This window comes from Dermacentor variabilis, chromosome 7 (assembly GCF_050947875.1).
Source record: "Dermacentor variabilis isolate Ectoservices chromosome 7, ASM5094787v1, whole genome shotgun sequence".
NCBI classification, from domain to species: Eukaryota; Metazoa; Arthropoda; class Arachnida; order Ixodida; family Ixodidae; genus Dermacentor; species Dermacentor variabilis.
Genome location: NC_134574.1, coordinates 135,152,988 through 135,294,312, shown reverse-complemented (window position 1 = coordinate 135,294,312; position 141,325 = coordinate 135,152,988). Strand labels below are relative to the sequence as shown.

The window sequence follows — 141,325 nt, the reverse complement described above, 5'->3', positions numbered from 1 at the left end:
CTACTTCGCAGTACAGGCGTTGACAATATGTGCGCGCTTGCAGCAATATATTTGCTTACTTGTACTTTCAAATACCATTATATATCTCTATGTTGGGCAAGTCTATAATTTACTGTTCGTTCAAGTGTAATTATTTCTTTATCACAGCATAATTTGGAATTTTAGGTAGGAAATAATAACGATAAGGATTGTATAAACTGGCTAGTTAATTTTTTGCGAAATATTCTAAAGTATGCCTAATAGTAATTGCTAGTTTACTGAAAGAGCATTGAGGTTTACAGTAACACTCCACAACATTTTTTTATTGTCTAGAGAAGTCGGCAATCCTGATATTTTTTCTGGTATTTCACATAAATGCTTGCTGTGAAAGCGCTGTTGCAGAAGGCCCGCTTACTTCTTATGTTCTTGTATGCTTCGTGCACATCTGAGCTACATGTTATGCGGAGGTCTTTTACAGTGTAGCCTTCGTACGAATGGGCAGCGTATGTTTAGGAATCTAAACAAGCATTTACATGTTAAAGAAGTTGCAATGCCCATATAATCTACATTATTTAATTTGGACATTGTTATGATGGGTGTGGCACGACATGTTGTGTTGAGCACTTTGCCGAAGTACATGCCTCCCGTCCGGCAACCTACTGCTACATCTATTTCGCGGGAAAATTGATGCATTATGAAGGCTGGCTACCGAAAAGTGGGCACTATAATTATGAAATTTTGACACCTCCAAAATGAAGATAAATACAAAAGAAACTGTAGCTATAATACTTATATAGATAGCTACTTAATCGCCATAAAAGATAGATGACGACTTAGATGACATTTACCCAACAATGAGGTATATTCACACTGCCACAAGTCTATTCTACAATGTAGGCGATTATAACTGCAGAAGTGCATCAACAACACAGTCCAGTTTGGAATTGTTTGTCTAGTGTGTGACAACAGGCTTTACAGATACTACTACATACCAAGTTTGTTGCGCTTGATCAAGTTCATGATTGTTACTGAAATAATTTATACGTGAATTATTCATTTAGAGTAGGTAATGGCTTTTATATTCTTCAACGAGTGTTATTGAAGGCGCGTTTGAACATATATCCGCGAAGCGTTGCTGAAGTGAAGCATACACGCCTATTGTCGTTTCTTCTGCCCTTGTTCAGCCTCATGCACAGTCCTTGCTGGCATGAAGCCTGGAAGATAAAAGCAAAACGTTAGTAGTATGAACAGAAATTCGTTCAACGTTAACGTACATAATTGCCGTTGCCGCAAATACACGAATTACATAGAATACGTTTCAGTGTGTATGTCACGGTGAATAATTTTTGTGTGTTTCGTTAAGCTTATTGTATTCACCGTGAAATTGCATAGTCGGATGCACGTTATTTTGGCAAGGCAATTAATGAATTAAGGCAGCCTACCCCAAGGTCAGTGAAATGAGAAACAAACAAAACTAGCTTTTTTTTCTGCATCTAAGATTGTTCATCGTTTACATGTAAGGCGAACACGCTGCTCTTGGTGTTTGGTAGTGACCACCAGATCTGCTTTTCCGATCAAACTTTCTCATACGAACATTTCTTACAATACGTTTTATTACACTTGTGCTCCCACGCCTCCATTTGTTGCTACCAACCTTTCGGTATCTTGCTTTTTTAGCTGAGCGAGTGTGTGCTTCACATTGAAACTGCAATAGCAAGGAGCCTCTACAAATTAGATGTGCATATCCGTAGAGCTCAGGCACTAGATCAGCTTGAATTTACCCTTCCTCGTGGAGTTGCTTTGGGAAAATTGGTCTGTAAGGTTTTTTTGTCCCAAAAGTGGCCGATTGTCCTGTCTGTCGACACAAAACCCAACATTTCCATCTCATTCCTAAAACCAGACAATTGGAATGTTCCTGAAAACCTCACCACAGCCGCATGCACTGCACGCTCGGGTGTCGGCTGCTTTCGTGAAGAAGACATGTTTGTCAGCGAATATGACGCCGAGACTAGTTGCTTCAACGCTGTCTATTCGTGCCATTGTAATCCAGGTAGTAGACGAAGTTGCAGATCAAGGTACACAGAAAGTCGACGACGCATACAATAAACCTGCGCAAAACGCGTTCATGTCGTCTAATTGCGCTTACTATAAAAACAGAATGCGATGCTGGTAACACTTACAGTAACGAAGAACCACCCATAAACTACGTCCTTGAAGTGCACATATTGACAGCGGATGCCTTCACAATATCGTTGGCACTGATTCCACAAGCTGGCTCATAAACTGACTTATCAGGTCCCGTTTTCTGAGAAAGTAGGTAGTCTCAGCAGAAAATTGTATAGAATGAGTCAATTGCATCGAATAAGTATTTTGCATTGCTCTAAGTTGATAGCTGCTATCTGCACTTTCTATAGGTTGCAGGCTTTTTAACATATTTCTAAAAATGTAGATACTTTTCTTGGCTACATTTCTTGCCACCGCTGAATATGACAAAAATTTTGAGTCTCTTGTAAGCACGTTTGATAAAAAGAAACATTCTTTCTAGGAAGCTCGTTTTCTCTCCTTGTAGCGAGGTAGTATATTGCTCGTTAAAGTAAAAATGCGAGATAGTGGCAGTTCAAGTGTCAAACCGCATTTTAGAATGAACGGCTGAACTATTCATTGGGTAGTGCGGCGCAAAATATTGTCGCTATGCATGAGTAATTCTACCAAAGTACCTTGGTGACTGAAGGACACCTATTTGAGCGTACTGCATAACAGAGTCAAAGAGCACTGTTGCCAATTTTCTTACTATTTTGCTAAATATACCGCAATTTCACATGCTTAAATGAATAAATTCGATTTTGCTTCATTATGATTTATTTCTTTATGGCAAATAGCACATTGACCAATACACACCCCCTAAACGCTTTCAACCAAATGCAAATTAGCAGTTCTTAGCTGATAATGCCAGTTAAAAGGTCAGAGAGAATATAGTGACGTTTATGACGCAAGAGCTATGAATATTCGAATACCAGTGGGCCCTCTCTGAATATTGTATTTGGGCGGAGTGTAAGGGGAGTACTTCACGTGCCTAAAAACTCACCAAGTATGTATTGCGATAGATAATAAAAAAATCAATGGACGTTTAGTGGTAAAGTGGACAGAAAGGCGCAAGCTTTACGTCGCATTTCTTCGTGGTCCCCGATCCATGCCTAAAACCACGTGCAACACAATGCTCAGGAACTCACTCGACACAGGACTTGCCTCTTCGAAGAGTGAAGTTCAACTGGTGGTGGTCTGCAACGAGCCACTGCCGGTTCCACAAAATTCTGTGTATAAACCTTTACCACGTGACCGGCTTCCCACACTTCACATACTGCTTTCAACTTTGAAGCTCGCAGTGCTATAACACACCATGATGGAGAGTAGCGACACTATCGTACCTTGGGAGCACTTTTGCTTTCACTGTATTTACGATACATGATGTTACGCACACGGAGTGACAAAAGAACTGTAGCGAAGCGCTGTTCATTCGGATGAAAAAAATGACAATGCTTTGTGAACGCACCGTCGTGGTGCGCTGTCGGCCCTACTGGAGCCAGGGTTGCACTGCGGCTTCCGTTCTAGCGGTTTTCCTTTCTGGCATTTTTCGCTTATAAGCGAAACTTTTAAGAGTAGCTCCGCGATGCTTTTCATGTGGAGGGGAAGGCCGGCGTGTGACGGTGTGGCGAAAATCAGACATAAATGAAACCGTACGTTTGTCGGGGTACCATATTATCTTTTTTGACGTTATAATAGATGATTACAAAAAAATGAGACCATGCGTATACTTTACTCGAATAGACAACAGGCTAGTTGAGCGTTTTCTTTTAACCAATAATCGGTAATTTTATTTGTCTGCGGCTATGTTATACGCGTTCTACGTTGGATGTCAGCTAGAATTTATTCCAAAGATGGTTGTGAAAGAAGAAGCCGCGGTGCTGTAACGCTGTCCACGAGGAAGCCGCACTAGCCCCCGTGTTCTAGACAGTTCCCGCATTGAACGCTACACCTGGACTCAGCATGGACAGATTGATGCATGGATGGATGCTATGAGCGTGCCCTTTGAAACAGATCTGTGAGTTGCGCCCCCAAGGTCTTGTTCTTATTTCGCCTAAGGTCCTATCTGTCTTTCTTTTTATTATATATACGTAAATAATTCCCAGCATCAAACTTTCTGAATGAATGTTGAGAATCTTGTTCTTGTGCGCTTCCGCTGTTTGTAGCCTGCCTACTTTACTGCCTGCAAACTTCTGATCAACTTTACTAATATCTTGTGATATTTTGTGTGGAAGTGTGTCCTCTGGCCTCCTTCAACCGAAGGGCTTCAAGAAGTCCGGAGGAGCCTGAACCGACAATTGGGTGGGTATCTTCACAATCTAACAAAACATTTTCTATCGTTGCAATAACTTTGCCACAGGAAGCACATACTTCTTCCTTCATTGACCTTGCTTTATAACTACTGCATTCTAAGGCACTTTGATCTCGCTTCGAAAAGTGCTTGTTTTTGAGTAACCGTAATTGTTTGCTTCCTGATTTTGTTTTTACCTCTTAGGTAGTTACCCATAGGAGGTTTTCTTATTCGATTTCTGCCACCCAGCAGATTGTCTCAGCCTCTCTGATATTTAATCTGATGTCCTTTCTTGCCATGTTGCTTATTGTACCGGTCGTATATATGCTGGTAAGCTTCATTGTTCTTTTTCTACTCTGTGAGTCAATGTTCCTTTTTTTTCAAGTAAAGATACGCGAACATTCTCGCAACACATTTAGTTTCTTTCGTATTGCCCAGTCCCTATCCGAAATGAATTTTACCCTTAGCTTCCCTAATTTTAAATGCTGTCCAGCCCATATCAATCTGAGCAGCTTCATTTGTAGTCTTTCCGTGAACGCCCAAGACGAGGCGCCTCACTGACCTTTGGTTGCCATGAAGTCCTGATTGTATGCCTGACTTCAAGTAAACGACCGCATTTACAAATGTAGGCCCTGGAACAATTACACCTTTCCACATAACCCGGAGCACCTCGTGCCCATCGCATTTTTCTTCTCCTTTTCTCTAACTGTTATGTCCGCTGTTTTCGTCTTTATATTGCCCTCGTTTAGTCATACAACGATGCTTTCATATTGCTTCACTCGAGGCACTTCCTGGCCCTGTCTTGGTACTGTCTATTCGGTGTTTACATTGAATAGCTCAGGAGAAGAGTAGGGCTGCATACAACCTTGCTTTAAACGTTATACTGCAATCGTAAATTTTCGCCTTCATATCCTAAGATATTAGCCACTATGTTGCGGCCATGGCTGCAGCTTTAATTTTGTGACCTGCACAACTAATCTGCATATTAGGAATCTAACGGTGAAAGATCGATAGGAATGAATCAAATGTTTTCGCCCACTTCCTTTATGAATAACCTAATTCTACTTTGACGTAATAGTTCTACGGAGACCCGCAAAGTGGAGAGAAGTAATTAAAGAAGGGAAACTCAGACATCCGCCCGTTCGTCGCATATGCTGCAAAAGAAACCCGTACGGGTTCCTCGAAAGAAAAGCCTCACAGCTGAAGAAAAAATGGTCCTGGTCGGGGACATTTGATCAGTGTCCCCGACGCTGTAAAATAATTTAAACCCTAAAAAGTGATAAAGGGTGTAAATGTGTCTATAACTCACACCCTAAGGGTGTTATCTATATGACGGACACCCTAAGGGTGTGAGTTAGAGACAAATTTACACGCTTTTTCACTTTTTAGGGTGTAAATTATTTTACAGTGGACCAGATTAATTGGCAACATCACTTTCTGCAGCATCTATGCCTGGTCGCTGCTGCAGACCCCTATTAAAGACGAAGGCAGTGACAACTTGCTTGTACAGCTTCCCTGCCTGTGATATATCACTCGCCAGAATAACATACCTCTGGCAAGTATATCATAGTTTAAATTAGGTGTTTGATCAATGCCGCTACATGATAATATGGGACCTGATTGCTTGTTGGTTGTTTTTCTGTAGCAATTAATGGATTTTCAGAGCTGATCTTGGCAAAGTATTGCAGGGAATATAAGGGACAAGAGTGGTACGACTTCATTGGTTCTTATATGTGTTTTAGGCTCTCACAAAAAGTGTGTTTTCACAATTGTCAGTCTGCACAGGAATAAATGTTCCGGGCTACAGTTCAATAATTTACAAAAGGCAAACGACGAGGAAGGACTTACAACTGCATCGCAACATACACTTTTTGAATGACGTAAATCCATTGCTAGTCTTGGCGCAATGACCTTGCGAGAAATGAAGGCAGGTGTTTCTCCATGGATCGAAGTACCAGTTCCGTAAAATTCTTTCTGGAAGCAAGCACCGCTGAGATTCTGGCATCAGGCTGCATACTGCTTTCGGGTAACGGTTTGCTGAAAATAAAGAAAGCCTTAAAAGAACTGATGTATATTTCAAAAGAGTTTAGGAAATGTGCTAGAGATGGCTTATTGCACTGAAAGAGTGCCCAATACAGATAGAACTCCCCCCGCCCCGCTTCGATGCACTAATATTTTATAGCACTATGTCACTCTAGAGGATATCTCAGCTAACGTTAGACAATATCTTAGAAATAAAACATGTACTTTACTATACGAGGACGCAACCAACCAATAGTATTCTGTCTGGAGTCACGTACTGTACCACGAGTATTTTTTGACTAACTCAACTATTGATATCTAGATTAGATGAATCGACAAATTTTTTAAAACTGAATTTAGGGCGCGAGTTCTGATAGAAAAGACGTAATCGTGTTTTAATACATACGATGCAGTTGCAGATGATGCGTTCACGCCCAAACATACCGCTCAGCGCGTGCATGTCTAGGCCCACTCCGAAGCTAAGCCAATGCAACACAAAAGGCGAAGCTGACTACTCGCAGACATGATTACTACTGGTACATAATTTACGAACGCTCGTCGAGAAGGAGGGATAGCTACTAGGGGATTAGGTGCGAGGTGAAAAGGGCATAGACAAAGAAAACGCAAGCACATGGAGACACATGGACATGGAGACAAGCTTGGCCAATGAATGTATTCAAGTCGCGCTTTGGAAAGCCTCTTGCCGCTGCAATGCAATGCAACTCAGTATGGGCGATGATCTTATCATAAACCTGTTCACTGTATGTGTTCCCTCTTACAGTATGGTAATTTTTGTTTGTCGTACGCTAAGTAATACTCATCACCACAGCTGTGCAATATGCATAGGGGGCCTCATGGGGTCTCCTATAATAATACGTTATTTCACCATCAGATCGTAAGAAATGCGCCGTATTCTTGGTACAGTCGTGATCGCCCAAATGTCCCTTTCACGCCATGTGGTGCGTTGCTTGGCTTTCGTGAACCAATTCTAACGCTCACGTGACTTCTTCGCTTTTAGTGATGTGTTTATCGGCAGGACGGGCCTTGTGAGAGCTTTCCTCAAACTGTGAGAAGAGTGGGATTCAATTTGCACCAATTCAAAGACGTTGCCACTCATATTCCAAGCTCTTCACACAAAACTCCATTAGATTCTGCAGCATCCATTACGCTTAGCTAATTTTGAGCATAACACAACTTCAGAAGCTGGTTGAACCGGTTTCTTTTTTATACAGCTGAACCTTTTTTTCTTTTTGACCAGAAGGCATCAGTTGGGAGATGGCGTTTCGAATTGCAGTCGCTTCTACCCTCCTGCTCGCTTGCAGGCAAGGCAACGATGCTAATAGCGCAACCTAAAGTGTTTGAAACTTAAATATTTACTATACAAAAGTGCCAATGTGTTTTAGGTTGCACAAGTCTCAAAAACATGTTTCACATTGCATTTGAGTGTGCAGACGCGTTCGCTTTGTTGATGTGTTGTATTGTTGGTGGTCGCGTATTCGGTTGTGTAGTTTTATGGTTTTCAGCATTAACTTCCGTCATCGTCCAGAAAACATATTTGGCATTGTTATAAACGCGTATTGTTATAAACTCAGTGATTTTAAATACAAGTACAATTACCAAATTTACTCTAAATGAAAAATTCCATTGCTTCATTTACCATAACAGTATATGTAGTGCTTACGTTTACAAACTTCCTGGCACTTCATCTCACTCGAAAACTTGTTGCTGCTTCCGGCGCCTAAGGTGTAGTCTAATCTCTTGCAGCAAGCGCAATCATCATCGAAATACCAAGATTGTAGCAGTGGTCTAGCGCTGGTGGTGTCAAGCAGATAATCTGTGCTTGTCCAACAGGACCTGAAAGAACACAGAGCTGCAGCATTAACTGCATAAATATTAACAAAATGTGCCACAACTGGTAGTAAATGCCACAAAAAGGAGGTTGTAATTACCTGTGGTAAAGCTGCATCATATATAAATATATATGTAAATACAGCTTGTCAAGTTGTATCTGAGAGTTTTTTCTTTGCCTCCACTGTCTGTATCTTTAGAGGCCGAAATAAAGAATTTAAATTTTTATTTGAAAATTTTCGTCACACTGGGAATTTACTTCAATTACCTACACATTGCCTAGGCTCTCTTTTGGCGAATCGAAATCAAGTTGACAGTTCTGTGACTGTTTTACTGCACGTAGGCGCTTGCGGAAAACCGTAAGTGCGTCGCTTTAAAATCACAAGACATTGCTGAAGGTATGTTTGCTCCATCAGCTTCATGCTAGCTTTCAATTTTGGCCAGGCTCCCTTTGCGTGCAAGTATTTGAAACTAATACGTGCAGCGAACTTTGTTTCAATTTAGTTGCTGTACTACATAGTTGTCGAGTGGCTGATAGCTGCATGAAGCCTGCATGTATTACTGGAGATCGGAATGAACAAATAATTACGCTAGCTTGCATTGTTACTAGCTATATACGTGTTTAAAGTGCTGGGCGGATTCCGACGTGACAAAAAATATGACTCATTACGTCAGTGAAAGGTTTTGTGGGTGTCTATTCAATTATATGACATGCCATTTACCATTACGGTGTTTCTAAAAATAAAGTATTCATGCAGGTACATTCAGCATTCGACAGGTCAAGAGGGTCGAGCATTTCAGCAGGAGCAAAAATTACGCGTGAGAATTTGGCTCCACACGGCATTACGGTCATTGTAAGCGGGCTGGTTGTAGGGCTCTGGTTGTGACCACAGCTGCCGCTTTAGCTCAGATGATGAGTTTCCTTTTTCACGCCCGAAGCTGTTCGTGTTCGTGTTTAAAGGGTCGTATGAAACGTGCCGTACCTAATACTTTGAGGCGCTCGTGGGCCATCAGATTTCTTACCGAAATTATGGAGTGAAATATGAGCTAAAGAAATTAACAAGAAACGCGGTAAAGAACATTTTCCTGCCGTACTTGCTCAAAAAATATGAGATCTAAAAAGCCAAGGACGACACTGAAGGTGATAGGCTCTACGCTGGTGATTGTCACAAGGGGGCCTAGAAGAACAATGATAAGCTATGCCCTATTTACTGTCGTTAGCATGCGATAGACTTTCCTCTTACAAGTAACAACGAATCGGAAACAGTAGCTGTATCTTTCTCTCTAATAGGAAGACGAAGCGAATCACTATTTAGAAGAACGGCGTTTGCTTTTGTTACATATATAAAAACTGGTGTGCATGCTTCACTCAGAGGCACAGCCGTTTTCTATGCATGACCATGGAAATGTGGTAGGCATTGCAATAAAGGCCATGCTAGCTTCGTGGTTCTACGGTACCGTAAGCTCCGTTCAGAAACTCCGTAAAACCTTTCATAGTCAAAAACTGGCATATGTCTACTTACGTTGACACACTTTTTCGCATTGCTCTTGCGTCCCGAAGAGGATGCTGCCAGTACCGCAGAGGGTAGGATCGACTTTGACAGCCCTTTTTATTATTGTCAAAGTGCCAAGCACACTCTGATGGTTTGCAGTATCCGAGTACAGGTGGTTTTAGGCAGATGGTTGGTGTTTGGTGGGGGACAGCTGAAATTTTTGCACAGCTTCCTTAGTTCCTCTTAGGTTTCATCTATGGAGCCACTTATTCTGAATTAATAAAGCAATAAATATGTCCTTTAATATTCGTAGTGATGCACCCATTCGGTGACTTATGACATATATATTTCTGAAAATAACATCAATACGCAGATCATGGTAATAAGCATACCATCGGTATCACGCATTCTGGGCAAACGTTGGTCACCGGGCACAAATCAACGAAGAGATGCAGGGATGCCAAAGAGGCGAGCCTACTCAATCAATCAGAAACTGCAACCGGTTTCGTACCTTAACCAAAGAAAATGTGTTGTTATATTGTGAGCCTGAACCAGAAATGGTCCTCAGGCCTATCCAATCATCCCACGGAGAAAAAAATTGGCCGACGAAGTCGCCAATTCCACTTATTGGTAATGCGAAAGATCACATTACCACTCCTTGGTAATGCGACCTTTGAGCGCCGCAGCTACCTTATTACCACAACAGGCAACCGCTTACAGAACACGCTGTGGCAAACAAAGGCGGTTCTGCGTTTCGGATTGGGCAACACTGACGCGATCCACCGCTATCGAGCCGGCGCTCCGGTAACGCGCTATCACGCCATATTGTGGTGCGTCACCGCCGTGGAGAGAGGGGTGAGGGAGATTAGCAATTATTATTTAATGTTTCTTCTCAGATGGGGTGAGGAAACGGGTGGAGAAGAGGTGTATCGAATAGATGTCATGCACACAGTCACTCGCAGACAAGCCTCAATGGGGTCGCACAAGGTTCGGGTGGAAAGTAGAAGTAAGGAGACGAAACGCTATTAACTGTCCTTCAAGTTAGCACGATGGCACTGCGCCAGGTAAGGGGAGGTATAGAGCAAGAGTGGAGGCGGGAGAAGGACAGCCAGACGAAAGCTCTGCCACAGGCTACAATTGCCACCGAGCAACGCGCCCCGCAAGCGGGGCGCCAAGAACCGTATGGCCATGCGTCTATGAGACGGAAGAGCGGAGAACCGTGTATCACACGCGAGGCGGCAAAGAGCACCCGCATTCGGCACCGCGGCAGTGCCACGACAGCCGCAGAAGGGACGGCTAGGGCCGAATAGATGGTAGCGACGAGAGTCACCGACACGGCGCTGCGCGGATGAGGGGGGGCGAGAGCACAGACGAGAACACGTGATCCGGCTTTGGAAGACAAGACAAGGGGCGAGCAAGGCTGGCGCCGTGCGCGAGAGATGGCAGCAGGAGCGTGCGCTGCTAAAGCAGCGCGCGGATGACATTGGTTACGACGAGGCACGACGGCGATGCGAAAAGCGGGAACGTGGGTGCTAAAAAGCTGTGCTCTAAAAGAAAACATCAGCGACGGACAAAAGTAAGGCGATTCCTTTGGTTGCTTCCTAACTCTGTAGACGCAGTCATCGCTCCGCAGCAGAGATTTCGTCAGACAGAGCGTAAACACTGCCGTCATCGCTATACAAGGCGACACAATTAAACACTATGAAATTTACAAAAACAGTGATAGGTGCTATTGCTCCCTCAGAATTCGGAAAACAATCACAAAATCTTGCCACTGGGTGCCACACGTTCCTTCAAAATCTGTGATAAAGGAAGAAAAAGCGTGATACTCTTTGGGCTCATTGCATCATGATCTCAGCCGCAATCTCGAAAAAAGATGTATTTTCTATCACAGATTTCAAGGCGTGCGTGAATAATACGGCATTCACAAGCAGACTTCCTTATGAGGTTGTCAGAATATTGAGCTAATATTTCTTTTTTACAAAATGTGCAATTATCCCTTATTTTTCCGCAGATGACATGTATTTGTGATGTTCCCAGCATTAAAAAAACTGACCTTCAACATGCTAATAATACCATGGAAACAATTGAAACGACACCATATATTAACAGCATCCATAGGTGTGCGGTAATGCGAAGTAGTGATATTTAATATTTTAGTTGCGCACATGTTGTTTAACCCTGAAATGCTTCTTTCGATAAGGAAGATGACAAACTGACTAATTTTGCTACAATATAGCTTTGTGGCATCTCTTAACATTACTTCGTCATTCATTTGTGGGAGAAGTTGCCAACCCATCAGTAGACTTATCAATGAAGCTAAAATAGAACCTCAAAAGGCATTAACAGGCGTTTCTTTCTAAAAGCAAAGATTCATGTGACATCGTAGCAGATATTGTCATCGAGGGAACAAATTGTAAGAGCAGCAGCTGCTAGCAACGTCACGTTTTTATTAGAGTGGGATATTCTTTTCGAGGCGGTTGACATCAGCAGGGAATTGGGATAAATCGAATCAACATATCGCTTTGATTGTTACGACATATGTTGTATCTGTATGATGGAAACAGCCATATGCTGACGATTAGGATGCAGAGCGGTGTTCTTTAGGACGCCCCTAGGCCCTGACGAAATGATTTGGGAAGCGATAATTAAAGTTTAACAACACGAGTGGTGTTATAAAGAAACAGAGGTCAATACGAACCGAACTTCTCCATCTGCGCAGTTACAACTTCCACTATTACAGTATTGAGATCACCGGTACAGGTACGCGAAAACAGGTTTTGACTGTCTTCAGATTACCTGCAATGACGCGCTATCGCTGTGAGCTATTGCACCGGCGGTAAACTTCTGCGGCCCATTTAATAGCGGTATTTAGAACAGCTGTGATATCATTTAAAAAAAACCACGTGGTGAGCTTCCTGGAAGGGTAGCTTAATTCTCTAGCTTTGTGTTGCTTTTCGCTTAAGTATTAAAGGAGAATAAAGGGGGTTAACCGAGCGGCCCCGATTTTTACTAGACATATCACGAGAAGCAAACAAACACTGACACCAAGGAAAACATGGGGGAAATTATTTGTGCCTAATAAATTAAATAAATGACCGATATCATAATGGAAATGAAAGTGGATGAAAAAAAAAAAACTTGCCTCAGGTTGGGAACGATTCCACAACCTTCGAAATTTACCCCATCCTTTTCGTGCTATCGACGGCTCGTGTAAGCTCTCGCTCACGCTTGTTTCGTTTGCTTGGTGTGGCCTCGTACGTACGCGTTTGTCACGGTTTGCGAGTGTTTTGTATTCTGATTGTATGCGCGACGCGAATATTGTAGTGCTTTGTAGAATCCACGCGCCACCTGTGATTACGATTGAACATTAGACGAGTCATGGAAAAAAGCCGACGTGCTTGACCCACAGGTCAGATTTTCGAAGATCGCCGACTCTGCCACACATCTCTCTCAAATTCTTTGCCTAAGCTTATTTCGAAATGAGGACACATGTAGAGTTGCGCTCAAATGTCGCATTAGGGAGTATCGTAATTGTCGGTGAATTTAGGAAAATCGGGAAAAGAATCCTGAGTAACCCAGCAACCAATTGGGATGTATTTAAGTTCAGACACAGTTTCTTCAATATCTTGGAGGTATAAATCTGTATTTGCGAATAACGCGAGATTCTACAAAAAGTTCATGCAGATTTTTGACACTTGTACATAGGCTTTTCCTTATTGTAGTTTTTGAAACAGTTGAATCATGTAATGAGAAATGTATTAGGTGTCATTTTTATTAGATTTCAAATGTCGCAGTTTAGCTGGAAAGACACCACACTGCTACCGATAGCAAAATAGCAATTACACGAAATATGACTGAATTTTATTTGCAGTATATACTGCAGTAAACATTGCATTACTAAAGAATACGAGGCATCGTATCTTGCGAACCTACAACATTAGAAGCAGAGCAAGAATACTCGCTATCAAAAGGACAGACTGATGAAGAGCGCATGCAATGACGAGCGAACGCTTCGTCCTGCTTTCGCTTTAACGCGCATTGAAGACCATGATTTACGAGACCTTTACCAGGAGGAGCAGAGGAGTCGACAGCAAAACTGGCTCGCCGTTAGCCTTTGCACCAGACGCTGATTAAGCCCAAGACACGATGTGTAGGCCACATATACGATCATATGTGCCGACAACCACGCGAAGTCGTGGCCGTGCTAGAACAGGATATGCGCGCTTGCTAGCACTTCGCGCCTGGCGCGTGCTTTATCATGTTACCGCTCACGCTCTCTCTTTTCATCCATTTTGGTACGTGCTCGATCGCGGGACCTCATACACTGGGTGTGCTTCAAGTCACCATTCGTCTTCTTGGCTTCTCGGCGTTCTCTGGCACCCGCAGCATATGGCGTGCGGGATTCGATAGTTCGTACAACTCTTTAGACAAAGCACCATGGTAACAGCGAAATATCGCCTTGATTATCCGTATATATTTCACAACACGTTAGAAATGAATGGCTGCACTCGCAAAACGTTGATAAGCTTATGAAATATGCATTAATGGTGAACTCATGAACAACGGGCTCCATTTCTCGGCATTAACCGCTCCAGCCCCAGCGCAATTCCGTCTTACTGCAGGAATGCAACTCTCCTCCTTAAGCTCGACAGTGCAACCCCGTAGCCACCGCGCTACTGAGGCGGGTGAACGGGTTAATGAGCAAATTTATCGATAATGGGATCTACGCTACTCGTCGGCGTTTATCCTTTCAATAAATTTTGATATAATGTGAAGGAAACACTTGTTGAAGTAGCATCTGGTATCTGCGTAAACCATTTTTTGTTTATTTTCCTGTTTATCCAACGTTGAACGCAGACTTTTCGAATGCTGGTCTTCAGCCTCCATTATTCTGAAATGTCCCATTGTTTTATCTACAAACATTATGGCCAATTGCCCCACATGCTACATTTTCAATCACTATTTGAAGTACTTTGAATTACGTAGGAAAATTCTCAGAGGAATGGCTCTGCAAATTGGAGACGTCGCTAAGAACATCACTGGGAAAACTCACTCATTTAAGAGCTCATGTGCAAAGAACATTTTCGCATTGGCACCTGTCACTGCTAGTGCTTTGTTATGACAACGGTATCTGTGCGAATCGGGTCTTTCTTTTACGGTGAACGTCCCCCCCCCATACTACAATATATTAATAAAATATCTTTCAAGACACGTTCAACCCACTCCACATGGAACGGGCATACATCAATTTACAGAAGTACAAGCACTCAATTCACGTTGCCGCCAAATCTACGAAGGTGTGACTGCATCGAACCTACAAACCTACGGAGGCCACAAATGCGAAGCGATAATACCAAACCACAAAGGCACGTAGTTCATATTGCCAGAGGCATTCTTCATACATTGTTCTCTAATGGGCTGTGAAAGGATATTTTTATATCCGAAGTTGTTTTGTGATATTTTGATATTCAGGTACACTCGCAAGATGTTTTAAAAATAGTTGGTGCCGCGGAGAACTTATTTTCTTCGCATGCAGGGAATACTGCCTGAACTGCAGCAGCCTAGCTGTGTCCTTTCACTCAGTCCTGAATCACTTCAGCGGCTTCGCAGTACTCTTCTTTGGCAGTGCCCTTCTGGACGTTCTACGGGTGCCCGTGCACATTGCCGATCAAACCCTGTCTGTCACTGGTGAGGTGCACGCAGTCAGTGCTTGGAACGCGACTACAAGTTGCCATCAGGTGTTCTGAGTCACCGCTCCCAACCATGTTGTGAGTGGAATTCGGTAATTTCATCAACTACCCGAACTGAAGTCCTCGCTATGTGCCATGAACTGATTTCTCCTAGATGCACGTGAATATTCTCGAGACAGTTATTAAAATTTCGGAGACACTTTGGTGGCTGAAATTTCCGAGGGCGGCCGCCTGTGTAATTTCAATGTGGCCTACTTGACAACATTGTAAGATACCTCCTCCTTCACACAAACGCCTTCTGAAGCCCGTATTTCGCCGCCTGATCATTCGAAGTTATGGCCTTTGATCCCTTTAATCTAAGTGCTAGGAAGCGCGACGGCATGTGATTGTTTGCACCAATCACATGCCTTCACTTGACTATCCAATCACTTGACTATTAGGGTGAAGGACAAAGCAAGGTCGTATACCTCAGCCACGGATCCCGTCAAGTTTTTGAATGAGAACGCGGTTCTCGGTCACAGATCGAACACCGTAGGTTATTACACAAGTCCAACGTGCGTCATTCATTGCCCCAGTATTTACAGGTGCGCTGAGACATGATTAAAGCTTTGCATTTGTCTTTTTTGGTCTGTGAAACCGAAAACAAGATGTCTATTGTTACAAGCTTCCCGAAGCCTTCGACTTGCTTCAAGTTATATTTGGCACAGCTGAAGGCTTCTATGCGTATTACTGCTGCTACGTTCTTGGTTGTTTGCACGCCTTGTTCAAATTGTTCACAAACTATGTCTGAACTCGCCTGCAGTAGCAAAAGAAATTACACTTGTTCTCTTATAGCACCGCAAGGGCAGAGAAAGCCAAAAATAACATGCCTGCATGCGCGTGCACAACGCATACGAGAAGCGTCAAGTGGCTGCTTAGGTGCTTCATCGCTGCGTTTCTGCATTCAAAGTCGTCCGTGTAGTTCTATCGCAGGAAATTTCATCGCCTCTATTGTTCTTGAAATTTATGCTTTGCGCTGTTGGCGCTGTAGCTTTTCTTATATTTGAAGTCAGGTTGTTAAATAGCTTGCAAGGCCGCAAACACAGCTCGATGGCTGCTTGGGCTGCTTGATGAACAAATCACTGTAGTTCAGCATTTCGTCTTTCATGGGCGAGGTACATTGTGAGGCATTTACTAGTCTTAAGTTCCACTTTTCTATTGTTTCTTTATTGGCGCCATTTGCAATGTGAAGATCATGTCACGTCCACAAATGAGGTCACAGGCGGTGCTATAGCTGCGCATGGCGGCATGCAGCCGCACTATATCATGAGAAGGCTAATCACAATTATAGGAATGAAATAACAACCAAATTTGTATACTGTTTGTGTGATTCCTATTATTGAGCAGCATCTTCCTACAGTTTAGAATATACATGATAAAGAACATAAAGAAATATCTTACCTTCTAGAGGGACCTATGGACGCTTAACATTGTTTTTCGTTATTGGGGATGTCGAGCTTATCACGATATTTATAACACTGATACAAGTGGCTGCCTTTACACGCGCGAATATTTGATTCGTGCGTGTGTCCACTCCAACCGTCTTTGTACTCACATGGTAGCATATAACGTTTGCTAAAGGTTAGAGGATACGCAAAAAAGTTTTTGCCTGACTGCTATGCGTAGTTACCATAACATAGCTTCAGCATTATGCCCTTTACAGGATATTTTATTTACAGGAGTTCTGCTGTTAAAATGATTAGCGAATTTGCGAACCAAATGACTCTCTTTCAGAAAATATACCCGACATGTTAGATTATATTAGATGTGAATTCCGCATATACCAAAATTTAGGATAGTAACTACGACAGGGTGCCCTGCTTGTTCATGGCCATTAGAACCTTCTTGTGTAATAACTTTCAGGTTATCAAGTATTGCTGGTACTTGCACACTTCAGGCAAATTTATTTCGAAAGTTCTGCAAAGTTAAGAAGGACACTGCATTGAGTCATATGTAAACAAGTGTATATAACCCTGTAGCAACAAATTCCCAGCCCGTCCTTTACATAAACATTGTACTGTGGCCAGATCATAAAAAACACGAGTATTTCAACCTTTATTAGCTTTGCTGTCGAAATAACATTGCTGTTCTAATTTATCAAAAGCTGAAGGACGAAGGAAATTATTGTGTGTAGTGTATTGGGTTGAAGAATTTATAGATGCATATCTACCTCTCTCTCTCTCTCTCTCTCTCTTTCTGGGTATATATATATATATATATATATATATATATATATATACATACATATATATATATATATATATATATATATATATATATATATATATATATATATATATATATATATATATATATATATATATATATATATGAATCAGAGGAAAGGACGATCACCTTGTGAAGCGCGTTTCAGGTAAGTTCCACAATTGCGAACGCGAAAAGCGCGATGTCCACACTGTCCAGCTGCTAGCATTCAAGTGAGCACCGAAATGCAAAACGCAAGCATAATGACGCACTTGACCATGAAAACACGCACTGCGGTAGGGGTCCGCGAACTTCAGGTGCGAGGACTAGAAGTTGCAGTTGGATCTGACGACGGCTGCCGAGCACTGGTACTACAAAACGGAATTCACAGGTAGCCACATTGAACGCAATGATATTTCGTATACGTTTTGTGCACAAGGCATCGCGAACCGTTCCAGACACTTTTATGGCACTCGATGAAGTTGACACTGCTGTTTATGTTTTCACGCGCCTAACCAATAGTGGTACGAGGCCGCCATGGCGTCATTACCGGCAGCTTTCGCGGCGGGGGCGTGACACAGCTGTAGGAAGGCAGAACTGATAATCGGAGCAGCATTCTACGTTCGCTGCTACGTTGACGGGAGCGATATTTGACTCAGGTGTTCGTTAAAGGAATGTCTTGCGTTTATTGCAATTTGTTTACTATGATAAACAGATTCCGCGGGGTTTATTTAAGGAGTTCATTGATTGCTTTTGAAATAAGTTTAGTTTTGCAAGCCTACGCTAAGGGGAACGTCGATCCTAAGGATTCCGTCACCAGGTCTGGCCATGTTGAGCTGACAAATGCCTTGCATAAAAAGCGCTAACGATTATGCCTGCTAAGTATTACATCGCTGCGCTCCGCGGGAAGAGCTAACATACTAAAGCGAGCGCCATTTGCCTTTTTTGGGGACACAACGCTTGCAAATAAAACAGAACGCAAGTAAAACACACCAACGGAATGTCTGTGTGCTTTTCTCTTCACTTCGAACAGCAGCAAGAGAGATGCACTTCCGGTTCATCTCCGTGTTCCCCCGTGGTGCAGTCGCACGCCCAGACAACGAAAATATGTCATTTTCAACCATGCTCCCGCGGCCTACCATGCTCTGTGATCCGCTTGCGTCTGCCTCAGTGTTCGTGTAGCACTTATTTGTACCTCTACCGCGGTGTTTTCGTGGACAGTGCGAAATCGTGCGCTGCGCGAAACGAGACAAGCGCCACAGCTCCCTCTCGGCGCCGTCAGAGGAAGTGCGCCGCGCAAGAAGAAAGCGAGAATAAGAAAGAAGGCGAAACCTCTCAAGTATGCGCCACTGGATCATCGAGCTCCGGTATGGGAGAACGCTAGGAACGAATTTCACTCCCGGAGGCTAGACGGGGGCAAGTAGAGAGAGTGTATATTCTGACGGCGATGCTCAACTCACGAAATCATGGGTTCGGCGCATTGAAACATTTCTCTCTCGGCTGGTCATGAACCAAGTCACAAAACTCTTGCACCAGAACGCTCCCTAGAGAACGTGTAACAACTTCCAGCGTATAACCGAAATTTTCTATGTGGCCTGCTTAGGGGCCCTTTAACGGACATAATTCCTGAAATGAAATAAACAATGATCACTCTTTGACTATTTCGTTAACGGTGTCTTGCAGCTTGGTACGTGTTATAGTGTTTGAGAAGAAAAAACAAGTGACCTACCGAACACGGAGGCAACAAGTGCAATAAGAGCGATTGTTCGGCACAGAAACATATTTCTCGAGAGACCAGCTTAGGTTGGGTCACACATGTGCTGTTTCTGTGATAGCAAACGATACATCCTTCGACTCGCTGCATAGAAGGCTATTGTTCTATAAACATTCTTTAGGTTGACGGCCTTGCAGTTTTATTAGCCATGACATGCGTGGTTATAAATGAAGCAATCCAGAAAGTTGTTTTTCTTCAAAGAACTTACCAGCAGCAGTTGTCTCAATTGTGACTGACATCCCTAAGGTACTTGTATCTATACGCATGTGCCCCACTTGAAGGAAAACTTGGATCTGTCCCCATGCTTCAGAAGTTGGAACATTTGTTATTTTTTTCACGGACATTCAGGTACCTTTCGTAATTGTGAAACAAATTTTGCCCTCAATTTTACACACACAAATGGGTGCTGCCCCATATCCTAGGAGCGGAAGGATAGATTCGAGGCAACCTTTATTAAATCACAAATTCGATAAATTTTAGATATCTGAGAATGCTGGACACAGATTCTGCTTACCTGATTATCTTGAAATACTTGCAACAATGGCACAGCTACTTCGCCGTACTAGGCTCTGACAATGCAACGTGTGCCTGCAGGGATATAATAGCGTACATATTGTTTTAAATACTATTAGATATCCCTATGTTGGGCAAGTGTATATGGTATTGTTTGTTGAAGTTTGATTATTTTTTATTAGAGCATAACTCGGCATTTTTGGTAGAAGATAAATATAACGATCCCCTTTGTATAAACTAGCTAGTTCATTTTTATCGCAAAATTTTTAAAGTATGCCAAAAATAAATGCTAGTTTACTCGATGAGTATTAGGATTTTCAGTGACATACATCTTTTATATTCTCTAGAGAAGCCGGTGGTCCTGATCTCTTTTTTTTTTGTTTTCACCTAAATGCTTCCTATGAAAGCGCTATTGCAAAAGCCCCTTTTGCTGCTTATGTTCTTCAATGCTCAACCTACATGTGAACTACATGTTCTGTGGAGGTATTTTAAAGTGTAGCCTTTGTATAAGTGGGCAGCGTATGTTTAGTAAACTAAACGAGCAGTTTACAGTTTACAAAAGGGGCAATGACCATGTAATTTAGATGGTTTAATTTTGGTATTGTTATGAAGTGTTCCGCACGACATTTCGTTTTGAGCACTTTGCTGATGTAGATGCCTCCCGTCCGGCCACCTACCGCTAAATCTATTTCGGAGAAAATTTGATGCATTATGATGATCGCCTGCCGAACTGTAGCCATTATAGTTAGGAAATGATGACACCTGAAAATTAAAATAAATAAAAAAGGAAGAGTAACTACGATATCCTACATAGATATTTACTAGATCGCCGTAATATATAGATAACGACTTAGATAACATTTACATACCAATTAGGTATATTGACACTGCCACAAGTCTATTCCGCAAAGTGGGCTATTATAGCAGCAGAAATATAGAAATAAAAGAGCACAGGTTGGGATTATTGGTTTAGCATGGGACAACAGGTTCCACAGATACTACTAAAGTCCAAGTTTGTTATGCTTGATCGAGTCCATCATGGTCCGCGAAATGATTTATACGTAGGTAATTCATTTCAAGTAGGTGATGGCTTTTATATTCTTAAACGAGTGTCATTGATGATGCGTTTTCCAACATATATTTGCGAAGCATTTACGAAGTGGAGCAAATACGCCTATTCTCGTTTTTTGGGCTCTGGTTGAGTCTCATTCAAAGTCGTTGCTGGCTTGAAGCCTGGAAGATAGAATCAAAACGTTATTAGGACGAAGAGAAATTCGTTCTATGTTAACGTACGCGATTGAAGTTGTCGAAAATGGAAGAATTACCTAGAGGAGTTTTCACGTGTGTATATCACGGTTGATATTGTTTTGTGTCTCGTTAAGCATATGTTAGTCACCATCAACTCCCATATTTGGATGCATGTTTCTTTGGCAAAGCAACGAATGAATTGACGCAGCCAACCCACAGGTCAGTGAAATTAGTAACTAACAAAACTATTTTTATTCTTCCACATGTATTATTCTTGATAATTTGCATATATACCTCGAACATACTGCTCCTGGCGCTTGGTGCTCACCACCAGATCTGCTTTTCAAATCAAATCTTCTCATACGAACATTTGTTACGCTTAAGTTTTTTTACACGTGACCTGCCACGCCTTCATTTGTTGCTGCCAACCTTTCAGTATTTTGCTTCTTTAGCTAAACAAGTGTGTGCATACCATTGAACCTCCAATGAGCAAGGAGCCTCCAAAAATTCCATGTGCGCATCCGTAGAGCCCAGACACTAGATCAGCTTCAATTTAGCCTTCCTGGTGGAGTTGCTTTGGGAACATTGCCCTATCAGGATTTCTGCTAGAAAAGTGGCCGATTGTCCTGTCTGTCGAGCGCAGAACACCACATTTCCATCTGCGTGCTAAAGCCAGGCAATGAAAAGGCTGCTGAAAGCCTCCCCACTGCCACATGCATCGCACGTTCGGGTGTCGGGATGTTTCAGTGAGAAAGACGTGTTTGTCAGTGAGCATGACGCCGAGCCTCGTCGGTTCAACACTGTCTATTCGTGCCATTTTATTTGGGATATTAAACGAAGTTGCAGGTCAGTGTACTCAGAAATTAGATGACGCATACCGTATAACCAGCGAAAAACGCCTTTATTACGGCTTGTTGTGCTTATTCTAAGAACATACCGTGACGGTGCTAACACTTAACTTACATTTACGAAGAGCAACCCGTCATCTACGTCTTTGAAGTGTTCATATTAACAGCGGCTACATTCGTAACATAGATGGCACCAATTCCATAAGCTAAGTCATAAACTAGCTTATGAAGTTGCGTTTTCTGAGAAACTAAGGTAGTTTAAACAGAATATTGTACAAAATGAGTCTATTGTATCAAATAAGTACTTTGCATCTCTCTAAGTTATAGAGCTGCTCTGTGAATTTTTTATAAAACTGGTTGCAGGGTTTTTAACATATATCGAAAAACAGAAATACTTTTCTTGGCTACGTTTTTTTCTACCTCAGTATATGAGAAAAATTGTGAGTCGCTTGAAAGCACATTTCATAAAAAAAAGCACATTCTTTCCAGGAAGCTCTTTTTTTCTCCTTGTAACTACGCAGTACAGTGCTCGTCCAAGTAAAAATGTGAGTTAATGAAATTTCAAGCGTCAAACCGCATTTTAGAATAAGCGGCTGAACTGATGGACCAGTAGTGTTGCACACAATATTGTTGCTATGCCTCTGTAATTCTACCAAGCTACCTTGGTGACTGTAGGAGACGTATTTGAGCGCACTGCATAATGGAGTCGAAGAGCATTGCTGCCCATTTTGGTACTATATCGCTAATTATAACGCATTTTTGAAAGACTTAACTAAATATATTTGATTTTATTCCATTATGACTTATAGAGACGTTTAGATAGCGACGTTTATGATGCAAGAGCCATAATATTCGAATACCAGCGTGCCCTCTCTGAAGATTGTATTTGTGCGCAGTGTAACAGGAGTACTTCACGTGCCTAAAGCCTCGCCAAGTATGTATTGCGATAGCTAATAAAAAAATCAATGGCCATTTAGCTGTAAATGTGACATAAATGCGCAAGCATTACGACGCACTTTTTTGATATCCCCGATTCATGACTAAAAGCACGTGCAGCGCACTGTTCCTCGTGACACTTGACATTTGTCACTTGTGCTGTCATTGTATTCACGGTACACGCTGGGCCCGCCCACGGAGTTGCAAAAGACCTGTAGCGACACCTAGTGTATTCAGATGAATAAATGACAACGCTTCGTGGACGCACCGTCGCGCTGTGCTGTCGGCTCTCCTGGAGCCAGAGTTGCACTGCGGCTTCCGTTCAAGTGGTTTTACTTTTCAGCACTTTCTGTTTTAAGCCAAGCTGTTCAGGGCAGCTTCGCGATGCTTTTCGGGCGGAGAGGAAGGCCGGAGTGACACGGTGGAGCGAATATCAAACATCAATGAAACCACACGTTTGTCGGAACACCATATTTGCTTGTTTGACGTTATTATAAATGTTTACAAAAAAATTGACCTTGTGTACACTTTACTCCAATAGACAACAGGCTTGATGCGCGTTTTCTTGTAACCCATCATCTGTAATTTTATTTATCTCCGGATAAGTTATACACGTTTTACGTTAGATATCAACTAGAATTTTTTTCCAAAGGTGTTTGTGCAATCAGAAGCAGTGGTGCTGTGACGCTGTCTGCGAGGAAGCCGTACTAACCCCCGTATTCCAGAAAGTTCCCGCATTGAACACAACACCTGGACTCAGGATGGACAGATTGATGGATGCTATGTCGTGCCTTTTGAAACAGATCTGTGTTGCGCTACCGAGGTCTTGTCTTACTTTATCTAATGTCCTACCCGTCTTTATTTTTATTATATATACACAAATAATTCCCAGCATCAAACTTTCTGGATCACTATTGGAAACTTTGTTTTTGTACGCTTCCATGGTATGTGGCCTAGCTACTTTTCTGCCAGCAAACCTCCGATCAACATTTACTAATCTCTTGTGTGGAAGTGTGTCCTATGGCCTTGTGGAACCCAAACGCTTCAAGAAGTCCAGAGGCGCCGAAATCGACAACTGCGTCGATATTTTCACAAACTAATAAAATATTTTCCATCGAATACATAACATTGCCGCAGGAAGCATATACTTATTCCTTCATCCACCTCACTTTATAACTACTGCGTTCTACGGCATTTTGATCTCGCTTCGAAAAGTCAAGTTCTTCATTTTGAGTATTCTTAATTGTTTCCTTCGTAATTTCGTTCGCATCTTAGGTAGTTACTCATAGTCAGTTTTTTTGTGCGATTTCCGCCACCCAGGAGATTGTCTCAGCCTCTCTGACATTTCATTTGACGTGCTTTGTGGCCATGCTGCTTATTGTACCGGTCGCGTACATGCTGGTAAGCTTCCTAGTTCTTTTCCTATACCGTGAGTCAATTTATTTTTCAAGGACTTTCGTATCCCATTTACTTTCTTTCGTATGGCCCAGTCGTTATTCGAAATCGGTTTTACTCTGAGCTTCCCCAACGTCAAGCGCTGTCCAGCCAATATCATCCTGCAAAGCTTCATTTGTAGTCCTTCCGTGAGCACCCAGTGCGAGGCGTCTCAATGACTTTTGGTTGCAATGAAGTCCTGGTTGTTTGACTGACTTCAAGTAAACAACCGCAATTCCAAATGCAGGCCCTGGATCAGTTACACGTTTCCACATCATCGGGAGGACCTCGTGTCCGCATTTCTGTTCTACTTTCCTCTAGCTGTTATTTCCGTTGTTTTCATCTTTATATTGCCCTCATTTACTCATAGAGCGAGTCTTTTGTAGTCCTTCATTCGAGGTACTTCCTGGCGCTGTCTGGGCACTGTTCTTTTTTTTCTGCTTTCATTGAATACCTCAGGAAAAGAGCAGCGTTGCATAAAACCTTGGTTTAAACGTTACATTTCTATGCTAAATTCTCACCCTCATGTCTGCAGATATTAGCCACACGTTCTATGTCACTTTACCTGTTAGCAAGAAGCATAATGTCGTAAACATAAAACATAACTGGGCACGCGGCTGTTCAGCTATTCACCATGCCTGTTTGTATGAGTGATTAAGCCCGATATTGGTTCCTTCCAGCGCCCCTTTCATTCTTAACATGTACGTCATTAACAGACGCAGCGATAAAGGGTAACCTTTGGTGACATCAAATTCCTCCTCACTCTTCTTCAACGCAAACGATATTTTATCATTTCTTCTCCCTCAAAAGCTGTATACATTCACTGGTTGGGCCATCATCTTCCAGTGTATTCCACAAAGTGTTGCGATCCACTTTGTCACATGCTGCTGTAATGCCTAAATAAGCCACACATAGCCGTGTCAGATCTTCCTTGAATATTTCTACGCGTAGTTATCCAGGCGCTTAGCGATTCTGCAGGCATTCTCGAGTCCTTCAACATACCATTATTTTCTGTGCATGCGGACACTTTTAATTTATTTGTCTGCACAACAAACCTGCATATTAGCAATCTAAGGGTCAACGATCTAAAGGAATGAATTCTATGTTTTCCTTCTTTACCTTTATGAATAAATTCATTCTACTTTGTCGCCTAGTGCCTGGTATTCACCTATATTGTAAGCCTTTTTGGAGTGCTTTCAACATAGCTTGCTTACTTTTTGATCCTAGTTAAGTATTCAGCCTAACGGAAGCCTCATCAAAACCTGTGCAGCTCACTACTTAGGAATTTTCGCTTCGGTATTCTACCAGCTGAAACTTCTCAACACCAGTTTATTTCCCTCTCGTTCCCGTTTGTGCTCATCTTTTTCCAAAAGCCAACTCAAGAAAATCTATGGCAGTGTGACCCCTCTGCAAGATTGGTCACTTTTCTGAATAAACACTGCACAAGAATAATTGAGAAGCTAGTGTGTTCTTCTGTGGAGGGACGGTGCAGTGCTCGATTTGGTGGAGGGGAGGAAGAGCGTTGAGTCGAATATGATTCGAGAGTACCAGGGTAAGGACAGCCAGCCACAACCACTGTTAAAGGCAACAGCGCTTGCTGCAGCATTTATGCGTGGTCGCTGCTACAAACCCCTAGTAATAACAAAGGGTAGTAATAGCTTGCTTGTACAGCTTTGCTGCCTTTGATATATCATTCTCCAGATTAACGTACCTCTGGGAAGTACCTTATAGCTCAAATTAGGTGTTTCATCAATGTTCCTACATGATAATTTAGGACCTGATTGCTTGTTGCTTATTTTTCTGTGCGAATTTCGTCGATTTGCAAAGCTCATTTTGGCAAAAACCTTACAGGGAATATAACACCAACAGTGGGGCGACGTCATTGGGCCGTATATGTATTGTAGGATTTCAAAAAGTGCGTCCTACAATTGCGAGTCTGCACAGGAATAAATGTTTCGGGCTCCAGTTTGATAATTTACAAACGGCAAGCAAAGAGAAAGTACTTACAACTGCATCGTGTCATGCACTTATTTAACGATGTAAATCCATTGCTATTCTTGGCGCAACGACCTTTCGAGAAACGATGACAGGTGTTTTTAGTTGAATCGAAGTACCAGTGCTTGAAAATTTTTGTTGTAAGCAAGCACCACTGAGATTCTGCCACAAGGCTGCATACCGCTTTCGGCTTATGGTTCGCTGAAAATAAAACACTCATAAAACAAATGATAGACATTTCTTATGAAATGAAAAAATGTGCTAGGGATGGCTCATTGCGCTGAAAGAGGGCTCAATAGAGATAGACTCCTCACCCCCTCCCCCGCTCGATAGACTAACATATTATAACCCTATACCACTCTAGAGGATACCTCAGCTAACGTTAGCCAACCAACGGTATTCTGTCAAGAGGGACCTACTGCACCAGGACATTTTTTTTTCGTAACTGAACGATTGATCACCAGAATAAATGAATCGACGAATTTCTTAAACGAGGATTGAGAGCCCGAGGTCTGGTACAAAAGTAATAATTGTGTTTTCAAACATCCGATACAACTTCACATAGTGTGTTCATGCCAACACGTACTGCTCAGAGCGTGCATGTTTATGCGCACTCCGAAGCTAAGCCAATTCAATAAAAAAGGCCAGGTTGACTCCTTGTAGACAGGTGTACTTCTGGCAGATAATTTAGGAATGTTGGTGCAGAAGGATGGAGAGCTACACGAGAATAGAAGCACAATGAAAAGAAAGGGCGGTATCATAGACGCAAAGAAAAGTAAGCAAAGAGAGGCAAGGACAAGCTTTGCCAGTCAATGTGTACAAGGTTGCGCTTTGGGGGGAGCCTGTTGCCGCTGCAATGCTAGCTTGCAATTTGGTATGACAGATGATTTTATCATGAATCTGTTCACTGCATGCTTTCCCTCTTACGGTCTGGTGATCTTTGTCCTACGTTAAGCCATATTCATGACCACAACTGTGCAAGATCCGTAGGGCGCCTCATGGGGTCTCCTATATTACTGCGTCATTTCACGAGCATGTCCTAAGAAATGTGCCGTCCTTTTGGGATTGTCGTTATCGCCCACGTGACCTACTCACGCCATGCGGTGCTGTGTTTGGCTTTCTTGTACTAATCCAAACGCTCACGTGACTTCCTCGCTTTCAGTGATGTGTTTATCGGCAGGACGGGCCTTGGTGAGAGCTTTCCTCAAGCTGTGAGAACAGTCGCATTCAGTGCGCACCAATTGAAAGATGTTACCACTTATATGCGAAGCTCTTCACACAAAACTCCACTAGATTTTGCAGCATCCATAATATTTAGCTAATTTTGAGTAGAAGTCAGCTTCAGTAGCTGGTTGAAACGGTTTCCTTTTTATAAAGCTGAACCTTTTTCTCTTCGACCAATCGGCGTCAGTTGGGAAGGCGTTTCAAACTGCAGCGGCTTCTACGCTCTCGCTCGTTTCCAGGTAAGGCAAAGTTGCTAACATCGAAAGCTAAAGTTTTTGACATCTAAATATTTACTATAGAAAATTGCCAATATCTTTCAGGTTGAACAAGACTCGAAAAAAATGTTTCAGATTACATTCGAGTGTGCAGGCGCATTCGCTTTTTTTATATGTTATGTTGTTGGTTGTCGCGTATTCGGGTCGGTGCTTTTATTTTTTCAGCCCTAACTTCTGTCCTTATCAATAAAACAAATTTGGCATTGTTATGAACGCGTATTTTTGTAAGCTCAGTGATTATAAATACAAGTACAATTGCCAAAATTACTCTAAGAGAGAGGTTTAGGTGCTTCATGTGCCACAACAATATATGTAGTACTCACGTTTACAAAGCTCCTGGCACTTGATCTCAGTCGAAAATTTGTTGCCGCTTGCGGCGCCTAAGGTGTAGTTTAATCTCTTACAGCAGGCGCAATCAACTTCGAAATACCAAGACTGTAGCAACGGTCGAGAGCTGGCAAGTACCGGTGGTGTCAAGCAGATAATCTGCGCTTGTCCAACAGGATCTGAAAGAGTATGAAGGTGCAGCATTAACTACATAAATATCAATAAAATGTTCCACAACCGGTAAGAAATGCCGCAACAAGGAGGTTGGAACTGTCTGTGATGAAACTAGTTCATTATATGTATATACCTTTACAAGGCAGAAATTATGAATTTTAATTATAATTTGAAAATATTTTTCGCAAAAGGGAATGACTTCAACTACTTCAATTACCTACAGATTGAAAGTTCTGTTGACTATCAATAAGTTGACAGTTCTGTGAATTTTTGACTGCACATAGGCGCTTACGGAAAACCACAAGTGCGCCGCTTTAAAGTCAGAAGAGGTCCCTGAAGATATGCCACGTTCAGCAGCTTTATCCCAGCTTTGAATTTTTGCCAGGCTCCGTTCGCGTGGAAGTATTCGAAACTAATACTTGTGGCAAACTTTGGTTCAATTTAGTTGCTGTAGTATATAGTCCTCGAGCGGCTGATTGAGCACAAAGCCTATATTAGTGGCCTATTAGCCTATTATTATTATGCTTCGAGTGCAGCGCGGATTCAGACGTGAAAAAGAAAAAAAAAGACTCACCACGTCCTTGAAACCTTTTGTAGGTGTCTCTTCAATTATACGACATAACATTCACCATTACGGCCTTCGTACACATAAAGTATACATACTTTCAGCATTCGACAGGTTAGGAGGGCCAAGCGTCTCGTCAAGCACTTAAAGCAGGAACAAACGATTGCGCGTGCAAATTCGGCCCCACACGTCTTCCCGGTCATTGTAAGCGGGTTGGTTGTAGGTCTTTGAAGCTGTCTAATACTACGTGACCACAACTGTCACTTTAGGTGATGTGGTGAGTGTCTTTTTTTCAACCAGAAGCCGTTGACATTCATACTTAACGGGTCGCATGAAACGTGCCGTACCTAATTCTTTGAGGCGCTCGTGGGCAATGAGACTTCTTGCCGAAATAATGGAGTAAAATACGAGCTAAATAAATTAACAAGAAACAAGGTACAGAAGATTTTCTTGGAGAACTCTCTACGCTGGTGATAGTAATAAGGAGGCCTCCAACAACGACGGTAAGCTACGCCCTATTTACTGTCGTTAGGATGCGATAAACTTTCGTTTTGCAAACGACAAGGAATCGACAACAGTAGCTGTATGTTTCTCTTAACATAAAGACGAAGCGAAATAACATATAGAAAAAAACTGCATTTGCTCTTGTTATAAAAGAACTGGCGTGCCTGCTGCACTCAGGGGCACTGCCGTTTTCTATGCATGGCCACGGAAATATGGTAGGCTTCGCAATAAAAAGGCATGCTAGAGTCGTGGTGCTATGGTAGTGAGGTTGTGACCAAAGGTGGAAGTCAGGCTCCAGCCGTCCCGATGTAAAAAGCCGTTTCATCAACGTATACAACTCTCTCCCTCTCCCTCGCTCTCTCTCTCTCTCTCTCTCTCTCTCTCTCTATATATATATATATATATATATATATATATATATATATATATATATATATATTGCAGTAGAAAAGCGCCCCCTGGGGAATCAAGAACTCAAATGAATAACGAAACTAAATGCAACCTACTCCCTCCCTTAATTTTAATCCATAGTTGTAAGTACTAGTACGAAAAACCCCAAGGCATGCACACTGTACTTAGTGTATATATATATATATATATATATATATATATATATATATATATATATATATATATATATATATATATATTGAAGATCAGAAGCGCCCCCGGGGGAATAATGAACTCAAATGCATAACGAAACTAAATACCACAGGTACCATAAACTCAATTCAGAAACTTCGTAAAACGTTTCATATTTAAATATCGGCAAATTTCTACTTACGTTCACAGACTTTTTTGCATTGCTCTAGCGTCCCGAATAGGTTGCTGCCAGTACCGCAGAGGGCAGGATCAACTTTCACACACTCCTTTTTATGATGGTCAAAGTACCAGGCCCTCCCTAATGGTTTGCAGTATCCGAGGACCGGTGGTTTGAGACAGATGCTTGGTGTTGGTTGGGGGACAGCTGAAATTTTTACACAGCTTCCTTAGTTCCTGTTAGGTTTCATCTATAGAAGCACTTATACTGAATTAATAAAGCAATCAATTTGTCCTTTACTATTCGTTGTGATGCACATAGGCTGACTTTCTATATATGTATTTCATGAAAGAACATCAACACGCCGTAATACATGGTAATACAACATGGTAATAATCATACCACGGGTACCACACATTGTGGGCTAGCGTTGTGCACCAGGCATTCCGTATGGTACAAATCAAGAAAAAGATGCAGTGATACCAACGGTGCGAGCTACTCAATGAATCAGAAAATGCAAGAACTTTCGTAGCGTAGCGAAAGAAAAAGTGTTGTTGTATTGGGAGCTTAAGCCAAATATGGTTCTCCGGCCCATCCAATCATCCCGCAGAGAAAAAAAAAATTCGCCAGCGATTACGCTTCTTGGTGATGCGATCTTTGCGCGCAGCTGCTCCCTTATTTTAACAACAGGCAACCGCATAGAGAACACGCAGTGCCGAACGAAGGCAGTTTTGCGTATCGGATTGGGCAGCCCAAACCGCGATCCGCCGCTATCGAGTCGGCGTTCCGTCGACGCACCATTGCGCCATCTTAAAGTTGGTCACCGCCCCAGAGAGGGCGGAGGGGGGGGACATTAGCAATTGTCATTTAATGTTTCTTCTGAGATGGAATGAGGATGTGGGTGGAGAACAGGCGATTAAGTAGAGGTCACGCACTCATTCACTAACACACAGGCCTCCAATGGTGCCGCACACGGTTGGGGTATGAAGTAGAAATAAGGGGACAAAACACCATTAGCTGTCCTTCAAGTCACCTCAGCGGCACTGCGCCAGGTAAGGGTATGTATAGAGCAAGAGTGGAGGCAGGAGAAGGACAGCCATGCGCAAGCTCTGCCAGGGGCGACAAATCCCAGTGCCCCGTTGGCAGAACGCGCCCTGCGCTGAGAGCCGTACAGCCACGCACCGCGGAGACCGGAGAGCGAAGAGCCGTGGACATGGAGCAAGAAACATTTAGGAGTGCAAACTCCGCTGTTTGCGGCGACCAGAAAAAGTCACAAGCCCGCGGAGCCGTTATCGTGCTGGCGGCGCCTGGCGACCTGGAAAGAAATTACCGCCGTTGAGAGCGCGCTGTACCGGCCTGCCCGGGCGCTGCATTTTTTTTTTCGCTGCGGCTTCTCCGACGCGCCGCGACAGCGGGAGAAGAGACGGCTAGGGCGGAGTGGAAGATAGCGGTGGGAGTCACCGCAACGGCGCTGCGCGGAGGAAGGGTGCGAGAGGACAGATGAGAACACGTGATCCGGCTTCCGAAGACAAAGGTAGAGCTAGGCTCGCGCCGCACGCGAGAGAGGGCGCAAGGTGCGCGCACAGCTAAAGCAGCTGCGCGCTGGCCCCGGGTACGGAGCTGGTTACGGCGAGGCACAACAGCGAGGCCGACGGCCACGCGAAACGCAGCAACGGGCGCCAAAGAGCTGCGCTCTAAAAAGAGGCATCGCCGACGGACAAAAATAAGGATCTTCTTTTGGTTATTTCATAGTGCTGTAGACGCAGCCATCGCTGCATAGGAGACATTTCGTCAGACAGAGCGCAAAGAGTGCCGTCATCGCTCTAGAAGGCGACAGAATTAAAGACTATGAAACTGACGAAGGCAGCGCTAGGTGCTATTGCTCCCACAGCATCACGAAAACAATCACAAAAAGCTTGCCACTCTATGCCACACGCTCATTCAATATCTGTGAAAAAGGAAGAAAAATCGTAATACTCTTTGGCCACACTTCGTAAAAGCTGAACTAAGGTTGGCATTCCGATGTTTATGTCGCAATCTCGAAAAGAAATATTTTTTCAATTGCAGGGATTTCAAGGCTTGAGTGATAATAGAGCATTCACAAATAGACTTCGTAATGAGGTTCTAAGAATATTGAGTCAATAATTATTTAATAAAATGTGCAATTTTGCATTATTTCACCGAAGATGACATGTATTTCGTATGTCACTAGTATTGAAAAAATGAAAATTGCATTCAACATGCTAATAATGCGATGGAAAATGTTGAAACGACATTATAAATGAATAGTATCAGCAGGTGTGAAGTGATAATAAGTCGTAACATTTAATATTTTAGTTGCGCACATGTTGTCTAACGCTGAAACACTTCTATCGAAAATAAAGATGACAGACCGACTAATTTTAGTTCAAGATAGCTTTCCGGTGGCATCTCTTACCATCACTTCGTCATTTCATTGATGGTAGATCTTGGCTTCTGTCGCTAGCCTTATCAACAAACCTCAACTGAAACCTCAAAAGGCGTTAATAGGCCATTGTTTTCTAAAGCAAGAATTGCATGTGCAATCCTAGTGGATATTATCATCTAGATAACAAAACTTGTAAAAGCAGTCGCTACTAGAAATGGCACGTTTTTATTTGAATGGGATACGCTTTTCGAGATGGTCGACATCAGCAGAGAAGTGGGATAAATAGAAAAAAAACATGTCGCTTTGATTGTTATGACATTTGTTTTACCTGTATGCTGGAAAGAGCCCTAGGCCGACGATAAGGATGCAGAGGGGTGTTTTTAGGGAGCCCTATTGCCATGGAAAAGTTCAACAAGAAGCGACATTTAAAGTTGAACAACGGGGATGGTGTTGTGAAGATACAGTGGTCAATACCAACCAAACTTCTCTAAATGAACAGTTTTGAACTTCTACTATTACAACGTTGCAACCGCCGGTACTGGTGTGGCAAAACAGGTTTTTACTGTCTTCAAATACCCTGCACTGAGGCACTACCGTCGTGAGCTAGTCTATCCGCGGTAAACTTGTACGGCTCCTTTAAAAACGGTGTTTAGAACAGCCATGACTTCATAAATAACAACGTGTTGAGCTTCCTAGAAGTGTAGGCTAATGATCTAGCTTTGTGTTGCTTTTGGCTTAAGTGGCCTTTAGCTTGCAACCTTAATTGCTGACGTGATGATAATGCCTATGATATGAACGCTTATTTTGAATCAAATATATCGGGTATCCGAATTTAGAAAATTTATGTACTGTTCTCAATTGCAAAACAAATTATCCAGATTATTTTACGGCTTTCATATTGGCATATCACTAATCTTAAAAAGATATCCTTGTAGCATCAACATTGCTCATCATGGCATTAAAATCCAGGACGTAGGGGGGGGGGATACTTCCACATATAGCACTGAAATAGCTTGTTTACCGTGAACTATTCAATTAACAGGATCATTCTTTGAGAATCGTATGGACACGGTACCCGTATATCGGCTCATTCGACTCTCAGTTATCACTCTTCTATCAAAAGCGCTACACTCGTCTTCAAATAAAGCGTACTTTGATTTCAATTGTCTCTTTCACTCTTCTATTCGATACACACACACTCACAGACATGCACACACACATTATATATATATATATATATATATATATATATATATATATATATATATCAATTCATATCATAAGAAGCCAAGAAACACTGACACCAAGGACAACATAGGGGAAATTACTTGTGCTTATTAAATGAAATAACGAAATGATAAATTCATAGAAATTAAAGTGGATGAAAGAACAACTTGCCGCGGGTGGGAACCGAAACCACGAAGGTTGTGGGTTCGGTTCCCACCTGCGGCAAGTTGTTTTTTGATCCGGTTTAATTTCGATTAATTTATTATTTCGTTATTTCATTTATTAAGCAGAAGTAATTTCCCATATGTTGTCCTTGGTGTCAGCGTTTGTTGGCTTCTTATGATATGACTGATAAAAATTGGACCCCTCAGTTAACCCCCTTTCTTCTCGTATATATATATATATATATATATATATATATATATATCGTCGGTTTATATAGGTGCGGGCATCTACTTTTCCCAAACGTAAATATTGAAGAGAACTTGCCGGAATATAATCATATCGCAATTCAATATTTTCGATAGCCCATGTATATATCACACAGTTACAGTAATGATGTGTGCAACATATGACATAATATACCCTGCAGGAGAGATTCTAGATTCTTTGAATGTCAGCTTTATTTATTTATTTATTTGTACATAGTGAATACCTATTGGCATACTGCTGAAGTGGTTACGAAAAGTAGCAAAATGGCAAATAACACAGGAAATATGAACAATACAGACGGAACGAATATACCTACGTACTCAATAGTCGCTAAATATATTATGGTTTAAAAATGCATATTTCATCAAATACTTACAATACGTTCGTCGAAAATTTAAGTTGTACTGGTAGGTAGAACAGACAATGATAAACAGTACCATTAATTCATCATTCCCGAAAAAAATTAATACGCGTACAAATCAAGGAAATGCATGTGTAATTGCAAAATGCAGTGATTGCTTCATTTGATGTTTCTAGCTTTCCTGGAAACGAGGTAGAGTGTGGGTTTACCGTTCAAACATCCTTTTCATAGCAAGAAAATTTAAGTATAGTTAGTTCCCGGTGTTGCGCAACCGTAAGCAACTCAAGCAATCAGGATTTTAGAAACAGTCATTGCGAGTATACAACGATCGAATTAACCTTGTGACTTCCTTTTGTATCTTTTTTGTCCACCGCGAGAAATATATAGCGCGTAATTTTTGTAATGTAAGTTAGGTACGCGTGTAGCGTAACATGTTGGGATGTAACTTTGTTTGCGGTGAAGGAACCACAAATTTCTACTGCTTCATGTTAGCTTATCGTTTTTTCAGAGCGCTACTGTCAGGCGCCCGTTCATGCGGGGAGTGTCGGCGTAGGCGGCGTAACCGAGCGAACGAGCACAGCGAAAGATAAAAGAAGGAACGTCAAGCGGAAGACAAAAGACGCGAGCCGCGAACGGCGGAGTCTAGTGAGAGCAGCCCCTTCAGTGACGTGCTTGTGGAAACAGGTGTTATGCGGACTCACCCGACCACTCAATGCGTACTCGTGTCTGGTCACAGCCGGGCCGCTCCTTTCGTACTATCGTCAGCTCGGTGTCAGCTCTCGCTCAAGCTTGTTTGGTTTGCTTGGTTTAGCCTCGATCGCGCCTCTTTCGATTGAGATTGTTAGCGATTTTTCTGTAATTTGATTGTACGCACGACGCGAATTGTAGCGCTTTGTGGAAGCCACGCGCCATCAGCGATTCCGTATGAACATTCGACAAGTCGACGCAGATCAGATTTTCGACGATTGTCGACTGTGCCACACGTCTCTCTCAAGTCCTTTGCCTGAATACATTTCGAAATGAAAACACATGTGGAGCTGCGCTCTAATTTCTCATTAGGAAGTATACTGTCGGTGAAGTTCGAAAAATCGGGAAATAATTACCTCAGCAACCCAGCAACCAATTCGGATATACCTCAGTTGAGAAACAGCTCATCTTCAATATTTTGAAGGTTTAAATCTGTATTTAGGAATACCTCCAGATTGTACAAAAAGTTCATGCAGATTTGAGGGACTTGTACATACGCTTTTCCCTTTTGCAGTTTTTGAAACAGTTGAGTCCTGCAATGTGAAATGTCGAAGGCGTCATTATTATTAGATTTAAAATGCCGCAATTTAACTCGAAAGACACCACTCTGCTACCAATAGCAAAATAGCAACTACACGAACTAAGACTGAGAATTTTAGTTGCAGTATGTATTGCGGTAAACAGTTCATTACTAAAGAATACGAGCCATCGTGTCTCGAAAACATATAACATTGGAGGCAGAGCACTAACACTCGCTGTCAGAAGGACGGATTGATGAAGAGTGCCTGTAACGAGGAGCGAACGCTTCGTACTGCCTCTCGCTTTAACGCGTATTGAAAATTGGGATTTACGAGACCTCTACCAGGAGGACCAGGGGAATGCAGCATAAGGAGTCACCAGCAAAACTAACTCGCCATCAGCCTTTGCACCGGATGCTTATTACGCCCAAGACACGGCATGTAGGGCCCATATGCTATCATAAGCGCCGGCAACACTGCGAAGCCGTGGCCGTGCTAGAAGAGGATATGCCTGCTTGCTAGCTCTTCGCGCCTAGCACGCGCTTGATCATGTTACCACTCACGCGCTCTCATGTCATTAATTTTGGGAGGTGCTTGATCGCGGGACCTCATACAGTGAGTGTGCTTCAAGTCGCCATACGTCTTCTCGGCTTTCCCTAGCACCCGCAGCATATGGCGTGCGTGATTCGATATTGTCTTACAACGCTTTATACAAAGCATCACACCAACGGCGAAATATCGCCTTGGTTGTCCTTATAATTGTCACAGCACGGGAGAAATACATGGTTGCACTCGCAAAACCTTTATATGTTTACGAAATTTGCGTTCGTGGCGGACCCTTGTACAACTCTTGCCCCATCTGGTTCCTTACCGTGTCCCATTTCTCGGTAAACTAATGTTCGACCACTCCAACCCTATCAGAATTCAGTCTTGCTGCCTGGATTGAACCGTGCACCTTGAGCTCGACAGCGCAGCCCCGTAGCCACCGAGCTACCAAGGCGGATGATTGGCTTAATAAGCAAATTTATTGCTAATGGGATTGACGTCACTCGTCCGCGTCTATCCTTTCAATTAATTTTGATACAATGTGAAGAAAACCCTTGTGCGAGTAGTATCTTGTATCTGCGTTAAACCATTTTCGTCTTTTTTTTCTGTTTATTCAATATGGAACGCACACTTTTTGAATGCTGGTCTTCAGCCTCCATTATTTTGAAATCTCTTATTGTTTTATGTACAAATAAAAATACAATTGCGAATTCCCACACACTCAACTGTTGCAATAAATGTTTGAAATACATTGATTTACGTAGGAACATTCGCAGAGCAATGACTGCAAATTGGAGGCTTCGCGACGAACTTGATTGGAGAAACTTACTCATCTAACAGCTTATATGCAAACAGTATTTTTGCAGTGGCTCTTGTCACAGCTAGTGCTTTATTATGACAACGCCATCTGTGCAATGCGGGTCTTTTACGCTGGAGGTCACGCTACAATTTAATAATAAAATATTTGTCAAGACACGTTCAACTCAATCCACATGGAAGGCGCATATCAGCAATTTCAACTTATAGAAGTACAAGCACTCTACTCACTTTTCCGCCAAACCTACGAAGGCCGCATATGAATCGATCATACCAAATCACAAAGGCACCCGGCTTAAATTGCCGGAGGTATTCTTCAATCACTTGCTCTCTAATGCGCAGCCAAATCATATTGTTTATATTCGAAGTTGTTTTGTGATATTCTGATATTCAGGTACAGTCGCAAGAAGAAGTTTTAGAAGTGGGCGCGGTGCTACGGAGAACTTATTTTCTTCGCATGCAGGGGATACTGACTGAAGTGCAGCAGCCTACTTGTGCGCTTTCTCTCAGTCCTAAATCTCTTTAAATGCTTCGCAGTACTCTTCTTTTCCAGCGCCCTTCTCGACATTCTACGGGTGCCCGTGCACGTTGTCGATCAAACCCCATCTCTCATTGGTGCACGCAGTTAGTGCTTGGAACACGATTTCCATGTCTGTCAGGTGTTCTGAGTCACCGTTCCCGACCACCTGTGAAAGCCTTCGTGTCACGGCCTTCGTCAAACCATGATGGCGTTTTGCTGCTGCGACTGCTGTGTCGTCTGGTGCTGAAATAAACTGATTTGATATGATTTGATTTCGTGGTTGGAATTATGTAACTTCATCTACTACCTGGACTGATTTCCTCGATATGGGCCATGAACTGATTTCTCCCAGTCGTGTGGATATTCCCGATGCAGTTATTAAAATTTCGGAGACGCTTTGGCGGCTGAAATTCCAGAGGGCACCCGCTTGTGTCACTGCAACGTGTTCTACTTGACCATTGCAAGCTACTTCCTCATTCTCCCAAACGCCTTGTGAAGCCCGTTATTCGCCGGTTGTTCATACCAAGTAGTGGCCGTTGATCCCTGTGTTCTAACTTCTAGGGCGTCAGACGACATGTGATCGTTTGCACCGACCATTTCACTATTAGGGTGAAGGACAAAGCAAGTTTGGACACTTCTGCCAGGGATACCGTCAAGTTTTTGAACTTGGTTCTCTGTCACATATCGAACACCGTAGGTTAATACAAAAGACCAACAGAAGTCATCCGTTTCCCCAGTGTTCGGAAGGTGCGCTGAGACATGAAGAATATTTCGCTTTTACCTTTTTTGTGTGTGAAATTAGAAACAACAAGTCTATTGTTATAATATTTTGGAGGCCTCTGACCTATCTCAAGTGATAAATGGCACAGCTGACAGTTGGTACGCTCGTTTCTGCACGCCTTGCTCAAATTGTTCACGAATTATGTCTGAACGGGATTGCAGTAGCAAAAGAAATTACACTTGTTCTACTATAGCACAACAAGGGCACAGAACGCCAAAAATAACATACCTGCATGGGCGTGGACAACGCACACGAGAAGAGTCAAATGGCTGCTTAGGTGCTTCATGGCTGCGCATCTACATTCAAAGCGGTCTGTGTAGTTCTATCGCAGCAGATTTCATCTCTCTATTGTCCTGGAAATTTCTGTTTCGCGCTGTTGGCGCTGTAGCTTTTCTCATATTCGAAGTCAGGTTTTTCAATAGCTAGCAAGGCTGCGAGCACAGCTAGACTAGTTATGGCTGCTTGGGCTGCTTGATAAACAAATCACTTTAGTTCAGCGTTTCTCCTTTCAGGGACGAGGCATATTGTGAGGTATTTGCTATTCTTGAGTTCCTTTTTTTCATTGTTTCTTTATTTGGGCCATATACAAAGTGATGTAGATCGTCTAGTGTCTGAAAATAAGGTGAGAGGCGGTGCTGTAGCCGCACATGGCGGTAGGCAGCCGTACATTACCTTTATGAGGACATTCGTTACCTGCAGATGCTATGACGTGCTGACGAGCACGATACGTTGCCGTTGACGACCCATACAATATTATCAGGCATAACTTATAATATAAATAATATAATAATATTATAAAGCCAAGCCTCAGCTACTTACCATCCTTTACTACAGATGGCGGTAGTTGTCTGATCGGTCTGATCGGGCGACGAGTCCAGCGCTTCAAGCGCGCCAGGCAGCGGCCGCTGAAGTCGGATATGTCCTGCCAGAGACACTAAGGCCGCTAAAATTTCACCCTGCGCTTTAAACGCAGGGTAAAATATTACCGCAGCTCCAATGGACAAATTCGGGGCGAACGAGCCCTTCTTTGTTTGTCGAAGTCGCAAAAGCAACACGCTCGCTTAAGTGAAACAGAACAGCATGCTCCTGGGGAGCAAAGCTGACGCGCATTGCACCCTGTTCCAGCTGTTACGGCGACCTATAGGACATGTTCTATTCCCGCCCCAGCCAGACTACACTGTCGAGCTTCCAATTCGTGCCGCTGTAGCGTAACTGCGCCATCCGTGGATCACGTCTGCGTTAAGCCGGACTGTACCGCACCTTTAGCTTTGTCACCCCAGTGCGCTCCTCTTCGAGCGGAGGCAGAACGCATCGAGGCCCAGCGGCTATAGACAATCGGATAGAGAAAACCGGTTGAAATCGGAGAATGCTTCAGATTCAAAGAACATCGCTGGTCTGCAGCAACGTTGTCACACGGTGCGAAGCAGCTAACAAAGTATACTGTGTCGCTAGCTGACGTGCGGGAGCCTTTCACTGATACACCGCCACGGAATACAAGCAATGAAAGCAGAAAGCATGGGCGCTGGTTCTCCACATTCTTCACTACACGTCCCCTCCCCCGGGTGATAATGGCGCTGTTCTTTTTTTTTTAATTGCGGTATGAAAAACGATTTTTTGCGAGCTGTTTGAGACGGACTGACCTGTATTTCAAGCGCAAGATTTTGCACAGGGGCTATTGCTTGTCGAGATTGTCAGAGACTGGGATTTTTTCGTGGCCAAAAGTTGCGTTGCAGTTGGCCTTTAAACTTTAACAGTGTTCATGTTAATAGGTAGCCGTGTTGTCCAGGAGAAATTTACATCAATCTTTATTTCTCTGGCTTATTGCAAAATGCAGGAGGAGTATTGGCGTCCACTAGCTTCGAAAGACATACACCATAAATGGTAGTCAAAACGTCAAAACATCAAAAAGTCAAAACATAAATGGTATGTCCTACAGAGCTCAACTTCTCAAATATATTTAGACGAAGAAAATTGTGGAACACATTGCTCGATAATGGCGTTTATTTTCGTAAAATTTCGATCAAATTATGTATTGAAGTGTTAAGCATGTGTCACAGATTTATTTCGTTTCCTTATTTTTGATGCTCTAACGCAGAAAACGGTGGAAGTCGTTTATTAAAATGAAGGCTGTTGACGTTGCGGTTCCTTCTGATCGGTTTTGTAGGATTGCAGTAATTCTAGCCATGTGTACACGATCGACCGTAGACGAACATGCTTCTCGCTTTTATTGCCTAGAAAACTCACACTGCAATAACGCACCTGCTTTAACGTCCACATTCTTCTGACGTTTCGTTTTATTCGCAGGTGTTTATGAGCAATGCCTCCATTGTCCAAGCTCTTCCCCTCACCACCTCGTGCAATAACAATACTGAATGTAGACGTTGGTTTCTAAAATACACTTGTGCATATAGACGCACCTTTATAAAGTATTTTTTTGAGTAAGGAAAGGAGCTGAAGATTTAGGAGAGCTGTGCCTACAAGATACAGCTAGCAAAATTTTCCGTAAAAGACATGTGGAGCCTCGTCCGCTTCTATAGGTGCGTCGCTAAACGCATCCCAATATTAGCAACGAGGTCCAGCAAACAAAACTGTCGTCGCGCAACAGAACTCTCGGCTACCCAATTCCGGTCAAGAAGGCCTGCTTGGGTGCACCTAAAACTGCATGAGTTACAAATATTTGATTAGAATAACAACTTAAGGCTACGATGGGCTTTTCGATGCTGGGTGAAAAAATGTGGGTGGAGTTTCAGAACATGAATGACAGATAGCAATAGGTGTAAGGTAATTTTAAATGCCAACGTAGATCACCTCTTCGTATACTCCTAAGGCGGCTTTGGTCGACGAGTGGGGGAAAGCTGAGCTGTTTGCACCGCCGTCGTCTCCTGCATTCGAGGTTGATGATCGCGTCTTGCTTGGCGATCAATTTGTCTCCGCCGTGCGGAAAATATACGAGATTGAATTGAAGCGTAGCTATTTCGAAATATTCGCAGATTGAATAGGCTGCGCTCTTCTTTAGATCACATTTCTTTGTGTGTGAAAACGAACGCGAACGGCGGAAGCTTCGGAGAAGCCACTTCCAGAAATGTCGCCTAAGAAAAAGAAAAGGAAATTTATAGAACTCTCTTTTTGGCATAGGAAGATATGCTGTAATACTTAATATCTTAATATCCTTAATTCACAATGAGTAATAATATTCAATAGCTTGGCACCATCGCCGTGTAGTTCACCAGTATGTAAGCTCACAGAAGCCTATTTTGCGGTTAACGGTAGTTTGAATGTACTAAAACAGCTTTGCAGTAAAGCATAGTGACTGCGACAATATTCCAACGCAAGTATTCTATGCTCTTTATATTCCGTTTCTCCTATACTCAGGGCATGGAACCGACACTGTTGCGGGTTCGGCTAGGTTTCCGGCTTATGTATTTTCTGTCCCGGTCAGCTTCAGCTCTGGAGCGAATGTAGAACTGGTTGAATGGTTGAACCGGTTCGCAACTTTCGCAACGGGTTTATTCTGATTCAAATTGTGAGTTTGAGCGTTCCCGCAGTTCCCCTCCAAAAGCGATCGTGTTTTTGAAGAAACTCGCAAGTTAATTTGGTTATTGCATTATTGCACGAAAAATGAATAATAAAATTCCAACAATTAGCTACAATTCACCCTTGCAAAGAGCCATGCAAGAATTTGTACATTTTTGGGGGCTTCGTGGTGCATTGTACGGCTATAAAATTTGCTACTACTTTATGTTAAATGTTTTCTTTGATAGCCTAAACTTGCCCACGCTTGTTATGAAGTACACCATGAAAGGAAGAAAAATGCCCAATCAAGCACCTGATTGGACGTGCCCCACGTGCAATTTCTATGAGAAAAATAAAGAAGGAGCTTACTTTGCAGAGTATGCGTCATATCCTCTCACAAAAGTGAGCAGTCATAACTGTACACACTTCTACGTTTTCTTGGTGAACCCCTAAATTTACAGCTGTAACAATAGGGCCAGCAAATAAATTACGTAGTTGAGGCACATGAAAATGTATACTTTATTAGAGAAGCGTAGCGGCTAGTTAACCAAGAAAACACGAAGCAAATAATTTTGGCTCAAAATTTTCTTCCAGTTACTAATTGTTGCTAAAGTAAACACATCTTTTATCGTTTCGGCCACAATTATTTCGTTTTTCTTCGTTATTTTCAGCATTTCACACACACACACACACAGAAACACGCAAACACACACACACACACACACACGGCATATTCCTCCTGGCTTTCCGCATAGCGCATGTACTCACTGTCTCACAGAACCTAAACAGCATCACTCGAAGGGCGTTGACAGAGCTTACAATTACACAAACTCGTGATATAGGGCTTAATATTGTTCAGAAGAAAGCATTTGTTCCCACTTACTCTTCTATTAGTAACCCTCGACAACAAACTGTCTCCTCATCTCGCCTTCACCTTGAAAGGTCGCCCAGGCTCCGTCATCCGAAGAGCATAACTTTACTTTAACTAATAAGGGCGATTTGCCATCCCTATAGTGCTTTAAGTTACTTCCCTTCTACGACTATAGACCCTTACCTTCTGCTAGCAAGAATGGGTGGTTCGCTGTCATTCTAGACTTTCTGCTTAAGCAGTCAGTTTTCTTGCCCCTAGAGAAAGAAGATCTAGCCATATACTGTGACACTTCCACACAATAAGCGCAATACAATTCATTTTGCAAATCGGCTTTGGATCAGCTGCGATGGTCTTTCAGCCTGCGCTACTCCGGAGATTGACAGTCAACCAGCATATCTCATGTGGCCGGGTTAACTAGTCGTCGATTGCAAAACATTTTAAAAAATATCTAGAGTTCTGCTGATTCTTTTATATAACAGGAATGATATATGCACAATGAAGAAACAGAGCTGATATTATAGCCAGATAATTAACGTTGCGCACGCATCAGAACAGAGAGGAAACTGCGGACTTCCGCGGCTTAACGTAGCAATAAAGACGTAATACACACTTAATGTACCTCACGGCCAGTTTGGTGCAGAGCTAACAGCATTAAACAAACAAATATTAATGCTACCCAATATGTCTCACTCAAGAATTATTAAAGCGAAAGCTTTAGATGGCTCGTTGGACGAAAAATACGATGTCCGACGTTACGCCTTCCAGCGTTATGGCACTGAGAATTCCGAGGAAGTCAAACCCACGACCTTTGGTGTTAATTAAGACAAAATCAATAAAGGTGCTCGAAACCACGACCGAACATGGAGATATGAACGAAACGGCCACATCTCCAAGTTGGATTGCAACTGACATTGTGATGGTCAAAACTTGAACCCACAACCTTTGGTATAAGGCGAAGGTAAATAAGGTGCAGTTAATTAAGATAGAGCCAATTAGGGCACTCAAACCTACCCCTTTTGTTGCGAGTCGAACTCTCGACCATTAGTGTTAATCAAGGCGAAGTTAACTACGACGATTTAGGAAATTACGGCACTCGAACCCACGACTTCAAATTCTACCATGGAAAGAAAATCACGACAGAACATTGGCGGACGAGTTCCGCAGGTTGAACAAACATCGTCTACAGACAATTATCAAGGGATGTAGTGAACTGGCAAAATTATCACTCATGGCAGACACATGCGGCAAAGTGCAATCGCGGCGAAAATATCAACAATGCATTACACATGGCAACAACCCAATGTAAGCACACATGCTGTGTTTGACAGAAACGAAGATGGAACCAGCAGATCCGAGAGTGCTCTGTGGGTATCGCTAGGTGTGAGGCGCACAACGTCATGACGTCCGTGCAGCGGTCATGGCCATCGGCGTTAAGGACACTGTAGAAGCAACGATTATGGATCTGAATGGTCAATTCAACATCGGCGAAATCTTCTGACTGTCGGTAGGTTTCATGGTCGTCTGCGGTTACACGGCACCCAATTTGTCAGAAAAAGCAACCGCCAACTTCATCGTTCAGAACATGCCACCTGATGTGCGCAACCGCCCAATGATTACGGTTGGTGATTCAACCACAACGCCCAGAAAAATGCAGTACTTCTAAAGCGCATGGCAACCGTTCTATGTCGTAACCTTGCCACGCCAAAGGAAGGCGCGTAAGCTATTCGAGGAACATCCATCTACATGGCACTCGACAAACAAAATTGCAAAAAAAAACAAAAGATATCAAGCATGTAGTATGCAACTTGACTGATCTCAAGGCCATTGAAATGTCCGTGTATCTAAAACTAGCACCGCGGCGACCAAGTGAAGGAGAGTGGTCAGAAGATTTGTACATGCCTGGCGATGAACTGTGAGGTTTATGTGACATGCACTCTGTTCAAATACAACAAATTCATTCAGTGAACCTACGTAGCTCTCTTAATGGACTTCATACACTTAAAACGTTCATTCTAACAGCCTACAAACCACGCACAAGTGGCACTTTCAAGGGCCCCGAAAAAGAGAACGTAAAGAGAACTAGCAGAGAGAGAAAAGGTAATAGGAATTAACAATGCACTTGAATGAGAATGCCTCGTGAGCGTGCAGGCTGTCGCCTTGATCCTCGTTGTATATGCTCAAGCGACTCTCAATTCTTTTTTTTTTCTGTTCGTTTGGTAATCTTGAAACTACCAACACAAACTTTTAGAGATAAATATTGGCACGAAACTTTACTGGGAGCTAGATGCATAAAATTTCGTGCGCAAGGATGACCACGCTGCATTCATATGATACCGCACCCCGCTACAATGTACTTACGCGTTGGCAGTGCACCACTCTGGAGGTACCTACTAAACAGAATTCAAGTATAGACGACTACGAGACGTTAGCTTGATAACTTTGGTCTCAGCCGCTAAATCAAGGGAATGAAACACTACGAACGATAGAACATAGTCCTTGTGACTAGTGACACTATTGGCACAGCAACTCGAAAGACGTTGGATTACTAGAAGCATGTCATTAGGAGTAATGATCCTGTGCATTTCCAGCATTTCCAGTTGCCAATCACTGAAACATTGGTGTCTGCCACTCAGCAGGACCAGAAAGAACGGTCACGATAGAGAAACGAGTTTGCCTGGAGCACCTTTGCTATCTGCTTCGTCCTTGTTATCCACAACTCACATAACACACCGGAAGACATCATACGCTCTCTTCTCTTCGGGTTGACCTATCAAGATAAAAATAAGATTATATATTCGAAGATCCGTTGTCGGCGGCTCAGCCAAGTGTTGCATCATTTTTCTAACTTTGCAGGTGAGGCGCCATCAGTGTACAAAGAATAAAAATAAATAGTACGTAACACGCAGGAAAAGGCGAGGTGCTATTTTCTGTGATGTGCAGTTTACTTAAGCGAAGCTTGTATGTGCTCACAAGTGGCGCTGTTGTGGTCACGCAAAAACCCTGTTGCTCCAAGAGCACAGCAGGTGCGAGAAAGGGCGGCTTCATGAGTTAACAGCTGCGCCGGCGCCGGAGATTGATTAGCAAGTATTCCAGGTGCATAGACGTGCGCTCACGCCACGCAAGCAACCAGTCAGAGCTGTTTCGATTCCGCCGGGGAGGGAAAGGGCAGGAAAGGGTTTTCACGCACACTACGCCGGCTTCGTTTCCGGTCGAGTAAAACTCTTGCTTGGGCTAGTTGGTTCATGCTTGAATGAACCAACTAGCCCGGGGGCGCCGGTCCTGTGGTTTGTGTTCTTTTTCTGTCTTGGTTATTGCGCCTTGCTCTTTACACTTTCCGTTCGGTTCAGTCTGGCAACACTGTTGGGACGGTCACGCGCTGTGCGTTCTCCCATCAAATGGGCAGCGTTCGATGAGCACCGGCGAGAACTCGGTCGTGAAAGGGCTCGTCGCCGGTACGCCGATCCAGTCGTTAGAGTCACCCGAACCCAGCCAATCCGACAGTAACGAGAAGCTACCAAGCTGAGAGAGCGGGAGGCCGAAGCGATCCGCTGCCGTTACCTGTGGGTTGCTTAACCCTGACGAAGGTCAGGTGCACGTAGGAGAAGGTTCGCTTACCGCCATTTGCAGCACGTGAATGAAAGGTTGTAAGTGAATATGCCGGTACTTTACCCTGACGGCTTCAAACAGCTTTGAGACTTTGCCAGTAGATGATTTCCGGCGAAACGTTGCCTTACAAAGGCGGCGATTCGGAATTACTATCCATGTGCGATAAAAAATCTTGCTGGTTTTCTCTATTTTGCGCCCTGCCGTTTACAGTTGTGTCGACACCAACGATACTTCCAGGTCTCACGTAAATTGAACATTTTGCGTGGCCTGATATGAAGAAAGAAAACGTTACGTCCAATCAGAAAGCCGATCTTATTGATAGGTGCCCGCTAAATGCACGTCAGCATTGAGCATGCGTACATTCGATCACTACAAGTTATGCACCCTTTGATGTCATGTCATACTTGGGTACCAATGAGTCCTAATAGTTAGCAGAACGTATTTGTACGAACAGGTCCAAGATATGAATAATTGTGCAGCATGGCTGGAAGACAGAAGCAATAAAATAGTCAAGCCAGCGACGACAGTAACGCATTATTGTCGTTGCAATATCGCTGCAAAATCTCACTTTTGTTAGTGTCAGCACCTGTGGACTGGGGCGCCGGCAAAACAGAACCGGTGCTTTTGCATGAAGCCGGCATACAAGTTGGTGGTTTGCCATGCTATGAAAAATGTGGTGTCGTGACGAAATGCTGAACGTTGGTGATGGAACACGTAATGCAGGTAACCATCGAGACATCTACCGCGACTTTCTAATGTAGCCTCACTTCTTTGAACTAAACATACCCTGCCATTACATAACAAAGAGCGCCTCCAGAAACTTCACGACACATCACATCCCGCTTCATCTCACCGTGAAGGTGTTAGCAGATTATGGTGAGGGGCGCCTTCATGAAGCTACATATGTCTGATAATACCTGGCCATCACGAATAAAAGTACTTACATCCTTTTCATTCTCATGTTTTTTTGTCGTAGTCTGCATATGGTGTAGGAAAAATTCCTTGGAGCCCTTATCGCCCTCATGAAATAACAGCGCTGACTGAAGGTACCGTAGAAATTGCACAACGCAAGAAGAGTGCACCTCTGCACCTAAAAACAGCTGAAACCCTAGGGACGAGCAGTCGCGACGGCACAGCATAGGTGACGTCCTGTCTTGACAGTGCACGCCAACCATTCGCACATTTGACTGAGCAAATAGGTTATCATTGGCGATACACGTGACTGGTCCCAAGGGAGCCCACCATGTACTGCATCGAACTGACGCAAGAGCTGTCACCCGGTCTCGTAAAAACCATGGAATGCACGGTAGTGGAACATCAGAAACAGCAAATGTGTGCTTGTTTGAAACCGTCGGAATAGTCGGTACCAAAACGGAGCAATGAATTAATACAGAACTCATTGCCTCATTACTACCAAAGGTAATGGGAATAGTACACGAGCAATGCAACAACAAAAGTATTTCAGAAGTAACGCTTAGTTCATGCTTGTTGTGGTGATACTGAGACTCGGCTGTACGCGACGTACTTCAATATCGTCCAAATCTGCTGTGGCACTCGCTTTCCAAAGTCGTCCATGAGCATGTCGGTATGCCAATGAAGCAGTGACGATGGAATGAGGAAGAAAAATGATAATAACGAAACGATAAAAGCTGCGTAACGACAATGACAAGACTGCAATGAGATGTCGCCTCTTAAATTAAGACGATGGCATAACAACAGGGTGATGACAACATGAAGAGATGATGACGGTGGCGTCGCGACAACGTTATGGCGACAACAGCAGCAAGAAGCTGGAATGACAACAGTGGCACGACCACGGCGGCGTAGCGACAAAGGTATGACGGCGAATGCATGATAGCGCCTGTCTGACGACAACTCAACGACCGCGTTGGCATGACCACGGTGGCACAATCACGATTGATTGACGACACCATCATAATAATAGAATGACGAACAAGGAAGGACGTCCAAGGATTGACGAAGGTGGTGTAGCGACCACGGGATGACGACCATGGAACTATTTCACTGAAGAAATGAAAAGGGCGAAACGATACGACGATGAAGACAACCGTTTGATGACGGCTGTGTGACGATGCCTAAAAGCAAGGAAGAAGAAACCAGGAATAGGCAAGAATCAGATGTATGCGTTGAGAGACAAAGCGGGCTATATGATCACCAATATGGATAAGATAGTTGAAGTGGCTGAGGAGTTCTGTATAGATTTATACACTACCAGTGGCACCCACGGCGAAAATGGAAGAGAGAATAGTCTAGAGAAATTTGACATCCCAGATGTAACGCCGTAATAAATAAATAAAGCCTTGGGAACTATGCAAATGGGGAAGGCTGCTGAGGAGGATCAGGTAATAGCAGATTTATTTAAGGATGGTGGGCAGATTGTTCTAAAAAAATTGGCCACCCTGTATACGTAATGCCTCGTGACCTCGAGAGTACCGGAATCTTGGAAGAAAGTCAACATAAACTTAATTCATAGATAGGGGACGCCAAAAATTGGAAAAATTATAGACAGATCAGCTTACTGTCCGTTGCCTACAAAGTATTTATTAAGATAATCGCAAATAGAATTATTTTGCCACCCAAAGGACCAGGCAGGATTTCGTAATGACTACTCAACAATAGACAAAATTCGCACTATCAGTCAGGTGATAGAGAAATGTGTGGCATGTAATGAACCCTTATATATAGCTTTCATTCATTACAAGAAAGCGTTTGATCCAGTCGAAACCTCAGCAGTCATGCAGGCACTCCGGAATCAGGGTGTACGTGAGCCGTAGGTAAAAATACTAAAAGAAATCTATAGCGGCTCCACAGCCACCGCAGTCCTCCATAAAGAAAGCAACAAAATCAGAATAAATAAAGGCATCAGGCAGGGAGATGCGATCTCTCCAATGCTATTCAGAGCGTGTTTAAAGGAGTTATTCAGAGACCTGGATTGGGAAGAATTGGGCAAAAGCGTTAATGGAAAATACCATAGTAACTTGCGATTCGCTGATGATATTGCCTTTCTTAGTAACTCAGGGAACCAATTGCAATGAATGCTCACTGACCTGGACAGGCAAAGCAGAAGGGTGGGTCTAAAAATTAATCTGCAGGAAACAAAAGTAATGTTTACCAGTCCCGGCAGAAAACAGCAGTTTACGATGGGTAGCGAGGCACTGGAAGTGGTAAGGGAATACATCTACTTAGGGCAAATACTGACCGCGGATCTGGACCATGATACTGAAATAATTAGAAGAATAAGAGTGGCCTGGGGTGTGTTTGGCGGGCTTACTCAGATCGTGAACAGCAGGTTGCCTTTATCCCTCAAGAGAAAAGTGCATAACAGCTGTGTCTTACCAGTACACACCTACGGGGCAGAAACCTGGAGGCTTACGAAAAGGGTTCTACTTAAACTCAGGAAGACGCAACGAGCTATGCAAACAAGTGTGATGGCTGTAACGTTTAAGGGGATAAGAAGAGAGCAGATTGTGTAAGGAAACAAACGCGAGTCAATGATGTCTTAGTTGAAAGCAAGAAAAAGAAATGGGGGCATGGGCAGGGCACGTAGTGAGGAGGGAAGATAACCGAGAGTCATTAATGGTTACAGATGGGATTCCAAGAGCAGGAAAGCGTAGCAGGGGGCGGCAGAAAGCTAGGTGGGTGGATGAGATGAAGAAGTTTCTAGGGACAACATGGCCACAATTAACACACGACCGGGGTAGCTGGAGACGTATGGGAGAGTCCTTTGCCCAGCAGTGGCAGTAGCCAGGCTGATGATGATGATGATGATGTGTGACGACGAGGGTTTACGGCGATGATATGACAGGAATCGCATGCTGAAGTTAGAATGACGACGATGCGACGACCACGAATGAATCGCGATGACGATATGGTAATGAGTGCGTGCCGCTGACTGTATAATGACGACGCTATGCCGATTACGGCGTGATAATCACATAAGGAAAATAGGATGACGATGAATGTGTGATGACCATGGCGTAACAATGACTGCATGACTACAATTTGGTAGCGACAATACCGTGTTGAAAATCGCATGACGAAGCTGGTGTGCCGACGCCAGCATGCCCGTGACGGCATGTCGACGGTGGTCTGGCAATCGATGCACGATAGCGACTGTCTCAGGATGACGGTATAAAAATGCGGCATAATCACGATTTAATGACAAGAGTTTAATTGCAATATAATAATGAAGAAAGATTCACAACGCTGGAACGACGACATTGGTATGACTGCGACGGCATGACGACAATGAGATGACGCTTCTGTAGTGATTGAGATAATAAAACGGCAGCGTGACGACGTCTGTGTCACGACGGTGGCGTGATGACGATGGCCTAATGACAGTCTGGTGACAAAGCTGGAATGACAACAATGCAGCGGCCATGACGATATCACAACCACAAAGATGTCTAGTGGCCCAAGCTATAAGACTACTGGGAGCACTGGGTATTTTGAATGTTAGTTGGAATAATATAGGGATTTGATTCGATTTCAGCGTGGGTAAATAAAACAGTTCATAAGCGACTTTCAGTTACGTTCAGGCTCTTTCTAACGTAATGCTTATACTTATTTTCAGTGACATGAAAGGGTCTTACCGCGAATCATTTCCGGCTGTTTGTATGGCAACCATTGCCATTAGTTGATGCGTGTCAAAGAAGCGAAAAAAATTTGTTCAATATGTATGTATGTGTAGGTATGTATTTATTACGGTGAGCAGAAAAACGATATTTCGTGCAACTCATTATGTTGCAGAAGCGCATCAAGGCAGTCACTTTATATGGCCAGTTATGCGGGTTGTTTTTATCCATGATTACTACTCTTCCAAATGGCCTCGTACACCATACGACAAAACTTATTTGCATTCAAAGCTGGAATAAACAAAAAGACAAGAACCACAAATATAAACACAAGAAAAAGAACGTTGTAGCATACTGCGAATAATTCGTAATCTCGCACAAAAACCAATAGAATTGAAATTACCGCTTTTTCTAACTTGTTGACCGACATCTTTAATCCGTTTTTTAAATGCTACCATCATAGCAATCTGCACTGGGGCATTTCAGCAGACCCCCTTTTAATTCATTCACAAGTAAGCTACGTATTATAGTTGCACGAATTATACTTTACTGACTGACCACATTTTTTATTCAAGGTAGCTAAAGCAGTGCGTAAAAATGGCTTTGATTCACATCATTCATTGTGTTTGGATGACACTTTAACGAGACTCGCACATGAGTGTGAATGTTGTCTATAAGTAAAAACTGACCACTTAAATCACTATTACGAAATTGAAAAAAAATGTTTCATTTACTCCTTTTATTTAATGAGCGGACTGGTGAACTGAATTTTCTGTTTCACCAAGGCACAGACATGAACTGATGCCACCTAGAACTGAAGACATCGCATGGTTTACACGAAACACTGCAAGGAGGCTTTTCCACTCTACTGCGTTGCCCTACAGAATATAGCCACCCATCAATTCATCGTACTGTTTACTTGAGGATATGCTATCAGCATCGGCAATACAGTAAAAGAAAAATATATGTTCGCAAGTACTCCGGCACCAAGTCGTGCGTCCCTGCATGATGTGCATGAATTGTAAAGGCAACGTCGGGCATCGTAAGCTGCCTAAACGGGATCTGTGCAGACTTTGGCACATATATAGCCGCCAAAGAGATGTTACCAGTGCTCTGTACTAAGAGAAAAGCTCCTCCTTCCTGAATGAGGCTTCAGTATAAACAGGATAGGGGTGAAAACGCAATATTACGGTGAAAGAGTGGACAGTGACTTGATTCACTTAACATTGAAAGTATGAGTGTGTGCGATCATAATGAAAGGAAATATAATACTATATAATAACAATTTGAGGTGGGCTTTCATTATTGATGGGGAAGACATGCGAGTACTCACTGGAGCGTCTCAAGGTTAACATCGCGCATTTGCTTTTCTATTTTATTGCGGACAGGCCTTGCGTAGTTGTTTTATTTTTTAGCCTTGGTCCTGGTGGAGATATTAAAATGCGACTGAAATTAAGGCATTCTCAGTATATTTGGCTTGTTTTGTACCATTGTTTCCTGCTCTTCGACAGAAGTTTATTCGAACATCCTAACTACGTGTTTTACTTGAACCGTTTTTCGCCTGTTTATTTTTTCGACATATGCCTGCATGCTCTGAAAAGAGGGCTATAAATTTTATTTCGTGCGCTGCGAATGCGCTAAGGCGTTCTGCATCAGGCTGGCATGTCCGTCGCCAGACCGAAGCGAGATTCGTCAGTCAACGTCGTTGCCTTTCTGTGCTGCGTAGCGTAGCAGTTCTATTAGTTCGTGCCATCGCAAGCGAATCAGTAGGCGTCATGTAAGAGTTGCTGATGCATGTTGAAGCTGCACTCCGTAGGCGATGAGGTGTGACAGGTTTGTCTGACACGACAGAGAAAACATGTGCGGATACGGCGTCGTCACCTCAGCAGAAGGCCTACGCAGCCTACACCAAGCTACGCGCATTCAAGCCACCGCTGCTCCGAGACTACCCAAGCGCTCACTGCGCGCAGTCGTTAGTGTCATGATGCAGTACTTCGCTTCACCGCTTCCAGATGGCGGCGCCATCCCTGTCAAGAAAGATTATATTCTACGCGTTCCTGCAGTTGTTACATTCCTGACAGGAAGTTCATAGTGGACCCTGATATGATACACTTTCGTGTTAAAATGCGAAAACGCAATCTCAAAACAGTGTTGTGGTCAAAGTTGCAATAGTTTACCCGAAACAACCACTTTGCATTATGTGAGCTTAGAGTTACAAATTAACTCAACACTAAAGAATTATACAAAATTTACTCACCAGTAATAGGGATTCGATTTGGGCTACTTGCTATGACATGGCATGCTTCTGTATATTGTTGCACAAAGGACAAACTAATATGTGTTACGTGTGTCAGCGTTCTTTATATTGTACTTTGTTTACCGTATACTGAAGTAACAAAATGTTAATATCTCCTATGTGCTGAGATTTGTTGCAGAAACAACTGCTCTGCCACGGTTAGTGCGATTATGTCAGCCTAAGACTTGTCCCTATTTGACACATCTGACCTGAATTGCCAGCCCTTCAAGCAATTTTTCATGAGGCATAGAGCCTTAAAAAACTTTAGCAGTCCTGGATCCTCACTAGGTGCAGTTCTCTAAATCTTGCTTGTTCATTTGTGGTGCCAAAATAGTGCAAGTGATAATTTGTATTGTTCTGTAACATAAGCTTATCCTTGTATAATTGTAATAAGGCTATTTTATGTCCACTGCGAGGTGATGACCACCCTATTCGATCTACAATTACAATTCTCTTACACCAGCTGCACATTTCTAGGCCTCATTTGTTCATCTCAGTTTTGCGCCTGTGCCGATCATGCTTTCTTTCTTTGAGACCCATTTGACAACTGTAGTACAGCAATGGTCAACTTTCCTACGCCTTGCACGATTTTCCTTACCCCATTTATATGGCTTACGTTGGAGAACAATATGACCTTCTCGCGTTCCCTCTACACAATGATGTCTGCGGGTCTCTGAATGTTAGACCTTTCATTTTTATTCCATCGCTTGCTGCATGACACTTTAATTCTTCTCCAAGCTTTGCACACATATATGACCCACGGTTGTGGCCCATATTAGACATACTTAACAAGAAATTTAGCTGCATGTTCCTCTACAATGATTGAGGTAAGATGGCCACGAAGAACTGGTAGTTATTATTGCATCCACTTCAACTCATTTACTTTGCAAATGAACTTCAATAATTGCGGATGAAAGCACGCGTTCGCTAATGTTGCGATGATGAGAGCTGACGCTTGCGCTAGGCAAAAATTGCATACTTACTGCTGCATGCAGTCATGCACGCCTCGCACGTTGTAAAGTGGTTCACACTTCCTGCACAATAGCCGACCCTAAATCGACGGCAGAAGTTCGTGTAGTAATCAAAGGCCCACAGCTGCTGACGGCCGTCGCATAATTGAGAATTCGGATGCACGTGACAACGTGGTCGTCGTTTCTGGCTCGCTGCAATCAAGCAATAATGGTTCACATTTCGAGAGCACAATTCGAAATCATTGATACATGAAATGATCCACACAGGAACATAGGCTGAAGAGAAAGTCGACAATTTACTTTCAACATCATGCCTACATACTTAAAGTCCTGAAAGGCTTGAGTTCCACAATTTCAACACGTGTTCTAAAGGTAAGGAGTATTTGAGCGAATAAGGAGTCATATCTGCTAAAAGGCAAGTTTTCTACGTCCCTAACGAAGATGGCGTAATAACGGAAACCCGAACACGCTCGGTCATCCGGGAATTCTCTAAGGACGCCCCTTTACCAAACCGAGTGTCGCTTGGATTCTGCAGTTATCCCGTGACGGAATACATGGGGTCTGCTATTCAATGTTTCAGATGTGAAAGACATGGACATATAGCGAAATATTGTAAAGGCCCCATCCGCTGCAAGATATGCGCTGGTACACATACGCATAAGGAGTGTACGTCATGTTCCCAGCCTCGGTGTGCAAACTGTGGAGCTGAGCATGCTGCGTCATACGGAGGGTGTCCTAAAAAGAAATCAGCCATTTTTGCACGGACGATGGAGCAAATCCAAGGAAAAGTGCGGAAACGACGACAACCACCACCGAATCCGGATGTGATGTATACATCTACAAACCAAAAGCAACACGACACGGTGCAGCGCAGCGACACGGCTTTGAAAAAGTCCTCCGCCTCAGTCATGAAAGAAACCCAGCAAAGGCCTTCAACTGCAACGAATTCATCAAAGCCCTCAAGTGATATAACCTCAAGCCCACGACAGCAACAAGTGTCCTCAAGGTCGCAGCAGAAGAACAGGAAGAACCAAGAAAAGTTGTTAGATGGTAGCACTGCTAATGAGATATCAAGTATGCTGATTCCCATGATGTTCGCCGCAATCAAGGCTATTCTCCGTGCCAGCCCATCGTTTAAGAGCATCCCTGAAGTAGAGGCCATCCTGGCTTTGGAACCGCTAGTGTCGTCTTCTTTCACGGCGCGAAGCCGTGATTCTTCGCAGTAGCAACGATGGCTTCGCCGACAATCGTCTCACAAGCGGTGTCCACCAACAAACACTTCCGCACATGTACTATATTCCAATGGAACGCTCGCGGCCTGCACTCGAAGTTAGCCGACTTTAAGCATCTTACGCGAGTGTACCAATTCCCTTTTTTAGTCATTTCCGAGTCTCGCGTCGACGAGCACTTTAGGATAAAGGGTTATTATTTTCATCATTCAAGGCGACAAAATGGAATTAGCCGACTGCTCGTTGGATTTCGCAACGACATGCCTGCCTCTGCGATTGACGTAGCACAACATGACAAGAACAAATATATTTGTGCAACCACAGTCATTGCACCCAAAGTGTTTACCCTGACCGGCGTCTACTTGGACCCAGGATCACCTTTCGACGTGACTAGATTGGAAAACTTGTTGACAAACACTCAGTCTCCACATATTATTTGTGGCGATTTCAACGCGCATAACGAGATCTGCGGCAGTTCACATACATGTGCTCGGGATGCCAAGCAGGCGAAGCTTTTTGCAAAATACAATATACAAGTAGAGCCCTTGAACGATGGCAGCACAACATACCTGAAAAATCCGACTACTGTTAGCTGCATTGACGTCACATTCGTATCAAGTCAAGTGGCCCCTATGTTCGGATGGTGTACAGATTTCGAGACTCGATGTAGTGATCACTACCCGATCCTAATCTCTGCCCTTCATTTTCGGACGTCGCCCCGAAAAGTGAAACTGAGGTCTGTAGACTGGGAAGCTTACACAGCAGCCGTAGACAAAGGAATCACAGCCTCGACTACGAATAAAGAAATAATACCGACAATAGCTCATTGCCTCAAACAATGTACCCGTTCTGCCACTAAGCATTGCAATGTACCAACAAACGACGTGGAATTTGAAAGGTTATGTGCCATTCGAAGGCGAGCCGAAAGGAAGGCTCTACGTACTAAGAATATCGAAGACCTCAGAACTTGTCGATGGGCACAAAGACATACGACGTTACCTCACGAAACTGGACCGAAAAAGGTGGAGGGACTTTTATGGGACACTGGACATACGACAACCGCTGAGCAAAATCTGGCGAGTCGTCAGAGGCATTCGCAAAGAGCCGCAACAGCTTTATCCTTGTATCGTCCTCTTATTACATGAGCGCGCATCCCTGAAAGAGGTGGCAGAGCAGTACTGCAGGCTCCATTCCAACGGGGCACAACCTTTGCGGCAAATTGCAAGTCGTCAGCCTAGTCCACCTCGAGCTACCCTTCCTGACTTAGAATTACCATTCACCATCGAAGAGCTCACGGCAGCAATCAGCGACGTAAACAAGCGATCATCACCTGGTCATGACTGCGTGAGTTACGAAGCGCTCGCAAATCTATGCCAAACATCTCGCCTACGCCTTCTGGAGTACTACAACGCCTCATGGATAACTGGGGAGGTTCCTGCGGAATGGAAGCTTGCGAAACTCATTCCTATATTGAAACCAGCGAAGCAGCCAACAAATTACGCCTCCTTCAGACCCATATCTCTGCTTAGCTGCGTAGGCAAGCTATTCGAAAAAATGATCTACAAACGTCTAAATTGGTTCCTGGAAACTACAAAAGTTTACCCGGAGAAAATGAATGGCTTCCGGCAAAATAGATCCGCAATTTATAATGTCATTGCCTTGGTCTCATCAATTGAAGAGGAATTGGTCTCTGGAAACATACCTACTGCTTTATTTTTAGACATTAAGGCAGCATATGATTCGGTCCATCATAAAGCAATAATTGACGCTTTGGAAACCCTTGGTCTTGGAGGACGGCTCTACGCATGGATTGAAGCCTATCTTCAAGGACGCCAACTTTTAAAGTGTACCCCGGATGGTCCCACGGCGCTTTATGCCGTCGAGAAGGGAGTGCCACAAGGAGCTGTGTTAAGCCCAGTATTATTTAATTTAGTCCTCCTCCATCTGAAAAGAAACCTGCCCCCTCGCGTCAAAATCGCACTGTATGCGGACGACATCTGCATTTGGAATGCGGCGCGTTCCCGCAGTACCACCCAACAACGCCTCCAGAGAGCGCTAGCAAATATATCGGCCTACCTAAATCCAAGGGGTCTGAAATTGTCTCCCGACAAAAGCGTTGTCATGGCTTTCACGCGGAGGTGTACGGAAAAACACCCACTAGTGTTGGGTGGTCGTGCCCTTCCATACGTCAAGACGCAAAGGTTTCTTGGGGTGACCATCGATAGGAACCTCAGATGGTCGCCCCAAGTGAAAAAACTGAGTGAAAAGATTTCCTCGGCGTCGCACGTATTCCGATTTTTAGCCGGATCACAGTGGGGCAGCAACTCGATCAATGGTGCTCCTCCATAATGCCTACGTCGACGGAACACTACAATATTACCTCCCGATCCTGCACAAAATATCTCTCACAAGCAAGAGAAAACTCCAGGCAGCACGAAACAATTGCCTTCGCGTATGTCTTGGCCTTCCGAAGGGATCGTCCCGCTCAGGCACTGTAGCAGAAGCTAGATGCCTGCCTCTGGAAGTGCTATGTTCACAGGAGACACTTCGGATACACCTCCGCCACGTCATTCACACAAAGACTCACTTTTTAAAGGATATTTCCAGAACCCGTGCTACATCTAGCTTTGGGAGGCCGTCGGAAGCATATCTATTTCGATTCCTGCTCAGGCGTCACAAATTTTGCCGCGAAACGTTTCACCATGGACACTGTCCCCACTGGAAATCGTGCCATATATACCTGGAATCAGTGCGAAAAAGAAAATGCCTCAAGCAGCGACTTATCAGATAGCTTTAGAATATATGCACAAAGAATACGCAGCCGCAACGCACATAGTCACAGATGTCTCTGCAACTCCACATCATTCATCATGCGGACTTTTTGTTCCCTCTACAGGGCAACGATTCTCGTTTCGTCTTGAGCGAGCCACATCATCTACTTCAGCGGAGCTATATGGCATTAAGGAGGCCCTTGTGTATGTACTTCGACAGCAGCCGCCAGAGACATGCGTGATTTTCACAGACTCAAAAGCAGCCCTGCAAAGTATGTGGAACAGGCACAAGCTTTGCAGTAATCAACCAGCAGGATTTGACATTGCTTATCTTCACCACAGGGCTAAGATTGCTGGGCATTGCATAAAGTTCCAGTGTATACCTGGCCATGCCGGCATTTCGGGAAATGAAAGAGCGGACGAAGCTGCCAGAAATGGACTCCAATACCGCAAGTTCAAAAGAAAATATATTACAAAAGCCGACGCTTCAAACATGGCCAAAAAATATGCCTATCAAGAAAAAGACTGCATCTTCAATCTGCCGCTTCACCAAGATAACTTCCTACGTTACATTGACTCAGAAAAGAGACCGAAATTCCACGACCACTTCCCCGACACTTAGAGACATTGTACCATCGTCTTCGACTGAACGTGGCATACAGGAACAATTATCTGTACCGCATAGGACTTACCACTAACCCATACTGTGATAACTGTCGCAACTTAGAGACAATTGAGCACATATTACTAGAATGCCCCGCGTACCGCGACGAGAGACAATTTTTTGAGCACCAAATGGATATGATTTGCCACGAACCGTTAACGTTACCGAGCATCTTAGGTCCAATGCCCGGCCCTTCAAAACAGCGACGGGTGTTGGATTTATTGTTGAAATACCTGACAGAAATTGGTCAAATAGGAAAGCTTTAAAAATTGATTGCTTCCTATACAAAAGCCTAAATTTACTCGCCATGTCACCTGTAAATATTAGTATCAGGTCCACTCGGACATTTCTTATTTACTTTTATCCTTTTTTTCACCCACTCCTTTCTGGAATCTTTTAATCCCATTCCCCATCCCTATACAGAGTAGCATCATCATCATCATCATCATCATCAGCCTGGTTACGCCCACTGCAGGGCAAAGGCCTCTCCCATACTTCTCCAACAACCCCGGTCATGTACTAATTGTGGCCATGCCGTCCCTGCAAACTTCTTAATCTCATCCGCCCACCTAACTTTCTGCCGCCCCCTGCTACGCTTCCCTTCCCTTGGGATCCAGTCCGTAACCCTTAATGACCATCGGTTATCTTCCCGCCTCATTACATGTCCTGCCCATGCCCATTTCTTTTTCTTGATTTCAACTAAGATGTCATTAACTCGCGTTTGTTCCCTCACCCAATCTGCTCTTTTCTTATCCCTTAACGTTACACCTATCATTCTTCTTTCCATAGCTCGTTGTGTCGTCCTCAATTTGAGTAGAACCCTTTTCGTAAGCCTCCAGGTTTCTGCCCCGTAGGTGAGTACTGGTAAGACACAGCTATTATATACTTTTCTCTTGAGGGATAACGGCAACCTGCTGTTCATGATTTGGGAATGCCTGCCAAACGCACTCCAGCCCATTCTTATTCTTCTGATTATTTCCGTCTCATGATCCGGATCCGCCGTCACTACCTGCCCTAAGTAGATGTATTCCCTTACGACTTCCAGTGCCTCGCTGCCTATTGTAAACTGCTGTTCTCTCCCGAGACTGTTAAGCATTACTTTAGTTTTCTGCATATTAATTTTTAGACCCACTCTTCTGCTTTGCCTCTCCAGGTCAGTGAGCATGCATTGCAATTGGTCCCCTGAGTTACTAAGCAAGGCAATATCATCAGCGAATCGCAAGTTACTAAGGTATTCTCCATTAACTTTTATCCCCAATTCTTCCCAATCCAGGTCTCTGAATACCTCCTGTAAACACGCTGTGAATAGCATTGGAGATATAGTATCTCCCTGCCTGACGCCTTTCTTTATTGGGATTTTGTTGCTTGCTTTATGGAGGACTATGGTGGCTGTGGAGCCGCTATAGATATCTTCCAGTATTTTTACATATGGCTCATCTACACCCTGATTCCGTAAAGCCTCCATGACTGCTGAGGTTTCGACTGAATCAAACGCTTTCTCGTAATCAATGAAAGCTTTATATAAGGGTTGGTTATATTCTGCACATTTCTCTATCACTTGATTGATAGTGTGAATATGGTCTATTGTTGAGTAGCCTTTACGGAATCCTGCCTGGTCCTTTGGTTGACAGAAGTCTAAGGTGTTCCTGATTCTATTTGCAATTACCTTAGTAAATACTTTGTAGGCAACGGACAGTAAGCTGATTGGTCTATAATTTTTTAAGTCTTTGGCGTCCCCTTTCTTATGGATTAGGATTATGTTAGCGTTCTTCCAAGATTCCGGCACGCTCGAGGTCATGAGGCATTGCGTATACAGGGTGGCCAGTTTCTCTAGAACAATCTGTCCACCATCCTTCAACAAATCTGCTGTTACCTGATCCTCCCCAGCTGCCTTCCCCCTTTGCATATCTCCTAAGGCTTTCTTTACTTCTTCCGGCGTTACCTTCGGGATTTCGAGATCCTCTAGACTATTTTCTCTTCCATTATCGCCGTGGGTGCCACTGGTACTGTATAAATCTCTATAGAACTCCTCAGCCACTTGAACTATCTCATCCATATTAGTAATGATATTGCCGGCTTTGTCTCTTAACGCATACATCTGATTCTTGCCAATTCCTAGTTTCTTCTTCACTGTTTTTAGGCTTCCTCCGCTCCTGAGAGCATGTTCAATTCTATCCATATTATACTTCCTTATGTCAGCTGTCTTACGCTTGTTGATTGACTTCGAAAGTTCTGCCAGTTCTATTCTAGCTGTAAGGTTAGATGCTTTCATACATTGGCGTTTCTTGATCAGATCTTTCGTCTCCTGCGATAGTTTGCTGGTTTCCTGCCTAACGGAGTTACCACCGACTTCCATTGCACACTCCTTAATGATGCCCACAAGATTGTCGTTCATTGCTTCAACACTAAGGTCCTCTTCCTGAGTTAAAGCTGAATACCTGTTCTGTAGCTTGATCTGGAATTCCTCTATTTTCCCTCTTATCGCTAACTCATTGATCGGCTTCTTATGTACCAGTTTCTTCCGTTCCCTCCTCAGGTCTAGGCTAATTCGAGTTCTTACCATCCTGTGGTCACTGCAGCGCACCTTGCCGAGCACGTCCACATCTTGTATGATGCCAGGGTTAGCGCAGAGTATGAAGTCTATTTCATTTCTAGTCTCGCCGTTCGGGCTCCTCCACGTCCACTTTCGGCTATCCCGCTTGCGAAAGAAGGTATTCATTATCCTCATATTATTATTTTCCGCAAACTCTACTAATAACTCTCCCCTGCTATTCCTAGTGCCTATGCCATATTCCCCACAGAGTAGCATGCCAGCGGTTATATACGCACCGGCAAAATTCTCTGTTTTTCTAATAAAGAGCCCTCTCTCTCTCTCTCTCTCTCTCTCTCTCTAAAAGTAAAAAAGAAAGGATGTGTAGAGGTTACAAAAAAAAAGTCAATTTTCACACACAATAATATGTTGAAGGACAATTAACTGCCGATATTTACTTGCCATAGAAGAAGACTTCTCGATTGCAACATATTCACGAAAATGGGCTCCTTTTACTTTCCATAGGTGCGTTGATGCATTAACGGCCAGTGGAATTTTAAAAATACGCAACATATTCAATAATGAATAACTACAGAAGGAACACACTGCATATTTAAGCATTTCATGTCGATAATCATGTACGGGCCAAAACACCACATTTAGCCAACCATGCTCATTCCAGATCGACCTACTTGTCCTTCGTTTATGCTTCTTTCGCTCGTGTAATATTTTTCTCAGCTATTCGATGTCTTTGATCAATAGATCGCTGTAATAGGAGAAGTGCTGAAGACAGCAAGTACTTCTGTGTGCACAGCGAGTTTATTTTTTGTAATACTTAAGTACTTCCCTCTGGAAGCTTATCTTTACGTGTTTGTTTGCAAAATGATGTCGTAAATGAGAAGTATATCAAATTGATTAGACCCTCAAACATTTTCACAACAAAGTGCTCCGCATCTCCGAAATCATTCGTTAAACAGGTCACCTCGTTTTCAATGGTCGGGCGCCATATCACTCATACCAGATCGTGCAGGGCATCTATAACAAAATAACTTTATTTGCCATGAAGGAAAGAGACATTTAGTGATTTAAGTATACAATTTTTGTGCGCGCATTGTCTGATAGAGTTAGTAAGATCTTGATGAGGGCTAGTTGGTTCATACTTAGAACTGAGATTAAACAGCCCGAAAAAGACGAGGACACAAGGAAACAAATACCACAGACAAGCACTGATGGAATGTGCGGCTGCAGTTATCCTTACTGCGCCGGTGTTCACGAGAGGTTCGTGGCAAAATTCAGCAGCTACTCAAAATAAACAAGCACATAATTGAATGCCGCTATTGTCTGTCATGGCGTCAAAATCTTTTCTCCATTTAGCGGAACTTTAGGGCTATTGCCCTATCTGGCTTTGAAGATGTCGTCGGTAGTAACGATTATATCACGTCTTCATCAACCATTCAATAGCCGTTACATCCACTGATGCGCTACAAAAGCAGCGCGCAAGTTGAGTAATTCCTGTAAGTGTGCAGCAGGACAATTTCTAACATCGGTATGCTCTTCGCGTTCGTCGCTACAACCCCATCGCTAGTGCTAACGCAGCACGCATTTTGGTGACGTCTGCGGAGGGCAGTGGCATTATCGCTACGCAACCTTCGCTGTAAAGTAACAAACTGGCTATCAGGGAAACCTAAATTCTTTTTTTCGTTGTATGGGCAAATTCGTTCCGTTTGTCAATGTTGTGGAAGCTAATTCTGCAGTGGGATAGTTGGTTGGACATAACACTGTTGCGCAGAGCGACAAAGGGACAGGACTTGAGCGAGAAAACACCACACGTCAGCTGTTCCGTGTTTGCTCGTTCAAGTCCTGCCCCTTCGTCGCCCTGCGCAACAGCTTTAAGTTCTGGAGACATTCACAAAACACATAAGTCAAACGAATGCGCCCGGGTCCTTATCAATGCGTCCTTACACAATTCAATTCGCCCCCATTGAAATGTCGCCGCCTCGGTTGGAATTTGACTCCGTGACATTGCGCTCAGCTGCGCCACACCGTAGCCGGTAAGCTACCACTACGGCTCAATTAGGTTTTCGCAGGTGCTTTAGCTTGCAATGTTTACAGCAGTTAACCGCTAGTAAAAAGAAGACAAGCAAGGAGCTTAGTGTCCTTTCACTCTGTGAAGAAGCATGACCAGTAAAGCTACGTATATGAGCCCCTACTGACGAATTTCACCTTCGCCACAGGTCGGGCGACATTGCGCTACCTTCGGTATCGCTCCACGTATGAGGAGTGCTTAATGCCTGCTTCACCTCCACTCCGGGTCGGTCCGCATTGCACTAACTTCGGTATCGACGAAGGTATGGGGAGTGCTTAACGGCTGCATCAGCTCCACCGCGAGCCGGTCCGGTATTGCACTATATTCGGGATCGGCCTACGTATGGGAACTCCTTAGCGCCTCTTTTACTTCCGTCGCCGGTCGGCAAGGCATTGTACTATTCTCGTGATTTTGAATCTGCAGAAGGACACGATCCTGGGGGAACTAGTCAGTAACAGCTTAGCTGCAACAGTAATGTAGTATAACCTGAGCACAGTTGCCTTTAGAACACTGGCATGAGCTGTAAACCTACAGCGGTTCTCTTGTGCGTATCAGTTGTGCAGTACTTGCGGTGCACTTTTAACAGCGAAGCTGCTTATGGCTAGGCTCTGGCGGATCTTCTCCTTGGACATAGACGAACTATTTTTCATAAGTGCACCGATCCCTAAGATAATTCAACACAAGGCCGATCCGTGGCGGAGCTGAAGCACGCGTTAAGCGCTTTCCACACGAGGGCCGATCCCGAAGACCGTGCAATGCAGGGCCGACCCGCGGAGGAGGTGAAGCCGGTCTTAAGCACTCCTATAAGTGGGCTGATCCCGAAGATGGTGCAATGCCTGGCCGACCTGCGGCGGAGGTGAAGCAGGCGTTAAGCATTCGCCATACGTGGGCCAATCCCGAAGGCAGTGCAATGTTGGGCAGACCCAAGGTGGAGGTGAAGCAGGCGTTAAGCACTACTCATACGTTGGGTGATCCCTAAAATTGTGCAATACCGAGCCGACCCGTGGGGGAAGTGCAGTAAGCGCCGCACATTCCCAGCTTCGTTTGTCATCCTTCTTCACAGAACGGAACGGCACTGAAGTTTTTAAGGCAAACATGGAGCGAAGTAGCATGCACCTTCGGTGATCACCGATCAACATAGTATAGTTTACCGTATACTGGATTACTATTTGGCCTTGGGTAATTTATGTGCCCGTGTATGTAATTTCGGAAATGCATGGTCAAACTACAGGCTGGCTATTTCGAATACTCTGTAGTTACAGGCTAGTCTAATACAATATTACCATTACAACAAACAATATCATACTGACGGTAAGTGTATTAGATATTACGTGCCGTTGTGCCAGTTTTATTTGTTTACGTCTATACATACGTGCCCGTGAACGCGCCAATTACGTGCAGCAGTGGTGCGGTGATAGTAGTAGAACTGGTAATATCTGCTACGTATCATATACCACGCAACGCTTGACGTTTATAGAATGTTGCTCAGGAACTCGTTAGGCGATGCTTCATACGCCTTTGTTTTAATTTGTAGTAATTGCTAGGGAAATGGAGCACGACGCTTATGCTAAGTGTGCAGGAATGCTTGCTCGAAATTCTTTTCTCAAAGTTAACAGTGCTTCTGAAGAGTTTCAAGACGGTTTCAGTTATAGATACCAAAATTCTTACGACATATGGCAGTCGTTTTAGAAATATCTGAACGAGGTCTCACGTACGGCGCAATGTGGTATTGTATCGACTCGTGGGGTTGGGCTTATAAAAACCATGTTAAATACAATTATCAAGCTCTACAAACACGCAATTGGAATTATGTCTCATTCTAACTATTACGGTCACACTGCCCCATTATTCCACCAATATCAAATATTATCATTGGACTAGTAACGTAAGCCGAGCGTTACATTATTTGTTTATAGGGCTGTTAAATTCAACCACCCCTTCAATTCAGACATATTTTACTCATCATGACGTCGTACAAGAAGAGTAACTGAAGGCCATTTTATACTCGCACCATGTAGCAATGTATACGGAGAGCGTATGCTACAGTTCACAGGCATTAGAACCTGGAACAAACTTCCAGCGGGAATCATTAATACCTCAAGGTTTTCTAATGCCCTGAGACAATATTTTCTTTCTTTGTTAAAGGCGGAGTAATCATGAAGTCCATAATATATCTGTGCGAAGGAAAAAAAGACAATTGTGTTTTATAAACTATTTGCTTCTTATTTTATGTAATTAGTGGGGCACGATTGTGTTGCTTGTAAAATGTCATATTTCTCTGGCTTTTCTCATTACGTACGTACTGTAATTCAAAAATTAGGTTTCGTCAACCTGTTCAGTACTAATCGATAATTGTTTCGCGTTCTTTGTCGGCTCTATTGACTTACCTTTTGTTGACTTGTGAGTTTACAATCAACAACCATGTATATAGAATTATTATTGCTCTTTCTGTGTTCTTTGCTGTGCTAGAATTTTCTTTGTATTTATTTATCGGACTTTCACCTAGCCTTCGGCTACAGGTCCCAAATATATTTGTTACTGTGTACAATAACAAGGAAATAAACATTTCATTTCATTTCAAATGTGAGCGCCGATACTTCGTTCGTGACATTTAGAGAAATATTGCTAATAAAAGGCGGTAGCTGTGTTCGGAAGTAAGGCAGCGTCAACTCAAACTTCGACATTGAACTTTGATACCTGATGTTTCAGTATTGTCGTAACAAACTGGGCTGCTGCAAAAAAAGTCAAAATTATTGCATTCCAGACACTCGCTGCCTTGCTGCATCTGTTTTACCTTAACGTCACGCGGCTATAGTCGTCAGGATCAGGAAGGTTCTTTTTGATTATGAGAATGACCATAAGCATCTATCTCTGTGCACCAATGAGAAGTATGAATTCTGCTTACCCACGGTTCGATCAGTGTGACCAATACACGTCCCTCTTCCAATTCTGAAAGCCGCATTGCGTTTAAATTGGTTTACCTTCAGCCGGCGAGCAATTACCCTTCGAATATTTTAAAAATTTGCTAATTTAGGATGAGCAGATTCCTCTTTCTCAAAAATATCACTCGCATCGCTAATCTGCAGGACGGAACGCAAGCAATACACCAGTGCAAGGATAATTAGTCTAGGGATGCTTCCTGAATTCATAACTAGGACAGAAAGAACTTGTGACTGCATGCAGTTGCGTGGAGTATATGTACTTACGCAGGCACGTGTTATGACACTGCCTCTCTGTGGCAAAACGATTAGTGTTTTCCAGACAACCACCCGAGACGAACGGCTTACAACTTCTTGAATTTATATCAAAATAATAAGCCAATTTCACAGGATGGCATATTCCACGATCCGGTCGCTGGGTACACCGTCTGAATTCCTTCCGTTTTCTGGCGGACACTGAAAAAGTTTGACAAGGTGTGCGTGCGAATGTGCGTTTTTTTATATATATCACGAGAAATGGTCAATTATGTTGGGCTGAGAAATAGTTTGATTAGATGATCATATGCCTCTTGGGTACAATGATCAGAGTAGTTTTTATGGACAGCAAGCGATCAGGAGAACAAGTATTGCTACATTTGAAAACTGTACAACTTCCAATCAAGTGTAGTGAACACCGCAACAACGCTGAGAAAGCTTGATTAGAGGACAGTGCTCCCGAAGCTTGCTTGTGTTTTACAGACAGTAGAGAAAATGCAGATACTTGCATAAACAAATGTTCACACACACACACACACACACACACACATATATATATACTGGGCATACTCCTTATACGGAAATACGACAATAAATATAAAGGCATACAGTAATGATAACGTTCTTTTCTAAAGCTCGCGCCCAATTTGTGAAGCAGAAAAGGCAAATTATATAAGGTTACGTGCCAACCACACTCAGTGCCAAGTTTCGTTATAAACCCTCTGCTACCTGAAACATGCATCCGTTAAAAACAAAAAAACTTCCCTTCCCGGGTCAGTAACATGTATCTAATTAAAAGTGTGTTAGAATGAAAACCTGTGATTGAAATTACACCGAAGGTTCAAAAAGGTCATGTGATATCAGCATTATAGATAATATAGAAAATAAGATGATGAGCATGCTTCTTATGTACGTGTGCTTGTCCCGAATAATCCATTTTGTAGCCTCCAAAACTAAGAAGCAGTAACAAAAGCCGAGGAAAACAAAGACTACGTGAAACATTCTTCGACCTGTTCGAGCAGGACGTATTGCCACCTTAATAATAAACCTCAGACTTTTTGACATCTTGTCGGCAATGGTGTTCACATGATTATGCAAAGATAAGTGTTCTACAAAAAATTACTGCCGAACTAATTTAACGACGAACGCCGACGGCAAGGCAATTAGCAGTTGAGGAATGTAGCTGGCCACTGTAATTCTGCAATCACGTTTATTTAAGGTATGTGGTGTTCATTCTTAGTCTTTGGTTGATTCGGCTATATGAGGCATACTCCTGTATCATCCCCCCCCACTTTGCTATAGCACCCACTTCCCAAGGTCACACACGAGCATGACGACTTGCCGACGACTGTATCACCGGGATGCTGTGACGAAGATGGAGTGACTAAGAAGGGATGACGTATATGGAACGACAAACGAAGTAAGAGCCCGGCGGCATGGCAACATTGATATGACCGTGCAACAAAGATGACAACACGATGCCGATGGCATGAGAAGAAAGAGAAGAGAACCATGGCATGATAACGACGATAAGATTGCAACCGAATAACGAAGCGGGGTTTACAACAATGGCATGACCTCGATGGCACGATGAATATGGTATGACAACGAAAGCATGATAGGAATTACCTGACCCCGAAGCAATGACTGCGATGAAATGACAAGTGTGGTATAATTCCAATAGATTGACTACAGCCTAATTACGATATAATGACGAAGAAAATTGACACCGATAAATCAACGAAGATGACATGACGACGACCCCATGACGATGGTAGGATGTTTAAGTCAGAGTGACGAGGAATAAATAAACAAAGACGGCATCACTATAAAGAAGGACAATGAATGCATGAGGGGGACTGCTTAACAAAGACACAGTGACGCCAATGCATGAAAACAGTCTGGAGACAATACGGTGACGACAGGTGCATGACGATAATGGCGTGACGACGTTTGCATCACGAAGCCTGTATGACCATGATGGTATGACGACCTGGATGACAAAGCTGGAGAGACGTCGATGGCACGACCACTACTCGGGCATGACGACGACGGAATCGAGACAGATACATGGTAGCGACGGTGATGACGACGCAGTGACAACAGTGGAAAAAAATGGCGCGTAATCACGATCGAGTGACTAACGTTGACGTCGACGAAACCATGAAGGCCGTATGACGATGCCGGCATAGAGAAAATGAGATGGAGGTGGGGAGGTGACAAAAATGGCTAAGCGACAGCGTAATAACGACGGCATCGCGACAATGTGTGACGAAACTCTCTGATGTAGATGACGCGAAGACAATTGCTTCACAACTGTGGGATCATGAAGTTAGAAGACAACGACGTAACGACCACGGCGGTATCACGACGACGTCATTAAATAAATGGATGATAACTGTAAAACGACGATGACGTGAAAACGGTATGAGCATAATGGGGCGATTACAAGTACATGACGACAATGACGTGATAACCACTGTATCACGAAGCTTGTTGACGATGATAGAGTGAATACGACAGCAAGATGAAGTTGACTGAAGAAGTTAAGGTAACGATGATCGAATGACGACAATGTCCTCACAACGAGTCCTTGTAGTTGAACCTACTAAAAAGTGGAGCCACTAGGCTGGCGTAGAATGCGTGACCACAATGGAATGATGTTGGCATAGTCACGATTCATTGAAGATAGCATAATTAGGATGAGATGACGAAGAAAGCACATCGATGGATCGATGAAGGCAGTTTGATTACGAAGGCATAACAACAATGGTATGACGATGACTGCGTCACGACGACCCACAACTAGAGTAGGATGTCGAAGTTAGAGATTCGAAGATGGAACAATAACGACGGCATCCCAATAACGGTGTGGCAAGAAATGCATGGTTACAACTGTATGACGAAGATGGCACGATCACGGTATCAGCACAATGGGATGACGGCGAGTGTATTATGACAATGGCTTGACGACCGCTGCATCAACAACCCTGTATGACGACAGTAATGACGAGTGTCCAATGCCAAAGTGAAGATAGATTGATCGCGCGAAGGGTATTGTACGATGGCGATGATATCGCAACAGATGCGTAATAGCAACCGTGTGAAGAAGCATTGACGCCAATGGCATGATATTGGCGTCATATTCGCGATTGAAGATTCACGTTGATGGAATGACGTATGTGGTATGACGATGATGGCATGTAGAAAACAAGATGAGGTTGCTTAATTCGTGATGATGGTAAAACAACAGCGTGGCGACGACACCATGACCACAAGGTGTGACGATGGCATGACCAGAGTAGTATCATAATGTTAGCATCACTACGTTGGAAAGGCTGGGACGCTATCACGACGGCGGTATGAGAAGAAATGCACGACAACTCTGTAAGGACAACACATCGACGACAACAGCATGACAACGGTATGACGACAATGAGGCGACGAGCGTATGATGACAGTGGTGTGACGACGGCTGTAACATAAAGCGAGTATGACTACGATGGCACACCGATGATTATGGTGATGGCAACGACGATGACATCTCCATCATGAGCAATTACCTTGTGTTTCAATATATTCGGCAATTGGGGCCATTGGGTTAGCATAGAAGGCCTGACTGTGACGGAATGGCGACGGCACAATCACCAAGTTGGAGCGAAGACGGCGGAACGACTGCGATGGCATCACGAATGCGAGCACATCTCTAGAGACCCAAGATGGCCCTTCGGTCACTGTGTTGGCGTAAGCGGTAACATCGATAGATAGATAGATAGATAGATAGATAGATAGATAGATAGATAGATAGATAGATAGATAGATAGATAGATAGATAGATAGATAGATAGATAGATAGATAGATAGATAGATAGATAGATAGATAGATAGATATCGCGAAAACGCCTGAAGTGGGAAAAAATTATGTCTGCAATAAAACAGACCAAGATATTGGTCTACATAAAACGCTAGTATTACAAACGAGGTGGTTTTAAGCGATAGGTTTGCATCCGACGTCACATTATCCCCCTGTCTGAAGAGAGCGGCTTTCGTTTTATCAGTGTGCGGCAGTAATGAGTTACATAAATACAAATTCTGCAGTGACTAAAGCATTCGTTGCAACTTCTTAGCCATCTTGATCATGTTAGCCGTATAAGTCGTATCAGAAATCAAGTAGCGTGGTATGCATAAATAATAGAGTTGGTGTCGGCACCCTGCCTTCTCTTCTTTACCTTGGCCCATTATTTCCCGCACTTTGCAATAGCAAGTAACATATGAAAACAAAATATTCTTTTATGTGTCTTTTGGCGCAACGTACCGCTACGACGCTCCTCGAAACGATATTTTCTTCTTTGCGACAATTCTAACCATACACAATGTCGCAAGAAGACCACGGGAACTAAATGTACTGAAGCACTCAGCGAGGTTGGCGGCGCCGACCGAATGACTAGCGTGGCAAAGTCCCTACCGACGACCGCACCACCGCATCTTCGTAACATGGCGGGGTGAAGGAGGTCTATAACCTTTCTGACACTATATTTTGAATACATATCTTCTTGACTCTATTACTTCACGCCCGACATATTCAGGCATCAAAGAGCCCCACCAAGGAATAGTGTGCCGCCGCAGCTAGTTTTAGTGGGCCGCCATCCTGTTTGCCAAACAAAAAAAACGTGTACAAATGCATTCAATTATTTGATTGAGAAGATTTCTCAGAGCACTTATTGGCACGGCCTTGGCCCAATATTGGCGCAATGGCCGTTTGCATTCGGAAGTCAAATACGACAGCAATACCTCCGCAACTGCAGAAAAATTAAGAACGACAGCCACTACTCCTTTTGCTGCCACTACCACTACTGCTACTAAGATGACTAGCTCTGCATTTTATATTGCCCTGGATTCACTTGGATGTATAATCCCTCAGAGAGTGTTCTAAGAGTCCCAAGGGCCGTGGTTTGCTCTATTCAGGAACTCCTAATGGCTATTTCGCCTGAAGGATGCGAATTATTTAGAGAATATGCGCCAATGCTCCACATGAAGGAAGGAGCGCACTCCTAAGGAATCTCCGAATGACCTGTTAATCATGCCCGTTCCTCAATGGGCAAAGACGGCTGTGAGCCAGCACAACCTCTGGGCTCGCTCCAATTATTCCTTTGCCATCTAATTATGTGCGCTAAAAAGAGGAAGCACTCTCACACAAATAAAATATGTATTCGGTGTTTTAAAACTTGATGTAAACCCTTAAAGTGGCTTACGGCATATGAACATTTAAAAAAGAACAGTATCGGTAAGGTGGTGTGGCGGAATTGACGACATTGTTCATTAGGATCTTGTTAATCACGTGTGCGGGCACTTTGTTTCTTCAATGAAAAGTAAAGCCCGTTACACGAAATGAAAACTCAAGCATCGAATCTGGTGGTCATTTTCTCAAGGTTGAACTCGCGCTTAGCGCGTTTTTCTTCAATGCCTTTCCTGTCGTTGTCCTGGTTTCGCTAGATTCGAGCTTCGGTTTCAGATTGCGGACACTCTTGGATTGCGCGAGGTTGTGATCAAACCACCTCCTGTCACACGCCTTGCAGCTGTGGCCACACTCACGGTGAAGCAATTCTCTCCAGAACCATCCAGCAGCACCCTCCCCAGGAAGAATCGCTGCGCTGACGTCTCTGCTGGGCCTCCTACTCTTTAAGCGGGGGGTTAGCTTGCCTGTCCTGGCGATTGGCTTGCGCTGCCTTCTCTAGAATGTGGCGGTCGGCTTGCCTCCACCGGCGCTTGGCTTGCGCTTCCCATTCTCGATCCTCGGCGGAAGCGGATTCCCTGCACTGGCGCTTTGCTTGCGCTTCTCGCTCTCGAAGCTCAGGCTTGGCGCGACGTCAGCGCTGCCGCTCTCGTGCGAGGTCCCGCATTTGTTGTGGGCTTCTTCATCAACAGTACATTATCCTCGATATGTGTGTGCCCTTGATCTTCATCACGCGCGTGGACGCGTCGTGTATATTCTGACGGTAACAAATAGTTTGAAAGAAGAGGAAGAGAATGGCAAGCAGAAGGATATAGTAGTTGGTCAGGTGCTCCGGAACCTGCCCGCCTGCATCGGACAGCGGACAATGAACTGCGAAGGCTCGAATTAGAACAGCTCCGCTGTTAAGATAGAGCTGGCGGCATGAGAGCTCCATTGAGGGATCCACAACTTACAGCGTATGTGTGCATGTGACACGAATGTGCCCCAAGCTGGCACTCAAGACGCTCCTATAAGCCTATGGAGGTGCATCTTTGGTACTCACGAAGACAATGTAGGCACATGCCAAGCAATGAATGCTCACGTGGTGAAGGCAGTAATAACTTCGACAATATGCACGACATCAAGCAACGTTACATGTGCTTGGGACGTCACAGTGGGTTGAAATACCGCTATAGGGCTATGGAAATTCTAACCCGTTGGACGTTAACCTCTTAGGTGGTGGCAAACATGCCCTCCTGCGCACAGTCTTTAATAAAAAAAATACCAGTTGTCTAAAGCCAGGTTTGCTTCAACGCTGCTTTGCTGACCGCAGGCTTACAGTGAAAACGTTGATACGCACCTGTAGAATTATTGACTTGGCGATGCGCATGTTCTTCATGAAGCACCTTGTTCGCAGGCCGTAAATTTGGCTTTCTAACCGACGGTACATCCGCAAACTTTTTCCTGGCTCTGGTGGCTGTAAAAGAGCGAAACGCAAATGAAGATGAGGACTGCATAAATGTCTGTATTTGTAATTGGGGGAAATCGTGAAGATAAAAACGCGTAGGAACATACACACGATAGAAAAGAGCACTGATGTTAGGGATATGATGGAAAACAATGCACTAACGCACAGAATGTTATTAGTTATTGCACCTAATGTACGGAGCTGAAAAGAAATGAAAATGTATAAATCATTTTTCAAATTACAAGAAACGCGCTTCCTTTCTACGCAGAAATGATACCGGTCGAAGTGATGAAATTTTAAATAAGGAGGGCAATGTGCGTCAGATAGGCTGACCACCTTTCCGTGGGTGAACCTACTTTCAACAGATGTTTAAGCCTCGGGCAAGTACATCGCCTCTAGCCGTTCTATGGGCACGCGGTGGGGACAATTAAAACAAGATATGTTAAGGTTGCGTTTGGTGCAGTGGGTAGCCAGGAAAGAGTTATGTTTTGCTGTGTTGTCACAGACAAGCCAGAACGCCCTTAGAAGGTCCAATTTAGTTATGCCAAAAGCATGCGACTGGTCCCGCTGCAGCGTTGCATATACATTTATGGGGTCTTCCGTCCTACCGCTATGTATTTCTTTTTTTCTTACTTGCGCTGCCTTATCATTCGTTCTCCTGTTCTTGCCCTCGTTTAGCATTAAAACGAGATGTACATAAGAGGAATTTGCGGTAATGACGTTACACGTAACAGTGAATCGGAATTTGGAAAAATATATTGATCAAGTGGCCGTAGAATGTTTTGTATGGTGTTTTGTTGAAGTAAACATCCGCAGGCCCTAGCGGGGAATCGCCTTTCGAAACGGAAAATATGTCTGACTCGTATTCATTCCCCGCGTTTTCACCTTCCAATGGTTGAGAATGGACGCTCGCCTTTTTCTTCTACCTCTTACCTGTCCTGACTTATCCACTGGTCTCTACTAAAACAACCTGTTACCTTATTATTGGTGGATTCGTTCAGCTTTTCTCAAACTTATGTTATGTTTTGTGCAACTTTGGACACTGTCATTCTAGGCCCATCTTCAAGATTGGATTATGGCTTGTGTTTTATGTCTTACGTCGCAGAATGTACGTATACGTTGTTCTAGGCCCCATCGACTGGCGTCAGTTTCAAGCTCTTTTTGGTATAGGGATGGGTTGAGAAGCATCAAACTGCATTCTGGTTATCGCGGCGAAGCTCTCGGTCGTCGTTTTCAGCTACACGTACTTCGGCATCACTTCAGCGGAGTTTCGCGAATGCGAGCCGAATAATCTTGTCGCCATTGATATCGAGCTGCGGCCTGTGCTGCCCTCCGCTTTGAAACGTATCGACACTTACGATTACTCGTTGCAACGGAGATAATATGTCCTTTCTACGCGTTTAGAGATGCTGCGCGGATTTTGCGGAGAAGTTCTTTGACGCGCAAGGGAATACGCCTTACGCTGTGCTCGAAGAGAACAAGACACGGTCATCGCTGCCTACTAAAAATTAAAAAGAAAAGCCGAGCGCTACGAGCAGACTAATGAAGATGAAGCAGATGAGCTTAATTATTTTCTTTACATGTGGAAGAAAGCTTCCTTAACACCGCCACTGGGACTAGCAAGACGACATGCTGGAACACCAAGGAGTGCATGCGAGCTATTTCCAGTAGACACAAGCTTAGTGGGTAATAGCCAAACATGGCTACTGCTGGCGTGATTTCTCTGCCCAGGGTCAATGTTCCGCACTTCTGTAGACCAGACAAAGTGGCTGAAATGCATAACAAATACGCTATCGTTTCGGCAACAGAAACAGTTGAACAATGTTTCAATAGCTGCTCTGACGCCATTCTGTTTTGTAATGTTCCATAACGAAGTAAAATAAGAAAGAGTTTGACATCGATCCACATACTTTCTGATACCTACTACCAACCCAATATGATAATGTCCATGTTTACATCTTTCATCCCACGGGAAAACGCGTGTTCGCTTTTGATGTTATAGCGGAAGCAGTTTGCAGAACTGCGTTGTCTGTTTCTTTAGCGGAGATACGGATTTTTTTCAACTGAAAAAATGACAATTTTAATAGTTCACGCCATACCAACTTGTGCCTTCAGATTCAGCGGAGTCTAATATCGTCTATCAAATGCCAACACATTTGTTTTACCCAGTGTAGTGGTTTTCTCCTAAAAAATTGACTCGCCATCGCGACCATGCGAAACTGTATGGCCAGCGAAGCTGTTAAAGAACAAATCAAATGCCGTCGATGAAAATATGAAATGTGTTATTGTTTTGCCTAGTCTTAGCACGACACCGTTGTTGAACATTACGATTTTGCGCTCTTCGACGCCTATCATATTCAAGTGCCTCTTCGGGAGTCCTAACTTTACGTGGTCTACACACAGCCGTCTTCCAATGAACAGAATGAGTTGCTATTTAGGTTGAACTTTTATGCATGAAGTTTGGTGACATTACTCACTGATTGGTATGCCGCTGTTGACCCTTTTCCACCAGAACAGGTTATACGAGAGTAATATTTACCGGGAAATCCACGTGGGCAGAAGGAACGGGTCTCGCATAGTTCACAGGGGCCTTACAATCCATTATGCGCTTTTTAGCTTGTTTTATGCGTTTCATTATTGAAATGAATACTGCTGTGTGATGTGTGCCTGATACCAAGGGATGCATGCATTTTATTTCGCCTCAATTTTTGCTTCCTGACGGACACGAAAAATCCCGGCTAACTAGAGGCTAACAGCATCGCTACAAAAAAAAAAAGAACTGAGTGCCTTTTCACTCTGTGAAGAAGGATGACCAGCGAATCTGTCTATGTGGGCCCCTCAATGGCGAACTGCACCTCTGCCGTGGGGCAGCTCAGCACTTCACTATCTTCGGGATCGGCCCACGTATGGGGAGTGCATAACACCTGCTTCACCTCCACCGATAGTCGGCCCGGCATTGCACTGTCTTCGTTATCGGCCCACGTATGGGAAGGGCTTAACGCGCCTGCTTCACTTCTGCTGGGGGTTGGCCTGGTATGGTACAATCTTTGGGATCGGCCTACATGTGCGGAGTGCTTAACGCCTGCACTACCTCCGCCGCGGGTCGGTCTGGCATTGCACTATTTTTTATTTTTTTGTACACGCCAACACGATATTGGGGATAGTAGCCCCTAACAACTTCCATCTTAAAATCGTTACTGTATATACTACATGCAACCTTACATACAGGCAAATGCAAATTTAAGCTGGCCCTGAGCGAAATTTTCTCTGTTCAGTGTAGTGCCAATAGCTAAAATAAGTAAACACGTTTTTGCGTGAGAGTCTACTATAAACGCTCAGATTTCGGTAATTAAGAAGTATAGACGTCAAAAGCACTTTGTCTGCGCTTAGGAAGTGTCCTGGGCGAAAAGACTAATACGGTTCAAAGCTTACTTACATGAAAACCGGCAATATGGCATTAGTCGAACCAGAATAATTGTTATCTTGGTCTGGAGAACCATATGGACGCTTTTATAAGACATACAATACGAGATAGGCATATCGCTACGGTTTATTCTCAGCAAGTGCTTAATGTGTGCGTCACCTCCGCTGTGGGTCGGCCCGGCATTGCGTTGTCTTCGGGATTCTTTTCTACACGCGGACGCGATGATGTGAAAAGTCGCCCTTACTAGCTTCGCTGTGAAATCCATTAGTGTATTTACATGCTTTTGGCAGGCAAATTGGAGGTGACCCTGAGATAATTTTTCGAACTCCAAATCAATGTCAATAGCTAAAATATGTCAAAATATTTTTCCGTGAGTCTTCTATGAACGCTCGCATCTCAGTAATTAGGAAGTGGTGACGTCAAACGCACTTTATCTACGCTTAGTAAGTGTCCTGGGCTAAAACACGACTATGGTTCAAAGCTCGATCACATGCTGCCTTGCAGTATAGCATTAGTAGAACCAGAATAACTTTTGCATAAAATCAAATCAACGGTTTCATGCAGGCAGACAATGCAAGATAATTATATCATTCAGGTTAGGATTTCAGTATTCCCCTTTCAATAAACGTTAGGTGTTGAGACGTTATGTTATTAGAGGTTGGGTCCTCTTCGGGCCGTCCACCTTGCTGCTCGACTAGGGAGGCATCCTTCCTTTTCTTTTGTTCACCGCACTCCTCCCTTGAGCGGTGCCGTACAGGTGTCTCCCCGACGAGAGACAGCTACGACGCAGCACTTTTCTTTTCAGTTACTTCCTATAAAGACACTCCTCTGAGAGGCTTTGACTCTAATGGGTACATCTCATATGATCAACCAGTAAATTGAAGGTACAGAAACATATAGTTGGGTAGGCAAAACTGGCACAGCCGGCAATAAATAACGTACCGTGCGCGTTCACATCCCATAGCAGAAGAACAAGAAAGCAACTAAGTCTCATTGTCTCTCTTGTGAAGCCAACTGAAACACCGTGTTAGAAGACAGTTCTAAAAAAAAGCACTTCTCTGCAATAACAAAGCATTATTTCGCACCAGTTGTGCTTATGACTGCTGCACAATCCCTTCACGCGTTTGCTTAGCGATGACAAGAAATCTCGGGCGCATGTGCTTATAACATGCTCCAAGAAGACGTTTTGGCAGGGATAGGTACTTCTGTTCCCTATGGTCAGCGTACTTTATTTACAAAAGGCAGAGAAACACTGGTAAAGGAGGGCTTCTTTCAATGAAGACTCCATTTCATGACTGAAATCAGTCACCTCGATACTTTGGCATCTTTAAATATTCAACTATAAACTTAGGACAAAATTGACGAAACGTAGACGCATGAGCATAAACGTGACAAAAGCCCAACGGATACCGGACAGAACACGAGCCCTTTGTGCCTGGTATTTTCTGTCTTTGTATGGATCAGTTTTGCTTTTCGTAATTTTGGTACACAAACTTAGGAAGCACTTAGGTGCGTGGGCTGATGGCGCAGGCATGGTAGCGACTAAGCAAGGAACGAGTCAAGAATAGTCCCGAACAGTCAGGAATCGGTTAAGATAACTGGAAAGCTAATATTTGAATTTACGCTTTTAGACAACCTGTACCTCATCTGTTTCACACGCAGGGCGAATGAGTTTGAAACTGCCTGCACTAATCTTGCGGCATGTCTAACTACTTCCTCCCTAAAATTGGACGCATTATATGCTACTGCATCTTAGCGTTCTCTGCGATGCTTTCTTATTACACTAGTGGATGCGCACAGTTTGCGAGCAGCTTTTGTATATCAGATTTCTTGTCCACAGGTGGGCATCGATTTCGGAACACTTGTTCAAGAGCTGTGAAGCGCAATGCTGCGCTGTTTCAGATTGTGCTGCATATGTCATTTCTTAGTCCGCACGTTCCTTAAACAGACACAATCGTTGAAGATGCGATATTTCTCGTGGCAGGACAGTTTTACGTGTCATTTTTGTTATTTCTTGTTTGTCGTAGTTGTTGCAGAGCGATCGAGGCAGCCTTACACCTGCGACTGCTCTTTTTCAAATCTCGTCTCGTGCACGGGTATGAGCAATGTGTGCAACGTATTGTAGGAATAATGCTTCGGTAAACAATGTCCGGTGTCCTCGCCGAGCTCGACGCCAAGATTCGTACATGTGAAGAATAACAGTGAACAGCAAGACATTAGCGTGTCTAGGTTTCCTTACGCCACTAGTCCTTGGTCTGCTCGGCTTTTTTGACTCATCTGTGCACTCAACAAGCTTAGCTTTGCCAGCCAGCATTGTATTTCTTTTCGCTTAGCTCAGCCTACCAAATTTACTATGGAGTTTTATGACAATGCCACCATATCAGTGAACTTTAGAGTGCGCAGACTTCTAGCACTGTGTTCATATCAACAGGACTTGCCTTAAGCATTGAAACTATCGATAACGAATTGCATTTCCGATGCTTATTTTTTATCCAGAAAATTAAAATCTAATTTCAGTTTCGTGGCGAACTGAAGCATATAGGAGAACTGCAACGCAATGGCGCACGGCGGTTTAAACAGTTTACCAGTGGTTTAAAGAAATGAAAACTGTTTGCCATTCTCGGATAATCTTCTTTAAGTTAACTTAAGGTTTAAAGTAATTTGGGAAACCTAATTTTCGCAGGTTTATACGAAATATCAAATTTGGGATAGTTATGTTGCATTCCCTTTGCTTTTAGCAACCAATTAGCTACTTAAAGTGGACATTTACTGAATTTCAGATGTACTACAATCTACAAAAGATCAGTTTCTGTCGTTATTTAGTTTGCTAATCGCCTGATAACATGCAAATATATAATCATACGCAGGCCTACTATTGTATTCATCTTACGCGTGTAGGATTTCTTTATAACCACCCTTGGAAAAGAATTGAATTATGGGGTTTTACGTACCAAAACCACTTCCTGATTATGAGGCACGCCGTAGTGTAGGACTCCGGAAATTTCGACCACCGGGGGATCTTTAACGTGCACCTAAATCTAAGTAGACGGGTGCTTTCGCCTCCATCGAAATGCAGACGCCATGGGCGGGATTCGATCCCCCGACCTCGTGCTCAGCAGCGCAACACCATAGCCATTCAGCAACCATGGCGGGTAGTGGAAAAAGACTAAGCGCTACTTACGTGTCGGTAGCAGTGAGACCGAGAGCCGCAGGCCAGTGCTATCTTTATTTTTGTCAGTTCTAACGTACGACGGCTGTGAAATTCAAGTGATTGTTAAGAAAAAAACATCAAGATAGGCCATTAGAGACGGATGATATTGTAAGGGACAAGTGCGCAGAGTCACACAAGTGACATAGGTTCTCGTGTGACGCACCGTCATGGGTGGTCGAAACTCTTCCCCATATCTCAGGTTAACGAAACGTGTTTAATTTCATATTATTTACACAGGGAAACCATTAAGATCGGAACTCCTTCAGTGCCAGAACTGCTGAGGATGGCAACAAAGTCGACGCCGTGGTAGCGGCAGCTGGATGGTCTATTCTTGCCAGTGTAGACGTCGCTCACTTCTCCTAGTTGCTCGTCAGTGCCTTGTTGCAACGACTGCTGTCAAATGGCAGTTTAAATGACTGAAAAGTTCCGGGTAGTACAGTAAAGCTGTTCGCCAGAGTTTCTGACACCTTAGGAAGTTCGCGCGGTGACCGAGCACCATGTTGTCGTGGACAAATAATTGCATAGAGGATCTAGTTAACCTCCTTGTTAACGATAAGGCGTATCCTTCTTTCCCTTTAAAGGTGTTGGTGTTGCGAAAGAAATGGGAGTGAGGTGCACATCGGATCTTTCAGGCTGCCGGCCACACCGACGCAGCGAAAGTAATCTGCAGCGGAACTAACTTGCCCTTTGGCAGATGTCTTTTTCTATCAAAGAAGAGCCGCGCATACCCACATAGTAATGCTACATTACTTAAGACGTCCCACGATCTACCGAACAGATGAGAGCAATAGGAAAATGTCATCAAGTCTAAGTGTTTCATTCATGCGTTCTGTGTTGAAATTTATGCTAAAGCCCACTACATATGACTTTGCTAATTCGGGCGAGGTCTCACTAATCATAATTTCTAATGGGATAATTTTTGCTGTGTTGGCGGTCAGGTATCGCACTAGAAATAGAAGACATTTAAAATGATTTAGGTGGCGATTCGGAACCTAATTAGGGCCCAACAAGAAATACTGAAGATTTAAAAATGTAGTCTGTTTACGATCTCGTGTGAATGAGAAACGATAATTATTGCGGCCCCATATTTGCTAGAAAAAATGATAAACAATGTGGCAAGCTCTTTATGACAAGGGATATTTAACAGTGGATTCATTGAAGAAAATATATGTTGCTGCTTTGACTTTTGCAAGGAAAATCAATAAGAATGTGCGTTTTGGCACATCCGTAATTGCATAACTGGTTTGTAATGATGCGGTGTGGACCATCAACTTAAGAAATTGGGCACTTCATCTTGATGGGACGCGTAGATGTTGATGCACCAAGCTACCAGAACCTGTTCCGGTGACGAGCTGGTTGCCAAGCTTATGGAGAAGTAACTGCCCGTAAGCCACCTAGGCAAGGAAGTCCGGGTTCCGGGCTACCTTGGCCCGGCTCGCCCAGAGTAGGACGAAGACTTCATGGTGGGGCAAATCAGTCAAGCGATTTTGGAGCTCAACGGGAAGTCTGCGCCAGGTTCCGACACAATTACCACCAAGATGCTGCGGAACTTGACGAACGTTTGATCGAATACCTCACCGAGAAGATCAACGCGACGTAGAATAACGGCAGCGTCCCAGAGCGATAGAAGACCGCCAACGTCGTCCTGATCGCCGAAATCGGCAAGCCCCCGAAGGTGGACAACCTCCAACCCATCTCGCTCACGTCCTGCCTCGGGAAGCAGACTAAGCAGATATCTCGACGAGAACAACGTCTATACTTACAGCATGATTGGCTTCCACGCCGGCCTCTCGTCGCAGGACGCCATGAAGATGATCAAACATCCAATCTTCGATGGCAGTACCAGGGACACCAGGGCCCTGCTTGATACTCCTACATATTTAGGAAGGAACAATGAGGAGCTAGATGCCTCTATATCGGTGGCAGAGGTTTTCGCGGCAGCGCAAACTTTCAAGAAAAATACGGCGCCTGGACCGGACAAAATAACAAACGCCATGATTCGCAATCTTAGCCTCAATGCTTTAACAGGGCTAACAGATCTTTTTAACAAACATGTATGGACTGAAGGAGGTCAAATCCCACAGGCATGGAAGCATGCAGAGATAATTCTAATACCGAAACCAGGGAAACCGAGGGACATAAAAAACCTCCGACCCATATCCCTTACCTCATGTCTGGGTAAGCTTTTTGAAAAGGTTATACAGATGAGACTCACTAGGTACATAGAAAACAACAACCTTTTCCCGGAAACTATGTTCGGCTTTAGACAGCATATGTCGGTACAGGATGTATTTCTCCTACTGAAAGAAGAAGTATTAAACACAGAGAGAGGAAATGCAGACAGATTCATAGTAGCATTAGATATCCAAAAATCTTTCGATACCATCTCGCACGAAAGCATTTTAACGGAACTATCGAACATGCACTGCGGACAGCGTACTTATGAATACATAAAATCCTTTCTAGACAACCGTACAGCCACGATAGGGCTGGGATCCACCCGCTCAGATGTTCTACAGACCCCCAAAAGAGGAACGCCGCAAGGTTCAATTCTTTCACCGCTACTCTTCAATATAGGGATGAAAGGACTAGCGGTGAAACTACAACGGATCCCAAACTTAGGACATGCGATTTACGCGGACGACGTAACTCTCTGGACCGCAAAGGGATCTCTAGGGGAACGTCAGGAAACCCTCCAGAAGGCAATTGGCATTGTTGAGGATCATGTAACACAAGCTGGCATGAATTGCGCCCCGGAGAAGTGCGAACTAATCCGAGTAAGAGCGCCTTATACACGAAAGGACGATAGACTTCCGATAAAGCTTGCTCTGGGAGGTCAAACTATACAGGAGGTATCTAAAGCTCGGATACTAGGACTATGGATACAGGAAAATGGAGCAGTAGGGCACACGATCGCAAACCTCCGGAAAACGGTTAACAGCGTGTCTAGAATGATAAACAGAGTAGCAAGAAACAGAAAAGGCTTCAAGGAGGAAGAGACGATAAGGCTCGTACAGGCATTTATCATAAGCCGTGTAACCTTTGGCCTTCCTTTCCAAAAAGTCTCAAACTCAGAGGAAACTAAAATAAACGCCCTTATACGCACAGCTTATAAGGCGGCGCTTGGTCTACCGATTTGCACTAGCACGACCCTTTTTAATGCAATGGGTATTAGCAACACGTTTGAAGAACTCGTGGCTGCAACACTGATCGCACAACGAGAAAGGCTCAATTCCATGGAGCAAGGTCGAACACTTCTCCGTCGATTAGGGATTAGGGTATCCACTCAGACCGGCACATTGTAACGACCAAACAGAACTACTCCCACCGAACATACGAGCGCAGATCTCTGTGTCCCCAATCCCTAAAAACATGAGCGAGAAATACCACAGACAACGGCGCCTTGCACGGGCCAGGACACTCGAACGCAGGTTCGGTAGAAATCCGGAGGTTTATTACACGGACGCGTGCAAACAGGATAGCAAAACTTTCACTGTGGTTGCCACAAACGCACAAACTACTATTTCCGCAACAGTCAGAACAGGGTCGGTGGCCACAGCAGAGGCTACTGCGGTGGCTCTGGCTATACGTGACGCTGAAAATAGAGCACGTTCTGCGGTAATACTAACCGACTCGCAGTCGGCATGTCGCCTTTTCATGGCAGGCACCCTGCCCAAACTCACCGTCAAAATCCTAGGAAGAAATCTCACGGAACACCACGCTATTACGTGGTGTCCGGCGCACGCCGGAGTGAGCGGTAACGAGAGGGCGGACCGCCTCGCTCGAGAATATAGCATCCGAGCGACGGAACGCACTCTCGTAGAATCTCCGATCACAGCAAAAGATATCTTGGAGGCACAGAGACGAGGAAGGCAACGGTATAGCTTTCCAGACACATCCTTGGACGCAGCGCAAATGCGGGACTGGCGCCGACTACAAACCCGTACATACCCACACCTACTCCTACTACACCACATACACCCCACCCGGTATCCCAACACTTGCCCTTGGTGCGGAGGGCGGCCATCTCTTGACCATATCACATGGTCGTGCCAGAGTCGGCCACAAGAAATCCAATCACCCCTTATGGGGCAAAATTTCAACAGTAGGCAGTGGGAGGTGTGGCTAGCCAGCACGGTGCGGGAGGACCAACTGGCCCTTCTCGACCAAGCCCGGCGTGCCGCGATCGCCAGTGGGGCCCTGGACTGAGGGACCCACCCACTGGACCTGAGTGTGATTTTTTTTCTAAATAAAAGTTTTATACTACTACTACTGTCACGGACCTCGAGCTCGGCCCCAGACTTTAAAACTGCGTCCGTTCGTTCTTGACGGGGAGGAAAGCGAAGCAGCGGATCGGCGACATTTTCTCCGACGAGGTGCTCCTGCAGCCTTCGGGCTGCCCGTCAGAACGCACACCGAGGACCTCCGCCGGCTCGGCATACACAACACCACGGAGGAGATAGCCGAGGCTCAGAAACGGGCGTAGCTAACACCGCTATCCACCATGCCGGCTCGCAGGCATATCCACGAACAAATCGGACTCGCCCCCATAAGGAACTTGTCTGACAACACCCGAATCACCAGAGAAATAGGGGAGAAGATCGCCATCATCCCGTCACCCCGCAACATTCATCCCGTTCACAACGCGGGTCGTCGCAAGGTAAGAGCTGTCGAAGATATTGAAGCAAATGAACAAGAAAAAGATTGAAGCAAGCTTCGTGGACGCCGCCGCGTACTGAGACGGCAAGCCTTTTGCAGTTTGCACCGTGACACGCTAGGCAAAGTCAACAACCATGCTGCGGTCCAGACCATGGACCCCGGGGTGGCCGAGCAAGTGGCCATTGCACTCGCCGTGGAAGACGGTCAGAGAGACAGGGTGTATAGCGATTTGAAAGCGGCTGTCAGGGCATTCCAGAGAGGCCGGGTAGCTTGGTAAGTAGTTCAAATACTTAAATGCGCAAAACACAGCAACAGCTCCCTACACTCCATTCTTTGGTTCTTTGCCCACGTCGGGGCGATTGAGGGGGTTCCTCTGGACCTCAACGAGTGTGCCCACGAAGCTGCGCATGGCTTTATTGACCGTGCTGACCTTGGATCTGGCGACTGTCTCCCCTCCCCGAACACAGTGAAGTTCCTATCACGGACTACGAAATTACTATATTATTTCACTTAGAGAGAAGGGTTTTCCCACCGCCTGACTCCAAGCTAAGCAGTCCGCAGGCGGTCACGCTCAGACTTTTGCAAACTATCTCCTACCCAAATCCAGCGGCCAGTAACAACATTTATCCTGATATTTACCCGAATTGTACTTGCGTGGCCCTCGGTGAGGTTGCTACTTTGTGTCACATGCTCTGGAAGTGCGAGTCGTTGGGCCTGAAGTTCACCAAGGAAGAATGGGACACGCTCCCGCGAAGTCCCATTTTTGAGAACCTAATTGCGGCGGACCAGTGCGCCCGCGATCGGGCTGGCAGGCTAGATCGGTCACTCCCGTCGTGGGATTAGCCGGGTGCGCGTTTTGTCGCATTTTTCTGGACCCAATAAAGGTTTATTCACTTCCTCACTCTCTTACTTATCCACTCATGGGACACATGTGCTTTATGAACTTTTTGCGTGCCCTTCTATTGATTTACGAGTGAGTTGTGCTGATGACTGCTCTTCACACAAAAAACATTTTCTAAACGCATCGGATAAGTCTCAGTGAAACCGTTGATATTGAGATGTTGTTGTGGTACCAGTAAGGTCTTGGTTATGAACAGTGTTCTGAAAGGAAATCTTTGTAAACACAGCCCTTTGTGTTTTGAGTAGCTTAACACAAGCAAGGAAATCAATATCACCTTGACATTTTTTTGCCGCGAAATGAAGCTATTTTCAAGCATGGTCACTTCATTACCAGGCGAGGCGCTTCCGTACTGTCGTGCTTGTGTAATCCGGCACTGACGGGCTTGCATTGGTTTTCGTCGACAGGGCGAGAACACTTAAATATCACTTCACACTAATTTTAGATAATCGATTTCAATGTAAATTCATTCATTCGTTCATACACCGTATTCCAGTACCGCTCGGCTAATTGGACTAGATAATCATACTCTCGCATTGACTTGATAGGCTGACTGCTAATCAAGTATTCGCGACGACTTCCTAGGCTATAAAGTCATTTACAATGTCCAGACAGCGTGTATTTCACAATTTCAAGTCGGAAACTTTCTTAGTATAACCGAATGTATTTTCTCACCAAATATGTCTAAATTTTTAGAAATAAAAGTTCGCTTAACTTGTCGCTACATAAAAACTGATAGTTCAAAATGTTTAAAGCTTTTTATGTGACGATCGCGTATTTTGCGGTCGGGATTGCAGGCAGGTGGTTGGGCGAGAAAAAAAAAACGCTACGTGGCAAAGGGAATACAAAATAATTGCCTATGCACAAATTTGGTACGAGAATGTGTCCCAAGATGTCCAGAAAAAGAGGTCGAAGCAGGTTCCTATACCGATCTTGTATCATGGTGTTTTTTTCCACTGTTTCTTTTGCTCTTGGATCAATCTGCAGGCCTCTGTTGCATGAATAACTAGAATATAGGAAAATAAAACAAGAGCAGTGCTGAATGAACAAATGTGAAACACCTTCAAAGCAGAACGTGTTCTTAACTCAGCTCCGTAATTAAAACAGGTAGTCTAGTGCATCTCACAGTTTCACGTCATCTAATCTGTCACATATGGTACTACGTACCATGATTACGATCATTATTTACTACGCAAATACACATCAGGTATGGGTGATAATATTGCTGGTATAGTAATTGCAGCTTAGTCAACCAGTCTGTGATAGAGAAAAGGCACCTTGCACCCACATAAAATTCCGAAAAGGTTGCCCGCTTACCTCTTGTTAAAATTCACCATTTGGTGAGAAGTTTCGAATCAAAAAGATTTGTTGCTACTAACTTCAAATACTTTCTAAGAACATTTTTACAGATATTTTTGTTCTATAGGTACAGCTTTATTTTCTAAGTGACGCCTCAATGCACACTCTAATTGGGAACTCATACCAAATATAGCCCACCAACCTGCCAAATCCATATTGACATACATGCATATGGCACAAAAACTGATTTATCAGGCTGCAATATTTACTGTTGTTTTATGAAATCACTACCTCTCTGCAGGGAGTTGTCTTGCTGCCACTATCAGCTATATGAGTCAGAACCTTTATAATACGTGCTTTATTCATTTGAAGCCCGTTTATTTTACTTTCGTAGAACATAAGTACAGCAAAACCTGTCAAGATACATCAGTTCGCGATATACATGTCAGTTACACGACATATAGCAGTGACCATTTTGGTAAATAGGAATATCTTTAAAAATCTTTTTTGATTGCTCAGGCTAAGACGCACTTTAGAATTTGATACAGAAGCAACTAATGAGGGTAGCAATGACTATCTAGCAGAATTTCTTCGAGTAACATCGTTAAAAAGAATCATCGCTTTAGAAGTAGTATGATACGCTTTGGCGTACCATTTATTCGTTGCCCGAAGGTTGTATCTCGAAATGATCGGCATCGATATTTGTAGCGCCGTGATATACAGTCGCGAAACTGGAGGCCAAATAACTAAAACATGAGGTTAGTTTGGACAACTGCCAAACAAACAATCTTCAAGTGGTGCGTGGCTCCGCGTTCGCATATAAAACGCGTGCGAATAAATTAGTGAGTCTTTCTGATTCCATACAATTACACTGGGATTTATCGCGTGTGTGATTTGCTCCGCTTCAGAAAATTGTCCCAGAAAAGTGAATCTGCTTATTCCTTCTAACTGGCCATCACATGAACTATTTCTTTGTACAAAAAAGAGATGAACTAAAAGGATCTGTTTACTTTATGATGATGTCGTGCGGCTCTATATATTGTTTGTAGTACAACTTATTTATCTGTGCTGCTCAATTAGTTATGTGCCTCCTTAAACATGACACACTTACTCTCTGATAGTTACACTACAATAAGATGTTTAGAGGCACATAGAAGGAAGGAAGAAAACTACAACAGTAAAACTTCAAGAGAAAGACAACTTTGCATCCGATGCCACCTTGACACCATATACTAACAATAATACAATAATTTTGTCCAACTTGTCGTTCTATGCATTTATTTAATTTATGAGGATACCTCAGTAGCCAAACGCGAGATGTTGTCGATGCAGCTTAGGATCTAGATGACGCAATGACTTCTTTGGTTTTCATAAGAGCACTTGAATCAACAGCGCATTCAGGAATAAATGAGTTGAACTAGCTATGGCTAAGGAAAGCACAATATATTTGCATTATTTTTGATGGAAGGTTACACAATAAACGAAGGAACGCAATATTTAACCTTATTCACAAGAATGAGTTATGCTACAGTTCTTAGTAGCGCCAAATTCGAGCCAATATTCTATTCTGCAACTATTATTATGAAACAGGGCCAACAGCTGGTAAATGCTACCTACGAACGATATGTCCTGAGAATTTGGCGCCTAAGAAGTGAAATCAATTCATCTGAAAAGAACTAACATTGGAAATTTTTTTGCAGGATTAGTGCTGCAACCAAAATCTGTCACTTGTTCGGCCTTTGTTGTTTTTCAGCCGTTGTCACAGATTTTGCTGCAAGCTGCGCGGTCAACCAACAGTGCAACGCTTCATGAAACAAGCAGCAACCAATGCTCTGTTCAACTTTTTTTGCCAATATTATCGTGCAATAAAGAACTGCGCATACTTTTTATCAAAAGTCAAGAACCCTTTGATCCTTCTAAGCGTTCATAAAAAACTATTTCGCTTAGAAAATGCATCGTAATAAGTTTTATCAACCAAGAATGATGTACTGGAAATAACACTTACTGCTGCACCTTTCCATGCACTTTGTGCATGTTGAGAACTTGTTGTCATTTCCTCCACAGAAACCGCGTTTGTACTGATGGCACGTGTTTGTCTTGGGATTAAAATGCCACGATAAACGGAAGGGACTCTTGCATGGCACCGGATGCGGGAGGAGGCTGCAGAGACTTACTGGCTTTTTAGTAGCTGCAAGTACGTAAGAGTAATTCGTCAACCTATTGAGTCATCGCCAGTCCAAAGTATCGCATGACGTGGACATGTCAAAAGCGGAATATCAGAAAAAGAGGGAATGAGTCAGTAGACTTTATGATTGTATTATTTTATTTATTGCCCAATGAACCATTTGGCTTTATGATAAATTTGTGTAGGATGGTTTTCTGGGGATGGAATTTACTGCGCGGTACAAGTGGTGGGTGCCAAAGGTGTTGCATGTTTATTAGGTCGCATTTAAGGCTTACAACTTGCAAACGCTTACAAACGTCTATGACACATGCACAACATCATTTTGTAGAAAGTACAGTTGAGAAAGCGTTTTCTTATCGCCCATGAATACGCATGTTGAGGCGTACTGTATTCACCATTATTGTTTGAATAGGAAATGCGCGCCTACTATACGTCGGGAACTGATGTTTCGCTTAACCTACTAATGAACCTACTTACAAACTGGGAGATTCCATGCTCAGGAAGGTTAACGAAATTAAGTACTTAGGTGGTCATCTAACTGCTGATCTGTCCTTTTCCAGCCATATTGATATGACCGTCAGGAAAGCCTGGAAAATGCTTAGCCTACTTATACGAACCCTTAGAACTACCCCTCAGGTTCCTAAAACCATAGCATATAAGTCGCTGGTAAGGCCGCAATTAGAATATGCCACCGCCTTGTGGGATCCCCACCAGCGGTACCTGATTGATAAGTTAGAAGGCATACAAAACCGCGCTGCCAGGTTTATATCAAAGCAGTACTCCAGACACGCAAGCATAACAGCAATAAAGAAACACATCGGACTAGATCCGCTACAGATAAGACGCCAGAAGCACCGACTGAAACTTCTGCACGCAATATACACTGACGCGACAAGCATTGACAAGCTAAAATAACTTAAAACATCCCACTATATCTCAAACAGAAGAGACCACAGTGAAATTTCCTGCCAAACGGACTACATGAAGTTTTCTTTTTTTTCCCCGCAGTATTTCTGAATGGAATAAGTTGCCAGTTGAAGTTGTGAGTGCTCCTCGGGATGCATTTTTAAGACTAATCAATGATTTGTAATTGCAATCGTCTTCCAAACCAACGTCTGCAGTCTGAATGAACTTTTTTCTTGTACTGTTTTTGTACTGTTTTTCTTGTACTGTTTATCATGTACTTTTTTCATGTACTTATTTTTATCTTGATGCATTGCTCCTTTGTCATCCCTCCCTTTTGTGTGATTATATTCTCGTGCTAGTCACTTCATGTTGTACCCACTCCCCTGCTATAATGCTTCGGCGCTGCAGGGTGTACTGTAAATAAAATTTAAAAAAGCATTTTACCACAGCTTGAAGACATCAGAGTTTTAGCGGAGACGCGTTGAAGCGATTCTGAATATGAGTATGATTTTTAGGTTTTTTTATCAACGCAAATTAGAATTTATGCTTGTTTATGTATACTTACGTGTGCAGGTTTCCTGGCACTTCACCTCTGTGTTGAATCGGTTGCTGTTTCCGCCACAACCGCTAAAGAAGAACAGCTTACAAAAGCCACTTCGTGAGTCATAATACCAGGAGGGATACTTTGCTTCACATTTCCCAACATCTGGCGGTTTCCTACAAATTTCTGGAGGTACTTCTTTCCCGAAAACACCTGGAAGATCCATTTATTTGATGTTAAGAGCGCTATTATTATCGTCAGCAGCAGGAGCACCATATCTTTAGTGTCACCGTAGAACCAAGGCCTCTCAATTAACGCTGTCCTACGATAACTGATTCCAACTTACGCCTGCAGATTTACTCTACTTATCACCCCCCCCCCTTAAACTAAGTCCCCCTTCACGGGCACTCTCCTTCCATCAGCACCCCATTCTCTAAGTCTAATTGTCCGCCGGTTATATGCCCTACGCATTACTAGGCCTGACCAACTACATTTTGTTCTCCTGTAGTCAAGTAGAACATCAACTAACGCCGTCTGCTCTCTCATCCGGCCCATCCTTTCCTGTCTCTTAATGTTAGGCTTAACGTGTTTCATTTCATTTCTGTTTGAATGGTCCAAAAGTTGTTCTTGAGCTTTCCTAACCTGCAACGTTCTTCCGGATATGTTAGCACGGGTACAATCGCATGATGGTACACTTTTTTTCAGCTTCCATTGCGGATTCCGCGATGACTGCCATATGCATGCCAACCCATTATCGTTCCTCTGTAAATCATTTTTTTTTGGCATAATCAGCGTCCCCTGTGACTATTTGATCTATATAAATATGCACGATCATGCACAGACCGTAGATGCTCATTGGTGATCATGAATTCTCGTTGTCTTGCCCGGCTTGTGAATATTACCGCTTTCTTTTGCATGTCACTTGTCATCCCTACTGTTACATTTCCTCAGTGAAGGCCATGTGTCACCTGTCGCAATTCGTCCCCAGTGTTGCTGAAGAAGACATCGGGATCCGCAAACTGAAGGGTTCAAATATATTTGAATTGATAATATGTAAAACATAAAAAAAGTTTCTTTATTACCTAGCAACCCTGGTAGGCAGACATGCTTTTAGGCAAAAATACTAAACAACGTGTCATGTATGAAAAACTTGCGATCTAAATCTATTCTATCACTCTAGGAATGCGATGTACCGCTAACTCTTTACTACTTTGTTGTCTTTCTCATTGCAAGAGTTTTGAATATACCACGCCGTTTGAGGCGCTCGCGATCAGTTTTTGTGATGTTATTGCAAGTGTTCCTCTAATATGTTATAATGATTATATTGATTGGAAAGAGGTTACATGACGTTAAGAAGTATGTTTAAAAGTACTTGTGTAAACATGCTGCTATTAGCACTCACTTTGTTTCTTCTTTAACAAACACGGCAATAATAGACGATTGGGTCACAGTTTAGTGCACCAGAGATGTGTCCTCAATCATAATTGCAAATAAAGTAATTTTAAGCCTGAAATCATCGTACATTTCACAAATATAATGTCTCGGATTTGTTGAACCTCACGTTGTATTCGTCAGGAAACCTTAATATAATAGATCAAAAGCCCGCACTACAGCTATTGATAACTGGGCTTTCAAGGGTTGTTCCTCGCAGTCAGAAAACCTTCGGCGTTCAGCCTGCATGTGAGGCGTGTCGTTATCCGTGACTGAGTCTGCACACTGCCGGCCTAAGCATGCCGCTATCGCCCAATCACATGGACAGGCCCATATTTGAGACGTGAAGCATGCTATTACCAAATATTCTTATCTCTTATTTTGTATTCCACCTTAAAGCACTAAAGGTACTGCCAAATACAGTGTTAAAATGACAAGCGCTGCAAAATATTGCAGCCACAACCTAATTGTACGACCATTTACTCTTTGCTCAAAATGTAATGTTAACTAATGATGTGGAGAAGTGTTTAAATAAATTGTGACGGAAATATCTCCAGGTAATATGCTAAATTCTGTGAACTTCTGTGAAAAAGGTTGACGAAATGTTCCGTATTACTTCATTTCCCTTCGCTTATTGGCAATGATCAATGCGGCGCAACATTATAGCAATAAACATTTCTCGGCCAAAAATATGACCGCCATGAGTACGTCCCCACCTGTGCGGTACCCAATAACTAGGTCCGCGGAAGCAGTTCAGTATAGAACTTCCGCAGCTCATTTTAATTGATTTATTAGTAAATAGCGCAGTGATAGCCTTCCAAAGAAAAACTTATTGGCTGCCTCACTTTGCCGACTACACATGTTAGAGGCTTCCGTATTGGCTTCCTCACTTTGCCAACTACAATATATCGCTGATACGTAACACATTGAAGAAAAGCAAAAATACGTTGTCGAACTCTTCGTACCATCTTTCTGCCCCTGGACAGGCATTACGAGTAAAGCATCTTATACCATTACAAAGGGAAAATGAGAATTATACGAATCAGACTTAAACCATTGCAAAATGCAAAAAATGCAATGATTGGTCCGCATTTAAGATAATACAGAAGTTGCAAAGATCTCAGTCAGTAATACTTACCCTAAAGGGAATCAAAGATCGCAAATATGTTAGTTTATATTGAATTGTTATGTTTTATAAAAAATATGTGAGTTTTACAAGCACTGTAGCTAAAACATAGAAAGCTTTCTCGTCAACACAAATACATTTTGCATAGATTTGCTAGACTAAATGCAATTATTGCTTAGGTCCCTACTATATAGTGCCTACGGCAGATGAGGCAAAAAAGGAGCGACATCTGCACCTACAGTTTTTCTCGGATGCACAACTGACCTGCATTGGAACAACGTACGCGTGATTGATGATATCTTTTATTACGTATTCTAACTAGCTGTAAGCTGTGAAACAGGCGGAGGCATGGGCTACCACTGTTGCTTATCATTATGAAGGAATATTTTGCTTTCGGGAAAGGTGGAACGCTGCCAGCTATACTGCAACCTACAAGGGGAAGCTAGCATAGACCCTGTTTTAGATTCCATGTGCATGCGTGTCCTCCTTTCACTCAATTCAGAGATAAATTCAAACTTCAATCTGGACTCTTTGTATTCGAGAATATTAAACAACAAACTGAATGTGGTGAAATGACTGTCAGTAACGCAGTATGGTAAAGGCGCGAGAAACGCTCTTCCCACAAGAAATACTTACCCGGCACGAAGGTGACTAGGAGAATATGAACTATAGAACGGTGAAGCAGCTCCATTGTTTAAAATTGGCTTACTGGATCTAAAGAACGCAGTTGTGCTTCAAGCACAACGACGTACAATTGTTTCCAAAAACTTGAGCAGCCCTTCCAATTTTTTCCCGGAAGTCCTTGCAGATCACCTATTTCTGGGATGCCGTTGACATTGGATGACAAAGCCGGTGCGTGTTTGTGAAGTGGCCGCACGTGGAATGTTTTTGCTTGGTACAGGTCTCACATTTCTTGATTTTAAACGAACAACTGTCGGTGCAGATGTTCGGTACGTTTGTTACCATGTAGACAGGTGGAATGTTGTCGACCTTCAAAGCCTCATTAGTAGCTATATAACCACCATTTCTTCCATGCTTATGAGGCCATGAAGAACAGCTGCTACCCTGTTGCCATTTTGAATAGAAATGTTTCGCTAGGTACTTTATCCTTTCTCGTTAAGATAGCGGGCTTTCGAATTATGCCATTAAGGACAGTTTTCAAATTATTTTTGCGTGTACAACAATGCCGTCAGCCTTAGAAACTTTGGTTCGTAAACGACGCACACACAGAGAAATATATAGTACTGATTGTGGTATCAAGCGGACACTCGCATATTGTCTCTTCGGCTCGATATTTGGTGGCATGAGAATATCAGAAAGCCCGACACGGAAAATCAGCTAGAAATTTCGTAATATAAAGCCCAGATGGACTGAAAATCAGACAACGGGCCCATCTTCCTGATGGGTGTCAGTGTCTACCAGAAGCAGTGCTTAAAATTGGTAAATCTTTCTATAAAATAGAGTAGATTCGACAATTCTACAATTTTTGCGCTACCAAGCTGTCCATTCAGGTGCGCTTGCTTCTACTTGCCGACACATGCGATGAAGAGACGTCAATCTTGGAGTAGCTCACAAAAGAAGCTTTACTTTAAAAGTTTCATCTCCGCAATACTATGTTGGAGGGCCAATAGAAACGAACATGGATGTCTGAGAAACAATAATACAACTCCGTATTCTTCATAGTTCTGTGTTACCCTTACGTAGGCGACAATTTTCTTCTTTCACCTATATATGTATCGCAGGAATATTTACCGAGTGATGGTTACGCGACATCTAATTATTAATGACGTGGTGTGTTCAAACGAAGTGCCCAAATTCGCCAGCTTTATTCCCCCTGCAAGTGTTTTTATTAGGAAGAGGACAGTAGTTCTGGTGTTGGAGGAAGAACTATTGCTCTTCTACAGTGCCAGGAAATAAATGCCTGTTTTGGCCGAGTTGGAAAGATGACATTCATGCCGACATTGATGCTAGGCTACCCTTGTTTGGGTCACGTTGGAGGGCCTGGAGTTCTTGGATGATATTTCGGCCGACACTGTCGGTGGCTTCGCCGTCACTCTTCATAGTCTGGTTGACTCCCATCCGGTCGCACTTGTTAGTATTCCAATCACGGGTCTCCGTACTGCTTTCTGATCCTGTCCCGATACCAGTGGCTTATTAACTGGTCGCGCGGGTGCCCACGTTGGCTATCGTATTGTGCAGTTTCTTGTATTCCAGAATAAACGGCGACAGTGGGTTCGTCGCAAGAAATTGAAACAAAAACAATTCCATATAAAGCATTGTACAGCATCCTGCACAGCCCGAATTATAGCAGACCCTCCTTGCTAAAAGCGCTGTGGTGTTCTTCAGTACCGCTTTACTACCACTACGGCAGCAATAGTTGCTTTCAAATGCTTCCATTGTACTTGGAAATTATGAGCTGAAGTCGTCACCACCTTTCTACTTCACAATACTGTATGCTCTGACATGTTGATTCTATTCCGAGAGTCGTAATAATAGGTGCCAATTTGTCGGTGATCGTGTCGACTGTTGTAATAAAAAGCACAAAATTGTAGTTGGTTGTGTTCGTCCGCGTGCATAATCAGAGAACAAACCAATAGGCTTAATCTACCACATAAGACCATAAGAGTGGATATTTTGGTTTTGTGTTTCCCATCTGAAAGCGGATGGAAGGCTATGCAACACCTCGCCAGTAGAGGAATCTAGGTTAACTTCGCCTACATCGTATTCTTTAATTGCGCGAAATGTGATACACGAACGTTCTTGCGTTCCGCCATTATTGCTACACGAAGACTACAGTATTCAGCAACCTTGTTTTCAGTGCAGATTACCACAAGCACTGAGCCGAGATGAATGAGCGGTCAAAGCTATGATTTATGGGAATGAGCTCTGCTCCGTTTTTTCAACAGAACATATAAGGAAAGAGGCCATTGATACTATTACTAATTCTGCAAGAAAGTTGGACACTAACGTCCTTCTTATATGTATGAATATTTTAAACACAACTTTCCTATTTTATTAGAATTCCATGGTTTTCATGTAGAGGTCTATACCAAACTGCTTTGAGTTATCTAACAATCACAATCTTATCATTACTTGAAGGCTACCTGATTTGGAACTAGCAATTTTCTACTTCTTAAGAATCTCAATTTTAGATAGGCATGTCACTATTGCAAACGTCAACAGTGTTACATAACTTACCACATAAGCAGAAGACCGGCTTTCATTAACACTAGAAATACCCTCTAAAATGTAATCTAAAAAATCTATAACACCACCAGTCTGTTTTGTTGTATGTTAGTGCAATCTTATTGTAAATTTTTATTCTCCTATATTCATGTATATTGAAGGTATTTCCTTTGTTGCAACTTTCCTTTCTGGTTTGCTTTATTGATGATTCTATTACTTTTTATCCATCATTCATACCAGGTTACCGGTGCAGTCATTGACTACGCGTGCCTCGTTGGCGTGCTGTGCACGTTTATTTTATGTGAAAACAAAATAAATTTTTAAAATTCAACTAAAAATTCAATAACAGAAACTCGGCTACATGACCTTGGGCTTCTCTGTCTTGTCATTGTCTTACGTGTCCTTCACTGTTTTGGTAATTGTGATAAGTCGCGACGAGAGAACACAAAAATTGAAAAATGCGGTGAGATAATAGCTAATTCCTCCTGCAAAATGCAGGTAAACAGTCATGACAAAGTTACGTTCTTGTGTGTATAAGGAAGCGTAGCTATTAATTTGCTCCTGTATCATCGTGAAAAGAAGATACACATAAGCGTGCTTTTTTGTCACTTCCACCGTGACTTTCTCTTAGTTGAACCTAATCTTCAATCCACCATAAACACATGCCAACGATGACAATGTCAATATTCGGGAAAGTGTGTGCGGTAAGTTTTATCACAATGCGGAGTGAGTGAGGTTAAGGGTAGTAATGCATCAAGAAATACATGTTTCGAGGAGGTTCATTTGAGGTCGGCAATTTTTCTATGTGAGCACGCAGCGGCAGCAAGTGCAAGAGTAGTGTACAATATTTCTAAACTCCATGAATGCTCGAAAAGTTGATTGATCACTCACGAATGCGCTTTATATGAAGGTTGTCGAAGAATATAAAGCAGCAAAGGAGTCAACTACGGCAGAGTGGGAGGTTGCTCTGTCACCTGAGCCCCCTTCGAAATTTTCTGGGGGGAGGCTCTGCCCCCAGCGTTGCCGACACTTACACCTGCCCCCCTCCCCCCCATAAAGTGGCATTGTGAGAGTTCGCTTACCCACATCATTTGAGGTTTCTTTTGAGTTGCCTCTGCCTTTTCACTCAGATTTGTCTTGTGGCTGAAAGCTTGCCGCATCATTCTCGGAGCAGACGTGCAGAACTTTTAACTTTTTTTTTTGCTGTATGCTACCACCCTCCCGATGGTGTTCTTGCCCCTTTTCGTGGATTTTTTGATGAACTGTTCTCAATCGCTAATGAAGACCGCCTAAACATTATTGGAGGAGGTTTTAGTGCAAATATTGGTGCAGATACAGTACACCGTCTGATTTTGAAAGGGTATTCATTTCAAATGGTTGTATAAATACAACTCACTCCGGAACTAGAATAACAAAGACAAATGAAATTACGCTTGATTTCTTTATAATGAATTAATCTCCTCTGTGTATCATATGTGCTGTTTCGAGTAGGGCTATAGGTGACCATATGCCTATTTGCATGTTCGTCAAAACTAGAATAGCTAGCACCTCACACATAGACAAAAACGGAACCTTCCAGAAAGTAACCGAGGTTACCGTAACATCTTTTCAAACAGAGCTGAAGCAAGTTAACAGGGATGATCTTTACAGGAACATAATGCTGAATCAGCTGACAATATATTTCTTAGCAGCTTTGTTGCCGTGTATAAAAACATTTTATTTACAAACTAAAATGAGAAAAAAATGCCTCAGGAAACCATGGTTAAGGAATGCTCTTTGTAAAAAAATCAAAGAAGCATCACAAACTATATGCCAAATTTATCAAAGCTCGAGAGCTCCTGGAGCTAAAAACCTTAAAAATATTTCGTAACAAATAACCCTACGGAAGCAGTCGACCGTCAAATCAACACTTCTGGGCCCACCGCGTTACCGTTGCGGCTATTGCATTGCTAGAGGACACGGATTTGATCCTGATCGCAGCAGCCGCATTTAGACGGGGGCGAAATAGAAAACACACGTTTACTTAGATTTCGGGACACGTTATAGAACATCATGGTGTCAAAATGAATTCGGGGTCCGCCACTACGGCTTGCCTCACAGTCCGAGTGCGGTTATGACACGCACAGCCCCATATTCCAATTCAAGTTTAATATTTTTGCCACAATGCGATGTGCCATGTGAGGCAATGACAACGCTCAATACGCTGAGAGGTTATAAAATATGTCGCACAAAAACGCGTCAAGCAAACACCTCTCCCTGTGTGCTCTGTGTACTACGCAGACAAACAGCACTGGTGCACCCAACGTAACGTTTGAGATCAACTCACCACTTTCCTATTAGCCTAAACGTTGAAGAAATTAAAGATTAGCCGTCAACATCACCGCTTATTATCGTCAGTCAAAACATCCAGCACGGAAAGCTTCGCTTACATCGATTCCCACAGTGCGTCGGAGCTGTACATTTTTTATGAACAGCCTTTGAATAGCCTGGAGCGTAGGACACAAGCAAGTGTGGTTAGTTATTATGACACCAATTGCAGCAGGTCGGCTTTGAATTGACCGTGGCACCTGTGATGCCTGACCTCCCAAGTCATCGTGAGGATCGTGCTTGTTTTCATGTCGCTAGGAGAAGCATAATTTCGGAAAAGTGGGAAGCGGCTACCTTTATTTCTCTGCTTCAGGGTAAACATGATCATTTCTTGCTAGTTTTTCCGGACGCAAGCACTCAAATTTGAAGTTAAAATTTTCTGCCGAAGCTGCTACCTATCTACACGATCGAAGCTCGGCCTTCCTTGCTGTCCAACATTTTCTTGCAGTAGGCTTTATTTCTGAGGTCCAGCAATGTCTAGGTGCGTGGTGTAAAACTATGGTGTAAATAAGGTGGACGGATCCTATGGGTTTCGCGCTTGTGTATTAAAAGTACTCTGCAGCACTTTATCAGAAATGTGCAATACATGTTTTTTTAGTAAAGAGCATTACTTCATACATTTCTTGAATTAACATTTATTTCTTCACACGTTCAAGCAATAAACGCATGGATAATATAATTTTTATTCTACCATTTATTGTAATGTTCGTGTTTATTTTGCAGCGCGAAGACCTTTTCCATATATGCAGAAAGCCACTGCGTGAGGTGGCAACAAAAGCAATAAAACGCCTGCTTAATCGATGCATTTAGGGGTCTGATCAATCAGCCTGCAGACTTCCGGGAGTTGAGGTCAGCTCCCTGCCCTTAATGTACTGGCCAGCCTACTGCACTCAGCACCTTCTACAATTTCTATCCGCCGGGCCCTGCCTAAGTCACCGCCATCCATCTAGCTTCATAGAAGATGCATCGTCGGCACATAATTATTTGTTAAAAAAGCTGTTTTGCGTTAATTCAGAGTTACATACCTCCACGAAACAGGGTTGCTTATTACTTTTGTTAATAAGCTGTCATAAAATCTGTTTCAGTATTCTTTTCACTTATCATTTGCAAGTGTGCAGGACGTCCACTTGTCAGACTTGTTCCACATAGCCCAGCTTGGTGTGTTGCGGCAATATGGACGAGGTACCATGTACTTAGTGACCTAAGTTGGCATAAAAGAGATTCATAGAAGAGCGACACATCCAAGTACACCTTCCTCATAACCCAGCTTGGTGGGAAAATAAAAGGGTTACATAACGACACGCACATAGATGCTAGAAATTCTGTTAAGTAACCTAAGTATGCTCACCGTATCAAAATAGTAATGTTATAAGATTTCTTTTTTTACAAGCGCTTTATAGGGGTGGAGTAAGCAGTGTGCCTGCATCAGCTACGTATTTTGGTTCTGAATCTTTCTTGACTCGTGGGCACCAGACAGTGACGTTGCCATCGCTTCACAGCAAGCATCCAAAATAGAAAAATTAGGCAAAGCATGGCATGGTGTCGGCATGCTATGTTGTGGCACCATGAATAGGGGTTCGGCCCTCCCACGTCTAGCCGTGCGCGGTTTCTCCGTGTCTGGGAAAAGGGGCATCCTGGAGGTTAATTTGATGCCTGAGTGTCCGGACCTCTAACGCCCCTCGGAGGAGGAAACACGCCTCTTTATCCCCGACTTGACGTAAATGGTGCCTCTGCATAGACCCACCAGGGGAAAATCAACAGTCGCCTTTTCCTTTCACTATCCACGCCCTTTACCTTCCTTTTTCTTTGTCGTCTTTTTGTCTCCTTATTATTTATTTTCTTTCCCCATTTATTGCTTGGAAGAGTTAACCTATTGTAATCTATCCAACCTTGGGTACGTTGTGCTGGCTTATAGCGACGACGCACCGCAGGCGCATACCAATCTATTCTCTGAGCCATTGGAGCGTCCCCGAGTTTGGTGACGTGGTGGATGGCTTTCATCGCTGCTGGAAAAAAGTGAACTTTTATGGCTGTAACTTCTTTTCCGCGCTACTTCACTGTTCTCTTTCAAGAAGAGGAACGAACGAGTAAATCTTTCGCTTTCGTCAGCCATGTGAAAGAAAATTTTCCATGATTTCATGTGATCCATAGTGAAAAACCCGACAAGACTCAATGAACTCCATGGCCATTCCTCGTGGCCGAATGTTTAACAGGCAAAGTAGGATCAGGTTAAAGGCATCTAAGACGGCAAGTAGTAACACCCTAATATAGATGCGCCACAAGCTTTAGTATGAGAAACTCTCCAAACTAGTTGCTTACGGTGACATCTCTGTGACCACGACGTAGTATCGTTCCCTAAACACTTTTCGCCGTATCATGTCTTAGGAAGAAGTAATGGATCAGACGGAAACCGAACTTCATGAAGAATGGAGCGACAAGTAAATTACCACCAATTCTACCTTGATATTTGCCTCTACAGAAAAAGCGCATAACGTAATTTTCTTTGCGTCTAGTAAAATATCTATAAATACCTTTGAAATATATGCGAGGTGGTGTGGTGACTGGTTTTTGGCTTCTAAGCGCGAGAGCGCAGGTTAAATTATCGACCGCTGCTACCGCCTTTTGATGGAGGCGCATTGCATGAACGCCCTTGTAACAAGTACTCGGGTGGACGGGAAAAAACCCCTGGTGGTCAAAATTAATTCTCATTCCCCCAATACCACGCACCTCCAAATGCTATCGTGGTTTGGCACGTACTTCAAAATGTATTTTGTTCGAAAATAAATGTTATATCTAAAAGCACTGCGGGTGGGCGAAAAAAGTGTTAAGGATACTTATTTGAACGTAACGTCCATACTAAAAGTCATAAGGACAATGCAAGTCACTCTTTAGATGCTAACAAAGCGGAACATTCTTCTTTTTCTTATGCGAAGTGTCTTCAAAATTCTAGCCGTTATGTGAAAGCTTGGCGATGAGGGTCCCGGCTGCTGTCACACATTTCTGGCGCCTTGACGTTCCCCGCAAAGGTACAGTGGCACGATTTAATCTCATGCAGGGGGTCACAACATTTTTTAGAGCATATTGTTACGTTCTCCACGCGTTTACACTTTTCACGTAGCTAAATAAGGAACCCTCAACTCAAGTTCGTATATTGATTCGTGCTGTGCCAATTTCTTACGTAATATGCTTACCATCACCTTACACCAAACTTTATGTCTACTCAAATATGAATATTTCCGATGCCTGCGAACGTGAGCAACTGTTATAGCAGCTGCAGAAGACATATTTCGTGACCAAGTTTGTTTCAATCTGATTTATAAGAATATGTGCGTTCTATCCGTGTACGTTCAAACTTTGGCAAAACAAACTTTTAACACTATTTTAGGAATTATGCGCAGCGGAGAAACTTACTACTGCATTTGTTCATGCATTTCTCGCAAATTGAAAACATTTTGGCGGTGGTTGCTCAAAGCACTTTCGGAAGCCGATGGTAGTTGTTTTACAGGGTGCTTCAGCTAACTTTAGCCAGAGCTAAAAAAAAAGATGCCGATGCACTCTAACACGTACGACGTAACGAAATGCATGTTGCTCACTTTTGTATGTAGTGTGCCGCTATTTATTGTATTTCGCCTAATTAGATAATTAGTTAAGGATAATTAGCGACGTTCTGAAGCAACTAAGCTAAGAAACAAATACCAGTTAGAAGGTTGCAGAGCAGTTTGCAAAACGTTCGAATAAACAATTTCTATTTTTCTATCTATTAAATACTAGGGTTTTTCAGCTTACTACGGTTGCCCGCGAAATACAAAAAAAAAAAAAAAAAACACGTGACATGCCCTCGCGCGTCGTGATAGCACTGCTCCCAAGCGTTCTGCGCACAAACGAACAGTCTTTAGCCGAGTGTATTTCACTGCATTGTTAGCATGCACTGAAAAAAAATGTACCATAAACGTGTCCTAGAGCGCCAGGAGACACGCGTGTGACATGAGCGCCGCGTAGTATCGATATGAGCACCGATTCGCATTCCAGTTGCATAATATTAGACCAGGTAGAACGCCATGCTGAAGTGCACAGATGTGTCATACAAGGGAGTTGAAGAAAGTTTGAAGAAGAACAAAAGATTATGGCAATGGATGAATAATAATGTAATGAAAAGCATGTATGCCAAAGCTGATTATTCAAGCAGGCTACGTGACTGTTTCTTGAAGTCCCGTGTCAAAGAGAATAACCATTAAATCGTCTTCATTACCATAGTATTGTGCTATTTTGATTGCACGCCACGTAGCGGCTGAAATTCCGTTATATTTCGTCAGGAGTCCCGAGATGTAGCACTAGCATATAGAAGTTGCAGACTGCATGTAGCTGCACCTGGTAAAGTCGAACAGGTTCGTTGACTATTCGTCCCCACCCCATTTCGAAAGAGGATGCCATCAAAACGTCAGTATTATTATCATCATTATCAACAGCAACGTACCGTGCCATTGGTCAAGAAATGGGACATGAGCGCCATGTAGTCCGGATACCTGCGTTAGCTCTTCTCTACACGTTATGGCGGCTCCTCGCACCCGTACGACCCGCTGCTGGGGAAGCGAATCGTAGAGCAGCGCTCGCGGCTACAACCACATAACATCGGGCTCAGTAGACCGCAGCGCAGAGAGCAGGACAAGCCGCAGCACAAGCCGCAGCTCATCGTCAACGCCGAGCATACAGTTGAGGTTCTTCTCGTCAAAACGACGGGAACAGACTTCGCCACGTACACCACGTATTGCCTGATGCCGAAAATGTAGCTTCTCTGGAGTCGCTCCTCAAAGCAACGCTGTGAAAGTGCTGCGTGTACCACGCAGGCCTGTCGCTGTGTCCCGCTCGACCGTTGCTTTCGCTGTGCGAGGCGTTGAAGGGGGAACGGGAGCACCGCGAAGTGGATCAAAGACAATCTCGGGTTACCAGTAACTTGGCTTGTGCTGAGCGCATTCAAGTATTCTTGCTGCAAAGTATTTCTGAAGTAGTCTAGTTTGACTTCAACTGCATTTCTTGGCTTCAATAAAAAGTGTCGAGAGCCCCTGTAGCGTACTGCGTACAACTCGAAGACCCCGAGATTAATAAGCAGTAACCTGAGAGATATACTCCAAGATATTCCCGCACGCCTAAATCTTAATTACGCAGTGTACTGCATAGTTAAAAGGATAGACGTACCAATGTAGAGATACGCGGATTTAGTATCTTAAAACACATAACTGTATAAGAGCTTTATCGATGGAGATTCCCAATACACGACTTTATTGGTCGAACGCAAAGATTCGGGCTGCACATGCGATTATAGATTGAAGTAATTTATAAAATATTCTTCAATCTTTCCGTGAATGCAAAGCTCTCATGGATGTATTCATATGTGTATAAAGCCAGTTTATGTCTCTCTCCAGTCTTGCGCATTTATCGTTCTTTCTTGCCTTTCTAGCTGCTGCGACTATGTTTCATAACACTAATGTTTATTGCATCTTATTCTACTACTAATACAAAAGGCAATGCACATCATCATTTATAACTCATGTATGTGCAGACAGGTGGTTTAACACGCTATGTTTTTACCAAGTGGAAACTACAAAATTTAATTGGCAGTAAATGACTACTTCATATAGCACGAGCCGATTTCACAACATCTACGCACAGGGCTCAGACATAAACGTACCTTGCGCAAAAATCTAACACCTGCCTTCAGAAACACACGCCATTCCGTATGTGTCTCTGGATGTCGTCATCAGCAATACACAAACAAATGTACAATGTTTTCGCATTGTTGTAAGGCAGCCTCTGACGTACAAGCTGTGCACAAATGTGTCATGGCCCCGTTTGCGGGCATTGATGTCATTCGCTACAAAGCACGAAAAAGCTATGTATAGGTTTTACTGTGTGTTACACATGCTGCCACCAGTTCTCTTTGCGTCTAGTTCCTAGGCAGCTTTCGTATATTCAGGCCACGGGCAGGTGTTGCTCTCTTAAAGCAGCAGTGTTGCAAGGCATTTGTGTTGTTGACAAAAAAAGCTTATGAAGTTTCTTGTCCCGGTATGCTCCTTGCAGCTTTCTCACAAAGTAGAACGGTAAAAATTATGCAGGAAACTTTTGCGCTGATGTTATAATAGCCACAAATTCTGTGGTCTGTCCTGAACGGGATTATGATATTTTGTACGCTGAAGCATTGCAGAATATTTTCTTCGTTTATTTGCAATTATTGCATGATACGTTTACCTTTGAGATCCACCCGTCCCCTGAAATTCTGCCAGCCTATTATCTCGTAGACTACACAAAATATTATAAAGTTCTTTCGAAGGTACACAGCTACATGTACAGGTTCATGTATATATGTATTACACACTCGTTTCAGGCAATGTGCCACGAAGCTTCTCACTCTAGTAAATACTTGTTGCTTGTAGAGAAGCCAATGGAGGGGAAAGCGTGGTTGCTTAGATCAGAATGCCGCGTTTTCGTATAAAACAGCTGCCTTTCTTTTATGAACACTAAGGTGGCCATTCCTGACTTACCTAATATGGTCGACAATCTGTCCCATTTATGAAAGCCTGGCGCCATAGTTCTAACTGTGTGTTCGCTGGAAATTATTTGGAATTATCTCAAAGCCCGACATTACTCCACAGATTTTAAATATCATCTAGAGATCCCCCACGAAAATGCTATGGGGTATCATCGCACTGGCGGAATGAAGAATGCCGCCTGCGGATCGGCGGACATCGCACCTCCCAGGGGAACGAGATCAGACTGAATGAACGCCATCGGCTTGTATTAGTGCCCATGATGAGGTAATATAGAGACATAGCTTGACCGTTCTTGTCGGTTTCCTTCGGATCAGTTCATGCGCGTGCCCGCTCAGCAGGGACGCTGATGTGCCTGCGCACAATGCGCATGTCAGCACCGATAGCCAGAGCTTTACCTTGGCTCAGGTGAAGCCTAGCTAGCATAGCTCGGCTGTGCGAACGCGAACACACGGGCTTCGCGTTGATACTACGACAGCACGTGGGCGGCGGCGCGAACGGCGTCTCCGCAAATGCGCCTCGAGCGCTGAACAATTTTCCTTAGCAATAAACACAGAAATCTTCACATTCGCTTGCATGATAAAACGTCCCTAGCGTTACTTCTTTCTGTAGCGATAGGTCAGTCGTACTCGGGACAGCTCGCAAAATGCGTTATGTGGTGCGCTATGAACTTTACGGCCCCATCCGCTGATGTCACTGCTTACATGTTTGAACACAGATGCTCATCATGCGGAGTGTGCGCGGGTACATTCGCAACGTAGTTTTCGAAGTCATGGAGGCGTACAACAGCATATTTTTAACAATACTTTGGTCATAGAACCAGGCCCTTGCCCTCGCGCTCGCACCAAAGAATTTGCTCTAGGAATGGCCAGAAATGGGAAAAATCACGAAGAAGCTTGCCGCTCTCTCTGTCTCGGACGCTGTCCAGTTATCTTTGCCCAACTGATAGAGCATCGGAGATGAAAATTTTTCACACTCCGAAATCGAGCTATCCACTGGGATTTGATCATTGATTTAAGGTGCCGAATTTCGGAACACTCTCGTAACTATAGCTACATTGTTATAAAACCCGACGTTCCTATGCAGTTTGATTACCTCAGAAAGCGGTACTTGATCGCAAAATAGCTGAAATCCGCAGATGTTACCAAATGTGTAAGTTCGGATACATCAATGGAAGTCAAACTGATCAATATGTTTTAGGAGAGGTTCTTTGTTTGTATTTTTTAAGCGAGATGCCCATTCAGTGAGGCAGCGCCGAGCGAATCAGCACCAAAAGAGGGCGCAATGTGCCTCACGCGCCTCATGCATCGCACTGCTTTGTATGTACCATTATTCCCTCTCCTAGAATAGCACGCAATGAGAATGTCTCGGCACAGGTGCCCACGCATGCGCGTACATCTCGGAACAGGATAGCTGCGACACCGTGCCAACGGAGAAGGTGTGATAGCCCCTGCAGTGTCCATATAATCTTTTATACGATAAGCTTTCTTCGCCTATTAAAGCAACATTTGTGTAACCTTATATAACCTTAACCGAATGACTACAAAAATGGCATGTCCGACCACTAGGTTCTAACCTGGATGCATCAAAAAATGAACACGTTGATTTAAGTATTAGAGTAGGTGAGGGAAATGACACATTTCCCTCACCAGCGCGTCGTGGTCATAGCGTCATCATGAGCGTACTTCCATCGTTATCATGACACTACGACGCGCCATTGTCATTTTTGCTCTGTGAATATAGATTCATGCTCATGCCGTCGTTAACATACCGTTGTCGGGATGCCGTATTGGTCTTTCGATTCTCATTTCACCGTCACCATCATGCCGTCGTACTAGCCCCATCGTCGTCATACAGTCGTCCTAATTACTTGGTTCTCATGTCTTCTTGGCCACGCTGTCGTCTTTATACCATCACCATTTCAGCATTGCAATGCTATTGTCATGACATCGTCGTCATACCGCCTTCGCCGTTTCACTGACGTCATTTCTTCTTCGTTATGTTGTCATTACTACGTCATCACCATACCGTTACCGTCATGACCATCACGGGCGGGCAAATGCCATAGTCAATGGGGCCAATCATGGAGAAAGTGAATGTAGCACGTGCACTAAATAATGGTAATATAACCACCCTGTATTGTACGTGAGGGTACGTATTAACTTCAGCAACATAGTTTATAGGTACATTGGTTCCTTCAAATGAAGATCTCAAAATCACGAATACAGGTTTTAAATAGAGTTGTCGTCAGTAATAGGGTCTATTACTACATTGCTTCGATGCTTACCGCATCATTGTGGACGGTGACAGTTACGTATGTCCTGCCGCAATATTTACGGCATATATGCCTTTTCTTACTTTGCCGGTTTAGCGCGGCGGCCTGTCTGCTGGAGACGTCGTATTCCTAGACGGTCATCTTAATGACTCTATCGCCTTCACATGACGCAGTGCTCAACCAGCCGATGTGCTCATCCGGTTTTGCTCAATGAGCGAATCATCACGCTCCTAATGGCCGAGGCGATAGTGTCACCGGAAGTGATCGTCCCAGAATACGGCCCCTCGTAGCGACTAGTTGTTGGGTGGGTATATATCTATCTATCTATCTATCTATCTATCTATGTATATATATATATATATACGTCCATGAACGAAAGCAGCGGTGACCATACCGATATGGCCTTTCTAAGCTAACCAAAAGAAATATAACTGTCAGATGAATCTCTACAGCCCATCTATCTGTTAATATAAGGCCAGCATATTTTGACGGTATTCCTTGATTTACTTCATTTGATTTGACTTAACCACTCAGCATGTACTACTGAGCGCGTTTCTGTTTTTGTGCAATACTCCAAAATGGGCACGTCCCAATATATTCCTTTGTAACACTTCAACTTATAACATTGCTTCACTAATACCTCTACAACACAGCGATCAGTTTATACACCAATTTATATTTCATAGATCTTTTCGTAGAATTTACATTCTGTAACTTAGCTGTTCAGTGCGTGCAATTTGTAGAAGCGACCGCCCTTCCAAAATACTCTAGAATGAGTATGACCCATTATGACGCAAGAGGAACGGAATCTCTCAGTGTTCCTTGATACGTGTAGTACTTTTCCGCGCATTCGCCGGTCATCACCATTCTTCTCTCGACGAGCATGGCCCATCGCCTTCATACTTGTGGCATCACTGCGTGCATGCCTCATGCTGAGCATCTGTCTAATTTGGGGTTTGTATTTTGGCATAACGTTCAAGTGCATATACATAAAAAATTGCATGGCAGTAGTGCTGAGACTTTCGCCGTTGACAAATGTAAATATTTCATTAGTTTGTACACCACATAACATTAGATTAAGCAACACTTTACTCATGGCCATTAGTACCAAAGCGTTTAATTAGCGACTTCACAAAAGCATCATTTCCCCTGTAATGAAACTTGTGCGTTTGACCTCCGTAAAATATTTCCTTGACAGAATAGAGCGTGTGTACCTTCACACGTATTATTCAATGCTATAATAAAAATACTGCAGTGACGAAGATAGACCAAGCGTCGCTGTGGCAGCATGCTTCCTGAAGTGAGGATAACAAAGACTAAACGATCGATGTTGCTGCCTCCTTCGCGCTGTCGCTTGGCTTGAATAGCTCGGCTGCTCTCTGCACTGGATCCGACGTGAGTTTGCTTCGTGCTAACCGTCAATAAAGTAAACCCCGTAGCAGTGGTGCAGTCCAAGGGGCAGTGCCTAAGTTGTTAGCTGTCTTACCACGCACCTCCAAAACATTGTTACATTCATGATAGGGCTTTAAATACACGGGGTAAGGTGGCGAACTCCGGGCAGAAAAAAGGCTGCAGAAAAATCTTATTTCACCACCTTATGTGCTTCCTCCTCCATACACAGAATCCGATACATATCAAGTAAACTGACAGCCACTATCCAAACGACAAGATATTTTACTGCATAGAGTTAGTTAAATGCAAGAGTTTATTCCTCACTCATTTATTGATGCTTTACAGGGCGTGTGGTTGTTTATTACGTCAATATATTGAAAATATTTTTTCACAGACCATTTAAGACAGCGTATCATTGTTGATATTTACATATATTCTGACATCACCCTTTCAGCGTAGGTTTGGACAAGCGCAAGGAATTGGCAAAGATGCCACCGTGCTTTCAAAATCCGTCATGAAGAATAGGAATGCACAACATTAATTTCTGATCAAATACTTCATTATTTTTTTCAGATAATAAAATTGTGTTTGATCATTTGTTTCATAACGAAAACAGCAATAAACGGTACTCGTAATAGGCAGCTCTACCTTTGGACAAATTTATTAGAAATTTACCTTGCCTAAAGAAAGTGGTAGACCACACGCGCTGTACCTATTTATCAAATTTATATGTACATACGCCGCCACTTCCACGAAATCGATTACATACACTAATTAGAGAGGCGTTAAATGTCTCATCAAAGCTTCTAAAGTTAGATAATTATGTATGCACTAGTAGCGCAGGTGCTTATCGTTTGATTCCGTTAACATCGTTGGTTCCTTCACCTGACTGTCCAGTCATTCCAATTTTATGAATAGCTTCTCCAGGCTCGGCTTCATTTTTCTCATGTTTTATCATTGCGACTATAATTACCGGGTTATGAGCGCCACTTTCCGTGCTATGTGGCCCGGGCTCAGGCTCAGGTGCTCCATGTGTGTTGCCAGGAATTACAGGTAAAATAGTAGGATGCCCTTGTGTGGACCCTGCCGCCTCATGTGGAGGCGCAACTAAGGCGGGCAATGACCCCGGAATACTTGTTACTGGCACAGCTGGTCCGAGGGGAGGCACGTTTATCTCATTTGTGGAACCTACTGCTCCTTCGGTAATGGGCGTCTCTCCTGTTAACCCAGATCCAGGTAAAGGCAGGCCAAGTGGAGACCCTGCCGGGCCTGCCACTAACGTCGGCGTCAGTCCTTGTTTCGCAGCCTTCTCCTCCTCTTCCATTCGCTTGTACTCTCTACTGCATGATTCCCTTGCATCTAACACTAAAAAAGGACAGAGAAGAGCATAAAAATTTAAAGTCAAGGCGTTTTAGATGCGTTATTTCAGATTGCCCACAAATTATCAGAATATACGTTTGCAGTAAACACTTGTCTATCTATTGCTTCTCTGTGATAAATCTTTCTGCACAGCTATCTAATAAATATTTCATGTACATTAAGACATTGACCTACAAGAAACATCATTAAGTTCCTTAGATGTTTTTTTGCAAGGTAGATAAGGGTAACATTAAATTTAACTAAGAAGAGGTCCCACATGTCCTACTTCCCTTCAAATCTATCTCCCTAAACACCACAGACTAATAAAAACAAAAGGCCATGCGTCGTCATGAGCATGACTAGGTCATGACCCATTGGTTGTCTCAAGTGATACAGGAAACAGAAAGAAAGTTCGTGGCTTAAAGGACGCAGCTCCTTAAAGAAGGAACCACGTTTTGTAATTTCATTTTTGAGCCCCTGCTTCCCAAACTCCGTATGGCTGCAGACCACGAGTGATCAAATGCGATCAGCTCTTCAAGAAAAAAGTACTTGAAACGCAATACTTGCATCAAAATAATAAACATGTTTGAGAGTACAACTAAGCTGCCCTTCTGTGTGTTTTGCCAGTCCTGCTGGAGAGAACGCCTCGCTGCATTATATTGTTTGCCCGCTCAACCATTATTTCACTTCTGTGTCACAAATATTTCCCGGGTTGCAAGAGCTGGGGATCAAATTGCCAAGTGTCGACGCCAGGGTACATGACATGAAAAAGGTTCAGCGTCTACTGTAGAGAAAAGGGGAGTATTTTACTGCATTTCCACATTAGTTTCACCCTATCACCAAGCTCTGACACCAATTTGAAGCTTTCTGATCTGTTATTCGCCGACTTTTCATGAACTTGCTTAATCATCTGTGTCTGTGGAGCGATACACGCTGAACCGAATACTTTTTTCGAGAAAACGTGCACCTTCGAAATGGAGCACTCTGCCCGCAAAACAAGTTTGGGGGTAATTTAGTGCATAACTTGGAGCATTATGGAAGTAATAGACGCAAGAAACTCCCCTACACCCGCTGTAAGTTTGGTATTTTATGTGATAGCTCGGGTGAACATCTCAACATTACGTCGGCACTGTTGCTAGTAATCTCTAAAGATAAATATTGTATAATACATGCTGGCACTAACAGCTTCACGTAACTGTAGTGTGCATTGTGGTTAAGCAATTAGGAGAACAAGAAATGTCCCCTATGTCCTGATCTCTACAAGTTCAATTATTGCTGACCCTTGAAAACACCATATTACGTATGCTCTACAGGTTGCACCAAAACTAAAGAGACATTCACGCAACTTACACCGTTCAAGTACATATACGAACTGAGTATTAATTATCTAGCCTAATACGGCTGGTTAGCAGTAGGGAATGTTGAGCTCAGGATACAATTTAAATTTTTCTGCTGAAATTCAACGTCGACATGCAAGTTTGAAATTGCAAATTTCAAAAATTCTGTGGTTTGAAAGCACATGTTTTGTGAAAACATTTTCAAACTAGGTAGACAGAAACATAGAAGCCTTCAAATTTAGGGCAAGTCCTAAGTGCATGGGCAATTAGCGTTGGAAGGTTTAGGTTTTGTGGTATGCTAGCTTTATCTCACTGTTTTCGTAAGTGAACTACCGCAAACAATCAAACTTGTGTAATGGACGTTCGGAAGGGCTATTTCACATACCAGAATTAACGTAATAAACGTGTTTAGCGTATATTTGCCCCCACTGCAACGCCTACTATTGATTTTTGAAAGCTACTGAAAGCAAACACGAGACTTAAAGAAAGAGACAACACGAAGCGCTTCGTGTTGTCCCTTTCTTCACGTAACTTCCCCAAGATCATGAATCTCCAACTGGCGTACATCCACATTCTGCTATGTTATATTATTTCAAAAAAAAAACCGCTTCGTCTTGTTCCTTTCTTCAAGTCTCGCGTTTCGCTTGCGGTTACTTCCCAATATCATGAATCACCAACTACACCCACACTCTGTTATGCCTATTATTGCTGTGATCGGCTTCTTAGGGACATATTACTGTGTCCAGGTTACTGTGTCCTTGCAAGATAAGATTTCTGACACTGGCTTGCTCGTTTTATTATTTTAGAGGAACAACCAAATCAGGTAATAAAGCACAAAAAATGGAATGTGTGAACCATGTATACCTTTGACCGCGGGGGGCGTACGAGCTGCGATGGCATAAAGTATTCGTTATAACAAATAAAAATATATACAATATGAGATGTAAACAACGTGTACGCCGTCGAGGAGTGCTGCAGAATATTTTTTAAGAAGCGCGAGAGTTCTGATAAAAGTACACGGCGTTCTTTCAAACCAAATCTTTCGTAAAAATGGTAACCAAGTTCGCAAGGTAACAAATTTCACCACTATTTGTTTCCTCCTCGTCTCTACGTAGTGTATTGCTGCCCTCAGAAGCTGCATCAGGAAATATATGCCAATAAATTGATCCTTAATCGCAACTACAAACAGCCATATCCTAGGCGATCTTTCAGCTCATGACTCTCGATTACGAACAATGATACTGCTTGCTCCTATTTCGTAAATACTGGCCTTGCTTAGTTTCACTGTCGCAACGGTTCACACACGTGTAGAAACACTCCCGGATTTTCTAACCAAAATTGAAACTTCAAAGTTGGTAACTCTAGGTGACTTTTCTTCTTTGCCGCACTAAGGTGCAGGTCTACAGAAATGTTGAAGTAGTAAGGAATACTGTGAAAGACGGTATTAGCTGATGACTGTGGCAAAGTGTACCTAGATAACGTCGCAATGCGGTAGGCCAAAGTTATGTGTAAAATTCGTTTAGGACTCACCACTGCATCTCTTCATGCATTTTTCGCACAGTAGAAATTTATTTGGCGTGCTTGGGCACAATCCTGCTGGCGAACGATGGCAGGTCTTATCTCCAGGGCTGAAGAACCACCATTTCAAAAGTCCCTTGCATGGCTTTGGCTCTGGATCTACACTGCAAACAAGTCTTCTTCTTTCTGGCGCTGTAAAATTACACGTGAAACCAGATTGTTATCGGAGTTTGGAAAAATGATGTTACCGCCCCCCTCCCCAAAATAGCGAGATGCCCTATAGTTCCGCGGCAGTGAAAAATCAAATTTGGCAAGTTTTCTTACATAATTGTACGCGCAATGTCTGCTGCGCTTTTCATTAAATGTTACCCGTTTTGTTTAATTGAATAGCGGTTCTCATAGGGGTTCAACGCATAGTACCACATAGAGAACGAGTCGGTTCTACAAATAGCCATCTGTAGTACGCCAGCAGATATACGGGTTGCCGGCACTGTTCCATACGGAATTAGTAACAACGCGACTAATAGCAAATAAATATCTTCACTGAAACATATTCATGGCATTCAAGCCCACATGGTTCTTTTATTAAAGCATCATTTTTTTGAGGCATATATATTTATATCAAATTTATTTCTTTGGCTTTTTCGTCTCTTTTAAAGCGAATAGTTTTGTTTGGCTTGTTCGCCTATTTTTGTATTTGAATGAGTGCGTTTGTCAAAAGAGCGCCACCTAGCTCTTTGACAGGTACGTGGTGCCTCACGCGAGCCTTGGGTAGTCGGCAGGTCCAAGTGATACTTTAGGGGGGGCGCTACGCTGAGTTTATCCGCGGCCTAATATTTTGCCTTCCTGCTCCTGCTCTAGAAATATGCTGTGTTGTATAGGTACTGGACATTCTTGAATACTGTTTTGGAGTAATATTTTACCGCGAACCTATTTCCAATGTACCATCGTGCTTACTGCAGTAAACAAGTCTGGATCCTAAAAATCCGGACAATTTTTTTTCAATGGCGTTGTACTGAGTAGAACTTTATTGCGATAGCAATTATACAGACACTCCAGGTAGAATTCTCGCTCTCGCTGTCACCGTGATATTCGGCGTAAAGTCAAAGTGCGACAACACCGTGGCCACGCGCCGTATGCTGTGTGGGCGAGTGGAAGCGGGCTAGGGTAGCCGAGAACGGTGGCTTGATCTCACAAGAGCAAGGGAGGAAGGCCAGTAGGAAGCGTGCCGTTGTCCATCGCAATCAAGGCACCGGGGGGGGGGAAGCCGATGGGGGGGAGGGGGGCGTTGTACTCCGGCGGTGGGTGCGCATGGCGCTACTGAGTGCAGTCGCGCGGGCCCCGCCTCGAAAGCAATCCGCGAAGGGGACGAAGCCTGAATGTACCGAGGGCTGATAGCTTCGTGTGCGCTGTGTTGTCAGCGCTTTGTTGGCTTCGAGGCAAGAGGCAGCACGAAGGTCAATTAGCTCGCCGCTGAAGACGCGCTTCCTCACGACAGTGTTGTCGCAGCGAGCGTCCGCGGTCATCGAGTCAGATGTGGCCATGTTTGGCTGTGCGCGCGATGCAGCATGCTTGTTAATTTAGTTGGTAAGCGAATGTTTCGGAACTTATACGACCTTAAAAAGGCCACCGTGCTTCGTCTAGCTGCATACTACTTTGCTATCGCAATCAATGCTTCACTTTCCGGGCATACACTCTAAGAACAGTTTACACCCTTTGGCTTGCCCCTTCTGCCACACAAAAATAATCGTCATCTGCCTTGATGCGTTTCCTTTCTTTATCGCTGCGAGCCCGGAACTTTCCAGTAACGAACGGCACGCGCGTTGTCAGCATAGAACAGTTTACACCCTTGGAGTGCCCCTTCTGATAACGCGCGTGCCGTTCGTCACTGGAAATCTCTTTGATGGCATGCAGGCGGAAAATGCTCGTAAAACGTCACTGTGGAGAGGCTCTTGCAGTATTTTATTTGATTGAAATGAATTAGCATGAAAATGTTATCCGCACGAAACTGACCTGGACAGTCGGAAAATACACCACTATTGCATAAGGCTAGCTTATAGAAAATGCACATTTTCATTGATTGAACCGTATTGGTTCACGCGGCTACACCTCTCCTTGGTTGTTTCGATGTGTCGCAGAAGTAATTGCAACAGATACAGACCATATATATATATATATATATATATATATATATATATATATATATATATATATATATATATATATATCATCGTGATACTGTAATGACATTTCCTACGAATCATTTATCGTGCTTAAGTTATACTTACTGCTGTACTTTTTCTGTTATTATTTGCAAGTGTACACGTGCAGGTACTGCTGATTATGCCCACGTGCGCACGCCCATAAAAGCGGGTGCGCACCTGTATCTGTGTTTATTCTGACGAAGGCCGTGATACGGCCGAAGCGTTAAAACATTAAAAATTCAATTTTCGTAAGTGTGCTCCATCGTTTATTCAACTACCTATGCACCGGACCTACTATATATATATATATATATATATATATATATATATATATATATATATATATATATATATATATATATATATATATATAGTTATTGATTTGTAGGCACTGTCTCTACAATTTCAGCGCATATTTCACATATCTAATATGTGTTGACATATACTCACGTTCACATCTCTCTAGACACTTTTTTTCTGTCCAGAAGCGGTTGCCGTTTCCTCCGCAACCTCCATAGTTGAACATCTTGCATTCATGATACTTATTGTCATGAAACCAATAGGTCACATTTGCCCTGCAGGGTCCACGATCCCATGGTTTGGTACACAATTCTGGTTGAATAGGGGCTTGTATCGTTTTCGTATGTTGAGCTGAAAAAATAAGACAACGAGGATTACAACTGTTTTGATCTCAATTTATGCTCCTTACGTTTGGAGCTTTAACACTTAGACACAATTACTAACATTGGCACTGCACCTTGAAAGCTGTATGGAATGTCGTTATATGAAATATGCAGAGGCTCCCTCTTTACCTAGCGATGAAGTTAGAAAGTCCTTATAACAAATGAAAAGAAAAAAAGCGACAGGAAAAGGAAAGAATAACAGCCGATTTAGTCGAAGGTACAGGAGACGTCCTGCATGAAAAGCTTGCTGCCCTTTGTACGAAATGTCTCACGACTTCAAGAGTCCCAGAGAACTTGAAGAATGCGAACAGTATACTAATTCGCAAAAGAATAGAAGGCAAAGAATAGAAAAATTATAGGCCCCTTTGCATAGTTTCAGTATTGTATAAAATATTCACCAAGATAATTTCCGAAACAGTGCGGGAAATCCTCGACTTCAGTCGACCAAGAGAACAGGTCGTATTCAGGAGGGAATACTCTACAATGGATCACATGGATGCAATCAATAAGGTAATCGAGAAATCTGCAGAGTACAATAAACCTCTACATGCCTTTCATAGATTACGAAAGTGAATTTGATTCAGTAGAGATAGAAGCAGTCTTAAAGGCAATCCGTAATCGAGGAGTACAGGAGACTTACGTAATTACCTTAGAAGATATGTACAGAGATTGCACAGCTACCCTAATTCTCCCCAAGCAGAAAGGTAGCTAAAAGTGAGGCGTCAGGCAAGGAGACACAATCTCCTCAATGCTATTCAGTGCATGCTTGGAAAAAGTATTGAAGCTATTAAGCTGGAAAGGCATAGGACTAACGATCAATGTCGAATATCTCAGCAATCCTGAGTTTGCAAATGACGTTGACCTGTTCAGCAACACTGGGAACCAGTGATAACAAACGATTGAGGTTGAAGAATATAATGAGCCTGGCAAGGGAACAAGAGTTCAGTATCGCCAGTCAGCCTCTAGAGTCTGTGAAGGAATACGTTTACCTAAGGCAGTTATTCAGAGGGGACCCTGACCATGCGAAGAAACTTAAACGAATAAAAATGGGTTGGAGGGCATACGGCAGACACTATCAAATCCTGCCTAGAAGCTTACAAACCCCATTAAAAAGAAAGGTGTACAGTCAGTGCATTCTACTTGTGCTAACATATGGGGCAGAAACTTGGATACTGAAAAACAAGCTAGAAAACGGACAGCGCAAAGAACGATGGAACGAAGAAAGTTAGGCATAACGTTAAGAGACAGGAAGAGGGCGGTGTGGACCAGAGAGCAAGCAGGGATAGCCGATATTCTAATTGATATTAAGAGAACGTAATGGTGCTGGGGAGGTCATGTAATTCATGGGTTGGAGAGCGGTGTATTAGGGTTACAGAATGGGTGCCAGGAGAAGGGAATCGCAGTCGAGGATGGCAGAAAACTAAGTGGGGCGATGAAATTAAGAAATTAGCAGGTGAAAGTTGGAATCGTTTCGCTCAGGACAGGGGTAATTGGAGAACGCAGGGAGAGGTTTTCTTCCTGCAGTGGGCATAAAACGGGCTGATCATGATGATAACCATGATCATCGCTCACACTCGCTGCTTCCACTTCTATCAGACCTGTCCCAGAATGCCCCACTTTCGCTTCTTCCTCACCCTACCACGACACCAACACGATATTTGCTTCAGACTCGGCTCCATCCCAAACTGATGATCTTCGTCGCCTTCTTTAAAACATAAGGTAGCGCTCAAAAAGGACGAACAAACGGTCGTCGCCTACTGCTCAAATACCACAATACGTATTTATTTTAACGACCACACTCTCGGCCAGACAACCATCTCCACTGATCTTATTTACACCGATGACACTACTTACATCCACTGACGTCCCTATCGTGTGCTTACTCACGCGCGAAGCCTGGTTCAAATTGAAGTCGCAAAGATGCTGAAAAAGAACATCACCGAACCGTCATTAAGTCTGTGGGTTTAGGTAGTTGTCCCCGTCAAGGAAAAAGACAACACATGTAGGTTTTTCATTCGCAACCAACAGCTCAAGAAAGTCTCTGCTTTGGCTCGCGTCTACGATGCATTTGATTATATGCATTGGGCGAAGTGTTTGTCATCTATTTAGCTTTGCTCTGACAAATCGCAGATTGAAGCTGGTGAGATGGAGCGTGAGAAGGCTGCCTTCAATTCCTCACGATGTCTTTTACCAGTTCAGAGTTATGCCCTTCGGGCTCTGCCGTGTGCGAGCGACCTTCGCAACAAGGCTGGACACTCTTCTGCGAGGTTGGAAGTAGTCAATAGGTCTTTGTTATCTTGTTGACATAATACTTATCGCCGCAGCATTTTACAGCTACCTTCAGCGCCGAGTGACTTTGCTTGCTGTTTTTCGGGCTGCTGAATTACAGCTCAGTTGGTCGAAATGGTGCTTCACTCGACGCAAGATTAGCGCTCTCGGAGACCTAGTAGACTGAGCGTACTGGACTTGACCCGGACAGAATTAGCGCTGTGTGAGGATTTCCAGTCACATGCTCCGTTAAGAAAGTTTGAAGCTTTATTGGCTTGTACTCGTATTTCCGCCATTTTGCTTAAAATTTATCTGATGTTGCATGCCCTCTCACCAAGCTTTTGCAGAAACATGTCACTTTCTGACGTGCACAACGGCAAAGCAAAGCCTTCTCAACATTCATCAAGCTCCTGACGACCCCTTCAATGTTGGCCCATTTTGACCCTTCCACACCTACAGTGGTCCGCAGATATGCCAGTGGTCGTGGCAACAGCGCTGTTGCTCAGATTCAGCGTACCCAAGAGTCTGTTCGTGCTTACGCTAGCCGCCTTCTGGACACGGACGTACGCAACTGCTCTAGCACGGAAGGAGAATACCTCTCGTTGGTTCGGGTAATAAAGTTTCGCATTACCTCCATGGCCACCATTCTGCATAATAACTGACCACCACGCTCTCTGTTGGCTGTCTTCGTTGAAAGGCCCTACAGAGTGCATTGGCCGTTGTGTGTACAAGATGACATCTTCTCGGTCGTGAACAAATCCGCCTATCTACATCACGACGCTGACTGCTTCTCCGGCCATACTGTGGACGCTGCGGATGCTGCTCCTGACGGATCGCGGACGTGACTTCTTGTCTAAGGTGATCGACGTAGCCTCCGGTTGTACCAAGCACTACAGTTGTACTAAGCACCAAGTCACCACAGCTGACACAACGCCCTAAAGACCAACTGCAACGAAAGTTCACTCAGGCTAAATTGAAAATAAATTTCTAGCGTACGCTCTCAAAGGAACCTTGGCAAAGCCGCAGGGCTGGTAAATGGCTAATGTTGTTATAACAGCTGTTAAACAGCGGCTATACGGACGACGCATGCACATGCCGGCAAAGCGGTAGCACTGCAGATATGGTGAATATCGAAGAACCGTACGCAGCTGATCTGTCAGTTGCGTCTAGACAGCCAGGCGCATTTCTCGCTCATCATTTGCGAGTTGACGGGCGTCTTTCAGCACGCATTTTGCCTGTTACGCTTGTGATATCAGCTGCTGCAAGACTGCCGATGTGTTGCGTAGACGTCGGCTGCTCGAATACGTTCTCGAACACGAGCATTGGTTGTGCAGCACACAACGCTGAATACAGGAAGGCAGAACACATCTTTCCTCTCCCAGTTTTCATAGCGAAAGCGTGCACCACGGTGGAGCAGGCAAGTGCGACGCGGACCACCCAACGCGCCCAAAGTATGTAAACTGCACATGACGAAGCTGCACAAGTTACATTTCAGCAGCATAGCCACTTACCCATCAAGATTTCCTTGGTGAACGCTTTCTCTGGGTGACTAACCGAACTACAAACCGCAATGGCGCACGAAAACCAAAGTTAAGGTTCAAATTTACATTGTAATCAAGAGTTATATTCTCAAGCGATCATTTCCGGTAGTAGATCATTTGCAAGATATTTCGTGCCTCTCTACCTCGGACGCGTAGAAGCAGATGAAGCGGTATTAGGCGACGGAAGCAGACGAATAATCATTTCTGACACAGCGCCAAAAACGAGGAGGAACCGTATGCCGCATATTTGTCACGAAAAGAGAATGCGACGCGGCGGCCATGGTGAAGATGCGGTGGCAAGCCGTGCAGAAATGTAATCCCGCCAGAGCGAAAAGGGCGAAGCTCTATCAGGGCAGCAATCTGGCCTGTCTGGCCGTGTGGTCACGCACACTTACACTGAGACGCTCAGGGCCCGGCTGTGCCAAGACTGAGCTGCTTATCACCCTTTACTACAGATGGCGGTAGCTGTCCGATCGGTATGGTGGGTCGACAAGTCCGACGCTTACAGCGTGCCAGGCTGCGGCCTCTGAAGCTGGAGGGGTTCGAGAATAAGATGGCTGAAATTTTACCCGGTGCATACAGCGTGACCCGCAGCAGCGTGGCGAATAGTTGTTGCTGCAGCGCTATAGCGGACAAGTGCGCGGTGAGCGAGCGCTTCTTTGTCGAAGGCGCAAACGCAACACGCCCGCTTCAGTGAACCCAAACAGCACGCTACTCGTCAGCGAACCTAGCATGCGATGCGCCATTTTTCTGCTGCTACGGCGTGCGATAGCGCAGGTTCTATTCACGCGCCAGTCACATTAGAGTGCAGAGCAAACACGACAGGGGGGGGGGGGTGCACCTTTAGCTTTGTAACCCTAATGCGCTCTTCGAGCGGATGCAGAACGCGGTGCGGCCCTGCTTGTAACGTAGACAACCAGACAGAGAAACGCGGCTGGAATCTGAGAATACTTCGCATTAAATGAACATCGCGGGCGCGCAACAGCGTTGTCCCAGCGCACGAAGCAACTAACAAGTTATACGAACTCGTTGGCTAGCAGACGTGCGGGACTTGTTCGCTCATACGCCGGAATGGAATACAAGCACGAAAAACAAACAGAACGGCCACTGATTCCCCACATTCTTCACTGTACGTCACTTCCGCCAGGCTATAATAGCGGTATTCTTCTTTTTAATTTCGGGATAAAAAACTTCCATTTCTGCAAGCATTTTGTGGCAAATTGACCTGTGGTTCAAGCCTAAGATTTTGCACACAGACTACCGCATATCTAGATTATCTGAAACGGTGCCTTTAACGTGGTCAAAAATTTCATTGTAGCAGTTGGCCTTTAACAGGATGCTGATGAACATGCGAGCCAAGGACGTTCCTGCTAACCACTGAAAATGGGCCGTTGTGACCATGACTATGTTCTGAACCTGGACACCATACTTCCCTTTGAAACATAGTCGGCCACCGCGTACGCTCGCGATGCAATTATTATGGCACCACAGCTCCGTAGGATGGTCCGTGTTTCGCTTACCACTAGTAGAGCTTCCCAGAAGTTCCGTTCTGACAGGCACTTCAGGTACACCAAGTTCTTACGTGGCTTCGTCGTACTCTTGTGCGCATCATCTCGTTGGGTTAGCCTATCACAAACGTTTCCGTCGCGTTCTTCACGTGCGTATCGACTTCTGCAACAGCATTCAGATGTCATTACCAGATTGCTTCCTGAAGACTCTGGCCTGTCCATTACACAAACAAGAGCCGATGTCGTTCATGTGGCCTATTGTAGCGCTGCGTGCTAGCTGTTTCTGTGGCATGTTAGCTTGCTCCGGGACGGCGCTCCATTGCCAGCGAGGTTGTGTCGCGATGAAGACTAAGACGGGCAAACCAAAGACGACGAAGACGAAATGTGTGTGGGTGCTGTGAACTCTTCGTTCGACATGTTTTAGTTTGTCCGCTTGAACCCTCTCTCCTAATGCCTGCGCTCTTACATAAAGCTTGGACTTTTCTCGGCCTTTCATTATTATGAAATATACGTGCGGCTAATCGTGTTTGTGAAAGGTGTTGCAGAGGAAACACCCTACCGACAATCGGCAACTGGGTAATGACTTTCGATGGCATGAAGATACTTGAATACACGTTGCATAGAGAACCTAGGCGCAAAGTTCACAATGCTGGTCTGTCTTACACGCCATTAAGTTTGCACCGCCGAGCAGGCCAGCGGAGTGTCTTTTAGGACCATGTTTAACAGTAGTGCTAGGTTTCGTACCTTCGGCAGTGAGGTGCTCCCGTGGAATGTCGGCGGGGTGAATACGACTACCGATAACTTGAAACGTCGGTGACCTGGGTTGCACCATGGAGTTTCATACAATTACGAAAGGAACTGTGGCGCTAGTGTCTATGGATTCTGCAAGCACGACAGTTCATCCAGCAAGAAACTGATACCTAACACATGAATTTGCCTAAACTTCGTTCTTCCGGCATTAAATGGCTTCGAGACTTTGCAAGGCGGTCAATATTAAGAAAGCGCTGCGTTAGAAAAACTTAAATGAACATTTTCAATATTGTCCGACGGCACAATTCGAACACAGTACCTCTAGAACAGAAGCCCGGTGTTGAAACCAAGGTGCCACGGACAAGCGGAACCACTGCAATTAGCAGCGATTATGCGCTCTTGCGGAGTCGTATTACCTTCTGCACAAAAAAAGTGTACACCTCTTTCAAAGTTAGACCGATTTAGGCCCAGATAAAGCGTAATAAACGAAGTGACAAGAACATCTTAAGCCACAAGCACGAAGATAAGACAAACACACGTTCAGCCATCATTTCCATCGTGGCTGAAAAATGCCATCGCCGGAGTTCGCTCTAGTAATTGAAGGAAACTGCATCCGTTGCAGCATGCATACGTCGCGCTCGCGCGGAAGGGCAGACAGGCCCAGGGCAAGTAGCTGAGGCAATTACTGAGCTAGTTGTCCCCAGCATGCGTGAGAATCAGTGATGTGCTACTCGTGCGTCTTCTTTGCAGGCGTTCTGATGGTGAACATCAAGCAGCTTGCATCTGGCTCTGCTACCGACGCTAGTCTTGTGTATCGTGCGCGCAGTTCTTGCGTGTGCTGTAGATTATAGAAGCGCCAGGTTTTGTATGACGGTTCTCTTTATCGAACGATATGGTGCAATTGGAAATTGCACGTGGCCCTGTGCGACGTCAGAGAGCTCTCTGTATAAGAACAAGTCGTTAAAAAAGTTATGGGGTTTTACGGGCCAAAACCACTTTCTGATTATGAGGCACGCCGTAGTGGGGGACTCCGGAAATTTGGACCACCTGGGGTTCTTTACATGCACCTAAATCTAAGTACACGGGTGTTTTCGCATTTTGCCTCCACCGAAATGCGGCCGCCGTGGCCGGGATTCGATCCAGCGACTTCGTGCTGAGCAGCCCAACACCATAGCCACTGAGCAACCACGGCGGGTAAGAACAAGTCGTTATTGCTAATCAAGAAGTTGTCTTTGTGCTCCTGAAGCGCTGCCGCTCGTCAGCGCTAGTTCATTTGGCGACAAGGATGTCATCAACCATTACCAGCTACATCTTCAACCAGGATGTGGTGGCTCATGGAGGCCCCATTGCTACCTAATGTGTCGCTACCATTGACCATCATTGGACCCAACAGTCAAACAACTAACACATTTACTTGCCCTACCAATCCATGCCGCGGCTTGGCAGACTAGACGAGTACGACCCTGAATCCAGAACTTCGAATCCTATGTCGAACGATTCGACCATTGCGTCATGGCAAAAGTGATAGCTGGAGAGAAACGCTTGCTCCACATCTTTATACTGGATATAGCTGGCATGACGTCTTCTCTTTGCCGTAGAACGTCACCTTCGCGGTTGCGCTGCAGTCCCTAATTAAGTTTTCCTTTTGTACTTGTAATGAGAAATAGTGAGCGCATGTTTCCTGTTCATCGCATCCTTCTTGTTCTAGGAACCTGCTTCTCATTTGTACTGCATGATGGTAACGTCGTTTTTTTAAATGATAGCGTGAGACACATTGCACTCACGCAGCAGGTCTGAAGGAACGCTTGTATTGTTACATTATGCAGGCGAAAAAAGCTCATACTTGCAGCGGGAGGCATAAAGCTGTCGTGGAACCTCCAGTGAGCTGATTAAACGTTGACATTGCATCTATTTAGACTCAGCATTCTTATAGCCAAGCTTACTTCAGCTTCTTAAAATCCATGCACCAATGACAGCTGGACAGTACATTGCTGCCCACTGTGGAACGCGGCTCCAGCGTCGCTAAAATGATATGACAGTAAAAAGAAATTTTTCGCAGAGCAATCTGAACAATTTATGGAGTCAGAAAAGCATAGGCTATAAGCGACGGTTCACGTCCGCCGGACGTAGTAAGCATGTGTTTCTCAGCGGTTCCAAGTGATTTATCAGCAATGCTCTAGTCCACGCGCGGAGTTAAAGGGCCACTTCGAAGATCCCAAGCAGGGGCGATCTTTAAAAGTAGTTGCAAAAGACTGTCAAACAGGTTGGATTGGTTGATCTTCATTGTAAAAGCAGTGCATAGATTACGGCAACAGAAGACAGAAAAATACACAGGACACTTGTTTCAGCAGAACGGCGCCTGATCATTTCACCACCGTAACGGTAGAAGCTGCTGGCTGACCTCCTGGCACGCCTCCTGGCTTACCGCCGTTAATAATTGATTTGAGAAGAAAGTACAGTTCATGATTACTTGTTAGAAGTACAGTTACAAGTGGTTGTACACTCGGTTGGGACACTGATGAGCAGTTGCAAGTCTTTACATTTGATACCTGTATTGCCGTCACACGACAGAGCATGAAAATGGCTTGGACGCTTCACCGTAAAATGAGCTATATGTGGAGAGTAAAAAAAAAATGTTGCCAGAAAGAGCTCCCCCTCCCCCAACGTGCGTTAATACCCTCTACTTCCAGGATTTACATACCGTGCGCGATGTTTGCGTAGACAACGAGGACAAGAAAGCAGCTGAATATCTTCATCATAAGTCTTCTGCTTAACCGCCGAGTAAAATCTCTGGGCGAATTTCTGTAGCTGTAGCTGGACAGCGCTAAGCCAGGAATAATAAGGACCTGTTTTGCGTATCGCTTTATTCCCTGCCGTGACCTTGGAGTCCGACACGAAAACATTTCTTGGAAAGATAGTACAAACAATGGAAGTTTTCAAATGGATTGCACCTCTGCGATATTTGCCACGTATGTTAACCGGATTCCTCGCAAGGAAAAGCAAGGAACCAGGAAGCAAGCGAAATACTGTGCAAGATTGGATGTTATTGTGAGAGCTGAGCATCACTGTTCTTCTTTCTCTTTTTCAGCTGACGTCAGGGAAAAGGAAGACAGCGCTTCAGAGCCGCATACACAATAGCCTGAATCCCATATGTTTACTTGAATATTCATTGTTCGTCACAGCTAGCAAAAATGTGGCAGAAGTCGCAGAATACTGTAATCAAAGTAAGGTAATAGCCTTTTGCGTGCTGCAGTAATCTAATAGACAAATAACCGACACTTGCCGAATTCGGTGCTCTTATAATGCTGGGTTGGTGAATGCAGCTATAATCATTGTAAACGCTTCTGTAGACTTCACAACAACCACCCCGCCGACTTCACGTCGACGGTGGAAAGTCTATGATATACGTAATGGAGAGGAGACGGCAGCATGATGAAGACGGGATAAGGTGAACGGTTCCGTAATAGTGTGACTACAACAGCGAGAAGAACGCAACGGAATGACGTTAGCTTGAATAAAACATGTTGGCGGGCTAGTTGGTTGGAATCCATGGCAGAGTGTATAAGCGCGACTGAACGAAGACGTAGAAAGAACAGGTATACAGACACAGCGCTTCACTTTCAACTATAGATTTTATTTTTAGACGCACCGATAAATACATACCGTACGATTGGAAACAAACGTGACCGTAAAAAAAATATTCAGTGGTGCATTTCGATGAACCGTACTCGTATGCTAGGCATGGTGAAAGCATGTACTGCAATGGTCAGAAAGATAAACCGAGGAATGGTATCTCCTTTTCAGATAGCAACACCGAAGGCTTGCTTACGAACTTTTGCTCTAATTTTGCATTCTCGTATGCCTCCATAATCTCCCTCATCATCCTGCTCTGAGCCCTATACAGAATGGAAGTACTTTCACACATGGGCTTGCAGGAAAAATCTCGGCACCCAAATGACCCTAGATTTCTCTAGTGATGTTATATCGATGATCTCTTTATCTCTCATTGATGCATCTGCTGGTTTGACCAACATACGTTTTTCCGCATCAAACTGGAATGGTATAGAGAACGTTATGAGTGCAGGTTACAAATTGTTTGTGATGTTGAGTGCAACACGCGTGCTTTTTGTTATTCTCTGTATTAACTTGTTCGCATAGCTTCTGTAGACACTCAGGAGCAGAGAAAACCACGTCCACCCCCGATTTCACCGCTATTCTTCTGACATTTTGTGAAATGCAATGAGTGTACGGTACCACAGCAACTTTCCTTGCTCTAACATTGGCACTGCTTTCATTCGACGCGTTTTTTCGCGTCTTGCTTAAGTCCTCCGCGACAAAGGCAAGCATACGCGTCGTGTGACCACTATCTGGCAGGCGCTTGGCCTGATATCTGAAACTGCCTTCCATTCTGTGTTCATATGAATTCGTCAAAGGGTTGTTAAAGCACGATGTTACTACAGCGCGTTTTAAATGTTTTGAATGAGCGGAGTGAAATGATAGGACTGGCCTATTGCCTCTCTGCTGATAGCTCCAGCAGGTCATTTGTGGAGAAAAGTGCAATCCCAAGTCTAAGAACCTCATGAAATTGGCTGTGGGGACTTCATGTGTCAACGACAGAGGGGACAATACTTTAGTGAATGATTTTACGGTTTTTGAAACAAGCGAGTCAAAATTGTCTGATTCGTTACTCAGTATGATTAGAAAATCGTCAACAAATCCGAACCATTTCACGACATCGGTGTCATATTTCAGGCGTTTATCAAGAACCTGGTCACGGTTAGCTCGATATAAGTCACTTAACCAGGGAGCAATGCATGATCCAATGCATATGCCATATTGTTGTTCGATAACATTTACTTCCCAAGTCGCGTAAGTCGAGTTAACATAAAAACGAAGGAGTTCTGAAAATCTGTCACAAGTCAAACCACAAACGTTTTGAAATCGCACCGCTCCAAACTTGTCAATGCATCGATTTCAAAACGCTTGTGGTTTGACTTGTGACTGATTTTTAGAACGTCTTCGTTTTTAAGTTAACTCGACTTACGCGACTTGGGAAGGAAATATTTAAAAAAATGGCATAAGCATTGGATCATGCATTCCTCGCTGCTTAAGTGACTTATATCTAGCTAACCGTGACCAAGTTCTTGATGAACACCTGAAATATGACACCCTTTTCGTGAAAGTGTTCAGATTCGTTGACAATTTTCTAAACATTTTGAATAATGAATCAGACAATCTTGACTCGATGGTTTAAAAAACCGTAACCTAGTTCACTGAAGTGTTGTCCCCTTTGTAGTTGACACATGAAGTACCCATAGGCAATTTCATAAGGTTTTTAGACTTGGGATTGCACTTTTCTCCACAAATGACGTGCTGAAGCTATCAGCCAAGAGGTAATAAGCCAGTCCTGCTACTTAACTCCGCTCATTCAAAATTTGTAAAACGCGCAGTAGTAACATCGTGTTTTAACAATCCTTTGACGAAGTCATGTGACCACAAAGTGGAAACCAGTTTCAGATATCAGGCCAAGCGCCTGGCAGATTCTGGTTACCCGACGCGTATGCTCACCTTTGTCGCGGACGGCTTCAGCTGGAAGTGCAAAAACGCGTCGAATAGAAGCAGTGTCAATTTTACAGTAAATAAAGTTGCTGTGGTACCGTACATTCATTGGATTTCCCATAATCTCAGAAGAACAATAACAGCGAAATCGCGGAAGTACGTGGTTTTCTCTGCCCCTGGGTGTCTAATGTAGCTATGCAAACAAGTTAATACAGTGAATAATAAAAGGCACGCATGTTCTACTCAACATCGCAAACACTTTGTAACCAGCACTAATAACGTTGCCTATGCCATTCGACTTTCATGCGGAAAAACGTATGTTGGTCAAACCGGCAGATGCATCTATGAAAGATTAAAAGAGCATCGATATAACGTCACTAGGCTAATCTTGGGTCATTTGAGTATACAATGCCCAGATTGTTCCTGCAAGCCCATGTTTGAAAGTACTTCCGTTCTTTATATAGAGCTCATAGCAGGATGACGAGAGAGATTCTGGAGGCCTACGAGATTGAAAAATTGGAGGATAAGTGCGTAAGCAAGCCTTTGGTGTCGTTATCTAAAAAGCAGATACGATTCCTGGGATCATCATGCACTGCACCATTGCAGTGCATGTTTTCACCATGCCTTGCACCCGTGTACCGTTCATCGAAATGTATCACTGAATGTTCTTTCTTGCTGTCACGTTTGTTTCCGCTGGTATGGTATATATTTATCGAAGCGTGTGAAAATAAAATCCATAGTTGAAAGTGAAGTGCTGTGTCTGTATATCGGATTCTTTCTACGTCTTCGTTCAGTCGCACTTATGCACTCTACCATGGGTTAGCTTGAAACCATTGCAAGGCAATAGATGGGGACCCGCATTTTCTTCTTCGCCACCTCGCTCCACACAGGGAATACATTCGCCCTACCATCCGCTCTAATAGCATAAATAATACACCTAGCGTGATATTACTTCTAAGCGACACCTTGCTGAGTAAGCAAGCAAAATGTAGCCCCACGACAAGAGACGCGCGGCGAACTTAAACTATGACCACGCCCTGAACGCTTTCGTCCAGGTGGAGGCAAAATACAAAAGAGAAGCAGTGCCATCCACCACATCCATGTAAGCACTCAGTCGACAATAATTTTTCACGCGTACGTGCATCTCAAAATGCGTTCGGCGTGCAAATACGCTGAATAGCATGTGTGAAAAACCCAGGGGCCAACAGGGGAAAAAAAGATCCTGCCACGGGAACAGGGAGAACACGGACAGAAACATATTCGCTGCCATATTCCGCTATTGTCTTCTCGTGATAACGGAGGCGTTCATTGAAGCGCAACTATTGCTTGAAAATTAACACAGAGAAAGTAGAAGGCACACGTCAACCACTGTGTTTATTTCCTCTTCTACCTGTGTGTAGGTGCGTGAATTTCTACATTGAATGCATTCGTGATGCTATTCACACGTCCGAATTGCTACTGCTTTTCCGCTGACCGTTTTTTTACTCTCTAACGCTTCCTTCAATGTTATCGCTTGACTGAAGACACGGCTACATGGTAAAAAATTTCCAGACCCACGGCGCCGATTTTATAACGAAAGAGCCAGGCATGCTGACGTAGTCGCTTTGTTGTAGAGCTGCCAAGCCCTAGGTCATGGTGGCCGCATTTACATGGTGGAGAAATGTACCTTGTGTACCTTGTGTACCTCTATTGGGTTGACTAAAAGGAATCGTAGGCATTCGGAATTATTCCGGACTCCCACTCTACGGCGTATCTCATATTCACGTTATGGTTAGGGCACATAATACCGCAATACTTTATTTTTGAGAAATTTCTCAAATTACTTGAAACACGATATTTTCTAGCTTCGCTCTTATGACAAACGCGATGTCACAACATCCGCAATTCGTTTTCTATACCTTCCGAAAGTACGTGTGATTCGTCGTAAGACATGTTTATCTTACATTGTCTTCCTAACATTTGCCACTTTCGATCGTGTGACAGGCGTGTTGAAAAACAGTAAGGCAGTTCGTTGTTTTTTTTTTTCAGAAATCTGAAGCTTAAGTTCTCCCTGTGCATGTGCTATACACAACTGGACTGGATATTTTTATCCGCTGACTGAACTCTGTGGCCCGACTTACGATGGCATCTGAGTCATCAAAGCTGACGTCGCTTCTGGATGCGTTTTGATTTTTTTCTTCTGATTGCTGCTTTATATTGCTTATACGAATCGCTACGCAGCTTATTCGCATAAGCAGTACAGCGCAGCAAGCAGAACGATGCCATACCAGCTAGCCCCAGTCAAAGCTTTATTGATTTTTTCTGCATTGTTTTTTCTTTCATTTCATCTATTCCCTAAAGAAGAAGTGCAGTAACAGAGTAGTGTTATATCATTCCGGTTAAAGGCAATGGTATTGGCGGAGAGAAGCCACGGAAATTTATGAATTCTCGCTGTCTCATTTTTACGTGCTATCCAGCGGCACGTTACAAAGTGCGGGATCTTACACATATATCCTGACATATATCCTGAGTTGTAGTTGCCGTCGTAAAAAAAAATCTAACCTGAGCATTGCTACTCTGTTTTAAGTAGCGATAGCTCTGAAACGTTTTATGCACTGTGACAACTGCATTTCCAAACGCTCACTAAACATTGAGCATTGTTTCTTTGGATTCTATTATGTCATTCTGCAAGAATACCGTGGCAGAGAGGTACCGGAGCGTTCTTTTCCGTAAAACATACAGCTGGAATTGGAGGAGATCTTCTAAGATGACCCTGAAGCCCATTTTCTTGAAACGTGAGAGACCCACAGAAATTACATCTAAAGTCTAAATATATTCGCCCAGAATATTAGGGGAAAATATGTAATATCAACGAAGGTATACAAAGTGCAATGTGTAACGTGGGCACTCGGCTTCAATTCAATAGCACTAGTCGGCCGCGAAGGAAATGGTAGCAATGTTCTGCCTATAGACCAATAATGTTTTCTCTGCGTTGCAAATAGTAAAAAAAAAGCGTAACCCTTCTAGCCTTCTAGCCTGTTCTGGTTAAGAGTGCTGCGCCGCAACGAATCGCCGCTTAATGCGAGGCGGGAAAGTGATACCAACCGCCTATTCTCGGTTTTGTAGGTAATCTGTAAGGCCTCCTCTGTCGTGAGAAGCCATACTATATGTGCCACAATTCTGTGTCGTATTGTGCGTTTGTATGAAAACCTTAGTGTTTTCATATGAGAGTAGACGTGATCTTTAAGGATTACAGAAACTGGGCATCCAGGACAACATATTGTTTCTATCTTTTTCCGTAGAGAACGGGTACAAAGGCAAGCGAGGATTTCTTGTCCTGAACAATCACCCTATTTTTAGGGCAATATTCCTTAAAATAACCTAGGCCTCGAAAGCAGCATGACAGAGCAAGCGATACTGCCTCTTCCCAGCTACTTGCAAATGCAACATTGTTGACAGATCGAGAATACTTATTTCGAAAGGTGTTTTACAATCCCTTGAGAGAATATTGCCGCAACGTTTCCATGAAGTAACAAAGAAATAAACTGGAGCAGCAAGTAAACGTTTACGCAGCTGTTTTCTATGAACAGAAACAGAGAAAAGAAACAGAAAAAGAGCCATAACATTTTGCAAAGTATTTTGTCTGCTCACAGCGTTGCTTTAGTTTGAGCATCTGGCACCCTTTCCATCAAATCTGCGATGACGGATGTAGAGCAATAACATGTCTGTATCATCCCTATATGTGTATAAGTAAATGTTTAGACAGCAAATGACTTGACCATTTACATTATTAATACAAAGCCCTACAGTTAACCAGCATTTTTGTGCCGAATTGCAGAAGCTATTGTATAGTGCCGTTCAACAAGGATGTCCAAATGTTGAAGCTTTGGTGAGTCGCTTGTACACGATGACAATACTACCTGCCATAAGGCACTAAGCGTTAAGCATGGTCTGGCACAAATTAAATGGCATTGCTACGTTACCTTTCCATCCAGTCCCCCTGCATTGCCCTCTGCTGCTTATTTTCTTTAAAATAGAACGGAGAGCTAAAAGGAAAGGGCTTTCGATATTCAACTCCATTAAATTCTCTTTGTTCACCAAACAATATCCTGGGATGAATCTTGGGATAAACATGCAAGCAAACAGCTTTACGGGGTCAGCGGCCTACCACATGGCCACATGTGACAGGTTAATTGATAGCAAATACAAAATAAAAATCCAAGGACACCTAAGCACTTATTAAGAGTTCTGAAAGCGAAAGTATTATTGTACAAGCGAACGCCGTTGAGCGGTCCTTCAAATTAGAAACCCCTTGAACGCATTGAGATGCTTCGCGCGCTTTGATTCGACCATACCGAGGCGCGGTTAGAACACAGGCGAGACATTGCGCAGGCAAGGAGTACGCGCATATCGCAGAGCGGAACCGAAGGTCACGTGGCGTCGCGGCGATGCTCATTCTGCTCACGGGACACCTGGTGCTCTAACGAGGCAGCAGGTATTCTCTTTCGCCCGCTCTAGTACCTCAGGGCACGCTCGTGAAATGAAATCGCAGCCTATGATAACTTACGCCTCTACTTTCTCATCAAAAGCACTGTTTTTGGTGTGTGTGGGTGTCTGGTAGAGCCACTATCGGGAATAGTTACTAGAGCTTCCCCATTCTTGTTTTGCTTTTCGAGTTCCCTTCTCTCCACTAAATCTGTGTTCCTACCATTTCGCGTACATTCTTTCAGTTTCTCTCTGGAGAATCGATAACTTTTATACAAACAAGCATCAGGAAGAATGCCCATGTGCCCGCTAGACTGAAATTAACTGAAGGCTTCAAACTCTCTATGCGATTATTTGTTTACGACATTTGGGAAAGCGCGACAATTACTTGAGATGTTGATGCTAGAATGCGTTTTCAAAGGATAACCAGTCTTGTGTCTCACACGTCCGCAGGATTTTCGCAATACCATGAACCTATGCTTTGACCTCGATTGAGAAAAATGGTGGATAAGAGTCTATGAAGAATACCTTAGTAACTTGCGATACGCTGATGATATTGCCTTGCTTAGTAACTCAGGGCACCAATTGCAATGAATGCTCACTGACCTGGACATGCAAAGCAGAAGGGTAGGTATAAACATTGATCTGCAGAAAACTAAAGTAATGTTTAAGAGTCTCGGAAGAGAACAGCAGTTTACGATAGGTAGTGAGGCACTGGAAGTGGGGAGGGAATACATCTACTTAGGGCAGGTAGTGACCGCGGACCCGGAACATGGGACTGAAATAATCAGAATAGGACTGGGCCAGGGTGCGTTTGGCAGGCAATCTCAGATTGTGAACAGCAGGTTGCCATTATCCCTCAAGAGAAAAGTGTATAACTCCTTTGTTTTACCAGTACCAAATTACTGGGCACAGACCTGGAGGCTTACGAAAAGGGTTCTACTTAAATTGAGCGTGACGCAACGAGCTATGGAACGAATAATAATGGGTGTAACGTTATGGGGGATAAGAAGAGAGCAGATTTGGTGAGGGAACAAACGCGAGGTAATGACATGTTAGTTGAAATCGAGAAAAAGAAATCGCCATGGGCAGTGCATGTAATGAGGAGGGAAGAGAACCGATGGTGATTGAGGGTTACGGAGTGGATTCCGCAGCTGGGGGCGGCGGAAAACTTGGTGGGCGGATGAGATTAAGAAGTTTGCAGGGACAACATGACCACAATTAGCACTTGACTGGGGTAGCTGGAGATGTATGCGAGAGGCCTTTGCCCTGTAGTTTGGTGTAGCCAGGCTGATAGCGACGATGATGAGGCTTTGTTCGTTTTCGTTCCTGCTTTTTGTTGTTTTATAAATTGAACCGAAATAACAATTGAACATGTGAAATCAACAAAATAAAGACCTCAAGAACATTGCGCAAAGAAAGTGCAATTCTTCATCAAGATATTGAGCATAATGACAGCAAAGGTCGTGCTGAGAGAATTCACCATCGACACAACAACTGCAGAAGTGGCCCGTGCTATGATTTGTCACCGACACCAGGTTCCCCGCGTTGATTTGCCTAAAACTCTTGTTTGTATCCACAGAAAAAGGAAGTGGAATGTGGTGCTTACACATACTTTGAGTTGTGGACGAAGCCGGAACATCTTTTGCACGCAGAATATAAAGGTGCTGTGGCGTCTTGACCATCGCCATCCATCATATTCAGGCGCCATAATCGCCACCACTACCGCTACGAATCTGAGGTAGATCGGTTTTAAAAATACGCGCATCGCTACACGTGTTTGTTATCTGCGCTACACTTCAATTTGCATTACCCTTCCTGATTATCTCTAGGGACGACGGCATGCTTTATCGGCGCGCATCACGTTCGCCTCCGTAACAAATTATTATTACCAATAACAAAGGCATTCCTCACTTAGAAGGGAATTTTGCGAAATTGCAACTACGCATTTAGGAATACTACCTAATTGAGATACTTGGAACTGCACTGAAGCCAGTAAAAGAAGTTTCAGTAAGCGAACAAACTCATGAAATCAGTCCAAGGTGTGCCGGCGCTCTACCTCTCTGCTCGAGTTTGAAAGTTTGCTGTATAGTTTGAAAGGAAGACAAATATTGAAATAACGTTTTAATTCTTAAATTAATAAATGAAAAGTCTATACGACCGAATATAATTATACGTGGGGGGAGGGAGGGCAATATTTACCAGATCAGTGGCGAATTCTTTCTGTGTAGCATCCTCGTGGCCACAACGAAATGGGAAGAATGTTTTGCTGAATGTAACCTTCTTGCATGCTTCAAACACATGCGGCTTTTGTTTGAATTTTACGCCCTGCCCAATACACATCACTCCAACTATACTTTGTCAGCTGAGAGAATTTTCTAAATGCATCAATGAACACAGCCAAATAATCACCAGCCGTTAGAACCAGCCGTAATCCTATGCCTTGGGTAGCTTTGCTCAAATTGCATTATTTCTTTAAATACCCACACGTCGTACGTTGAATTGCATTCAGCTGAATTGCAATCACATTGCTTTATTGCGTATCGGACATCGTATTCCTGGATATGCGTGGTTCTACATGCAATTGTTCCTAATGTGCTCACGATGCTATCTGGGACGTTAGCGGGAGGCATAAAGCTGTCGTGGCACCTCCAGTGAGCTGATTAAACGTTGACATTGCATCTATTTAGACTCAGCATTCTTATAGCCAAGCTTACTTCAGCTTCTTAAAATCCATGCACCAATGACAGCTGGACAGTTCATTGCTGCCTACTGTGGAACGCGGCTCCAGCGTCGCTCAAATGATATGACAGTAAAAAGAAATTTTTCGCAGAGCAATCTGAACAATTTATGGAGTCAGAAAAGCATAGGCTATAAGCGACGGTTCACGTCCGCCGGACGTAGTAAGCATGTGTTTCTTAGCGGTTCCAAGTGATTTATCAGCAATGCTCTAGTCCACGCGCGGAGTTAAAGGGCCACTTCGAAGATCCCAAGCAGGGGCGATCTTTAAAAGTAGTTGCAAAAGACTGTCAAACAGGTTGGATTGGTTGATCTTCATTGTAAAAGCAGTGCATAGATTACGGCACCAGAAGACAGAAAAATACACAGGACACTTGTTTCAGCGGAACGGCGCCTGATCATTTCACCACCGCAACGGTAGAAGCTGCTGGCTGACCTCCTGGCACGCCTCCTGGCTTACCGCCGTTAATAATTGATTTGAGAAGAAAGTACAGTTCATGATTACTTGTTAGAAGTACAGTTACAAGTGGTTGTACACTCGGTTGGGACACTGATGAGCAGTTGCAAGTCTTTACATTTGATACCTGTCTTGCCGTCACACGACAGAGCATGAAAATGGCTTGGACGCTTCACCGTAAAATGAGCTATATGTGGAGAGTAAAAAAAAAATGTTGCCAGAAAGAGCCCCCCCCTCCCCCAACGTGCGTTAATACCCTCTACTTCCAGGATTTACATACCGTGCGCGATGTTTGCGTAGACAACGAGGACAAGAAAGCAGCTGAAAATCTTCATCATAAGTCTTCTGCTTAACCGCCGAGTAAAATCTCTGGGCGAATTTTTGTAGCTGTAGCTGGACAGCGCTAAGCCAGGAAAAATAAGGACCTGTTTTGCGTATCGCTTTATTCCCTGCCGTGACCTTGGAGTCCGACACGAAAACATTTCTTGGAAAGATAGTACAAACAATGGAAGTTTTCAAATGGATTGCACCTCTGCGATATTTGCCACGTATGTTAACCGGATTCCTCGCAAGGAAAAGCAAGGAACCAGGAAGCAAGCGAAATATTGTGCAAGATTGGATGTTATTGTAAGAGCTGAGCATCACTGTTCTTCTTGCTCTTTTTCAGCTGACGTCAGGGAAAAGGAAGACAGCGCTTCAGAGCCGCATACACAATAGCCTGAATCCCATATGTTTACTTGAATATTCATTGTTCGTCACAGCTAGCAAAAATGTGGCAGAAGTCGCAGAATACTGTAATCAAAGTAAGATAATAGCCTTTTGCGTGCTGCAGTAATCTAATAGACAAATAACCGACACTTGCAAAATACGGTGCTCTTATAATGCTGGGTTGGTGAATGCAGCTATAATCATTGTAAACGCTTCTGTAGACTTCACAACAACCACCCCGCCGACTTCACGTCGACGGTGGAAAGTCTATGATATACGTAATGGAGAGGAGACGGCAGCATGATGAAGACGGGATAAGGTGAACGGTACCGTAATAGTGTGACTACAACAGCGAGAAGAACGCAACGGAATGACGTTAGCTTGAATAAAACATGTTGGCGGGCTAGTTGGTTGGAATCCATGGCAGAGTGTATAAGCGCGACTGAACGAAGACGTAGAAAGAACAGGTATACAGACACAGCGCTTCACTTTCAACTATAGATTTTATATTTACACGCACCGATAAATACATACCGTACTAGTGGAAACAAACGTGACCGTAAAAAAGAATATTCAGTGGTGCATTTCGATGAACCGTACTCGTATGCTAGGCACGGTGAAAGCATGTACTGCAGTGGTCAGAAAGATAAACCGAGGAATGGTATGTCCTTTTCAGATAGCAACACCGAAGGCTTGCTTACGAACTTTTGCTCTAATTTTGCATTCTCGTATGCCTCCATAATCTCCCTCGTCATCCTGCTCTGAGCACTATACAGAATGGAAGTACTTTCTTACATGGGCTTGCAGGAAAAATCTCGGAACCCAAATGACCCTAGATTTCTCTAGTGATGTTATATCGATGATCTTTTTATCTCTCATTGATGCATCTGCTGGTTTGACCAACATACGTTTTTCCGCATCAAACTGGAATGGTATAGAGAACGTTATGAGTGCAGGTTACAAATTGTTTGTGATGTTGAGTGCAACACGCGTGCTTTTTGTTATTCTCTATATTAACTTGTTCGCATAGCTTCTGTAGACGCTCAGGAGCAGAGAAAACCACGTCCACCCCCGATTTCACCGCTCTTCTTCTGACATTATGTGAAATGCAATGAGTGTACGGTACCACAGCAACTTTCCTTGCTCTAACATTGGCACTGCTTTCATTCGACGCGTTTTTTCGCTTCTTGCTTAAGTCCTCCGCGACAAAGGCGAGCATACGCGTCGTGTAACCACTATCTGGCAGGCGCTTGGCCTGATATCTGAAACTGCCTTCCATTCTGTGTTCATATGAATTCGTCAAAGGATTGTTAAAACACGATGTTACTACTGCGCGTTTTAAATGTTTTTAATGAGCCGAGTGAAATGATAGGACTGGCCTATTGCCTCTCTGCTGATAGCTCCAGCAGGTCATTTGTGGAGAAAAGTGCAATCCCAAATCTAAGAACCTTATGAAATTGGCTGTGGGGACTTCATGTGTCAACGACAAAGGGGACAACACTTTAGTGAATGATTTTATGGTTTTTGAAACAAGCGAGTCAAAATTGTCTGATTCGTTACTCAGTATGATTAGAAAATCGTCAACAAATCCGAACCATTTCACGACATCGGTGTCATATTTCAGGCGTTTATCAAGAACCTGGTCACGGTTAGCTAGATATAAGTCACTTAACCAGGGAGCAATGCATGATCCAATGCATATGCCATCTTGTTGTTTGATAACATTTACTTCCCAAGTCGCGTAAGTCGAGTTAACATAGAAACGAAGGAGTTCTAAAAATCTGTCACAAGTCAAACCACAAGCGTTTTGAAATTGCACCGCTCCAAACATGTCAATGCAGCGATTTCAAAACGCTTGTGGTTTACTTGTGACTGATTTTTAGAACGTCTTCGTTTTTAAGTTAACTCGACTTACGCGACTTGGGAAGGAAATGTTTAAAAAAAATGGCATAAGCATTGGATCATGCATTGCTCGCTGCTTAATTGACTTATATCTAGCTAACCGTGACCAAGTTCTTGATGAACACCTGAAATATGACACCCTTTTCGTGAAGTGTTCAGATTGGTTGACAATTTTCTAAACATTTTGAATAATGAATCACACAATCTTGACTCGCTGGTTTAAAAAACCGTAACCTAGTTATCTGAAGTGTTGTCCCCTTTGTAGTTGACACATGAAGTACCCATAGGCAATTTCATAAGGTTCTTAGACTTTGGATTGCACTTTTCTCCACAAATGACCTGCTGAAGCTATCAGCCAAGAGGTAATAAGCCAGTCCTGCTACTTAACTCCGCTCATTCAAAATTTGTAAAACGCGCAGTAGTAACATCGTGTTTTAACAATCCTTTGACGAAGTTATGTGACCACAAAGTGGAAGCTAGTTTCAGATATCAGGCCAAGCGCCTGGCAGATTCTGGTTACCCGACGCGTATGCTCACCTTTGTCGCGGAGGGCTTTAGCTGGAAGTGCAAAAACGCGTCGAATAGAAGCAGTGCCAATTTTAGAGTAAAGAAAGTTGCTGTGGTACCGTACATTCATTGGATTTCCCATAATCTCAGAAGAAGAATAACAGCGAAATCGCGGAAGGACGTGGTTTTCTCTGCCCCTGGGTGTCTAATGTAGCTATGCAAACAAGTTAATACAGTGAATAATAAAAGGCACGCATGTTCTACTCAACATCGCAAACAATTTGTAACCAGTACTCATAACGTTGCCTTTGCCATTCGACTTTCATGCGGAAAAGACCTTTGTTGGTCAAACCGGCAGATGCTTAAATGAAAGATTAAAAGAGCATCAATATAACGTCACTAGGCTAATCTTGGGTCATTTGGGTATACACTGCCCAGATTGTTCCTGCAAGCCCATGTTTGAGAGTGCTTCCGTTCTTTATATAGGGCTCATAGCAGGATGATGAGAGAGATTGTGGAAGCCTACGAGATTGAAAAATTGGATGAAAAGTGCGTAAGCAAGCCTCTGGTGTCGTTACCTAAAAAGCAGATACAATTCCTGGGATCATCTTTGTGACCATTGCAGTGCATGTTTTCACCATGCCTTGCACACGTGTACCGTTCATCGAAATGTATGTCTGAATGTTCTTTTTTGCTGTCACGTTTGTTTCCGCTGGTATGGTATATATTTACCGAAGCGTGTGAAAATAAAATCCATAGTTGAAAGTGAAGCGCTGTGTCTGTATATCGGTTTCTTTCTACGTCTTCATTCAGTCCCACTTATGCCCTCTACCATGGGTTAGCTTGAAACCATTGCAAGGCAATAGATGGGGACCCGCATCTTCTTCTTCGCTACCTCGCTCCACACAGGGAATATATTCGCCCTACCATCCGCTCTAATAGCATAAAGAATACACCTAGCGTGATATTACTTCTAAGCTAAACCTTGATGAGTAAGCAAGCAAAATGTATCCCCACGACAAGAGACGCGCGGCGGACTTAAACTATGACCACGCCCTGAACGCTTTCGTACAGATGGAGGCAAAATACAAAAGGGAAGCAGCACCATCCACCAGATCCGTGTAAGCACGCAGTCGACAATAATTTTTCACGCATACGTACATCTCAAAATGCGCTCGGCGTGGAAATACGCTGAATAGCTTGTGTGAAAAAAACACACGCCAACAGGGGAAAAAAGATCCTGCCACGGAAACAGCGAGAACACGTACAGAAAGATATTCGCTCCGATGTTCCGCTATTGTCTTCTCGTGATAACGGAGGCATTCATTGAAGCGAAACTATTGCTTGAAAATTAACACAGAGAAAGTAGAAGGCATACGTCAACCACTGTGTTTATTTCCTCTTCTACCTGTGTGTAGGTGCGTGTATTTCTACATTGAATGCATTGGTGATGCTATTCACACGTCCGAATTGCTACTGCTTTTCCGCTGACCGTTTTTTTTTTACTCTCTAAAGCTTCCTACAATGTTATCGCTTGGCTGAAGACGCAGCTACATGGTAAGAAATTTCCAGAACCATGGCGCCGATTTTATAATGAAAGAGCCAGGCATGGTGACGTAGTCGTTTTGTTGTAGAGCTGCCAAGGCCTAGGTCATGGTGGCCGCATTTAGATGGTGGAGAAATGTACCTTGTGTACCTTGTGTACCTCTATTGGGTTGACTAAAAGGAATCGTAGGCATTCGGAATTACTCCGGACTCCCTCTCTACGGCGTATCTCATATTCACGTTATGGTTAGGGCACGTAATACCGCAACACTTTATTTTTGACAAATTTCTCAAATTACTTTAAACACGACATTTTCTAGCTTCGCTCCTATGACAAACGCGATATCACAACATCCACAATTCCTTTTCTATGCCTTTCGAAAGTACGTGTGATTCGTCGAAAGACATGTTTATCTTACATTGTCTGCCTAACATTTGCCACTTTCGAACGTGTGACAGGCATGTTGAAAAACAGCAAGGCAGTTCGTTATTATTCAGAAATCGGAAGCTTAAGTTCTCCCTGTGCATGGGCTATACACAACTGGACTGGATATTTTTATCCGCTGACTGAACTCTGTGGCCCGACTTACGATGGCATCTGAGTCATTAAAGCTGACGTCGCTTCTGGATGCGTTTTGATTTTTTTCTTCTGATTGCTGCTCTATATTGCTTATACGAATCGCTACGCAGCTTGTTCCTATAAGCAGTACAGCGCAGCAAGCAGAACGATGCCATACCAGCTAGCCCCAGTCAAAGCTTTATTGATTTTTTCTGCATTGTTTGTTTCTCTCATTTCGTCTATTCCCGAAAAAAGAAGTACAGTAACAGAGTAGTGTTATATCATCCCGGTTAAAGGCAATGGTATTGGTGGAGAGAAGCCACGGAAATTTATGAGTTCTCGCTGTCTCATTTTTGCGTGCTATCCAGCGGCACGTTACAAAGTGCGGGATCTTACCCATATATCCTGACACCTAGTTGTAGTTGCCGTCGTAAAAAAAAAATCTAACCTGAGCATTGCTACTCTGTTTTAAGTAGCGATAGCTCGGATACTTTTTATGCACTGGGACAAGTGCATTTCCAAACGCTCACTAAACATTGAGCACTGTTTCTTTGGATTCTATTATGTCATTCTGCAAGAATACCGTGGCACAGAGGTACCGGAGCGTTCTTTTCCGTAAAACATACAGCTGGAATTGGAGGAGATCTTCTAAGATGACCCTGAAGCCCATTTTCTTGAAACGT

At 43.7% G+C, this 141,325-nt stretch overlaps 2 protein-coding genes across 6 annotated transcripts; both read right to left on the bottom strand.

Annotated features, from left to right (window-relative positions):
• Positions 1-21,018: 21,018 nt before the first annotated feature.
• Positions 21,019-94,137, bottom strand: LOC142587946 (actinia tenebrosa protease inhibitors-like). 3 transcript variants are annotated; one of them, XM_075699334.1, is made up of 10 exons: positions 93,909-94,137; positions 90,740-90,928; positions 89,089-89,271; positions 73,485-73,601; positions 54,451-54,630; positions 35,900-35,935; positions 30,253-30,435; positions 28,222-28,404; positions 26,412-26,600; positions 21,019-21,171 (listed from the first exon to the last, which is right to left on the bottom strand). In XM_075699334.1, the coding sequence occupies exons 1-10, from the start codon at positions 93,961-93,963 to the stop codon at positions 21,113-21,115; spliced, it is 1,374 nt and encodes a 457-aa protein (XP_075555449.1). In that variant the 5' UTR covers positions 93,964-94,137; the 3' UTR covers positions 21,019-21,112. The 3 variants fall into 3 exon arrangements, with proteins under 3 accessions (XP_075555449.1, XP_075555450.1, XP_075555447.1); XM_075699335.1 differs by lacking the exons at positions 89,089-89,271; positions 90,740-90,928; positions 93,909-94,137 and adding exons at positions 66,925-67,113; positions 77,959-78,161; XM_075699332.1 differs by lacking the exons at positions 89,089-89,271; positions 90,740-90,928; positions 93,909-94,137 and adding exons at positions 66,925-67,113; positions 77,029-77,295.
• A 15,542-nt stretch (positions 94,138-109,679) lies between these two features.
• Positions 109,680-135,823, bottom strand: LOC142587945 (uncharacterized). 3 transcript variants are annotated; one of them, XM_075699330.1, is made up of 4 exons: positions 135,702-135,823; positions 115,903-116,103; positions 113,261-113,440; positions 109,680-110,399 (listed from the first exon to the last, which is right to left on the bottom strand). In XM_075699330.1, the coding sequence occupies exons 1-4, from the start codon at positions 135,757-135,759 to the stop codon at positions 109,882-109,884; spliced, it is 957 nt and encodes a 318-aa protein (XP_075555445.1). In that variant the 5' UTR covers positions 135,760-135,823; the 3' UTR covers positions 109,680-109,881. The 3 variants fall into 3 exon arrangements, with proteins under 3 accessions (XP_075555445.1, XP_075555444.1, XP_075555446.1); XM_075699329.1 differs by lacking the exon at positions 135,702-135,823 and adding an exon at positions 124,904-125,061; XM_075699331.1 differs by lacking the exon at positions 135,702-135,823 and adding an exon at positions 119,915-119,933.
• Positions 135,824-141,325: the final 5,502 nt, after the last annotated feature.

Excerpts from the sequence above, each read along its gene's own strand:
- LOC142587945 (XM_075699330.1), bottom strand. The coding sequence starts at position 135,759 with ATGATGAAGATTTTCAGCTGCTTTCTTGTCCTCGTTGTCTACGCAAAC. Across the intron at positions 116,104-135,701 it reads CTACGCAAACATCGCGCACG|CTCAACATACGAAAACGATA; the intron begins GTATGTAAATCC and ends TTATTTTTTCAG. Across the intron at positions 113,441-115,902 it reads GTGTCTAGAGAGATGTGAAC|CGCCAGAAAGAAGAAGACTT; the intron begins GTGAGTATATGT and ends GTAATTTTACAG.
- LOC142587946 (XM_075699332.1), bottom strand. The coding sequence starts at position 77,281 with ATGGATTTCACAGCGAAGCTAGTAAGGGCGACTTTTCACATCATCGCG. Across the intron at positions 30,436-35,899 it reads AAACTGCAAAAGGGAAAAGC|CTGTCCCCCAACCAACACCA; the intron begins GTATGTACAAGT and ends TAAAAATTTCAG. Across the intron at positions 26,601-28,221 it reads GTGCCAGGAGCTTTGTAAAC|CGAACCATAAGCCGAAAGCG; the intron begins GTGAGTACTACA and ends TTTTATTTTCAG.